Source organism: Gambusia affinis, linkage group LG04 (assembly GCF_019740435.1).
Source record: "Gambusia affinis linkage group LG04, SWU_Gaff_1.0, whole genome shotgun sequence".
Lineage (NCBI taxonomy): Eukaryota > Metazoa > Chordata > Actinopteri > Cyprinodontiformes > Poeciliidae > Gambusia > Gambusia affinis.
This window is the reverse complement of record NC_057871.1, coordinates 970,253-1,114,431: the sequence shown is the minus strand read 5'-3', so window position 1 is coordinate 1,114,431 and position 144,179 is coordinate 970,253. Positions and strand designations below refer to the sequence as shown.

The 144,179-nt window shown below is 42.6% G+C and overlaps 2 protein-coding genes and 6 long non-coding RNA genes across 18 annotated transcripts in view; 4 read left to right on the top strand and 4 right to left on the bottom strand.

The window, feature by feature from the left end:
* The window catches only part of LOC122829502 (VPS10 domain-containing receptor SorCS1), a 140,389-nt gene extending 110,140 nt beyond the window's left edge, over positions 1 to 30,249 (bottom strand). For 3 of the 6 annotated variants that reach the window (XR_006370378.1, XR_006370379.1, XM_044114097.1), the window contains exon 1: positions 29,361 to 30,245. Coding sequence is in view for 3 of the 6 variants with exons in the window: in XM_044114097.1 (XP_043970032.1) it covers positions 29,361 to 30,149 (789 nt within the window). In the remaining 3 variants the exon portion in view is untranslated. Of the gene's footprint in view, positions 1 to 29,360 lie in introns of all 6 variants that reach the window. The other 3 variants (XR_006370380.1, XM_044114096.1, XM_044114095.1) reach the window with 3 other exon arrangements.
* Positions 30,250 to 31,351: 1,102 nt separating this feature from the next.
* LOC122829503 lies at positions 31,352 to 47,917 on the bottom strand. The gene is made up of 4 exons (XR_006370381.1): positions 47,688 to 47,917; positions 47,498 to 47,607; positions 31,981 to 32,140; positions 31,352 to 31,871 (listed from the first exon to the last, which is right to left on the bottom strand). It is a non-coding gene; the product is annotated as an uncharacterized LOC122829503 (long non-coding RNA).
* Positions 47,918 to 72,730: 24,813 nt separating this feature from the next.
* On the top strand, positions 72,731 to 75,534 carry LOC122829468. The gene is made up of 3 exons (XR_006370367.1): positions 72,731 to 72,819; positions 75,115 to 75,175; positions 75,278 to 75,534. It is a non-coding gene; the product is annotated as an uncharacterized LOC122829468 (long non-coding RNA).
* Positions 75,535 to 82,076: 6,542 nt separating this feature from the next.
* LOC122829467 lies at positions 82,077 to 90,735 on the bottom strand. The gene has a single exon (XM_044114039.1). It carries the CDS (start codon positions 89,417 to 89,419, stop codon positions 83,399 to 83,401), a length of 6,021 nt encoding a protein of 2,006 aa, XP_043969974.1. The 5' UTR covers positions 89,420 to 90,735; the 3' UTR covers positions 82,077 to 83,398.
* A 5,241-nt stretch (positions 90,736 to 95,976) lies between these two features.
* On the top strand, positions 95,977 to 99,296 carry LOC122829466. Of its 2 annotated transcripts, none has more exons than XR_006370365.1 (3): positions 95,977 to 96,059; positions 98,200 to 98,333; positions 98,406 to 99,258. It is a non-coding gene; the product is annotated as an uncharacterized LOC122829466 (long non-coding RNA). The 2 variants fall into 2 exon arrangements; XR_006370366.1 differs by lacking the exon at positions 95,977 to 96,059 and adding an exon at positions 97,503 to 97,650 and having other exon boundaries at positions 98,406 to 99,296.
* A 15,551-nt stretch (positions 99,297 to 114,847) lies between these two features.
* On the top strand, positions 114,848 to 115,699 carry LOC122829465. Of its 2 annotated transcripts, none has more exons than XR_006370364.1 (4): positions 114,848 to 115,045; positions 115,172 to 115,258; positions 115,349 to 115,425; positions 115,525 to 115,699. It is a non-coding gene; the product is annotated as an uncharacterized LOC122829465 (long non-coding RNA). The 2 variants fall into 2 exon arrangements; XR_006370363.1 differs by having other exon boundaries at positions 114,848 to 115,103.
* A 13,639-nt stretch (positions 115,700 to 129,338) lies between these two features.
* Positions 129,339 to 135,496, bottom strand: LOC122829463. Of its 3 annotated transcripts, none has more exons than XR_006370357.1 (5): positions 135,398 to 135,496; positions 132,734 to 132,840; positions 131,664 to 131,939; positions 131,479 to 131,584; positions 129,339 to 131,343 (listed from the first exon to the last, which is right to left on the bottom strand). It is a non-coding gene; the product is annotated as an uncharacterized LOC122829463 (long non-coding RNA). The 3 variants fall into 3 exon arrangements; XR_006370359.1 differs by having other exon boundaries at positions 132,734 to 133,522; positions 135,398 to 135,457; XR_006370358.1 differs by lacking the exon at positions 135,398 to 135,496 and adding an exon at positions 133,369 to 133,445.
* Positions 133,604 to 137,826, top strand: LOC122829464. 2 transcript variants are annotated; one of them, XR_006370361.1, is made up of 5 exons: positions 133,604 to 133,715; positions 133,825 to 134,839; positions 135,489 to 135,564; positions 135,638 to 135,725; positions 137,249 to 137,826. It is a non-coding gene; the product is annotated as an uncharacterized LOC122829464 (long non-coding RNA). The 2 variants fall into 2 exon arrangements; XR_006370360.1 differs by lacking the exons at positions 133,604 to 133,715; positions 133,825 to 134,839 and having other exon boundaries at positions 135,476 to 135,564.
* Positions 137,827 to 144,179: the final 6,353 nt, after the last annotated feature.

Sequence of the window (144,179 nt, the reverse complement as noted above, 5' to 3'; positions counted from 1 at the left end):
AAAACAACAAACAATCTGAAAACTTTACTTTGCAGGGGAAACATAAGGAAAAATGATGACAGGTTGGAAACCGACACACTTATGATGTTCCAGTTAATAATGGAGAGCAGCTCTAAATCGGGTTTTCAGCTTTCATTTAAACAAAGTCAGTGTTTGACATTTAACATTTAATGAAAGAAACACTTTCATTTAAATAAATGTTTTCTGGACGTTTTCCAGTAGAGCATAAAAACTGAATGAGACTTTGAAGGAGCGCTCCAGTTTCCACGGTTCACCGTAGAGACGATGCTGTTCTCAACTTCCTGTCCCCATCCTCTCCTCTGCAGAGAAAAAACGGGCACTGTCCCTTTAAGACAGCATTTTAAAGATATCCACAAAAATCCTTTTTTGTTTCTTCAAAATAATTTCATCCAACCTAGAATTTGGACATTAGAGATTTCTGGCGACCATTTGTATTAACCTTTCTCATAGACGTGTTACAAAATACTTTGACATTTGTGGCCATGGCAACAGGAACTGTAATAAAGTCGAGGGCAAATGAAACAGTTGTAAGGCGCTCTGTATAATTTGCTTGACTTTAAAGATGAGGAGTATTTTTCTGTACTTAGCAAAAGCCTCTGGTGTGTGTGTGTGTGTGTGTGTGTGTGTGTTTTTAGTCATGACTGTCAGCTGATGAGCTTCTGCATATTAAAAAATCATTTGTACTCAGTTATTACTTCTCTGCAGTAGGAGGAGAAAAGGAAACAGCTGCATGTTGGGAGTTTAAAATAAAATGGAAAAATTAGTTTCGCTTTTAATCAAACTAAACTTTCTGAGACGGACGTCATTTAAAAAATGTTCTTTTGCATCTGAACAGAAATAACTTGTGAACAGTTTTAATTTATTAATTAACCTTCTGATAAGTGTTTGATGTTTTTCTGCAGTTTTAAAGTTATCTTTGGTGAAGAGCTCCAAGTCTCTGAGTTTGGAAGCCGTCATCACCACTTTGAGAGATTATTACTGCCAACGGTCAGATGCAAAGTGCAGCAGAAGAGGAGATGAGATCTAGAAGATCTGCAAGATCAGATCATTCAGAACAGAAAGACCTGCAGCCAGAATTTCCTCTGAAAGGTTTAGAATCCGTTCAGCGCACCAGATCGGTCTGACAGAAGGTTTCTGAACTTTTCATTCAGATTCAAAAACATTTGACTTTAATATTTGTTGCTACTGGTTTTGCAGAATTTAAGAAAAGTCAAGCATTTCAGCCTGGAGGAGGAGCTTTAAACGCAACATCAGGAAGACAAACGTAGTTAAAAAGGAGCAACTTGCTGCAGGAGGATCTGCTGATTTCTTGGGTTCTTGGAAGGAGGATTTACAAACTGCTGTGCTGCTGATGTGCTCCAGGCGTTTGGTGCTTCCAGGGCAGGAGCCTGGTGGGACCAGTAAGACTCCTACTGGGACCAGCAAGACTCCCACTGGGACCAGCAGAACTCCCACTGGGACCAGCAAGACTCCCACTGGGACCAGCAAGACTCCTACTGGGACCAGCAAGACTCCCACTGGGACCAGCAGAACTCCCACTGGGACCAGCAAGACTCCTACTGGGACCAGCAAGACTCCCACTGGGACCAGCAGGACTCCCACTGGGACCAGCAAGACTCCTACTGGGACCAGCAGGACTCCCACTGGGACCAGCAGAACTCCCACTGGGACCAGCAGAACTCCCACTGGGACCAGCAGGACTCCTACTGGGACCAGCAGGACTCCCACTGGGACCAGCAGAACTCCCACTGGGACCAGCAAGACTCCCACTGGGACCAGCAGAACTCCCACTGGGACCAGCAGGACTCCTACTGGGACCAGCAGGACTCCTACTGGGACCAGCAAGACTCCTACTGGGACCAGATTAAGTGGCAAACCAGGTGGAGTTATCACAGAAACGTGCATACGGCTGATAAAGAACTCATTATTATTTTGATTAGATTTTTTTATTTGTTACATCTATCAAGAGGATTGGTTCTGAAATAAAAACACTGGACCTCTGAGCAGCACCACCCGGTCAGAACCAGTACAGTTACTGTTCAGTTAGCAGACTGAGTTGATCTTAATGGATGAATATTTCTGTCCTGTGGTTCTGCTGTGAATCATATCAACCAAAAGCGTTCTCCGACCGTATGAAAAAAGTCTAGAAATGTATGAAATTTAGTTTAATCCTTTTAAGATCTGATAGGTAAGAGAAAATAAAAGTAAAAGTTGAGAAAAATTATTTAAATGTACTTTTTATACTTCTTTCTGCAAGGAGTATGAAGGTTCTCCAGCTTCCTCCACAGTTTACAGGCTGACTGTCTCTAAATTGACTAAGTGTGTGTGTGTGCGTGTGTGTGTGTGGGTGTGTGTGTGTGTGTGCGTTGTTTGTCCTGTGATGGACTGCCGTCTCTCCTGGATGGATGCATTACATCCTATAATTTCCATTTAGCGTGACATTAATTTGCTTAGCCTCATATTTTTTGAAAACTTACAATTTTAAAATCAGCTGAATTTTGAGCCAGACTAAAGTTAATCAGACCTTCTTTTTCATCTTTACATCCAAAATAAACACTAAATAAATCATGCATTTTGCTTGAAAACAGTTTTTTCCCATTAAGGGAGGCAGAAGCCACAAACTGATGTAAACTCTATAAGTGCAGAAACCAGAAAAGCAGTGAAACAGCCCTTTACCTCTGCTGCAGCAGCAGAAACAGATTTCATGTCTGGAGTATTTATTCTGGAGTGGATTTGAGAGAGGATCCCGTCTCCCATGGATTTTCTGAACAGCTCTAAGTTGAGATCGGAGCTCTTGGTGAAACTCGTTTCTTCCTGTCGGATCGCAGCACCAATGCAGAAAAGTCCAACAGAGATTTTAAAGCAGAATCTGCTGCCTTCGTTTCTGCAGCACATCTTTTCCAGGAAACTGAAATGAATTCTCTGCTCCCTCCATTCCTCCCGGTCCCCTCCATGATTTATCTCACATCTACAAACGAAGCTTGAACTCTGAAAACCAAACTTTGGACACTCTGACTTTGACAAAAGTAAGCAAGATGAATACAGGATGATTCTGATGAGTCATTATAATCTTAAAAAACTTTAAAATCTTTGTTTATCAATTCAGAACACTGAAGCAAAAGATAATCATCCAGGGCAGAAGCCCTGTGACACGGTCCTTTAACCAGAAATGAGTCAGTCTCGTTTCTCAGAGTCAATCCAATTTTGCGGCAGAGAAGTGGTGATTAATCGCCCACCGCATTAATTAACTCACAGAGAGAGCACCGGAGAGGACCCCAAGAAAACACCATCTGCATAATATTGTTTCGGTTCAGACACACCTAGACCTCTCCATTCACCAGAGTCATCCCAACCTACACGTCTGGATTGTTGATTTTTGACACGAGCAACAAAGTTGGTCTGGTGAATTATTCAGAGCTGGAATGGGAGCCCGGCTCCCTCAAGCAGATGGCTTCTTTTTCTGTAATCAGAGAGCTAAACATTGGCGAACGCAAACTTTAATGAGTTCAATGCAAACTTCATCTCTCTCTCTCTCACAGCTGCTGCGCCTCAGAGTCACAGATCAATCTATTATTACAGGTAAAACAACAGGCGAGCGAGAAGGAGGGAACTGTGGTCGTTAGTGGTGACAAATGAAAGGCCTGGGGATGAAGGGGTTATCCATCTGGAGCGGAGTATCCTGCATCCGCAGCCGGGAAGGATGAGGCTTCAGCCAGGAGTAAATAGAACACACTCTACAGAGAGTTCGTCTGCACTTTTAATATCATCGATCAAAGAAATATGAATATAAAACCATTTCAAAGAGAGCTCAGTTGATCTCAGGTTTGTGGTTGTAGGCACCGCTAAGTAAGAAGAGAGGAAACAGAAACTTGGAATCTGCATTTCACTCGGCAGTAGTTTGACTTCCCTCATCTCTTCCTCGAAGTATTTACCAGTTTAAGTATTTACCAGTTTAAGTATTTACCAGTTTAAGTATTTACCAGTTTAAGTATTTACCAGTTTAAGTATTTACAGTGCTGTGATAAAGTGAAGCTTTCCACACTTTGTCACATTAAAAACACAATCATCCATATTTTCCTGGCAGTATTTGTATCAACACAGAAAACCTGCAGAAACTGTTTTCCTAAAACCAGACTGTGATCTGGATCACCTGGATAAAATCCATTTAGTCACTTTAGTCCAGCATTTTTTGGAAAATTTCCACTTTTAATGAATAAATCCTTTGATAGCCGAAATCAAAGCAGCCCAGATGAAGATGAAGCTTCCAGCTTCCTCTCTTCACCTGGAAGAATCTCATCCTCTGGTCTGTGAATTATTGAATATTTCTATAAATACAGAAGCAACGTGGAAACATTAAGATGACAGATTTAACTGCTGGTGGAGTTTTTCCATCTACTACATCCAGGACTGAACTGGAGCTGCTGGAAAAACATCCCTAATAATCCAACATGTGATGAGACTTTTCTGGATGACAAATGATTTTGCATCATTTGTTGTAATTTTGCAGACTAATGTGATTCTTAGTGGTGTTCTATTCTTCTGCAGCCTTTTGAAAACAAACCGGATCAGAACCGAGTTTGTTGGGCGTAGAGCTGAGAGTCTGGGCCAGCAGTTAAACCGGGTTGACAAGCAGCCACTCAGCAGACCAGCCTGTCAAACTCTGCAGCCATTTTCATTTCATGCTGTAAGTTTGATGTCACCTGCTCAAGTTTCAGAAAAAAATATTCAGAAATATATAAAACTCTTACATCTAGTAGTTGGTAAGATGGCAACCTGTTCATCAACTGTTGCAGAAGAGTGCATGCAGTGTCAACTGGACGAGGCAACCAGCAACCGACCCACATAGAGAGGGATTTCAGAGCAACTGATTGCCCAGGATTAAAAATGGCGTCACTGTTCCTGAGGGACATGAGGGACACACTGCCATCAGTCACACCCATGGCTGAAAAATGCATCAGGATATATTCATTTATATGAGTTGATATTGATGATTATTGATTCATTTTTGGCTTCAAATATCCAAAATACTGCCCAGCTGGTGACGAGACGTTTCCTCCTGAGTTCTTCTCGTTTTCTCTGTTTCCAAGCAGCCTGGAGGTGAAACATGAACCTGTTCCACATCCTCAGGACTCTGTGGATCTCACCGTGTCTGTAGGTGGTTGAGATTTCAGTCAAGCGTATTTATTATCTACATATTCTGACAAATTTCTTCATTTCCCCCAATCAGGATGGATAGTCGGAGGTTTGATGAGCTGGTTGGGCGTCGGCCTCGTTTCACCTGTCAGCACACAGACCGGCTGATCCGACTGCGTCTGTGCGAGTCAGAGCCGTAAACGTTTAGCTTGGTGCGGTTCTGGACCAGAGTTCAGTAGAACTGTTAAAATGTTATTGGACATTGATCAGGTGTTTTTAGGGACAGATATCGTCGTTGTTTCAGTGGCCAGATCAGTAGAACCGGAGCAGAAATGGATGGATGGACTGAGACCAGACGGTGAAAAACTTTAGAGGATCTGAATCCCATCGTGGATAAAAGGTTCTGCTCTCTTCATGTTCATCAACCTGGACATAAAGTTTTATTAGAATGAACAGAAATCATTGATGCCTTTGATGTTTCCTCAAAACTTTCTTGTACATTTTCACCATGTCAGGCAGCAGCTGGTGTTCAAACTGAACGACTCGCCTCCCCCAGGTAAAAAGACGCAGATTTTCTCAGAGCTCACATTATGAACATCTCCAAGTTTTTATGTGTTTTATGTAAGCAATAACTCTGTTAGCATGTTCCAATCAGGCCTCCCCTTGGTTCCTCTAACAAAGATGTCCATCACTCTGCAGCAATAAAAAAAGTCTCTGAAGCTGTGGTCCAACATTCATCTTCCCTGAAGCAGCGAGGACGACTAAAAAGAATCACAAATTGACCACATGGATCAGATCAGAGTGATGAAGGCCCTACCTGTTTGATGTAACGACTCCACACAATGACTGATGGAGATCTGCAGCCTGTCTTCTCTTCTCAGGCTGACGGGTCCAAACCAGGATTAAAAACGCCGCTGACATTAGACAGAAAGAGTTATGTTCTGCAGGCGGGGGGGAGATCAGAGGGAAGGATCACACAGTTTCACACTGCAAGGATCACTTGAAGTGTGTGATTCAAATGAAAGCTAAGAGCCGGATTATCAGGCCCACACAGAGTAAAGGCAGCAGAAACAGACATCTGTCCAATTTAGAGTTAAACAGATCCGACTTCTTAGGACTTCATCCAGATTCCTGATGCGGAGACGGCGTTCCCGCCAGCCGCAGCGTTCCATCTAATCGGAGCAGAATTTATCAGCGCATGAGGAGACGGAGAGGGAATAAGGCTGTAATTACAGAAACAATGGGAGCTTGAAATGCAGGGTTCAGGTGGAGTGCACAGATTCATAATTCACAGAAACATTGTTCAACTTGAGATGCAGCGATATTTAAGCACCATGAGATGTTGGCGCTTAAATATTCAATAAAGTCAACAACATGATCGTCGCTGATGCATTTCTGGAGCTTCACAGGGGAAAAGAAAGAGACGAGAGCTTCTCTACACCTTCTACATCATCTCATTATTTATTTCATCCTTCCATCCTTCCCTCTGTGGCGTTAGCTGGTTGTTGCTAAGTTGAGGAAGTCCTTACGGTTCAACCAAGCCATGAAGCAGACATGAGGAAGAAGATGCTCTGGTCAAATGAGACCAAAAGTAAATGTTAAATGTGGTGGAAGGACGGAGGATCGCCAGATGTTTGGACTTTTCCCTCAGCTTTTGGCTCCATCACTCATCAGCTGCTTGGAGAAACGTGAAGAGTGAAGAAAGTCTTCCTGAGCTGAAGTTAAAACCTGAATCAGTTCTGAGGAACGGCTCATGATCTCTGGTTGGAGGATTAAATATCAGGACTGAGACATTTCAAAAAGCCTGATCATAAAAAAACATGAAATGTAACAGCGGGCGGCAACAGGTTACTGTAAAAAATATTTAGTTTCACCATCTTGACTCAGTTTGAGTTCAAATTTCTCATTAAAAGATTTCAACCCTGTTAGACTGAAGTTTTAACCAGAATTATTAAACATGCTAATAACAGGCTTGTGTTAGCTGTTCACACTGAAGATGAAAAGGGAAAAAGTCTTTAATGATGCATCTGAATATGATGGCTGAGGATTCAGACCACAGCAGAAACCTGCAGAGTCTTTGGAGTTCAGTTTTTGAGCCACTTATGCAGAATCAGCAAATGAATGTTTTTGTTCACTACAGTCTAAAAATAGATGCATGATGGCATCTCATCTCCTAACATGCAGTACAGCTGCATTTAGCTGCAGCCGTCCGACTCGTAAATAATTCCAAAGACAGCCGCAAACATCTTGAATCACAAATTAGGAGTTTAAGTTTGCATTCATGATTTATTCATATGAAGAAAAAAAAACCATTTCATTTCCACTCATCATTAAGCGTTAAATTACTGTCTCTTAATTAAAGCTTCTAATTATTCATTCATACTTGTTTTTGCAACATTAATTTGACGTTGCATTGGGAAGAAGCTTCCCCATGAGCCGCTTTGTGCATGAAAAGAGACGGAAAACAAAATGCAGACTGGAGTCAGCATTAATCAATGAAATGAAGAATTTGAAGATTGATTCTGATGAGAAAATTTCCCCCAACTCTCCTCCCTGGTGGAGTTTCTCATCCTGAGACCATGGAGACGTCTTCCTGATCCGGAGCTTCATTCCCAAATCCCAGTTTCCAAATTGTGTTATTTAAATATCATCAACACAGCAAGGAGCCGCCATCTGTCATTAAAACACGTTCTAATTAAAGCTTTCCTAATTATTCTTCCATATGGATTTGGCTAACAACGTTAAAACTTCCTGGTCCTGTCTAACGGTACAATGTGTGTCATTCTGACCCGATCCTCCTTTCTGCTGCAATTAAAAGCTGCGAACGCTGCGAGACACAGCGGGCCTCCATCTCCCATCATCTGAGAGCTTCTTCGCCTCAGATCAGCTCATCAGAGCAGTGCTGACGGATCAAATAGGCTTGAATTTGCTTGAGGTGTGAATCAGGAAAAAAAGCCCTTCGACTGAGGAATACGGTAATAAGACCTCCACTTGAACTAAGCAAGGCTCCCGAAGCCCCCAGGCAAAGGAGAAATCTCATTAGGCACAAATCTTCTCTACGCGGCTGCCCCGTCTCAAAGTCGAGGTAAAGGAATCCCAGCAGCGACTTTAAGGGCAGCACAGCAGAGGGGGCGAATGTTGCAACCTGAAGAAACAAAGACCTCCCACCCACCTCGTCGCCGCGCTGCCACTGAAACAGGCAGCCTGAAAAATGCTGCTGTGCTGCAAATTTTTCCTCCGTTAGATGAAGCAAAGTGCTCGAACCAGCAACATTTAAGCTTCCCCCGGTGGAGGAACGGCAGCTCCTACAAACGAAGCGCATATAAACAGAAGAGCCTCTCAGTTGAGATAACAGGACAAAAGTCTTGCAGATAAAAATAGGAAGGTTCACACGAGTGTAGATGCTGTTCAGCTGCTTGTTCCCAGAGAAAGTCAGCGTCTTCTCCAAACGAGATGCTGGTGCAGCGATCTTCAAGGCCGTGTCATCTGGAAATAAAGTTCTTTAACTTTAACTCTCAGACATTCAGCAGCAACTTTTTTTGGTCTTCAGTTTTATGATTTTGGGTGAAGGACTACAGATTCAAAATTTGCACTTTTACTGTAACACCAGTTCCTGAATTTAGGAGGAAACTTGTTTATGCCTCCATCGTCCATCCAGTCGTCCATCATGCAGGATGGAATAAAAAATCTCACTGCAGTTCAACAGAAACTGAAGCAAGCCGCCAGTTTGAGTCTGGAAATGAGGTGTTGGATGTCCTGCCTGTTCCTGGAGAATGTTCCTGATGCACTGAACTGTGCATGTGGAGGTCATGTGACAGTGTGGTGTCGCCAAGGCCTCACATGCTGTTTGTTCACCTCTGAACGTTTGTAACGTGATGCAACCTTTCAGTGAAACTGGCCGATTTGGAAGGTGCTGCTTCAGAGCAGGTTGGCCTGCAGTGGCGTGTCAGCGAACCCTCAGCCAGGCCTCGTTACGCCGCATTAAGGTTCATGTCAACATAAAAGCCACACCGCTGTCTCGCTAAAGTCCCACTGTGACTCAGCCTTCACGAAGTTCGTCTGTGTCACATTAATGTCTTAAAATGGCATCATGAACGTGACGACAGTCCGTCTTCTCTGTTGGTCCCTCTGTCCCTGTCCTCTGCTGTGACACTTTGGATTCCTGTTGGCTACCGTTCCCTTGAGATGCTTTTTTTTTTTTTTTTTTTTTTTGCAGGAGCTGATTCAGTACGGCCTGATTTCATGTCAGGTGAAAGTGTAAAATGCTGCCTACCTTTGATTCTCGTCTTGTGCATCAGACTAAAATCGAGAGAAGAATCTGTGGGTCTGATCTACTCTGTGCTCTGTTCCTGTCCTGCAGTCATGTTTTACAGAACGACGTTGACGTGGTGAAGTCAATGTTAGACAAAAGGCAACACTGAAGCAAACTGACTACATGTGGTTGTCAGCTGTAGAGCAGGGAGTTCATGTCGTCTCCTGGTTGTGAAGTCTGAGCGTACAGATCATGTTGGTTTGTCTGCTTTCGTCTGGCAGGGTAACTTCAGGACAGACTGAAGTCTGGTGACACCCCACCCAGCTTTTCAGAGACCAGTGAACAAAGTTTTATCTGATGTGAAGGAGGGAGGCTCACCTGGACAGTTCAAACTGAAAGCTGTGTGAAGAAAAACGTGGTTGTTGAAACTCACTGGAAAGTGAGTTTGGTTCTGGCAGAGTTACAGCCGGATGGTTCTGAGGTCACTTCCTCTGCAGGAAGCTGCAGCGTTTCTAAGGTTACTGCAGTAACTGGTACCGTCTTCCTGCAGATGGTTCTGATGGAGCGGAGCATCCAGAGCGCTGCTTCTCAGTCTGTCGGGTTTTAAAGCTTTTATACTTGTAGCATCAACCAGCCAATGAGCTGCTGATTAACAGAAAGTCAACACAACAGGAGGAAGGACTCCTCTTGTAACTTCAAAATAAAAGCTTCAAACATAATCTCAGGATTTTAAACTACTCTTACTGAATTCCATCCTTTTCCTTTCACTTCCCAACTATTCTCTACTTTGTGTTGGTCCATCGCAGAAAATCCCAAAAACATTAAAAGAAAATCACAAACTGAGAAAAATGGGAACAAGGTCAAGGGTCAAGAACAAAACTAGATTTTTTCCTGTGTTGATTTTGTGATTTGACTCACAGCTTTGAGTCTGATCTGAGTGATTCTGACAAACCTGAGGCTGAGTTTGGTGTTGATATTCCAGTCTGACTATATTTACATGAATCACAGCAGATTGGACAGAAACTGGGACTTTAGATGGAGGTGACCACACCGTGGAGCTTCCCAGCTCCTCCCAGGTGAAGGACAGACTCCGTCAGAGCGAGAGAGTCTCCTTTAATGTCAGGACGATCCGTGCTCATTGTGTCACGCTTTATTTGAATAACAAATCAGTAAATGTCACAGTCTCATCAAATAGACGCTGCAGAGCGTGTCGCTGCTGCACCGCTACCTGCAGCATGCCTTATTACTTCTGCTCCGACTCGTCCTGCACTGGAAAAACATTGGATTTCTAATATCCATGGATTGTTTCACAAGAGTTAGTGATTTTTCATTTTCCTGGTGTGCATAAATATTTTAAAAGCCACTGCTTGTAAGTTTTAATCCATCTTTAAATTTCTTTCTGTTTCCAATTAGCCTGGTGCACCTGCAGCACGCGTCTGCTGGTCTGCAGCCATTAAAATACAGAATTCTTGAGAAAAACTGAAGCGTATCCGGATGCATTCAGCTGCATCTTCGGTCCTGAAGGTTGTTTTACCTGCTTTGTTTCATGAAGCATCTGAGGCGCTGTCGCTGCTCTGAGTATCCGTCTGCATCAGCATCCTGGATGCTGAGGGACAAACAGAAACGCAGAGAGGAGATCTGCAGCTGCAGCTAACCTCGACCTTGTGTGGGTCTGTAGGGGAGGAGAGCATCGCCTGGTGGGACCTCTGAGTCTGGACCTGCTGCACTGCAGCTTGTCATCTAACCATTGATCGAGCCTTTCCTGATTTACAACAACCCAGCTCTGAGAGGGGTTTGGAAATGGAGCTATGTGGCATCACTTTGGCGGAGTGCATTGATGAACTTTGAAATTAAATCTGTCAGGACTGGCTGCAGAGTGTGAGGCCTAAACGTTTCCACACCGGCGGTATGAGGGAACCGTGAGGATGATCTAGATAGAATATGTGTCTGTGTAAATCAGAGCTGGTCATAAGAACTGTCCCGTCATGACCAGCGGTGTCCAGCAGGGCGGAGCTATCGGGCCATCTGGCCTGAAGAGCGGTACCTGACTCCGGCCTCCCCTCTGGGCGCCTGGCAGGGCGGCCAGGACAAACGCTGGCAGCTTGCCACTCGTGGAGAGATCCAGCTCTGACTTGGACGGACCCGGTCGGCGCCGGCTGGACGCTGACCAGGCAGAGCAAAGGAAGTTCAGACAAGAGCTCTGCATGAGACTCATGTTCATCTCTTGGTTGTAAAAAATGTGGCCAAGATGTTTTCCATAAAATACAGAACAATAACTACCGAGCTGAGACCAGAACCACCTGATTTCTTGACTCAAGCCTTTTTCTGCCTAATATTCTAGTTCTGATTGCCGTTTTTTATATTTTTGGACTGACTGTAAGCAGTCCTCTGGACCGGCCAGAGTTCTTTCCTCTGACTCAGTAGATTCGTTCTTTATAAGTTTCTGCTCTACTCAACAGCTGAACTTATGTCTTTTATTGTTGAGCAGCTCTGACAGGTTCTTTAGGACCTGAACTCCCTGAAGGTCCTTGTCTGCCTGCTGACATCACACCCTCTGCACCAATCGCTGCTCACAGCATGACGATGTGAGCGTCTGTTCTCAGCTCAACCTGGGTGACAACAATGGAAATAATAACCAGTCCTGGAATCCGCTCCGTTATATATAATAACTACCGTTGTCTTTCTCTATCTAATGAGTTTTTCACGTCGTTGAGATGATTTGTGTTTACCTGAGAGGACCGTTCGTCCCTCCTGGATTCAGATAATTAAGCCTTTAAACATAATTAAAACCGAACAATTAAAAAGCTGTTCCATATGTACACAGTGTGTTTAAAAACTGACTGTATGGCAGATAAACTGATATATAATAAAATCTTTAGTCATTTCATAGAGTGTAATTTTATCTGTAATGAAGAGGAGATGAATGAGAATTGAATCTTAATCAGAAATAAAGCTTCCAGTTCTCAGATGTTCAAACTCTTGTTGGTTTTGGTGTCTCTGATTCGATACATGAAGGAGAAAACTGGAAAGATCCGTTGAGTCTGAGAACACAGAACCGTCGGCCAGATTAATGATCAACATATTTTATTATGACTATCACTGGGAGCCCATTTAATCAGAGATTCAGGCAGGAACTGCAGCCTTACTGTCGCCCTGCCAAGGTTTCTGCTTTTCTGAATAATCCATCAACGTTTCTTTGATATTAAGATTATTTACAACGATTTTTCCCCCGAAACAGAACCCTGCAGAAATGTTTACATTTCTTGCATTTCATACAATTTTGCACATTAAAGCTTATGCATTATTACACAAATCAAGTTTCTCCTCCTGTAAGCCAAATAAAACGAAACCCTTAAAGTTTATGAATCTACCAATAAAACAGTCAGAGTGTTGATGATGTCTGGACTGACAATAAACTACAAACTGTTAATAATAGAGCAAAGATAAGAAGAAGATTTTGTTTTGGGAACTGAACTAAACATAATCGATGAAGTACTGAGACCAACCAACTGATTATCGCTGTATGATCATGATTTCCTTTGTGCGTTGATACGCTGCAGCCTGGCGACAGGAACTCAGGTATTTTGTTTCTGAGCTGTTTAAAGCAGGTGGACATTTTTCCAAACACCTTGTGCTAACGCTCCTGTGGGTCCGGCGCCGACAGCCCAGCTCTGCTGTCGTCTAATGGGCTCTGATAGCCGGGTCTAGCTTGAAAAGCTGGGACAGGAGGAAGCCGGGCCGATCAAAGCAGCATCCTAGTTATACATGGTAATTCAGCGGCTAATGACAGCGCTGAGGTAAATGTGTTGAGACATCAGCAGATGTGGCAGAAACTGCACCTCCAGATGTCTTCATCTGTCCCTGGTGTGACTTCTCAAGGATGACAACACACACAGATGGGCCTGCCAAAAAGACGGAGGGAGTTTATTTTTCTAAGGTAAGACTTCCTGCGTCATGCAGCTCATGGAGGCGCCTGGTGCTCTGCCCACATCGCAGAACAGATCCGAGTGCTACGCAAAGGCTAACCAGAATGTACGACACTACAGTTTTACTTTAATCCTGCGTAACAAATATTTTTGTATCTGTATCAGCAGCATGGAAGAACACGGGCAGGAATGAACCGAGTCCGGTAACCCAGGAACCAGAGACCCACCCGGACGGCTGGAGCACCCCCCACTCCAAACCAGGGGTACAGGCAGCCGCCCCCAGACCTGAACCCGCCCAGGGACGCAGCCCGAAGCCGCCCACACCAACCCGGAGTAGCAGTAGGTCTGGATGATACGGTTGAGAAACATATCACGCTGAAAGCATTTCATATCAGCCGATATGGATAATTATTGATTAACTTTGTTTTAAATATCTGACATACTGTCAAGCTGGTGGTGAAACATTTCCTGATTTATCCAGTTTTCCCTCCTCACTGTTGTTTTTCATTTTTAAGCAGTTTTAAGGCATGATGGTAAAACCTTAAACTGATGCTGCGCATGTTAACAGGCTGTTGCTAGGTAACCAGAGAGTGAGTGAGTGAGTTGATGCCACCAACCTGCTTAACAACCTCTCATTAAGCAACCTGCTTAACTGGCCATGAGAGGTTGAGCACATAAAGACTTTTTCTCTGCCTACATTTCCCAGGATGCTGTGCGGTTCTGGATCAGTATATTGAATATTCTGTCAAATGTATTACAAAAGAATTTCATTTTTATTTATCAAGTTTCTGTAGAGATTTCTTCTAGTGGAACTGGTTCAAGTTTGGCAAAAATCAACCGTCATGTTGTCCTGAAACGTTTTGATGTGTCCCTGGTCCGACACGCCTGGAGAGAACCAGCTGCCTGCTGCATGCTTCCTCATCAGTCCAGGACTGAAAGGTAACAAACACCTGTTCACTGGAGGTGAACTAGCAAAATGAGAAACGACGCCTAGTGGCCACTGGCGAGATTACAGGTGAAACAAAACTTTCTTTATAAAGCTGCTGAATGAAATTAAACAGGTAACTTAAACAATTCAGTTTCATCGGCTTTTATGTAGATTACTTATGTTATTCATGTTTTACCAAGTTTCATATTATTTCTCCCATCCATTCCTGTGTAATAAAAACTCCATACAATCACTTTTCTGTTCAGTCCAAATTGTATCAGTGTGTTATTTCTGCTGTTGTAAAATAAAATGCACCAAATTGAGTTTCTTCACTCAGACCAGCTAACTGGAACCAGAGAGAATCTTTGTCAATAATCCCGGTTCTCTTCCCAGTCAGACAGCGTTAGCTCGTGGTTCCCTGCAGCAGGTTGGTGAAGCAGGTTGAACACAAGCTGTCAGCTGATGCAGAACTAAACGCTCTGCAGCCTGCAGGCCGGATCTGTTGCAGCCTCATGTCTTTGTTTCACCTTCCTATCAACAAAGATCATCTTTAAGGGATGAAGGCTTTATTATGGCAACGCAGCGTCGCCGGACTCTCCAATTAAAATTCATTGTGTTAATTTGCGGCACTAATGTGGCATTATTCACTTCCACCATGCCGCCGTGCTCACTCAACTATTAGTCACACATTGAAATGGGAATTTTGAATGCTGTATGTTGGATTAATTAACATCTGTGTTTTAATGGATTTAATTCTAAGTAGCTAGAAAGACTTTATTGCAGACAATTAAAGTGGCTCTATTAGTCTCATCTTAGGCTTTGTTGTTATTCTCCAAATCAATTAGATATACATGAATCAGAAGTAGAAGAAACCATACAGCTAATGCTTTTGTTCCAGTATCTCTCTTAAGAGATAAACTGACACTATTTAAATGATTTTGTCAACAAATGTTGCACCTAACTGCAATGCTGGTAAATTGGATTTTGGCGTCCATTAAATCTCTAATTCCACTCAAATATCACAAGAAATGTTTCTTTCAGAGGCTGCAGAAGTTGTGGGAAAAGGTTACATGTTATCAATCATTCTTTATTGCCGTTAACTAATTAGTCTTGTCTCATTAGTGTGATTTACTTTGTTTTTGCAGAACCAGATGTCAAGCAGATGAAAATATTCCTCTGAATTAGTGGGAGAATAAAAGAGGAAAAGCAAAAATGGCTGCTCTGTGGTTAGCAGTAATACTGAAGCTCTGATGGTGGAAACATGAACAGTTTCTACTGAAGTGACCAAAATGTGCAAACAAAATATCCTACATACTCCAACGATGCCACCCTCAGCTTGAATTGTTAAAACAAGGCAGGACTGGTTCTTGTTTTCATGTTTTTAATGCCAAAAGCTGACATTGACCCTGATGGGACCTTTTTGCTATGAAGCCTCTAAAAAGTTCTGGTTCCATCAGTTACTGGTTTAGTGGGATGCGTCTAACCAGGTGCAATCTCAGGGTCACATGATCTGCTAGTGTAGATGCAGCTTTGTTAAAAGGCCCCAGAAGTGACAACAACACCTCAACCAAGCAAACCATGAAGACCACAGAGGCCTGTGAACAAGTCCATTAAAAAAATATCATTCCTGTGGCGCCATAATCACCAAACACAACGAACCCGACCAGAACCCGCCTGCCAACAGGGGGCACCAACGTTCTCAGAGCGAACAAGGAGGGCGTTAATGAGAGGCAGCACAGAGACGGAGGGTAACCCTGGAGGAGCTGCAGAGTTTCTGTCTGTCCAGACATCCACCTGTTTTTTTTTTGTCCAGCTCTGTCCCAGGATGACCTTTGACCCAGAGCAGGCATTGAGAGAAAGAAGGACTTCTGATGGACAATGTCTTTGTCTCCCTGCAGGAAGCTGCCTCAGCGACGGACTGCAGCATCCTGGCTGCATCAAGTAGCAGCATCACAGATCCTCCCAGCAGCATCAATCTGATTAATCTGCTGATGCTCACAGATTATTTAATTAATCTGGTATTTTTATGCACACATGTTATACTGCATACTTGAATTTCCTCGCTGTGGACAATAAAGGACTTTGTCTATTTTATTCTACTCTTACCAGATGGTTTATTCTATATTCATTCAGGTCTTTTGACATAAGATAAATCTGCTGTTTGCACCCTACCAAAATCTATATTTGGTCCAAAATGTAAGAATATTTGTTGGATTATTGGCAATAAATCTTCAAACACTGGAAAAGTTTATTTGCCTTTAAATGAAGCCATATTTCTAATAAAAATGTACTTTAGGGTTTAACAGCAGCTAATTCAACATGTATTCCCTAAAATGATAACAGCTGTCAACACCTTCCAGTCTCTCTAGCTTTCAACTGGCATGTTTCACCTTCCATACACTGAATTGATAGGGATAACACCATAATGAAAACATCATGACCTGTGGAAAAAACTTTCTAAATTGAGGCTTTTCAGAGAAGACGTCGTCTGGAGCTGTAAGTCTTCTGAGGGCTGCAGCCATTAACAACAACACACACTTTGCATCCAGCATGATGATGATCCCTGGCAGACAAGAGGAACAGAAACACTTTGTAAGCCTGAAACCTGAGCGAGACACAAAGTCATCAAAAGCAAGGCATGAGTTACGCTTTTTCTAACGTGGCAGCATTTGTACAAGAAGCAGAAAGTTATTGATCATAATGAATCCCAGCGAGAATCTGACTCGTTAAAACATTTATTGTAATGTTGGGTCATTTTTGCATGCAGCGCAGGAAGTGTGTGGGTTTTTCTGAAAGGCTGAGGAAAGGAGAAAAAAGCCCTCTGTAGGTTTTGCTTTTGAACACAAAGCGTTTTGGTCTGCATCATGTCGGAGTGTGAGTGGGCAACACAAAGTCAGGGGAGAGAAACGCTGCTTGTCGAGCAAGATCCTGCATTTGTCAAAAAGTTTCCTTGATTTTTTTTTTCACTTGCTCATTTAGTCAAGTTCTCTCTGAGCCATTTCCACCACTCCATGTCTCCGTGTTTGATCAGACTTGGTCAATTAACTTGACCGGCCGTCTCGTGTGGCTCTCTCAGTCAGAGTGCTGGAGGCTCTTGAAAAGACCTTTTTCATCTTCACTTTCAGACACGTTCCACTGGTTTACAGATTGTCCAGGATCCAATTTGTGCCTCCGAAATGTCCCGGACAATTCTGCAGCAGATCAACGTGTGAGATGGGGAGAAGAACCTGTGGCGTCCTTGAAACAGCTGCAGGAATCACTCTTGTCAATCTGAATTGCTACATTGGGGGAACGGCTTTCACAGAAGGCAGATAACATAAACACCATGGCCAGTAATTGAATCCTCATCCCTCAAACTGAAACTCTGCAGCCAGAGAGCATCAGCTAAACTCTGTCCTACAAATCAAAGCCTTTCTGTGTCATTCTTAACTGCTTACTTAATATCCTCCATGTGGTGTTAAAATGATGTTTTTCAGATATCTGCTCTGTGGATTTGCTTCACCTTCCAGCTCAGCCTCTAAGCCTTGCATCAATGCCTTCCTAATAGTGCAGAGAGCTTCTCTAACCACATTACTTCCTTTACCATCATTCACATCAAAGTGTCAATCACAGCTGAGGGCAATGAGGTAGTAATACCACAGCAGAAAATCAGAGTGTGGATGTTTGTGGGAGATATTAGAGCATCACATGGACACACACCAAGCCGTCTGCAACAGCACAAGGCTAAAGTTCGTCCTTACAGGCTGTATTACAAGCTTTCATGAAAAATCCAAATGGCTGCATTATAAGTGCTGAGCCACAAAGAAGAAACATCTTTTCCAAATGTTTTTAAGAAGCTCAAACATATTCTGGCAGTAAATACCTTCACCAACTACACATATAGTCCACAGGTTGAATTTCACATTTCAGAATAAATCACATGAAATATAGTTGTAACTACTAATCTGCCGGTGGAAAATAATCTGGGTCATTTTTTATGTAGAAAAGCCAATAATGTGATGGAATCAAAAAGTGACTGATCCTTCAGACGGTGCGTTGGGAACAGAGAGGCACGAATGAGGAAAATTTACTGTGGTTCTGTCTAAAATTGGCTCCATTTACATGATAATCACTGGAAGTCGTTTAAAAGGCAAAACAACGTTTTAATCTGACAAAACTCAGTTGAATCTATTTTAACAGCCCTTCAACATATTATGAGAGTAGAAACGATCAGGGTTAAAGGTGAGCACACCTTCTGATAGGATAATGTGTAAATAAAGTCTCTTTATGTTGTTCTTAGTTTTTCCATCCTTTATCTCTGCAGCCTGCATCTCTGTAGCTCCTCCAGGCTAACCGTCCCATAAGACCATAAAACCAACTGGCTCCTCTCGATGTGGTGGAGCAGCAGCTCTGATGCAAAATGTTCAGAATCTCACTGCTACAAGCTAACAGTCTTGGGACAAAACCTAATTTTGTTGCTATAGTTTGTTTATTGAAACTATTAAAACCTTAGGGTTTTCTTTTCATCCATGTCAGATTCATTTTCTAAAACCACCACAGTGATTTCTTGGTTTCTGTTCTGGTATATTTGAGAAACATTTTGCCCATACTTGCCAGAATTTGATAAATTTAAAAAGTAAAAAGACCAAAAGCAGAAAGAAACAGATTTATTCTTGTTTGTGCATCACCTTTATGTAACTGTATCTGCTGCAGAGCTTTTATCACCTGTCTGCCTCCACCTGACTGCCGGCCAAATGCCATGTTATAATTTTCCTGAAAGTAAGTCCTATTGCTTTAAGCTGGAGTCACATGGGTTTTTTCTGCCTCTCTGGGCTTTTTGGTAACTGTCGTGTGATCAGACATGAACTGAAAGGTTATCAGCAAACTGTCAGCATGCAGGAGGAAGTAACTGAACTCAAAGAGCAGCAATGTGGTGGAAAACCTAAACGGTTCCAATCCGTTTGTGTTTGGTTGACTTGGAAAAGGTCAGCCGCGTCCGTCAGGGAGTCCTATAGGGGTCCTTCAGTAGTATGGGTACCAGGCCCCTTGGTGTGGGCTGTTAGGTCCTGGTATAACCAGGGCCAGACCTTTGTCTGCATCGCCGGCAGTAAGTCAGGCTCCATTCTAGGGAGAGCTGGACTCTGCCAAAGTTGTTCTTTGGCCCAGATTCTGTTCATAACCTTGAAGGACATGATTTCTCAGCACAGCCAAAGTTTCTGGAATCTGTTTTGAAGCAGATGAATGAAAATCGACACCTTCAAATCTGAGCCCACACTCTCCAAACTGAAAAGGATCGAGTGGCTTCTCTGGGCCGAGGTCCTGCCCAAAGTGGAGGAGTTTAAATGGGGACTGGAAGGTTGACGGGCGGATTGGTGCTGCGTCTGCAGTGATATGGGCCACGAGCCGCTCAATCCGATTTACGTTCCTTCATCTAAGTAGCCTGAGATTCCAGCGGCTGAGGTGGCCTCCCCCCACAGGGTGTCTGGGTAAAGGCTCGGCCATCTGGGAGGGATTCAGAGTAGAGTCACTGCTTCTCCACATCGAGAGGAACCTTGACCAGATGCTCAAGGTGAGGCGGCTTGAGCATCTGGTCAGGATCCAGAGAGAAGTCTGGACCTCTGCACTATGATGGATGGATGGATGGATGGATGGATGGGTTAAAATGGATGGATGGATGGATGGATGGATGGATGGATGGATGGATGGATGGATGGATGGATGGATGGATGGATGGATGGGTTAAAATGGATGGATGGATGGATGGATGGATGGATGGATGGATGGATGGATGGATGGATGGATGGATGGATGGAAGGATGGGTTAAAATGGATGGATGGATGGATGGATGGATGGATGGATGGATGGATGCATGGATGGATGGATGAACAGATGGATGGATGGATGGATGGATGGATGGATGGATGGATGGATGGATGGATGGCAAACATCTATTTCCTACATGAAACGGCTGTAACAAGTCCAGATGTAACTAGAGGTGAAGCTGCAGATCGGTGTCCGTTGATAAATCTAATCGTAATATTCATGTGAAATTCGTTTAGAGAAATTTGTCCAACAGATTCAGTAAAACAGCTTCACCCTCTGGCTCCTGTTGTACTACAAAACTACTAAAACTGTCGTTTAGCCTAAATAGATTCCAGATTCCACAGTTATTAACATTCAGAAGCAGGAAATAATCCTTGAAGCACTGTGCTGCCTGAACAAACCGGTGAGGCTGATTTCTCTCCTCCTGCCTACCGGCTGCAAGTTGACGAGGTCGTAAATTGAGACGACTGCAAAGGAAAGAACACAAAAAGGAAACGGTGCCTGTTGGATTATTGAAAACCAAAGAATGGCAGGAGCAATCAGAGCGGATCTGCTGGCAGGACGTTTGGGTCTGCTGCTGTGTGTTTAAATGAACCCTGCAAACGTGAAGCCTCCACAGGAGCGTCTGATAACAGAACCTTTAAAAATGTTTAGTTTCAGCCAAGAGACGACAGCAGAGAGTTTAACAGCATGCAAGTACACACCGAGGGAAATAAGGAGTTATTTGTGTGGGAGTCACTGGGGATGTTTGCTGCTATAAAGACAGAGGGACCCGGAGCCTCTCCGCAGCCTGACGGCGAGTAAGCGCTGCTCATCGGAGCGTGACAGCATCCTCCTTCCCGATCACTCCCAGCCACGCACCCGAAGGATCGCTTAACCCACACTGCACCGCCGCTTCAACGAGTCTTTTCTGCTCGTTTGCTTAAATCTCTGCTCTCAGCAGGATGTGCTAACTAACAGGTCTGAAAGCACACAGATTAGACTCGGCTCACATTAAAATTGGATGTTCACAACCTGATTTGGAAGCCCGCATTGTAATTGCAGCACGACACGAGAGGAGCGTGACCAACACACAAGGTGCATGTTAGTGAGCTGAAAGAGATTTAAGACAGGAGGCAATGAGAGAAAATCCTCATGAAATACAAACCGGATCCGCTTCAACTGGTGACATTTAAACATTTTAAATGTGTAGAATAATGCAGACGCCACCATGTGAGGCTTGAATTCATTTAAAATAGAGAACGTCGACAATTAAACCATTTTATTAGAGTTGATGCATCTTATCAGAGGGTCTACTCAAAGTACAGAAACAGGCTTTGACTGGAATCTTTAAGTTATTCAGGTTATAATTCAAAGACAGGAGATGATTCAGTAATGTTTCATAAACACAGAGTTCCTTAAGGCTCATAATTAGGATAATATCATTTTTTATTATTTAGTGTTTTTTTCTTCACATTTATAAAACTCTCTACTCCACATCTTATATGTATTATTCTAATTAACTTGGGTTAGTAATATTTATTTTATGTTTTTGCCTTGGTTTCCATTTTCATAATGTCTGATTAACATTTTTTGTATTTTGCATAACAAACACTCTTGAAATCAAATCTGGGCTCATTGTTCAGAATTACTTTTTTCTATGAAAGAATAATGTTTCCAGTAGAAATTTGTAAAATGGCAACAAAACAATTAAATATATTTTACACAGCAGGATAAGTATTAAAATACTTTATGAAACAGGGTATAAAGTGTTTTCTAAAATTCTCTTGAAGTCGGTTGAAGCCGGTGATTGATTTGCTCTGTTTTCATTTGCTCGGTGGCAGGTTATTTTCAGTCTCTCATTACCTTTGCTGATAGTTTTTGAGAGAAAATTGATCATCACTGGATCTCATCATGATAATAATCAGGTCACAACTGCAGCCTTCAATTTAGTAGATGGATTTTTGCTGAATTTAACTCCCCAGCATCATATTACATTAAAAAATATATACGCTTAGCAGAAAGTAAAGTCTTGGTGAAGTTATTTTACAAGGTGAATTTCATCTCATCAGTTTTCCGTCTCCTCTGCGTTCTACGCTGCTTGACTTACTCGTCTGTTCTGAACCTGCCCTCTTCTGCGTCATATTTAATACTTCTTCCTATTCTTGTGTTAATGTGTAACATTAAAGCAGCTGAAACTGCTGCCGCTTTCCTCAGCTGTAATCATCTCTGTTATCTAAGAACTGATTGTTCTGGGTTCTCTGCAGTCTTTTTGTCTGGGCTCATGTTTCTGGATTTCCTGCTGGGAAACACTTCCTGCTCTGCATTTCAAATGATCTCAGGTACCTGCTGGTTTCTACCAGCGTGGCTCCTGAGTGACTCTGCATTTGGGTCTTTTCCATTTCATAAATGGTGACAAAAAGGCTTAAAGTTACACAATGAGCACATTTCACTTCACCTGCACACAGGAAACAGTTTCTATCCAGATGAACTCATCAACACAGAGATCTGGCTGACGGGTCCAGGAAGAAAACCCAAACATTTGTGTCCTCTCTTCTGGACCTTTCTAAGTCCAGATGGAGACGGTTTTCTCCGCTCAGCTCCTGGTTTGCCTCTCATCTCTCCTGTAGGAACCAGGATGGACCCACTTTTCCTCAAACCTCCTCATTGGACTCATTTTGTGTCCAGAAACTCAACAAACGGGTCCAGAAACAAAGTGATGCCATGACAGAAACAATGGATGATAAAAACATCCCTACAAACAAACACTGAATAACTTTGTGCAAATGCAATCAGTTCTTTCTGCTGCTGTCGTGTTTCCACCTCCTGGTTTGGGTCTAAACGATCATTCAGGGTTCTGTTTACTGCAGCCAGCTGGGTCGGTTCAAAAGAATCCATTAACTGAGACTTGTTTCCCAATTTCCCATCAAACTGACATATTGATTTGTTCTGATTCATTTAACATGGCTAGAAAAGGTCACATAAAGTTCAGACAAAGACGTTATTGATTTCCATAAACAGACAAATTTACAATGACTGAACTTAATTTGCTGGTTTTAAAACCTGATTATATGTTAGGTGTGATATTGGAAATTGGATATTTGATGTTGGACGTGGAGAAGCTGAGCTTCTAAATGCTGCGGCAGTAACAGACGATGACGCTCTGACAAAATGACAAACAATCTGTAATAAATGTGTGAAAACAAAAGGAAATGGATGTTTAGGAGGCTCTGCTGTTTAATGGTGCAGCTGAGTAAAGATCAGACTGAGCTGATGTCATTACTTATTCAAGCTAAAACAGAAACAGTTCAGCGCTCTACTAAACAGCAAAACTCGATTCTGACATCAACTAGAGTTTGACTTTAACACCAAATAAATCCTGAATTTAGCCATGATGTCAAACCAGATAAACTCGTCATCTGCAGTAGAAAACGTCAAAATCAGATCAACTTGATGCTGATGAAGTTTCTGCAGCAGCTCAGGAGGCCGGGCTTTGAACCGGCAGCCTGCAGGTTACCGGACCAGATGGGATGGTAGCTTCAGCCTGTCAGGCTGCCCCGGGCAGCTGTGGCTACAATGTAGCTCACTGCCGTCAGTGTGTGAATGTGTGTGTGACTGATTGGAGTGTGAGGCGCTTCAGAGTCCTCAGATGAACAAATATCATTAAAACATATTGAGCTTCATCAAAACGTGTCAGATTTAAATCAAACCCAGTAAAACAACACAGTCGGATCCAGAACTCAGCTGGTGGAACGTTTCCTGTCAGAGCAGCTCATTTGCACCAATCCCTGATCCTCAGCAAGCACATGGCGACAGTGGACAGAATCCATCAGGCTGAAACAAGCAGACTGCAAACAGAGCCGTTTGTAAAACGCAGCACAATAATGATTCAAACTTCTCGTTCAAACATTTTACGTTTGAGCAGCCAGACTTTCCTGCAGCTGTTAGGGAAAACAGCTGCATGCAAAACTGCACATTTTATTACTTCAGACACCAAATAAACATTAATAATACAGATTCACCAGGAACAAAATGAGGCCATTCATATCTGTTTTTAAAAACTCTCTTATGGCTGATAACCATTATTATATATACTATATATATTTTTTTAAAATGACACACCTCTGACTAAACCTTCTCTGCTTCAGTTAGATTCCCCACAATCCTTTGCTGCATCGCTGTCACATGACTCGGCTTTCTGAACCTACCGAGGAATAAATCACCTGCTAGAAATAAATCAACTAGAAAAATGTGATAAATGTGCACAGCTTACTAAAATGACATATGAAGATTATTTTTCTCAGGAATATGATCTTTTTATAGCACACAGCGGCTCCTCAGCGAAACCTTCCTGTTAGTACTTGGACTCGTTGTAATGTAATGTTTTATCTCCGTTCTCACAAACTGCCGGTGACTTGCTGAACTCAGCCTCTACAGTCAGATAAAGAACGGATTGTGATCACTTTTCCCGGAGCGGTGAAAAAACTGAACACACGTGAATTTGGGGTTTGGAGGAAGCGGGGTGTTGCCATGGTTGTGGGGAGGCAAATTTAGCAGGGGGACGTGTGAGACTGTGACTGAGGCAGCATATGTGAGTGAGTTCCTCGCACCCCTTCGGAGGCCGTCATGTGACCGACACCTCATTAATCTGTCACAAGCTCTTCAGATATTTTGCGTCTGTTTGTGCATTAGAAATCCAGACGCCACGCTGCTGCCACTTTCTGATATCTCTGCTTCTTATTGCTTCTATTGGACTCCTTCCAGTGCAGGTTGCAGCAAGTCTGCAGGAGCCGAAACGTCTCCTGACAGACAATACGTCACTCCCAATCCTTCTGAGTGACAGGCTGAAGTACTTAATGCCTGACATTTCATAATGTAAATAATGCGGTCCCCTGCATGTCTTACATCCATCTGAACAATATGCCACAGCTCCCTGGAAGAGAGTGCTCTTTACCTGTAACCTTTTTTTCCACGACGCTCCTGCAGGAACATGAAGGCAGCAGATATTTGTTCCATTAGTTTTGTTTCTCTGTCTGTTTCATCAGCAGGAAAAAGAAAAAAAAAATATTTTTTTGGTTACCATTTCCAGCTTTTAAGCTGCTTATTTTAAAATGTGAGGAGTAAAAGCTGCTGGGCTCCACAGGCCGCGAACATCACCGCGCTCACTGAGGAGGTCGTCTGGTTGCTCTATTCTGCTTTTCTGCCACATTTAATGCAGTAGAGATCCAAGAGTTGTTTTTGATGGAAATCTGTGTTATTGTTTTTCTGATTAATTAATTTTGGTTGCCTTCGCCTGATTTTTGTCTGATTTAGGAACAACACAGATCTAGAACTAGTTTTAAAGTAGAATCTGCTGCAGCCATGCCTGATGAAGTCAGATTTAGCCACCAATATCAACACCCTGAAGCTGAAACTGGAGGCGATCATGTTCCCAGTCCAACCAGTTGACAGTGGATGCTGGGCGGTGGGATTAATGCGATGTGACGTGATGAACATCAGGAGGATTCTTTGGAAACTTTGAGCTGTTTTCTCACTAATCTTGTGTGCAGAGTGCCAACATTCAGCTGGTCTTTAAAAAGTTTCTAATTCTGTGTTTGACATCATTAAAAAGTTTAGAATCCAATCTTTCCTAATCCGTAAATATCTGAAAACAGACCAGGACTTGGTTTTGTCATGGCCAGTCACAAATGGCTGAAGAGACAAAAACTGCGTTATTTGGCAACTTGGAGCAGATTTATGTTTGGATGAATTAGTTGCCACTGAAGAACAAGAAACCAGCTTCATGTTGTGATGCAGCAGGACAATGTTCCTAAACTGGTTTTCAAATGGATCCAGAGAGTCAACACTGACCTTCTGAAACATTGCCGACATCAAACCTATTAACAATGTATGTCTGATACAGGAAAACAAGTGAACCTCTTCGATCCTGAAGGATTTTTGGAGAGCAGTCAAACAATCAGGCAGATCGACGCCAGAAGTCTGTTTAGATCTCAGAAACAGACGCCACTGATGAGTGTATGTAAACTTCTGACCACCACTGTATAAACAAATACAGAAATTTTATGAGTTCTCATTGCAGAACTGTATGAATCTGTGAGCTGACAACACATCTGCAGTAAATCACAGTATTCTCCATCTCCATCAGCTGCAGTCTCACAGTGAGATCTGAGAATTAGCGAGTCGTCTTGATTCTAGAAACACATTCTGCAGCACAAGGTCGTAATCTCTGGATGTTTCCTCTCCATGCAGCGACGCTGCGCCGTCCACCTACACAACAACACACAACAGGTTCCTGACAGATCCTGGATTGTTCCTCTGCACCGTCTCACACTTTACCAGCATCACAGAGAAGAACACAAGCACCATTAAACAAAAGAAATAAAATTATTAATATGCTCCTTAAATACAGCATCAGTGATTTAGAGCATAAAACTCAGGTTGTAAACACATAACATACCTTAAATAAGCTGTGGAGAGCGAGAAGCAGCAGCATTTTAAAACAGCACTCCTAGCCAAACATAAATGAAGATAAAAAAGGCAGAGCAGGGCTGACAGGCCAAATCCTATTAAATTGTCATATTGCTGTGATTTACTGAAAGCAGAATTCTCCATTCAGTGGCTCTGGTGCGTATTTCTGCTCACAATGCTTCTGTTTCTGTCTGTTCACGGTACGCAGCTGATTTCACTCCTGTGGCCAATTCTTCATGAGTCATAATTACATGCGACCAAACAGGCTGGCGGTGACGTGGGTCGGCTCAGAGACGAGAGCTTTGTAAACGCTTGGGAGGTTAAATATTACGAGCATGGCGGCCCTTATCTGCATCGCTCTCACTTCAGCGCCGCGCCACCTTGTTTATACCAACACGGCTGTTTACCCATTACAGCTACGGCGCTGCATACTTCATGTCGGGTCTTTCCTGTTACTTCATCCGTCCAAGTCGAGGAACAGCAGCTAATTATTGTTTTACCAGACAGATCTAACTGTACGGCTGCTTTCAGATTTGTGCACAAGAAAAAATACTGATGGAACTGAAAAGAGAAAAATGTGATTTTGACTGTTTGTTTAATCAGTTTCATTGTGAAGCTGCAGCTTCAGTTTGTTTTTTAGTTCACAATAAAACCGAAGCAACAAGACGGGTGGATTTCTCCCATTTCACTGCCTCCAAATTCAAAACAATTTCACTAATTAGTTTTTCTACTTCAGCTGCTGAATGTCCTTCAGTAGGTTCTGAGTTATTCCACGCTCCACAAAGTCCAACTGTTAGCTAACAAAACAAACTGTTGCATAATTTCCTGATAAAAACATACCTGGAGTGTAACTCATTTAATAATGTTTGACAAATCCTTGAACTTCCTGTTTCAGTCATTCAGAGGCGCCTTCACGCCTCCCCATACGATGCTTTACCTATTCCTGCCAGGCTCCGCCCCCGCAGCGCTCCATCAGACTAGCGGCAGCAACAATGAGCCAACACCTGATGGAGTTGAGTCTGCTGAACGCCTAAGAAGGCTGTAGATCACGTCATAGAAAAGCATTGTTGTGATGAAGTCCTGAAGGGGGCGTGGCAGAAAGAGTAGGAGGTTCTTAAAGAGACAGCGGCCAATTTTAAGGCACCAGATGCCATCATGCAATGTCAAATTTCTCTGGAGATTTATTTGATATGTAAGCAGTTTCATAACAACTGAAGGTAATGTTGTTACTTGATTGTGCTACAAAATGGCATTATGGGAAATACATAATACCCACATGTTGAGATGATCAGATTTGTTTCTCTGGGGTTTTATGGATTATAAAAGGTGTTCCACCAGGTGGAGAATTTGGCCCAGTCCCTTTTTTAATCAATGACAATGTTGGAAAATGTTACAGTAACTTACTAATCAAAGACTATTTTAACCTTGGCATCAAAGTTGATATAAAAATTCAACACAGAGAATCATAACTCATCCCTAAATTGGGATCGATTTATAAAAATCAAAGATTCTTAATCTGCAGGTCAGAATGAATCCAAAGTAGATTTTTTATTCTGGCTGTAATAATGCAGTTACATTATTTATAAGTATATAAGTAAATAAATTTAATACTCTGGAATTTTTGTATAATTGAGATTTTTTGTCTGCATATTAGTGGTATACTTTCCTCAACAGTTATTCTGTCCAGTCAAATAATGGGATGACGTTTATTTAAACCATGGACATAAACTCGTCTCACAGTTGGTTTCTTTTCCCCACATTGTTTTTATTCCAGTTCCTCTCATTAACTTGATGCCTCTGGAAGAGAAGGTCATCCTGAAAAGGTTTTAGAGCAGGCAAAACTTTGTCCCTCCTCTCACTTCATTTCTCATCTCTGAAGAGGGAACAAAAATAAAGCACAGAGGCCAGTTTGTACGTCTGACCTGCTTTAAACAAATCCAGCAGCGGAGCAGAGAAAAGGCAGAAGCTGTGAGGGAAACAGAACCAGAACCTAACAAGACCTGGTACCTTCATTCAACTGCATATATTTAAAAATATTAACACGTGTGTGTGTGTGTGTGTGTGTGTGTGTGTGTGTGTGTGTGTGTGTGTGTGTGTGTGTGTGTGTGTGTGTGTGTGCTTTTTAACTAAAATGGCTGCTGAAGAAAACATAATTTTTATTTTTTTAAATTGCTTTCCTGCTTTACAGACTGTTCAAAAATATATTTTAAATTTCTAATTAAATTTTTTTTTCATCCTTAAATTTCAGAAAAAAGTCTGATAATTTTTTTAACTGTGAATATTTCTAAATAAAAAATGACAAGGCGAGTAAAAATTTGGATCAATAATTCAAAAATGTTCATCAACTAGAGCTTTTGGTGGGAATCTCTTTCATCTTTCAGTTGGATTCATGCTGTCACAACAGTCCTAAAGGTAGAATTTGACCTCTGACCTAACTTCGGCAGAGCTGCTGCTCCTCCTCCCCTGAAGCCCAGACGTGACGTCCAGCTGCTGTCAGAAACTTCTGGCTCTGGAGAGGAGAAGCTGCTGCGGCTGAGAAAGCCTCACCTCTCCCACAAGCTGCACAGTGACCTGAAAATCCCGCCTGCGGCTCCAGCCTCAGTTTTATCCTCACATCAGCCTCAGCTCAGCATGCAGGAGATCAGCTGCTCTCCTCTCTCTCCTTCAAGGAGCACAAGCGTCCAGATTCTACCTGGCTAATGATCTGTCAGGCAGCCGATGTCCTCACTAAGACGTGACATTTTAATTCAAGAGTTGAGTTTCTCCGCCTGACTCGCTCTTACTCACGCGCTCTCACGCACGCTGTCACGCACGCACACGCATGTCAACCAGCGCAGGTGTGTGACTTACGCTGCTGTTCTGGCCGGACCAGTGCACCATGGCCTGGTTGTGGGATGAGTCCCCGGTCAGGGCGAACGTGGAGCTGTTGAGCTTCAACTCCTCCTGCCGCGCGCCGGCCGCTCTGCGCTCCTCTCCGCTCCAGCGCGCCGCTCTGCGCCCCGCCGCCGCCGCCGCTCCCTCTGCCGGGGCTGAGCTGACTGCATCCCCGCCACTGTCCCTCCTGAAGCGCCGTGGAGTCGAACCAACACCGTCCCTGTGTTGGGAAACTTTCCCGCTGTCTGTAATCCGGTCCCGCCTCAGCTGCGCGTGCTGGCCCCGGTCTGGAGCGCATCCAGCGGGGCCCGGCTCGCAGGGGACCCTCCCGGTCCGGTCTCCGCTCCCCAAAACTTCCCCCATTACCCCGGCAGCGGGACCACTTGTTTCGACCCTCAGCAGTAATTCCTGCGCTCCGGACCACAAATTCCCATCCCGGCATGACCTGCAGGTTATCTCAGCCTCGGCGACGCCAAGCAAGCCGGACAGGAGCAGGAAGAGCCCGAACCGGAGCGCACCGTGCCACTTTGGGCAGAACCTGACCTCCGTCTCCATCGCTGGGGGAAGAACAGGATGCAGCGGATGCTGGGAGTCTTCGCTGCCTCTCCGGGACGAGGTTCTGAGCTCGATGTGGAAGAGAAACTGCTGCAAGTTGCGGCGTTGGAGCCAAATGCGGTGGAGTCCAAAGTGCGACTGAGCCCAAGTGGTCCAAGTTGAAGGATTTGATGAAATGAAGCCCCGCGCGCGCAGAGGGAGGAGCTGCATCCACTCTGAGATGGAGAACAATGTTGCCTCTGTCTGCCTCAGATCTGTTATTCCCCCACATCATCTGGATATGGAGCTTCGAGCTTCATTAAAACTCTCATATTTTCTCTGCCTCACTTTTTTTCCTTCACATTTTAGGAGAGCTATTTTTGGTAATTGATCTATTTATTTATTTGTCTCCCCTGTTGCAGCTTTTTACCCTTCCTCCTGAGGAAGTAGATCTCCTGAGTTTTGCAAATGAAATAATAGGACCGTATAAAAACATGTGAAGACTTGGTTATTTATTTCAATATATATTAAAAGATAAAATTATACATAGCAATATATTTCTAGTTTTTATTTGTTTTGATCTTTTTTGTTTACAGTGAATGAAATTTTTAAATTCACTTAATCAGAACATTTTTATTTCACATTAAACTTAATATTTCTAATCAGGAATGTTTCTCATATCTGCTCTACCTACAGCACAACATTAAGGTTTCAGTTCATACTGACATCCTCTGACCAGTCAGGAAGTGTCAAAAAGACAACAAGCTGAGTGTCCACAGAGTTCTGCATTCTAGCATTACGATGAGAAGTTAAGTGGAAGGAAAAACTCAGGTAAAAACTCAGTTTTACATTATTTCAATAACCAGAAGGCAGAGGAAAGGCCAGAAGTTAGACCTGGGAAGATAGCAGGTAAACCGGGGAAGTAATGGAAGGATGCAGCAGGGAGTGACTGAGAAAGAGGTGCTAATGTACTGGGAGGGTCAGGGTTGAATGCTGAAACAAAGGAAGTGGGCTGATTGGCTAACTGGGTGCAGGTTGTATTTTAATATAATGGTAAAGTGTCAACTTTTAACCCTCCCCACGTCTAAGCATCTCAGTAAAATCCCTGTTGATACTCTTATTTTGAAATGCAACAGGAAGTTCTCTGCTAAGAGTAATGGATACGCCCCCAGCTTTGGTGCTTAACAAGTCTGATATCCCAGGTTAGAAGCAAGCTGGTGAAATGAAATAAATAAAGAGAGTTGATGCCAGAGATGCAGACATATTAAAAAAATAAAGGAAGTTAATTGACAAACGTTCATTTCGTCCAACACGAGTGTCCAATCATGTTGGAGTTGATTTGGTTCATCCAGTCAGGTGAGGCTGATCTCTGTGCTGCGCTGCAGTAATTCAAGCTAAAGGAGCCCAGACCAAACCACACAGACCACAAACACTGAGCAGTTTGATATATTGTCAGTGGGACCAGATTTATGAATCAAATCTATTGGTGTGATGTCATATTTTATTTTATGTGATAGTATCTGTAAGCCAAAACCATTAAATGTAGAAATAACATGAATAAATTCACCTCATTAAGTTGCTTTTGACGTTATTTATATATAGAAACATGCACTCATGTATTCTGAGCCTAATGATGAAACTTATCTCTTCATTTTTATGGAAAATGCTACATATTTCTATTACATGCAAAGTAATATTTCATTTCTTTTGCTTGTTTGTAATATTATGCATTTTAAATCCGCAGGCTGGCTTTGATCATTTTATGCCCACTTGATCACGACCTCCAGCAGCCAAGGGCCTCTGATCATTCCCACAAATTAATATGTTTCCAATTAAGGGCAACATATCATGCAGTTATTAAAGAGTAATTAGGTGTTTAAGGAGCTTTTCTCTGCCTCGCCTGCAGGATGATTGGCTTGATGCAGCTGAAGGGCAGCCGGCTGCCAATGCTTCCTGAATTGGGCCAGAAAATGGACATCATGTATTTATCCGGCACAAAAAGGCAGCTGAGACAATAAAAGTTCATCTCTTAGAGACCCTGCAGCTCTGCGTGTCTAATCACCGGAGGTTAACAGCGAATGTTGATGAGCGTCTGTCGCCAAACGTGACGTTCAAATGGCCACAGAGCTGCAGCAGCTGCCTGCTTCCCACCCTCAGCCTCAGAGTGAGCCGTCAGGGAGGGAAACGTGATTACCTTCACCGGAGGGAAGTCTGCACAGAAACTGCAACACATTTAAAAACGGTATTTTGCTTTGCTGCATACAAATACCTGTCATAACTCTCAGATTAGGTTTAGTGGCTAGAAGCTCTTCAGCCTGGTCAGCTGAATGGTTCATTCCTCCAAGAGTCTGTAGTTCTCAGAACAGGTTTCTCCAACATGTAGCACTTTCATTGTTTTCACAATAAAATACATATCTGATGATGTGCATTAATAAAATGCACAGATTGTGTCGACACCTGTAAATAAATCCAGCTGCCTTCAGAAATCACCTAATAAAGGAAGATGATTAATGCCCACCCATTTTTGATTCTTATTTTTATAACCGTTTTTCCAAAAGGTGTTATCTTCCAGTAACTTCCCAAAATGCATTGCTCTGTGTTGACATAACATAAACAACATTTACTACATTGTAGTTTGTGGTATTCATGTTAATAAGGAACATGAGTACTGTAGTTATGACTTTCTTTTTTTTTTGGAGACTTTGTGGTCATTTTCTTTTGGCTAATGTAGGAATTATTGATCGATTATTCCTTATAGATTTGGATGTTGTGCATCTCAGACTCCCAACATCTCTCTACTCGGCTTGTAATCAAACAGCCAGGCAGAAATATAGCAGGGGAGGAGAAGAAGGGCAGCACAAGCAAAGGAGGTGGATTAGCAGAGCTAACTGATGGTGTCATCCAGGACGTCACTGTGAAATATCACCTGGATGTTGAGCTGTTAGCCAACAGAAACATAAAGATAAACAGTCTTATAACAAACTCCAGTATTTATCACTTCACTGAACAGAATCAGAACTGGATCAGATCTGGGTCATGTTGACATCTGAGTCCTGAGGTCCAGATTCCCATCCTGATGTCAGGTTCAACATCTTAACTGTACGATACAAATGTACCGACTACTAAAACATCAGCTGATGTAAATATATATCAATATAAAGGGCATGCTGCATCTCATCTCATCTTGATTCTGCTTCTCATGCATATTAAGTATGAAACAACCTTTCAATTCCTGTTTTCTTTCAGCTCTGATCACTTGAAGCCGTCGAACCAAAGATGTTAGAGATCAGAAGAGCTTCCTCTCCACACGAAGCCTCACAATAAGCAGAAACATTTCACTGATTTATGTTGCTGCGATGGTCAGAGCTCACATTACCCTCACAGGCTGATTAACCAGGTCTGGTGCTTACCTCGGTGTGTGTGTGTGTGTGTGTGTGTGTGTGTGTGTGCGTGCGTGTGTGTGTGTGTGTGTGTGTGTGTGTGTGTGTGTGTGTGTGTGTGTGTGTGTGTGTGTGTGTGTGCGTTAACCATTTCACACAGAGTCAACTCATGTCCCTGTCTGGACTCGCCATCCATTCACAGGGAATCGATGTTCTGCCGATTGCAAAAATGGATTTCTGAGGATGTTGAAGAAGGCGATATGCAGAAGTGAGAGGAATGATTTGTGTGAATACACACCAGGAAGCCAAGACGCTGCTGTGTGTCAGAAATAAGGCCAGGGAAGCTGCCTTTGCCTTCAAACGCTAAGATAAGCTGCACTGAGAGCCTTTTAGCTTCCTGAAGTCATGATTGGTCTTTATTACACATAGATGCACAGTAAACATTTGAGTGTTTGGAGTTTTATGCTTTTATGTTTGTTTGTTTTCTCCTCAGGCTCTTTGTCTCAGCAAACCACAGAAAACTTTACACTGTCAAAAACCAAGAAGAAAACCTCTGTTTGGATATCATTAGGTTCACATCCAGATCAGCTCAAATCAATTCACTTCAGTTTATTGATGTAGCAATAAACTGAACTCTTGGTAAAATGTTGAGGCATTTTACCAAGAACTGAGGCCAACAGTGTGATTCTGTTCTGCTCCGGCTGCTTGGTTCCATCCAGTTTCTGCTTCATCTCACTGACTCTGCAGCATCCATGTGTCCATCCTTTTCATCTCATAATGTAATCATTGCAATATGGTTACATGACCTTTCACCATGTGTAGTTTCATTTAATTTTCTCCTCCATCTGGGAAATTTTACGCACGATTTGCATAAACGCCATGAAATACTGTTTTTGTATTATTGACTTTCTGAACCCTGAAATATTTTGACATCCTTATTTGTGAGTCCTTTTGGATAAAAGAATCTGTCAAATGCAGAAACATAAACATATTTTTCCTCTCCATTTTCCAGGTTTCCACACCCAGTCCTTGTTTTTTCTTGGTGTTTTCTTTACTGCCAGCCTGAATTTGAGCCAGATGGTTTATTTAGCCAGCCTGTGTTGTTTCAACCTGAACATTTCAGCTCCTTCAGTTTGTTTCTGGTCATATTTGTTGTGCTGAGCCTGTAGCCAGCAGGCTTAAACGCCTCTGTTAGGCTGTGAGCTCCAGAGTAGCTTTGTATTCATCCTGTTGCTTTGGTCAGCAGCAAAATCATCAATTAGTGCCAGTTTCACCTGCAGCTGCAGACTCATGCACCTCAGCACAGGCCGCCTTGACGGATGTTTCCTTCTTCATCTTTACACTTTCTGTCATCTTGATGGAAGGTTCTTGCTTTGGACGGCGCTCATCTATGTTGGGCAAACGTTTATTAGGTATCTGTTTTTTTACAGTGATGGGGTCCATTTACTAATAACAATAAAAGCATCCAGTTTTAATAAAAGCCAGATTGATTTGGAAAGCTTTTCCTGAAGTAAACAAAGTCGAAATCTGTTTTTTTGATTGCGTGCTATCAGATGTTTTAGATCCTCAACTAATTTGATGATGTAAACTTTCAAGTGAGACAAAAAAGTAAAACCAAAATTAATCTGTAAGGAATCATGACGTTTTTATCATCCTTGCAAAATATTCCAGATGCCAGTGTTTTCAATTATTCCTCCTAGATCAGTGAGAATCGACTAAATAGTATGCTAGCATTCACATGCTAAATCAAAGCATTTTTAAAGGAAACATACATACAGAATCCATTAAATATATTCTGTATTTGCCATCTGCTGTTACTGACTGGAGATTTGATACAACAGAGTGTAAAAAAACAGAAGCACTGATCCAGGGATACTTTACATGTTTAATGAAACGTAAAGCGTTAAAGTCAACAGGAGCCTCTTTGTCTCCATCCAGACAGAAACAGCTAAACAAGTTCTAGCTACTGATCTGATGATAGACTGGCATTAGCTTTGGAGAAGCTACTGACTAGCATGCCTATGCTGGTCACTCATTGGACTATCATCGTCCTCTGCTGGCTGTTAGCATGGATAGCTAAGCATTAGCATAGGCTAACCTGGTGTTAGCCTTGGATAGGCTAGCAACTTGTCACCAGAGACTTGTAATTTCTCTTTTACGAAGAAAATTGGTTGGGATACAATATCTGTTGGCATAAGATGTATTGACTAGTCCTTCAGTCAGAGTTCACTGTAATCCAACCACAACACAGCAGACTGAGGAGAAATGACACTCAGGGGGACTGCAGTCATTAATGATGGGACTTTTGAAGGAAATTAGTTTCATTTAGGGGCATCAAGGGCGTCTGAATACAATAAGAAGAAATGCTTGCTAATGATTAGAAGCTTTTGAAAATTTAAATTTGTGTGGATCTATCACATGAAATCCCCAGAATTTCATTTGGTCAAAATGTGTAAAAATTTGTGAGTGATTTTAACAGGACTGCATGATGACATCTGGACAGTCATGGAGGAATAAAAACACTGATGTCAAACAGGGATATGGTGGGAATAACTCATTTTGATATTTTCTGCTTTAAGCTTAAGAGAAAAGTTCCCCCAGACAGAAGAAAGCTCAGCAGTGACATCCACCTTATTTGTATTCATAAACATCAGAGAGCAGCGATGGGGTCAGGAGCAATCAGTTCGCCATGGGCTCATGGAGAGTGGTGCACCGTCTCAGTTAACCATCTCCCCATTTATAACACTGTTTGACATGTTTGTGGCTCTGCCTTTAATAGTTACTAATTCGTTCGGGAAGAAAATATAGAAATCTATATTTAAAAATGTAATTTATGTGACAGGCTGCACACAAAATCAAAGCCAGAAAAAGGCGGGTGGTTAGTCAGGATTCTATTTCCAGTTTCTGAGTTACATCTCAAGCCGTGTCCTAAATTGGCTGAACCAGTGTGTCGCTCTGCTCCATACTGTCATGCAGCCTGAAATACATTAATTGGATAATCCATTTTAAGTTGGAGAAGAAGCCCTAAAGTTATGGCAGCTGGGCATCTTTGCTCTGAACGTGGCTGCTGCTCGGTAATTCTGGAAGTAAAGCCACATGAAATTAATGTTCATCAATCAGTCTCATATCTTCTCAAATTAATATGAACATTTCTCCTTTTCATTAACTGATCTCATCTCACATTAAATAAAAAGAATATTTCCACTGGTGGTCGACTCCATTCAAATATTTAATCAAGTAAATTGCAGGCTGTCAGTAATTAATCCCAATTAATCACAGTCCAATGGAAAAATAAGCAACATTTTCAATTTAAAAACAACTTTGCTGTTAAATGATTGAATAAGTAGATGTATGAGCTCAATAAGGATGTTTAATTGTTACTGGGGTTTTCCAACACTAACGGCTCTTTGTTTCTCTGCCACCAGTTGTAGTTTTATCTGAAAGTCTGAAATCACACTGAGAATAAAGTGCAAAACCCAAAAGTAAGTCAAGGAGAAAAGAGCAGATTCGGCACATCTGACTGGTCTTTGTTCAGCTGAATGAAATTACAATATTTAGCATTATTGTTTTATGAATGCAGGAAGAGTTTGATACATTAGAATAAGGGAGTTTAGGAAACATGTTGGAAATGTTTCTGACTGAAAGGAACTTTTTACCTTTTGTGTTTCACTTGTGGCAGAAATGGGAGTTTTTCCTCAAGCCTTACATTTTGAGTTTGATTGTTTTCTGGTTTGACCAGCCTGGTAAAAACTGTCCCTGGTTTTACACTTTGCTTGCTGAAGGAGTGAAGTCTGGAATTTGATCCATGTTTGGCCGTGACATACGTAACACGCCAGTTGGATGAAGCCTACCAGGAATAGCGCGTGCTGTCAACAACCTGAGGGGAGTAACGCCACAGCATCTATGCCAGCAGTAAAATATCTTAAATATTCCTCTTGCTCCGACTTTAATCGCTCAGCATTTGAAGGTCTGGCCGACACCGACTGGCTTCCTTCACCGCCACTCCTGAACTTCACTCAGGAGCTCCTGAACTTCACTCAGGAGCTCCTGCTCACTGATTGGCCTGCTTGAAATTCAACCTGAGATCTAAAGTTCAATGGGAGAAATCCCAGACGGAGAGCTGCAGGGAGATGAGAATCGCGTGGGAAGGTAACAGCCTGGCTCACTATGATTGATTTGAAACGGTTTTTACATCAATACTCTAAAGGTTCTGGAAGATATCTGTCAGGCTAAATCAAATTTTCTTGAACACCTGAAACTAAAGACAACTTCTCAAATGTTTCAGATTTTTTCTGATTCTAGGCCACTGTTCTCATGAAATAGCATTTGCTTTGACTAGACCACTGGTTCTGAGGACATCTGGCGTGACCTCGAGATCAATAGTTTAAGCAGATTAAAGTTAGCATGACGTCGGCTTCGTGACGTCATGTAAGTGAAGCTGGACCTGGACTTTACATTCTCCTCTCTCCTGCTTACAAACTGCTTTTTACTCATTTCCCTCTCATTAGACATTCTTCCTGCCCCGCTGCCCAGTTTCCAGAGGCTCATTATGGTCCCAATGAAATCCCAATGCCCTCAGAAATCAGCTTTTATTCCCTTGGAGTTAACATAAAAACTCTAAATTGGTGTTTTCTAATCTACCTAAGAGGCCAACGAAGCGACGGCTGTGGCTCGTTGAAGGTCTAATTGTTAGAGCACAACAGAGGAATAAGGAAGGATTTCTGTGTCTACCAAAGGAGGCATTTCACCACACAGTGACTTCATTCATACTGTTTGGGAAAAGTGCATATTTCACACACAAAGGCAGCTCTCACTAACTTGCATTCAGATTCTTCTGCTTCCCTGAAATCCCCTCCATTTCAACATCCTGGTGGCTGGAATGACTCTTCCATAAAATGCTCTAGATTGAACACATAATCAGCTGTGAAACCGAATCCACCTGCTGTGTATTCACCTTTTCTTTCTTTCTGCCACAGATAAGCCATTAGTTTCTATTCATCAGGCAGGAGAATAGAGGCGGACCGGAGCGCAGCTTTCATCAGAGCTTCTCACTAACATCTGGAGTTCTCAAATCAGGCAAAAAAGAAAATCGGGAAAAATAAGTTTAAAAAAGATAAAGAGGAAGATGAGCAGGGCAAACTCAGTGACTTCTTTAAAAGCTTTTCTACGAAGGCTGCAATATTAATATTTGCTGCACAGGAACATCACCGGTTTCCCCAGAGCGAAGCACCGATAATTATTAATGAATCTCATTTTCCGTCCAGTGTGCTGGATGTTCAGAGCGCCGGTGACCTTCAGAGGCAGCGCGGCGTCGCCGCCTGCCCGGAGTCGGTCGACGAGAAACGAACAATCTGCTGGAACTCTCCGGCTGCAGTTGGAGCTCATCGGGCTGATTTGTTTACCTCAGTGGGAACACGCATGACTAATTCATGAACATGTGGAAAACCGTGTCGCTCTGGAAGACGCAGCACATTTCCACGTTTGATCAGCCTCTTTTTATGAATTAGTGCTGCTTCAGGCAAGGCCATTGTTTCAAACATCCACGGCCGCGAGTCAAAGGAGATCTGTGTTGGAGAAAACACGAGGGCCTTGAAGATAAAAACATCCAAATTCCACCTTCCACATTTATTGGCTCCACTGGTAGCGATGTGTAAAACAGTCTTAAAATAAAGACTGCTGAAAAACATTTCAACCTTTAATTTATTCACTTCATGAAAATATCTCAGTTCCCAGAGGAATAAACATGACAGGAAGCCCAACCTGCTGCTCCGTCCTTCAAAATGGGAAAAACAAGAAACCATGGCTGGAAAATATAGGAAAGTTACTGACCTAAAACTAACAGAGTATTATTAAAAATGTTTTAAAATAATCTTCCTGTCATCTCTTTTCACTAACCTCCACAAAATATGTCCACATGGTTTAAAACAACTATCAGAGCTTGGAAATAAATTCACAAGCAGAAAACTTTACCGTTGTAACAAGATTTTAAAAAAGCGAAGAGATTTGAGCCCCAATGAAGCCAAAATATTCAAGATGTAACAGTAAAACAACAGCAGCTCTTCAAATGTCATCCAGAGGAGCGTCGTGAAACCCTCTGTGACTTTTAATCTGTCACAGGAACTTATTTCTACATCTTATTAAAATGACACTTTCTTGTTATGAGAAAAAAAAACGTATCTTGTTATAACAAGGTTTTTTATTTTAACAAGATGCTTTCGTGTTGTGACGAGTTAGAGCTCTTCAAATTATTTCCAAGCTTAATTCAACATAAAGGTGCTAAATCTATCGGAAATATGCAAAAATAAATATAATAAAATTCACATTAAAAGGAACAAGAAAACTTTCTTGGAACTGAAACGACTCCAAGCGCCACATGCAGATACAACAGCAATAACACAGAAAGCATAAAATACTGCTTACACATCTTTACAGTAACATCAATAATTAAAACTACAGAAAGAAATATCACTAAATCTTTAAACTTTTAAAATTTGTTAGAAAAAAGGATCAGAGTAGAAAACGGTCAGACATTAAACTTTGTGCTGTTCTGCAACTAAAACCCAGATAAAATACGACTGAATTTATGTCAACATTCTTCAGCGCGACTTTCTAATTCTTCAGTGAAACCTAAATTTATTTAAGCCGTCTCCAGTATGTGTGGAGCGGTGGACGTGTAGCTTTGGAAAACATGTTTGTCAGCTGAGCCCGGCGGTGAACACCTGCTAAAAATAAATGACTCCTGCTTACCTGCTTTACAACCGACTTCTTTAAGGGTTGTGGTGTTAATAAAAACCACCAGAAAACACTAATTAAACTGTAAATGTTCAGTTTAGTCTTAACGTTTCACAGCATGGGTCACAAAGCAGTGTTTATATTTACTGTAGCACCAAAAAGTTTTAAATAACCACAGAATGAATATTTAATGGGAAAAACATTTCATATTCATTTAGATTTAATTTTCCTCTGTTGGGTTATTAAGTTCTGATTTCCACATTTTGCTTTTTATAGTTTGGCCTCAAAACTTTATATTTTTCCTCCTGAGCTGTGAAGTTTGAAATGATTTACTGCTAATGATTTGGGAATTTGTTCTTACAGCAACACTGTAGAGCAGATACTGCCCCCTAGTGGTGAAAGTGGAGGCAGCAGCCTGTAGAGGTGAAGAGGAACCGACACAAGAAACGACGTTTGGGTTTCAGTGTAGAGGAAACAGGTCAGCAGAACCTCTTTGGTTTTTCTCTATTTTTAATCTTTATGAATAGTTTAATGTTTCCTGCTACAGTGTATAGTCTTTCATTTCGCTGAGTCTTCCTGCTCTCATCCATTTGTTCCTCCTGATGGCCGAGCCGCCCACCTGCTGACGCGCCTCCATGCAAATCGCTAGATTTGTAACTGACCTCACATCTGAACGGAGCCACCGGCCTAAGAGGATAATGATGAGACGAGGCGCGCTAATGATGTCTTTAGGTTTCACCACCCCTCGCCACTCTGTCAACTTTGACCCCAGGAAGAGTTTGCTATTGTACGGTTTTGAAAAGTTCAATTAAGCTGTAATTTGAGACAGAGCCTGCAGAATAATTTCAAGGTGGTTTGTGGTCTTACGGTTCAGCCTGAGCATGCCTAATGGCAGCCTGACTCACTTCCCAGCAGATATTAGCGTCTGTTCCCTGATGCGAGACGTCGCTGAATAATGACAGCAAGAAGCAACTGAATCTCACCGTGTTTATGATTTATGTATGTTGAGCTCAGAAGAAAATACTGGTGAACAGTTATCAGTTATTTACCTGCTTTGATTTAAAGTAAACGTCTGTTTGAATACTCTAAACGGTTCCTGGAAGCTCCAGCAGCTTCCTGCCTGATGGCTCAGCCTCCATCTGATGATCTAGCAGCCATGTTAATGGAAGTCCTGCATATTTAGACACATCTGTTCTCTCACGGGGCAGAGGCTGCTGGGGATTTTTATTCCAGACGTTTTCTTCAAATTAACTCCAGAAATGGGGAGGATTTACATAAACTGCTCAGAAAGTTCTTACCCTCTGAACTTTTCAACACTTGGTACGTCACAGCGGATCCTCGGTGGGTTTCACTGGGATTTCATGAGACAGATGAACACAAAACAGAACTTCGACATGAAAACAGAAGAACTGTGTGTAGAACCAGCTGCACGTCTTCAGGCTTTTAGGAAGGAAGCTAAATGTCGTCATACATGCTATCATCCAAATATCTTCAGTCATTGTGGACGGTAATGAGCTCCAGTAGCAGTCAGTGTGGCAACGTCTCTGAGGAGCCCTCTGACTGAAGACTGTTGCTGTATGTAATGCTAACAGCTTCTGATCTGGACAGCAGAGATGATATTCCACAGCAACACGTTCTGGATGACATCATCAGTTGTTAGCCAGCTCTGCTAATCCGCCTCCTTTGCTTTTGCTGCTCCTCTTTAAATCTCTATCTGGCTGTTTGGTTGGAAAGACGTTGAGGATATGATGTCTGTTCATTATGATCGATGGAAAAGATGTTTTGAACTTTTTGGTTCTGTTGTGTGGTTTTGGATTTGAGGTCAAAGTTCAGGAATAATTTGAGCTTTGGGGTGTCAGAGTAAAATGGGTTGAATACAAACACAGAACACAGATGTGTGCAGGTTTGTGTTGCTCATGTTAAAACAAGTTGTTTGTACCGTAAAAAAGAGGAAAAAGTTGAACCTGACATGAAAGCCTCTGCAGGTTCATCTGTTGCTTTATGTTTATGCAGAACATGGATTGGACTGAAATAAACTGTTTCCTGTCTGTAAACACCAGGAGGTGGAGCTCACCTGAAAGCAAGCTGCTGAGAAACGAGCTGACACATCGGATTTTTCTACTGGAGTCAAATAAATATGATTCGTGTTTCTCGGGGAGACACACAGTAAACTATATCTGGAGCAGCTGTGCGAATAACGCGCTGAGTAATTGAGTCCACTGTGCATATTTATGACTAAATAGACGCCCTGTCTGCCGCTGGATTTATTAGTGAGGGCTGCGGTTCTGGCAGAGGCCTTGCTTTGCAATCTATGGGTTTATAAAAGGGCTTTAGCAAACAAAACAGTCAATCTGTCACTCCAATCAGAATCAGATCCCAGCAGAGCAGCCCGTGGTCAACAGATCATGTTTTTGTAGGCAGGGACTCTAAAAAGCCTTTTGCAAGGAAGTAGAAGCCAATAGGCGGCCAGTGAAGAGCGTCAGTGAAGAACGGCATCACAACAGAAACATTCATTTTCATACGTTTTAAAGGAGCATGGCTCTGGCTGGATGTCTGGGTTTCAGCTGTCCATTCCTGGGAGCCTCATGTTGAACCACAACACCATTAGGCATCATCACATGAGGGGTCAAAGGTGAGAGCCATGAAAATGCTGCATGTTGACTCTATGGTGTTAAAAGTTTTATTTACTTCAAGCTTATGGCTACATTTAAATAATATATAGATATAACAAGGTCATAGTAAGGTCACGGTCTGACAGTTCAATTTATTTTGACTGAAAAATACAGAAGATATTTTTTTACTTAAGGATAAATGTCAGACATTAAAATGATAATTGTGGGTTTCTCATGTTCTTCCCAGCATGTCAACCTTTATTCTGGAGTCGTCACAGAGAAGCTGCTCAACTCCAGAGCTCCAACATGTTCAACTCTTTACATCAGTGGATTCTTTATTCTGGGATGATGTAGCTACTGGGGGAGTTTTATGGTGTTTGTAAAGTTACACAGTAAAAATTAACAGAAATAATTTGGGTTTTTTAGCCTGGAGCCAATGGAGATTCATTTTCCAAATCATATTTTCCCATGTAATTAATTCATTTATAAATGTCACTGTGTCTAATGAATATCCAAGTGGCAAAATATTGCTACTTGGATATTTAGTTAAACATTTGCTCCATAGATATTTAGTGAGCATGCTAACTATTTAGCTCCAAATTAAATATTTAGCTCTGAACTAGCTAAATATTCAGCTAGCTTAAATATTTTGCTAGCTCAGAGTTAAATATTTAGCAAATGTGCAAATTCAGTTGCTGATGAGCAGAACTGGACTTTCAAAATAAAAGCTGGGTCTTCAGAACTTCAAAGTAACCCAAATTATTATTAATTCCTGACTGTGTAACTTACCTTCTTATTTTAAGCTCTTCTTTCTAAGATCCCTCCTTTGCAGCAGGTTTCCACAGTGGTGGCTGTAAAATTCTCTGAGCTCTTTACAGCAAAGTAATTAAAACGGTTGTGGGGCTGTGACACAGTTAAGCAGCGTGGAAATGACACTGGGACAGCTGGGAGGACGCGGCCACCCAGTGTTTAACAAACATGCTGCACTGAGATGCAGGGGACCAAAACCCTGGAGGCATCATTAATGCGATGGCATTTACAGCTCCTGGCTCAACGACTGGATCAGAGCGGGAAGGGCAGAGTCTGCAGGGGCTCGTTTCTGTCAGGACTCAAACACAAACAGGCCCCGACGGCACAAAATATACATGTTGATTGGCCAAAGCATTTCTGCTCAGGTGTGAAAGACAAAAGCCGGTGAGATGGACGACTCCACCCAGGTGAATCCAAATCCATAACTCAAACGTAGCCATGGATCATATCTTCCTATTCGATGTTTATTTGCGTGGAGAAAACAAATTACAGATTACAGTTTGCTGATGGATATTCAGTTTTTACTTCTGTCTTCCTCTGAAGGGCACCATAATAAATTAAAATCAAATAATAAATAAACTACTTTATATCTTTAAACTAAACGTTGCTGCACAGATTCTGCTCTGCACTTCTGTTACCTTCAACCAATGACCTTTGACCTCTGAAACCACTATTTCCTTAACTTGTCTTTTATTTCCTTTCCTCTGAAACTTGATGCTCAGTTTGAACTTCAGGAAGCAGCAACCTGAAGGTGAAACAGAACCCGACTGATCCGTTTCATTTTAACAGATGAGCCCAATAAAGTGAAATGAAACTAGAACCAACTCCAGGATGTACATGGAAATAACACATCATCAGGCTGCAGGGTTGTTTGTGGAGTTCCACAGGGTTCAGTGCTTGGACCAATTCTCTTTGCTGTATCCTGTTTGTGTTTCCTCTTGGACTACTGAGATGATATGCAGCTGTGTTTATCCATAAATCCTGTAGATTACAGGCACATATTTAAGATATAAAAACCTGGAGGATGTTTATGATGACCAGAAGTTGTCTGGAATGCGTTTGGCTAATACAGCAAGCGACCAGGATCTCATTTAAATCCCATAATTAACACGTTTCTAGGTCTTCCTTCTTTCACCTCCACAATATCGACTAAATATGAAACATCCTGTCTGGGGAAAGCAGAAAGTCTCGGCCATCCAGGCTGGTCTAAATAAATCTTTACATTCAGAAATTTAAAGAAAAAGCATAAAAAATCCTTCAGTTGATCCAAAATACTGCAGCAAAAGTTCTGATGAACACTGAAAACCAGATTTCTCCACATTCCTTAAATTAATCTTCCCTTCATTCCAGACGTTCCCAACAGAAAACTTCAGTGTTGCTCTGCTGTTGATGGCAGCATCATGTCAGCTGATCCCTCCTCCAGGAAGTATCACAGCCAATCAGAACGCCAGGCCAGGCGTTGCTTCTCCTCTCCACTGTCGCCACATGCATGCACAGCACAAGAAGACTGCTGGAACGTTGACAACCTGATGCAATCAACTGTCCACCTCAACTCTGAAATCAACTGATAGAAAACCTGAACTAAACACGACTCGTTTGCTTTCTGACTGGACGTTTCTGACTGGATGTTTCTGACTGGACGTTTCTGACTGGACGTTTCTGACTGGACGTTTCTGACTGGACGTTTCTGACTGGACGTTTCTGACTGGACGTTTCTGACTGGACGTTTCTGACTGGATGTTTCTGACTGGACGACATCAGGCTGTGATTTGAACTCATATTTACGGGTTGAAGTCGGGATGGCAGACAACTGGTTCTCTTGCGATCCATTCTGCTAAAGGTCAATATAACGGCACGCTCCTGCTACAGAGCTTTTATTTTGGCAAGCTTCACTGGTTTTCATGTGTTCTCACACACAATGTGCTCGTTACATAATCTTCTATAAAACCATTCATTACTCGCTCTGTTAACATGCAACACAACAGCAGACAGCCTGGCAGCACAAACAGCAGTGTTTGCCCGACAGAGCAGGGTTTATTTATTACATGGTGTTTTTATGAAGGGCCTGACTGGAGCAGACCTCAGTGAGTTGGGATTTCATGATTGCACTTAATCAAATAAAATCAGTGCAGGTCTCCTGGGTGGCTGAGCAGCTTAGTGCAACGTTCTGTCCTTCACTGCTTTCTGCTGCTCACAAGGGCAAACAGTCAAAGTTAAACCGCAGAATGTCAACATTTTACATTTAATTTGTGGTGAGCAGCATGAACTCCTGTACAAGGTGATTCATATAAATTAGGCTCTAGGTGGAGTACAGTCTGCCACCAACCTGCAGCCAATCAGCCGCTCCTCATCGCAGTGAAAGCTCCCTCTGGAGCGACCGCAAACAAACACAGGAAGTAAAGTAAAGAAGTGTGTGACAAAGAAATGATTTTTTTCCTCTCCACTGTCTGATTCCCTGGGCTGGACCTCCATCGTCATGACACCATACAAGACATAATTTTTAACGCAGCCACTTTAAATTATTCACCACTGCTGCAATTTTCATGAGTTTGGTGATTACATAGTGAAATGGTGCTGCGGGCCAAACAGGAGAGTGTTTCTCCTCAGCATTAGCAGCAGCGGAGCAAAAGCAGAGGAGAACTTCCCACCGCAGACAGAAAGAGATTCTAGTTCTGCTGAAGGCGACTGGAAAAGTCTTCTTCTGCATCTTCTAACGGGGTGCTGACCCCCGGCTGGGCGGTGGAGGAGAAAAAGGTTTTTGTGTACGGGGGAGTGTGGGAGAGATGCATGAATAATGGAGATTTGCAGTTGAAGCCATTTCAAACAAGTCCACAAAGGCTGTTCAGTCTGAAGGCTTTGGAAAGGACTTCCACTGAGCCTCTGCAGCTTTTTGATAACCCAGTGAAGAGCAACAATCAGATTCTACAGGATCAGGAGCTGAAAACACCAAACTCCAGGAAAAATTTACAGTTTTAATTACAGTTGAGATCTGATGTGGAGGGAAACTGAAGACCTGCTATAATCTAGGATTTTGGTATAATTGTGTAGATTAGTTCATGTAATCCAGGTTTATGTCAACAGAAACAGTCAGCAATGCATGAATACTGGGAGTTATGAAGACTTTGATACTTTTGTCTGTTTCAAAATGAGAAACACTGAAGCTGCACTGAAAGCTCTCTCAGTGTTTTGGAGTCAGTATCTTACCAGCTTTATAGAGAAATATTTTTACTTCAGTCACGTTAGCTAAGCATGCTCACTGGACCTCAGAACTGAATTATATACAACTGATCACAACATGCTGATTAAAAAACAAACCAGTAAAAATGCTGGTTTAACCCTCCTGTCCTTAACTGGGTTCAGGTTAGATGTTTGTTTCCATATTAATTAATTACACAGATTGTAACAAGGTTCAAATTTTAACACAATTATTCACCTAATTTATTGCACAACGTTTCTGTTGGAACCTTTGTATTTTGTTTCTGGTACGGCCGTAAATCTGACGCACAAACAGCAGCCATGTTGTTCTCAGAAAACCGAATGTGAACATTAATCTGAACAAAAGATTAAAAACAAAATATCTCTGTTGTTGAACTGATATTAAGGTATTCATGCAGCAGTTTTGCAGCTCAAGGGTTTTTGATTTGAAGATTGCTCATTTTATTGATGTAAAGTTTTCAATTCAAATGCAATTTATTACAATTAATTAATTACACACCCTGTAATTAACTGGATTAAAATTGTTAATCGAATCCCACGTCTAGTTTATATTTTACTTGGCAGACTTGTACTATATTTTTTACATTTTACATCAGAGAAAAAAACCTCTTGTGGTTTTCTTTACTGTTACTGTTTACTGACTAGATCTGGTCTCAGAATCATTCCTGTTTCCTAAAAATAAATTCATCAAAATGCAAGGCTGAATTTAGATTTCTTTTATGAGAACTTAGATCACTACATGTCAAAATGACCATAAATATGACAGCGTAAAAAGCATCTTGAAGGAAAGAAGTAAAACCCAGATTGGATGTTAAAATAAATACCTTACCTGATGAAGCCAGGCTCTGCGTTACACACCGAACCACCAATAAAACTCTGCGTTGTGAATTGAAGATTCCTCAGGACTTCCAGCTCAGTCAAACTGTTGGCGTATTTATTCTACAAAACAGAATTGAACATTTCAGCAGCACAGAAAACATCCATCAGATCACCTGAACATGACAAAGAAAAGAACAAACCTTAAAAAACATTAAAACGTGGAACAGCAGGCGGCTGGTTCACACATGTGCTGCAACTCTCAGGTCTAAAACAGCCAAATTATTCCACAGTCTGCGAAATTATATATAAAACCTGAAACGAGCATCTGACGAACACACCAGCTAAAGGAGAGCAAAACGTTTTCTCATCTTTTAAATAATAGATCAGCAGAAACTCCGTGAGAAACTCTCCTTTCTCCGTAACGTCCAGGAACGGGCTGGTGAAAGAGGAAGTGACGTCACGGATCACGACCCCAAAAATAAAAATACACTTTCCCAAAATTATTACAGAAATTTTGTTTAAATAAAAACTTCAAAATAAAGACAACAAAATTACGAAAATAAACATACATTAATAAGATTAACGGAGGGTTTTTGCTGGAGTGAATTAAGGGTTTTTTTTTCTTTCATGCTACACTGACAATAGAAATATGTTGATTAATTATGAATTATCTGCTTCATCCAGAATTAAAAACTTGTTTTATGTTTTTAGCACACAACAAGAAGGACTTTCTAAAATAAATATATGAAAACTTCATGTTTGGTGTGGAAGAAAGAGACTTTATCAAGTTTAAGAATCGGGGAATCATTCTGTACGATTCCTGTCAGGTTCTGATAAGATGAGCTGTAAGTTCCAGGAACACACACTAACTGGGATGTTCAGTTCTGCTACTGACTATTTTGGACCAAAAAATGACCAAGAAAGGTTCAGATAATCTCTCCTTAGCCTCCATGGGGAAGCTGCAGAATTTGTAATTTGCTCATGTTGGTCCTCAGACTAGAAAAACATGTTTGAGACAAAGCAGCAGGTAGAATTTAAATGAGTCAAAGACTGTCAGTTGTGCTCTGTTTGGCCTGGAAAGTCCTTAAAACCTCCTGGCTGGAGCCATCCATCTCTGTCTTCAGCCTCAACAGGGGAAAGATAGATGCATTCAATAAATGTGTTCTTGAGGAATGTGCAGGAAATGATTAAGAGTGATAAATGGGGATGCAGGAATGTGACAGGACAGTGTTTCATGTGGCATCCATTGTATCATCATCTGAAGAAAAAACTAAACAAACAGCGCCTTATGCCACCAGCCGCAGAAAAATCTGCCTGCCACCGCCGTGTTTGAAGCTGGAAAAGAAGTCCTTTTGATGCTGCTTCCTTTGAAAAACAACTGACTATAATAGAAGCTTTATGATTAATGTTTCATCAAATGGAAAACAAGATCTCTTAGCTAATTAGGCAACAAATTGTCACATTCTTAAAAGTCTGAAAGCTCTTTGTGCAAATGTTTTTACCTCGACCTCAACAATTACTGAGTGAACTACTTATCAGAGAGATTGGATGTAAAATGCAGGCGGCGGCTCCCAGCACCAGGACCTGCTATACGTCGTCTGCAGCTCAGTTTGCTTCTCTCTGCACATAATCAGGTGCTGTGGGGCCAGATCCAAACCCAGGAAACAAACGGACCTTGTTCCCCCTCTGTTGTTCAAATGGAGCCTTTGTTGTGCAGCATAGATGCCTGGCGGGGCCCCGTTTGTCACACAGTTACTGTGTTCTGCAGATTGACTCTAAAGAGACCAAATGGAGCCGTGGTACCGTCAGAGGAATCACAGCACCTGTAGCACAGAGACACCTTCAAAGAGAGGATTGTTCTTAGAAACACAAGCCGACTTTCATTGTTCCTTCCTGTTGTCTGATGTGGTTGTTGTGGTTTTTAGGTTTATCAGATGCTGTTTTAGATGCTTTGATTTTTCTGGTGAGCTACATATAAATAATCAGCTCCAGCCTGATCTTTCTGGGTGGGTGTCAGGCGTTCAGAAAACATATTCCCTGCTTCAGTCGTTAGGAAAAGGCAATGCTTCCTGGGGGACATATTAATTCTCCAGCCACATAGCTGGGCCTGATTGATTTAAAGTCTATTCTTAGTTGGCATTTGGCTTAGTGCTAAATGATTTTCAGCTCAAACTGTCTCTCTGCTCTTGCCAGTTTTCCTCTCCTCTGTTTCTCTCTCTCTCTTTCTCTTTTTCTCATTGGCTTTTTCCCTCCATCTTTACATCCTCCTGCTCCTCATCCTCTCTGTCCTGCTCCCTAATTAAGTCTCTTTGCCTCTTCCCTGCTCTCCTCCCTCCATCACTCCTAATTCCTGGGTGGAAAAAGCCTGGGCTCGCACTCTGCCTGGCTGAGAACAGCTGCCTCTCCAACTGCTCAAGCATGGACGGAGCTTGTTACAGAGAAAGACAAACTACTTCTTAAGCAGGATGTCACGAGCGCACAACTCTTTCTCAGTCTCTCTTTAGAAGTTCAGAGCAGAAGCAGCTCTGCCACAGAGCTGCACTTGACTGCCCGAGTTAAGGAGACAAGCAAAGGCCGCTGTTTGACTTTCTGTGCATCAGGCTGGTTGGTGCATTTGGGAAAGCTTTGCCTCATACAGCATCACAGGATTTGGGGACTTCCATGACTTGAACAGATAATCTATATGAACCTCCAGGAGCTGGAGGAGGTTTCCTCTGGCAGGAAGAGCTGCTGCTGACAGAACGACCCAAACTGAAATGTGTAAAGAACATTTCAGCCACAAGGCAGGTCAAAGTGATTTATGATAAAACTATAACCAATAAACATACAAACAAAATCATCAAGTATAATTATCAGGCAAATATATTGATCAATATTCCAGATATTATTAATCAGAAGGACTCTGGGTTTAGTCTTCATTAAAAGGAATCTGTGTCTCTGCAGTTCTGCAGATTTCTGGATGAGTCATATTTTCATATTTAGCTTCTGTTGTTTTATTTTAGCTCAGAAAAATAAAATCAGTAGAAAATAATTCTGGCCAATCCTTCACCTGTATGTGTGGAGTCTTATGAATAAAACATGTTACATATCAGCTTTTAACTGCAATGTAACAAAAACAGATTTATAAAGCATCTTTAAAAAGTGATTGTTATTGATTTGACTGATTTGTCCAGAGTTACTCTCATCATGTTGGTTGGACTGAATTAGACTGTTGTGGTATTTTAAGGAGATTAGACATAATTTTAGCTATATTTCAATAAATGATTAAATTTTTTGTAAAAGTTCAGAATGAATTTCATCTGCATTCTTCAGCTGAAATGCAAAATGCAAAAAATGAGCATAAACATTAGAAATAAAAGTAAAACCGTCAACTGATGAACTCTAATGGACAGAATCTACATTTTAAAAGCTCATCATGCTGAAGAGCAAAAACATGGATGAAATTCTGGAAAAGCAAGACGCAGCAACATCTGATGTATAAATTATTGATGACCTATCAATGCTTTAGGGGTAAAGTAATTTGTTTGCAAACTTTTTAGATTTACATAAACAGAATCGCTGTCAGAGTGTGATCGGTTTAAAAAGCTTTTCGGAGCTGAAAACGAAAAAAGCTCATCAGCATCTACAATCTGAAAGGTGTTTGGCTGCAAGGATGTGGAAGGATTCATGGCTCCACCATCACCAGGTTGTGGAAGCATTTGAAGATTTTCCTCGTTCTTTTCAAAAGGATTTTAAAGGATAAAATTTAGAAATATGAAAAGACACGTCCTGGGGTATCACACAGCTGCAAAGGGGAAGAGCTGAAATTTCACAGAACTTGCATGAGGAGTGGAGGACCAAAGGAAAACAGAGAGGATCTGAAGGTCGAACATCTAAAGTCCGAGGTGCGTTTAAATGCACCATGAGGTCATGGCTGTGTGAACAGAACTGAGCTGTCTGCACGCTGCAGCACGTCAAACCTCTGGTTTCTGGATTATTATTAACACAAAATGTTTTAGAGCTGGAGAGACCAGAAAGACCTGAGCTGATGGAGCAGAACCGCCTCAGCTGGGTCACCTGGTCCACTGCTGAGGAGGATCTTTTAGTCACTGATGGCTGCGTTGTTTTCCAGCAGACGGTCATGGATGAAGTGAAAATCAGACCAGGAGGTCAGGAGAGGTCAGGATAAAACCACCGAGGAGCCAGTCAGTCACATCCAGAACCCAGAATCCCTCATCAGAGGCAACGCACCAACCTGGAGCCCCGAACCAGCAGCAGGCCTCAAACGTCACATTTCTGACTCCACAAATATTTAACTGTGTGCTGGAGAGTCAGCTGTCCAATTTCATAGTTTTATCACTTTTTATCCTGATTTTAATAGGAACGTTAAACATAATGATGCAACTCAGGACAGAGTTATTATAACCGCTGGTCATCATATTTTAATAGGAGCTCATGGAAACTAAACATTAGTGTGTGTGTGTGTGTGTGTGTGTGTGTGTGTGTGTGTGGGCGTGTGTGTGTGTGTGTGCGTGTGATGTTCTGTGACGACTTTGTTTTCTATGTATGACTGACCTGAAATGACTTTTAAAAATGAGTTTGTAAAGAGCCTTTAGATGAACTGGAGCTTTATAAAATGAATTGAATGCAGCTTGAATCACATAATTCAAAAATGTGTTTTATGATTTTTTTCCTATGAGAACATGTTTTTCTAAAATCACATCTAGGTAAACAAGATGTGATTTTAGTCATAAAGACATTTTTTAAACAGAATTTCATGTCATCAAACTGCTGTAACTCCGTCTTCCTGATCAGATGGTTATTAATCAGCAGATTTCACTAAATAATTAAGACTTCTGAAAATAATGATGAGATTCCAATAACTTCATCTGTTGATTTTTCACATCATATTCAGGATCATACACATAAACTCTTCCTTTCATAAAAGTCCTTTTTGTTCCTGTCCCTGGTCCAGTTGTTCCTGGAGGCGACGTGTGTGTGGACACACTCTCATGCCATCCATCCTTCATGTGGAGTCTGTGTGTTAAATGGCAGCAGGTTACAAAACAAAATGGACTCTGATGATATTCAGCTCTGACTCAGAGTTATGACCAGGTCAAAGGTCAAGGTCACAGAGATCCTCGTGTCGCGTCGACTCAGGCAGATGAAACTCCAGAATGTGGTTTGGTGTCAGGGAGGAATCGCGCCGACGGCGGCGGAGGCAGCTGCCACCGAACCAGAGGCGCCGCAATCAAGCGTGTGCTGTAAAATATTTTAGCATGATTCTTAATACACAGGCTGTCAGGTGTTCCAGACTCCATGATGATCACAATAACAGTAACACTTCTCACTGCATCCATTAGTAATTTATGCGGCTGTCAGTTCTGTCCGGTCCAATGTGGGTCACGTTGAGGCGCTGATTTATGGAAGCTTCCAGCAAAACGTCTTATCTGCCCAGTTTTATTCGTCCATTAGACGCTCTTTGGCGTTTATTGATGGCTCTGCTGAGATGCATCATTTATGCCACTGCGTCTGACACGAGTATTCTGGATCAGAATCAGTGCAGCGTTCACCATCAACAGCCTGTTCTGTTCCTGCCATCCTCTGCATGCAGGGGCTCAGCTTCAGGTTGACGGTTTTGGTTTCAGGATGCATTCAGCTGATGTGGCTCACCAACCTGCAAACAGCTGGTGGACAAACATTAATGAGTCTGCAGCATTTGGTGCATGGTGTCCGAAGTATCAAAGGCCTCCATGATGGACAATGAGAACTGTTTTAATGACAGCCAGTCATGAAGTGTTGATTGTCGTCTCATAGATGCTGCAGCTGGAGGGATCTGGGTCTGATCCTGACTTCATCCACAGAGATGAAGCTTTCTGCATGGAAACTGGCCCAACATCACGGCTCTGTTCCTGTTCGGGTTTGTTCGTCTGTCCTCTGTGTTTCCACTAAGAACCGCCGTCCTGTGAACAGCGTCTGCGCAGATTGTGACCTTTGACCTGCCGTGATGATAACCATCTCTTAGGAAGGAAGAGGATTGAGAGAATTGATCTTTGAAAAGAAAATGTTTAAACAGACACACACCTTTAAACACTTCAGTGTTGTTATTGTGCTAAAGAGACAATATTCTTACAGAAGTTACCTAAAATGATTATTTAGAGTTGGTGTGTAATATATTACAGCATTAGTTCCCAACATGCTTATTAATGTATTTAAATTTGAAGTTAGACACCAATGGCTGTATTTAATCATTTTTCTGTGTCCCATGTGGTTCCACTAAATAATAATATTTATCCTGCTTGTTGTTATAAAACTGGTAACATGGATGGACGATCAGTTTTCTAAATGTGACACATTTCAGATTTAAAATGAGTGAAAATAATGTAATAAAAGTTTTCCTGTGAAGATTACGTCTCTGTTCCTGGAAAGTCACGCCTCTGCAAAACCTTCAGGCCGTGACTGCAGACACAATATACTGAAACCTCTGACCAGGCAGAAAGCTTGCCCACACTGCAAAGTGAGCAATGTATACAGTATACAAGAGTTTAGAGGCAGTCAGCTGGTGCATGCAGCTAATTCACTGGAGAAGCAAGCTGCTGAAGCAAACCACCAGGGCCGTTTGATAATTGTGCGTGTGCCATCTCTCTGCAGCTCTCTGCGGAGCCGCTTCCAGGTCTCCACCCTCTCACTCAGCTGGTCAAGGAACTATTAAGCCTCCTGTACTGCAGCATAGTTCCCCCGACAGAAACAGCTAATTGTAACGTTTATTTACATCAGCGGATTGGGTTCATGAAGGGAGGAGTGTTCTGTGTCCGCTCACATTCAGTCAGAAAGAAGAGAGGATGCTGGTTTTTTTCTTTGTTCTTGTCTCATGGGGATCAAGACCTTGAAGCGTTGAACGGCACAAACCCTCCTTAAGCAAGCAGGTTTACTGAAGCAGAGGAGGCTGCCGAGGCGAGCCGGGAATCTATCAACCTCGTCTTTGTCTCCAGTATCACAAAACAGCAGAATTAAGAGCTCTCAAGGCTGAGCAGGAATGAAAAGGAGTTTTATGAAAAGCAGAGGTTAGAGCAGATTTATCCAAGAGCTCTGAACCTTTCATAGAACAAAACAACCAACCATTTTCTTCTCATCGGAAACCAACAGAAGGAATTGATGATGCTTTACAGCTATGCTGCAAAACTTCACTTATTGCAGCAGTTAATTGCTCTAACTCACAGCTGGAGAACAAAGACTGTGTGATGAGTGTCACCATCATGTCTCTTTGTGATTCTGTTTACACAACCATTCTAATAAAGGCTGAAATCTGGCTTCAGGGATCCATCCCACTGCCTTCCCCTGTAATAAGACCAGAAGGATGCCAATTAAGGACCCTTTGCTGCAGCCTCAACTCCCAGGCCTCCCCATTAAATTGGACGCCTGAGTTGTCGATGTGGACTGCATGTCTGCCCGGTGCGGGACTCGTCTTCGTCTTCGGCGAGTCGGGGAGCGGCGAGCGGCTTGGAAGGTTAAAGTGAAATGTGTCGTTGATTCATCATCCGCCGTCAGAGTCCGGGGCCTTGAGAGGAATGTGGGATGCAGAGAGAGAAGGTAATGGATCCTTATAAACAGGATTAGGAGGACACAGACAAAGTGGAAGAGGAAGAGAGGAGGCGGGGGTCATCATCTATCACAGTGGAGATGATTTACGGATGATCTGCGCTTGAATGTCTGAATCTATTAGACTGGCTGTGGCGCTGACTTCACATCCAGATGCACTTTATAAAATAAGAACATCGTTCGTCTTTCAGGTTTTTTGTGCTGCTGTGAAGGCAGAAGGAATCCAGCTCGTTAGAGGCTCTGCAGCATAATTCCTCTTTCCACTTAGAGTTACAGAAACATGACGGCAACGAAGAAACAGAAAACCACAGCGGAGAAGAGCAGTGGCTGGGAAACAGAAGGATCTGATGAGGAATCAAAGAAACTGACTGACTTCTAACTGCTGGGGAGGAGATGAGTGACACGGGAGTTTAATCAGGTTTTGATCTTTGACTGATTGATTACAAGGTTTATAATAAATTAATCACAATTTAGTGCATTTTAACTGACAAATATATAAGCAAATGTGACTAAATAAGTAACGTTTAATTCTATTCTAACCTTCAATGTTGAATAATCAGACATAAGAGCTCAGAAACAAACATATTTATAGTTTTCAATCTGTTACTTCAACCATCATTTGGGTTCAAGGTTCAACAGAAATGTGGACGGAGGCGCTGATATTAACACAAAGTTTCTTTTTACCTCTGGTTCCTCAGTTCCTGCTGCAGCTGCACCAGCAGGTCGGTCCTCTTTCACAACATGAACTGGTTACGTCACATCACTACAGTCCAGAAACAACTTCATCTTTTATTTCTATCTGGGTCTGCAGTTCAGTCAAACACAGACCTAAAATTAACTTTGTATTTTTGATTTGTTTTCAATGAATAAGATTCAAAGTGCAAAAAATGAAATATTTGATTGTTGTTGCAATTAAATCATACATGAGCTCATTAAGAGTGAAAAGCAGCTGAAACGTGAAAGAAGACACTGATGTTTATCTGTATTTGTCTTATAATGGTGAATAATTCACAGTGAGTGTCACAGTTCACCCTGGATGCTCCTGCTTTGTTTTATAGCCAAACGCAGAACGTTTTCTGTCCTTTAATGGCACAAGGATCTTTGATTCAGGTCACAGCAACGTGTGAAGCTGTAAGGCTCCTGCAGCTGAGTGGCGGCCCCGGCCCCGGCCCCGGCCCCGGCCCCGGCGCAGCGCGGTGAAGGTGACGCTGCCTCGGCGCTGTCCTGAGGCAGCCATGTGCACAACTCGTTTTAATTAGTTTTAACGAGATTTTATCCTGGTCCTGGTTCATGACTCATGCACCGGCCGTCTCATTCTCAAGGACTTACCAATTTTCTTAACAGGATGACCTCAACCCAGGAAACACTTCAGATTCAATAATCTGTTTTTAAAACTGCTTTGGTTCTTTTATCTGTCCGTTAACAGGATCGCTGTGAAAAAGATGAACAGGCTTCAATAGAGAGCCGGGACTTCACTTACAGGTGATTACAGTCTGAGGAGGAGGCGTCACCTTGAACAAAGCATGGATCTTTAAAGGCAAGAGAAGAGAGTGATTCAGCCAGTTCACAGCAGATCTCACCTCAAGGCTCTTTACTGATCAGAAAATAAACCAAAGCTCCATCTATACAATGATAATAAAGACGTTCAGTTCAAAGGTGCTGCTCAATATTTAAACAACATAAAAATGTAAGAAAAGAAAATCAAACATGTTAAAAATAATCGGCCTCTAAATATGTGCCAATATTTTCACTCTTTATATTCTTAAACTGAAAAGGAGAAACAGAGCATGATCTGCTCTGTTTGACATGAGCAGATCATGAAACACGATCTGCTCAGCTTCATGTCCAGGAGCTGCTGGTCAGCGGCGCTGAGGGAGCGGCTGGCCGGAGCGGCTGCAGCGGCGGCCCGGGGAGAGGCGGGCCGAGAGGCGGCTGGCCGAGAGGCGGCTGGCCGAGAGGCGGCTGGCCGAGAGGCGGCTGGCCGAGCGGCTGCAGCGGCGGCCCAGAGAGGCGGACAGAGACAAAACCAATAAAGAAACTCTAAACAGCATCATGAAACAAACAGGTAGTCTGTGGAGTAAAAAATGGGATTAATGTCCTCAGATAAAATAAAAAACACTGCAGAGTTTTGCAAAACAATTAGCAGAACCCTGACAGACCCCAAATAAAACATCACATAAATCTAGATTAGATGGTCTGTTTCAGCAAACTGCCTGAAATGAAGAGCAAACACATTTAAAGAGGAGCAGCAAAAGCAAATGAGCTGGATTAGCAGAGCTTGTTACTGCCAGATGATGTCATGTGTGAGTGTGACATCATCTCTGCTGCCTGGATAGCAGCGTTAGCATGAGGCCGTCACATAGCAACAGGCAGATTCCCTCAGTGAATCTGAATGAAACTGTAGAACTTTTATTCACACAAGGTCGCTCCGATGTGGGCGGCTCAGAAAGCCTCAGAGGTTAGAGTTCAACGCACCAAACCAAGGACCTTGTAGGCATTAATGTGACACGCATGAGAGGAGAAATATGTATATCTGTAATATAATATGTAAACTTTCAACCCAAAACGAAGCTAAAATGTGTCCATAACCATCATCATGTTAATTACCATGGATAGTAGATAAAGACGGGTGAGGGCTCACACTGACTCAGATCTTCATCATTCCCTCTGTGCCTCCTGCTCCTCCTCGCTGCTTCCTGTTTGTGTTTGGGCTGTAATCCAGGCGTGGCCGGCCCGTCATCGATTCTCCACTCCTCTGCCTCGGCTGCGTTCAGCAGCAAATCTACACTGATCTACTCTCCAGGCACTTCCAGTTCATCAGTCACCAGGTGTTGCTCTGCTGATTGTTGAAATAACTGTTCTGGACTCTGATCGGGTTCTCTGTTCTGCTCCACAGCTCCCACATCGCTGCACCCTTTCCCAGAGAAACTCCAGCTCAGCTCACAGGGATTCAGTCTGTCCTGGAGGTCATCAGCCTGCTGAGCTGCTGCCTCCACGTTTCTACAGTCACTTTAAGCATTTTTGTTTAATCTGCGTTTTTAGAATATAAATATAGATGCTGCTCTAAATAAAACAGAAGTGAGACTGAAAGGTTGTAAAAATTCCCCATTAATTAAAAACACACAGCAAATTTACAATTATGTAACCAAATTTATGGTTGGAATGTCATATTGGGTATGAATACTTATGTAAGTCGACCTTTGATTTGTTTCAGATTGTAAATGTTTCCAGGACTTAACTAGAAAACAGAACATGCTGAGTGTTTCTGACCGTTCTGAGGACGCCGTGTCCAAACCTTACCTGGTGTTCTTCCCCTCCGGCGTTGGACAAAGTGTCGCTGAAAGTCTCAAAGCAGCAGCTGTCATTTCTTCCCAGCAGGAAGCAGAACCTCGGCTTGCCAGCGCAGAGAAGCGGGGCCGTAATTCTGCTGTAAAATTAAACTGCTGTTTGCTTCTACAGCTGCCCAGCCCTGCACGCCTCCCCTCTGAGCTCCTAAACTCAATTTCACAAAAGTATGAGCTATTGATTCCATACTGACACGGCGATGTCTGAGCTGCTACATTAGGACTTGGTTAATCTGGATTCTGGAGAGGGAAAAGTGAATATGGCAGGCATAAACCATAAATCTCCTCCTCCTACTGCAGCTCTGCTGATGCATTAGAGGCATCCAGGTGCAAACATCTCCTCCACTGTGGGTAAAAACTGGTGACGCCTGATGAACACAAATAGGTAAATATCATGTGGAGGAGTCTTTATGACCCTTACAGACACAGACTGTTTGACCTTAGATAAAAGTCTTTTATATTTGCTGATTCTCTCAGTTTTAGTCTCACTGAAGTAGAAACACAGAGGTTCATTTTCCCCTCTTGACTCAGAACAAACAGATTCAGAAAAACATCATGTTTTCAGAAGCAAACTTAGCAAATAAATATCTTTTCAGAACAGTCACAGTTTGGGTTTTATAATGAAACAAATAAAACTTTAGGTTTAAAGCTTTCATTGTAAACATTCTGGGTGCAAAGTGTGAACTTTAACTACACAGAAGTTTATATAATTCTCTAGGAAATATCCAGAACTGAACCGAGCTGACAGCGAGCGAGCTCAACGTAAATCTGAACAGAAACGCTCCACAGGTTTACAGGCGGCGTGAACAAGTGTCTAATAAAACGAAACCTAAAAAAATAATTAAGAGTCTAACAACAAGGCAGCTTAGTGGGAGACATGCAGCTCTGCTGGCAAGGTGAGAAGTTAAACTGACAAAGGAGGATGGAGAGAGAAAACCAGATATTCACACCCAGGGGCAGATGAGAACGAAGTGGCGACAATTAATGCAGAACAGAAAAACGCAATCAGTGGAGAAGCAGACACTAACCACAAAGGAAACCATCTTTTCATAGGAAGAAACGTAAAAGAGCAGCAAACGAGTGGAGCAGCAGCCTGAAGAGGTTTGTACGGTGGCCCTGAGGTCCAAACCACTTCAACATAAAGGAAGCACAACATAAAGGAAGCACTTACTACAACATTAACCAAACAGAAAGGGTTTGTCCCAGTAGGAGACCTGAGAGATCACTGATTGGACGACGGTGCTTTGAACCGGAAGTTATCGCTTGAGCGGATCGGTCCGTTGTTGCAACACGTCATAGCGTCCGCCATATTGAAAGTGGCTTATCAGCAAGTAAATGGACCGAACTTCGTAAAGTGCCGTTCTGCAAAGTGTTTCAAGTTAATAAATGTCACTGACACAAACTCTCACAGATTATTATATATAGTTATGAAAAAACCCAAAGGACAACATTTCAAACCTGTTGATGTGATTATTTAATTGTTTTGGGGCACAATAATTACATTTGATACGATTCTGATAAATCGTTTTTATTGATGAACACACACACACACACACACCTTTACAGTGATGTATTCATGGACATATTAACACAATTCCATAATTCAAGGTGCATTTGCTATTTCAAGATATGAATAAAAAAACTTAACTTCATTTAAATTTGTAGCCATTTTATTGTAAAGACAAACTTTGATGATAGTTGTCAAACTTTAGCTACATATTTTTACTTTAAAAAAATATTTATTACAGTGTAATATGTCAACTGTGCTATAGACAGCAGTGTGAATGAAACAGACTAAATTATTTTTAATTTCTTTACATAAACCGTCATAATACCCTAATACTTCAAATTGAGATATTCCACTTAAAATACACAAAAAGTGAAAAAAAAGTGTGCTGTACATTACAAATGTATTTCTATTATACTGGCAACACAGAGAACAGGCAGGTTTTTTCAGGGGTTCAGTTTAAGATGGCGGTAAGTAGGACCCAGGGTATACGTATTCATGCCTGTTGTCCAATCAGCAGTTTCTCATATCTCCAACTGGACTTATTCTGGTTTGTTAATGTTGGGTTCGCTTTTCATTGGCTGATGCCCATTCTACGTGGTCACGTGATTGGCCGTCTCACAAACAGCTTCCTGTTAGCTAAGTACAGCATAATAGCACTGATACAACTTCTACACCTTGTAGCCTGTCTGCTACAGTCTTACGTTAGCTAAACAGATCAATATGCAACGTGTATCTGACTCACACTGAAGATTTGATTTTAGCAGAAAAGGTTTTGGACTAAACTGTTCCTCCTGTTAGCCTCTCTAGCACCAAGTACAGCTGGTCAACCAACCATCGCTGTGTTCAGGGAACCAACGATTAATAATCCACAAATAAACTTGATTATATCGTAACGGACTGAATGTTTTGTTTTTAACGTAATCTTTGCTCGTCTTGCGGCAGGCGGTTGTCACGGTAACAGGTGTGCTTAAACTACAAAGAGAGAGAGAGTAAAAAGGTAGGAGTGGTTTTGAGTTGATCACCTGTTCGGGTTATTTTACCTTTGCTGTGGTTCATTACAGCCGCTGTAGTTTCTAAACGTTGGACTAATTACCTCGTTCCTTTGTGAGTTTACGTCATTCACAACAAACATCAAGTATAACAAATAGATTTCATAACATTTTAACAAACAAATGGCTTCTTTACCTTTCCAGAGCTCTTTGGTTCCTCCTATCAGTCTGTAGCTTCTCATATTGAGGTCAAAGTTCAGATCTACCATAACTGACTGACACCTGCTGGCCTCAGGTTTGCAACCAGCTTGTGACTGAGAAACCAGTAACCTCCTCCCAGATGATGACATGAACTTGTTAGTTCCTCTGTATCAGTAGCTGATATGTTGTGAAACTCCGGTAGAAATGAAGCACTAATGGAGTCATGTTTCCATAGAAACAACACCCAGGCTTTGTTTGTGTCTTGCGGTCACGTGGGTCGGTTGTGGGCGGAGCTTGTAAGGTCCATGTTGTGTTTTTGATTTTGTTGATGTGGTTTGCATCTCAGGGCCACCGTAGGTTTGAGCTTCAAGGAAAAACTCTCTAGACGTTTCCAGTGGGAGGAGAGCCTGGACGGATAGACGGATGGACGAATTCAGTAAAACATTTATATTTCTTCACTGATCTCACGCACATCATCTCCCTCAGGAAGGAGACGGGTTCTGGTCCAAAATGTACAGATGGACCCAGAATAAAACCAAAGACCTGCTGAAGCACCAAACTGCACATCGAACAGGACAAACCGATCAGACCTGAACTGCCTGCAGGCAGCTTATAAAATGTTCTCCTGCTGAACCTCTTCTGGGTTCATATCAGAAAAATGGCTGAGAGCAGCTTTGTTGGGAGTTTGGTGGAATGAAAGGAGGAAAGAGGCAAACCGTTAAACTAAGCTGGCAGCGAACAGACTGAGAATAAAACACAGCACTGCAATTAATATGCTAATTAAACAAGACATTTACTGTCACTGTTTATGATGGGAAACATTTGGATTTTAATATTTTTGCCAAAGTTGTGAAAAACCTTTACATGAAAATATTTCTGTTGTGTGTAACAAGAATCAGAAACTGATCATAAATGAGTTTCCTGTTTAGCAGGAAGGCGGTCTCCGTTTGTCACCGCAGAACCGCCCGCCGTCTGGCTGAGCTCGTTCTGCACGCTTCCTGGCACAACTTACTGGAAAACCTCAAGGAAACGAGCTTTTGATCAAAATTTGTCACACCTGTGATTGTTCTGGCTGTGACACTTTGAAATGTTTGACAAGAAAAAGATCTGTTAGCCAGCCAGCAGTGAAGAGCAGCGATCCTGACAGCTTTACAGGCTTCCAGATGCAAATGAAGCCAGACGTTGGTTGTGTGCAGGATCTCATGTGAAGTGCTCAGCGACTGCAGGAAGAGAAGGTCAGAGGGAGGCAGCCATGTTGGAAACAGACTCCATACTGAAGGTCGAAGGGGGGTCAATTCTAGACTTTTCCAAGAGTGGGGGGGTCCAGATCCCCCAATCCCCCCCCGGGGTTTATGCCTATGGATATAGGTGACCATAGAGTCCAGATGCTGCAGTGTGTTTTTGTGATTGTTGCAGCCTAAATAAAACTGTGGTCAGAGTTGTGATTTTTTTTTAAACATTTCATATTTTATATAGAAGATTAAATGCACACAACCTTCTAAAAAAAACTCTTAATTATAATATAGTTAATATTTAAAGTGCAAAAACATTTCAAGTATCTTTTTGAAATATAACCTTCAAATAATATCCTGATGAATTGTCAAAGTGCAAAAGAATATATTGATGATGTAAGTTAGCATGAACTGTTTACAGCAGGAACAGATCCTGCAGAACCAACAAACCAAAAGGCTGCATGACGTCACCGAAGGGCCGAGAGGATTGGGTCATATTTACTCATGTCGATCAGAAACAGTTGATCAGAAAACAGAAGATACAGGAAACATTAAGCTCAGATTTGTGGAAAAGTTGCGATGACTGGAGAAAGTTTGAGTAAAATCTGTGAATGCTGAGTGAGTTTGTGTTAATAGTTGCGATCTCAACATCGCGGCTTCCTGGACAGACAGACTTTCAGCAAACTAACGAGACGCTCGAACAGAAGAGACATGCATGGCTGCATGCAATGGTTCCAGAATAAACTAACACTAAACCCTAAATACCATTTCATATTACTGTTTGTCATGTCATGCAACCGTTTATTGGGATGGAAATATCACTGGAAGTTTATAATTTACAGCTAATAGAACAACATCCATGCTCTGCTGATCCTGATGCATAATAACAGGCCTGCATGCTCCGTATTCAGTGAGCAGCAGTAACTGCATTACCAATCTGCTCATTAGCCGCCTCACAGGCTTCCCTCACACTCTCTCACTTTTTAAGTGTAAAATCATATTGAGACAGGAGTTAGCAGTCCAGACAGAGAGAGCCGTCTATCTATCACTGTAGCTGCAGATAACAGAGTCTGTAATCTATCACAGCGAATACTAACCACTCTGCCCCATCGGAGCCCAGGAGGTGAACTATTTCCCCCCAAAGGGAGCTTTTCCAAAGACTTTAATATGGATGAAAACATACATCTTTTTCCTCCAGCATGAGGTTATGAAGAGTATTGATTCAGTGAAAGTGAGCGGTCAAACTGAGGGGTCCTCTGTGGGTTCGGGTTGTTTGGTCAGATGGGGAAGAAATACTTAGAAACCATGTTTTTTACACACAGCAGAGCTAAATACAGAGCTGAATTAATAGTTAATTTTCACAGGAAAAAAAACTCTTTTCATCTTTTGCAGCCGTCTGGACCAGACTAGACGCAGTAGAACAAAATCAAAAAGTGGGATTAGTTCTTCTGCCTTTAATGACCGGGCTTTCTCTGAAGTAGAGCAGGCAGCTAAATGGCTTTAAGTTCTGGCAGCTTTACACTGAGAAGCAGAAAACCTGAGAAGCGTGAGAGCGAGCTAAGCCCTGATCCAAGACGAGGAGTCAGATGAAATTCATGGAGCTCATTAGAAGCCGTTCTTCGTCTCCCACAAAAGCAGAGGACGAAAAAATATAGTAATTGATTTCTACGCTGGCTCACTCAGCCTCTTTTAACGAATAATTACTTCCAGTGAGCGCTCACTGAAGAGGTGGCTTAGAAAATAAGCACCACAGCTTTTTTTCATACAAATGGCACTCTATTAATTATTGAATTTTTGGGTTGATTTTTGTTGCAGCTGCGCTGATAATTCATCTGAACACATAAACCTCCAACACTTTAGCTGATAAACAAGGCAGAGAGAGCAAGCTGCAGTAAATGTCAGAGGAGGACATCCAGAATTACAAGCTCATTAGAGCGTCTGCATTGATCATCCTCCGCCAGAGAAACGCTCAAACAAGACTTCAATGCTTTTGTTTTGCTGAATGAAGTTAGCAGAAACATTTCTCTGTTCTGAAACGGATCTGCAGATCAACGACAGGAAGCATCTGAACGTACAAAAAGAGACGAAGTTCAACACGCATCATGGTGTCTGGTTGAGCAATTTAAATTTCTGGATTTACTATGGAGTTCATTTTAAATAATGGTCCATTAACAAAGATAACGGACTGACGTCCCGGTTACCTTACGGTGGAAACCTTGGACAGTTTGCCTGCTGATCTCTGACCATCAGATTAGCAACAAATAGCAACACGAGCTAACAGTTTATTTCTGATTCTTCAACACTCACACAGTAAAACATATTCACAGATCAATGCTATAAAAAGTATCAACCAATCAGTATATTAAGCTTCTGTAATGATTTTAGTTCCTTCTGGATCCAAAATGGAAACCAGAAAAATTGAAGACAGAATTTATCAGTGATAAGAATGAGAATTTACAAAGGACAAAGGAACAGAGCAACCAGGAAGTCTCATTTAAACAGGAAGTGAAGGTTTACCTGGTGGAAGTGGTTTCACAGACTTTACTCTGACCTTGTTTGACTGGAAAACTTGACATCTTGACAGAGAAAAGAGGAAACTGGGTTTACTGGGGATTGTTTCACCCACAGGACAGAGACAAGGCGAGGCAAAACCTCAGAGAGCAGGAACTCCTGTCGCTAGGTTAGCTTGTTCACAGTTACAGTGGTTTGGTTTCACCACGGGAAAGGGAACGATCGGGACAGTGAAGAAGAACAGATTCAATATCCATGAGGCATTGATCAAAATTCAGAAATGTAAAGAAGGGGTCAAAGGTGAAGACAGAGAAATCACAGCGGAGGTGGAGGTGATGGTCAGGAGACAGGAAACATGTCAGGAAATCAGATTAAAAAAACACTCAAAGACAACATGAAGCGTAGTTAATAACCTGCTCTGAAAATAAAATCTTTTTATTTGTTCTTTCCTGAATAAAGCCTTGTTTTATGTCAAGGCCTTTATCACACTCATCTGTGATCAACAAATAGGTTCCATCTTTGTTACGATTGTAGCAACTTATGAGTCATCTAGTCTAATTTTTTGAGTTTTTAGAAGTTGTCTTCCCTTTTTCCTTAGTTTTGATCTGAAATAAACGGTTGCTAAGCAGCCGCTCAGAGAAGTTCCCTGTCCTGCGTTGGTTTATCTTACTGATGTTGTGTTTTCCATGTAAACATGTTGTTTTCCCAAAAATAAGCTCTTGTTGAACTCTTGACATTATGAGATTTCTTGAGAGCTCAGTCCCCAGAGAGATTAAAACCCTGAGACGGTCCCTGACTGGCACTCAGACTAACCCTACAAGACTTTTCTTAAATTCAATCAGAAGACACTGAATGATTCATGATCTGCTGACATGATTGATAAAGTGACAGATATTCATGTAGGTCTCTGCGGGGAGTCAGGCGGCGGCTTGAAAAGGTTATTTACAGCCGATGGGGAACTTTGCAGCTCCCAAACCTTTGCCCCAAAAATCCTAAGAAATTAAAATAAACTGTCTTTAAATAAACCCTGAAGGTCCCACAGTTTCAGTTATTGAGGATATTTAAGGCATTCAGTTCTGTTTGTTTCATTTAACACAAAATCAATGATGTAGCTTCTGGAGCAAACACTTTTACACACAACCGTAAATATCTGTCACCATGTCCGCTAACTAAAAATGAAACATTATTTCTGCAAAGCTTTTTCATTTATTAAGAATTCAAAAGATCCTCAATAGTTACATGAGTTGGTTTTCTCTGGTTTAACTCCTGCTTGCACTGAGCCAAGTTCTGGTTCTGGTTCTGATGGAGGGGAGTTTTCCTCTCCACTGTCGCCACATACATGTTCGTAGGAGGGATTGCTGTAAAGTCAATGATTTGCTGCAGCCTGCTGTGGTTTTTAAACCCATTTAAATGATAAAGAGAACTTGATTCCTGTTTTGATCACTTGAATTTTTTAGTAAATTTGATTGTACTGACTGGAAATCTCCTAATGCTTTATAAATAAACTCTCTCTCTCTACGAACTGAATCTCTAGTTTTAGGCCATTCAGTCTTTAAAATTTTTTTAATTTTTGAGCTGCAGTAAAGCAAAAGTGGGCGTGGCCTAACTTGACGGAGGGATTTATTCGTTTACGTTTATTTTCCCTGATTGGATGTTCACTTTACACCCAACAGTTTGAAAGCTGAGGTCTTCTCTTGGGTGACCTTTGAACCAGGATGTGTCTGAATCATTAATCTCCTGGTTTAGATGTTTGGATCTATTTATGGATGAAATTATCAACTCAGTGAATTTAATGCAAACAAACTCATTATAGATTTTATGTAAGGTTCTGTATATAATAATAATAATAATAATAATAATAATAATAATAATAATAATAATAATAATAATAATAATAATAATAATAATAATAATAATAATAATAATAATAATAATAATAATAATAACTGCCCATAATTACTATGGCAACAAGACTTTAAATCCAAGGTAAAATCAAAAGGCCTGAAAAGGAAAAAACCAAATTATTCTACAAGGACTAATTGAACTTTTTCCCAGCTCAATGCCGTGGATAAAATTGCATCTTTTATTTTCAAAGCTGTTCAGTATGAGTGGAAAATAAGCTGTTTGAAACAGGAGATTACATTGAGCCTTTTAATAATTAATAATCAGCAAAAGTAGATATTTTAATGGAAAACCTTCAATAAACAGGATGAGGTCAGAGTTCGTCCCGTTTTCAGTGGGTTGCCGGTTCGAAGCCCTGCTCTGTTTGTCTCAGTGACTTTGCTGCTGAATGATCGTAGCTGTGGAGCCCTCTGACTTGACGCAGTGCTCCAGGACATTCAGTCCGTTCTTGTTTGACCTCTGACCCCTGTCACAGCGGGGAGCGGCTAACCGTATTGTGTGAATCTGCATCCAGAGGAATGCGGCTGCTTGTGGAGTCGGAGCTGCACTGCATGGAGAGAAATCAGGAGTCCTGTGTGATCAGGCTGCTCCGCTGACAGCGGGCCAGTGGCAATCACACGAAATGGAAGGAGCCTGGCGGATCGATACGAGTCACTGATCGCAGACACACAAAGGTTGTTTAGTAACACAAAGCACTAATTGAAATCAATGGCTAATCTGATGACAGTTCTTAACCTTTCCACCCACGAAGATTCATAAAGGAGAGAGAACGGCGGCGGGCGGCGCGGCGGGCGGAACGCTGCCCGTAACTTCACCCTGTTCCACAAAACCTTCAGCTTTTTCTGCTGATCCTCACTTTTCAAGATGCACAGCTAAGATGTTCAATGAGGTTACGTTGCCTGGGATCAATACAGAAGAAGTACTAACGCTTTGGTTTAATGGCTGTTTCTGCGCTGCATCGATAAAGCCTTACAGGTAAATAAAATATGCATGCTGAGGAGGAAGTTCAAACTAGACGTGGAAGATCGTTAAGCTGTTAATTGACTCAAACAGGGAGAAAATAGGAATGACAAGTAAGGCCATAAAATCTACACCTTATTTATACAGAAACACATGGGTTGATGGGGTCTCCATCAAGCAGCATTGAACCCAATCTACATGCAATTACATGTAATGCCCTTAAAATCTGTGGTTAATTGACGGAGAAGCCGTGTTCCACTCTGTGTGGCGGGAAGACACCGACGGCTGTGACAGGAAGGAAGATTGGACCAAAGGCGGACATTTTAATCAGCAGACGTCAATAAGCTATCAGGTAGCAGGTCACTGCAGTAAATGGCGAGTTGTCAGGAAGAATCATAAGGAAACAGATGAAGCTGGTTGGTCGTAGAGCGCGCCGTCGCGTTCAATAGGCAGAACTTTTCTGGACCGTCTCGCATCTCAAGGCTGCTTACATTTGTCTCAAAGTTTTGCTCCAAACTGAATTTCTTTTCTTTTCTTTCACAGAGCAGGAAGGCCTAATATGAGCTCAGCTTCATGAGCTTTAATCATATTCCTGTTCATTGTGACTCTGGTTCCTACATGGAGTCTCTTCTGCCTCTCACAAGTTAAAATATGTTTTTGCACAAGTGAAATAATACCAAAAACTTTGAGATTTTTAGAACAAAACAATATTTTCCACCTTAAAATAGAAGGAAATATATAAGTGAGATTGGTGCTGCTCTGTTAGAAAATCTGTATTTCATCAAACTAAAGTCCAACTCGGAGTGTTTTAAAAGGAGCATGGTTTCCACCATAATTGCGGCTTTTTTTCTGACAGCAGAAACAGTGAAATATGGAAATGAGTTCAGTTTTAGTGGGAATTCAGCTGGAGGTATTAGATATGTGAGCTCAGAATAGCTGAGAAACGGAGCAGAATGAAAATAGCTACAATATGAAACGTATGATAATGGAAGTACTAATAACACATGGCGTCAATGACCAACTTTACTTTTTCAAACTCTTCAGAAAACTTTTTCTCATCAAAAATGAATACATTAACAGGAACATATATTTTTGGAACATGAATTAATTCAGTTTTGGCCTGTTTTACATGTGAAGACAGTCAGACATGTTTATCATGTGTGTGTGTTTCAGGCGTGTTCCTGCTGAACATACATGTCGTGTTTTTCTGAATAAAAATGATTTTTCATTAAGACAAAGCAGAATCCTTCATTTCTTTTGTTGACTTGCCTCGTGCCGCTGTTGCTTGGTGACGACCAGTTTTCCACAAAGTCACTGGGAAGCTACAGCAGGGAGATGATGCATTATACTAGCAAAGTATCTGGTGGCTCCTTGGTCTCATTTGAAGTCAAAGCAGAGTGTGTGTATCTGAACAAGGCTTTGATTCATGCGTAGACACACTCTCTGATCCCGCTGCCTAATCCCTCCTTTGGCTGGGACAAGGACACGTTGACAGTTTAAGACCTCTTCTCTCAAACTCTCTTAAACAGTCCTGTTGACCGATCACAGCGCAGCCTCTGGGCCGCAGAAACATGCCTCTAATTAATCAGCTTTTAATGGGGGCCCAGCTGAATTCCTTAACATTGTGGCGTCACGTCAGCAGGTGATATTCAGGAAAGTTTGGTTATTTATGCTTCAGAAAGCGTCTGTGTCATGTTCTGTGTTTTTCTGTGTGTTTATTTTGACTTTTCTGTCTTTCTAAGTCTCGGTGTTGTCCTGTCTTTGATTAGTTCCCAGCTGTGTCTCGTCCCCTGATTACCTCCTGTGTCTTTAGTGTTTCTGTGTCTCTAGTGTCTCTGTGTATTTAGTGTCTCTGTGTCTTTAATGTCTCTGTGTCTCTGTGTCTGTCGGGTCCTACGTCTCTTTTCAGCGTCAGTTCTGCCATATGTTAGTTTGTCCATTCGAGTTTCCTGTGCTACCTGTTATGAGCATTAGCCTCTGCTCAGCAGTGCTGCCAGGTTTCTGGACTTTGTCTGGATTATTGTCACGATTAAAACTCCTCATCTACACTTCATCTGGGTCCGCTGCGTTTTCCTCACCGCTTCAACCATCACACCTTATGACAGTCTGGCTCTGGTTCCAACACATCCTGGAAAGTTTTGTTTCCAGGATAACTGAATGTCGCCTCTAATTTTGACTCTTTCCTCCAAAAACATCATCTGGCTCCATTCTGATCTTTTGCATTGGGGGTGTGAAAACTTTCTACTGCTTTCTATTTTTAATCTTGTGAAGATAACATCAAGTATGATATTTAGATATGGTAAAGATAAAGCCATTGCTGTTGCCTTGTCGTCGTCTCCATGACGATTCTCGGGGACAGTGAAGGGTCTCGTCTGTTGAAGAGCGAAGCTGCAGCCATCTTTGATCGCAGACCTGACCGTCTGCTCCTTCTGGCTCCACAATGAGGCTCATTGGGCGCCGTAATGCCGGCCTGACACTGATAGCAGCTCTCTGCAGCGATGAGCGATTGAAAGGACCAGCGTGAGAGTCTGTTAAATAACAGCTCACGAACAGGAAAGTGGGCTCTGAAAGCCTAAATCTCAGCACCTGTCGAAGTAATCGTTGAGGCAGAGGTATTGATCAGACGGCGCTATCAGCCTCCCACAGATGTAACACGGTCATTTCTGTTGTGAGGCGCTTAAAAAAATCTTACTTGTTCCCATGTAACCTTTCGTGAATGAGGCAGAGCTCGGCGCTGTTATCGAGATGCTCAGCTTCACATTCACACACTCCCATGTAATTACGCCTGCATGCTGGCTGGGCTGTGCAGCTTTGAAGCACCGATGCAAAAATCGATCAGCTTTCCTTTCGCTGAGTCCTGCCTGGGTTTTAGTTTACCTTTATAATTACCAATAAAACGCAACAACAATACTCCTGACCTAAACTGGCTGACGGAGCTGAGGTATCTGCCCATAAAGCTTTATTCTCTGCAAGCATTTTCATAAAGAGTACCTGTAGGCAGAATGCTACCTCTGGTATGAGAAGCAAAGGCCACGGTGAGAATAAAAAACACAGCTTATAAGAAACATTGCACACCTACATGGAGTCTTTATTTAAGCTGGAAAAATTTGCTTTGAGCAAAGTTGATTCTGTGAAAACACAAACAGACGAGGAAATATGTCTTTGTGCTTATAAGAAAGTCTGCAGGGACTGTTTTCAGCTTTATCTTTGTTCTGGTTTAAAGCTTCAGTTTTCCAGGAGTTGTGAAGATTAGAAAAATCTACATATAAATAAAAGGAGAAGAAGAAAGCCACCAGCATCAGAAAGTTTTCTGATCTATTTCAACTTTTCCTTGTTTTGTCCTGTTAAAACAACAAACCTCACAGTATTTCATTCATGTGATAAAATGACAGAAAGCAGCACAAACCTGCAAGATGGAAGAAAAATTATACCTGGTTGTCAAACTGTTCTCCAGGTAGAAATCTGAGCGGTGCAGCTTGCATTCAGCCAGAAATGCTCTGAAGGTTTCAGAGGTTTGAACCTCATGAAGACCAAGAAACCAGCAGCAGCTCTGAATAAACTGAGGTTATCAACCGAGACATCTGCAATAAAAGTCTCAGCAGCGTTATCATGTTTCCAGAAGCTGCTGTAAAGTTTCCTCTCCTGATGAAATCCTCCGATAATCATCAGTTACAGTTTGTTTGGAACAAAGGGCGTTACGGCGCAGACCGCCTCACGTCCGCCTGCTTTACTTCACTGTTTGTGTTCGATCACTCCCACATCCTTCTGAGCTCCACAGACACAAATTAGGCCAGTTCAGACCTCGGCCTTCATCCAGACGCAATAAAAGGCCAGCTCACACATTTGATGTTTTTGTGAAGTTAATGACTGCGGCTGATCTGAGTTCACAGCTGAAAACCACATTTCTCTGAGTGCCTGAGTGACGTCATGCTGTTTAAGGCCCACATCTCTTCACAGGTTGTTCGCTCAACAGAAATAGGAACACAATTACTTATTGAAGTGAAGCAGAGTCTGTCCACACGCTGCACATGTTCCTCTCCTCCTGGTGATTAAGAAATCCTGTAATGTAGCTCCTGATTCAAAGCTGACATCAGGAGTTGGTTAAAAATGAATAAGTCAGCTCCCTGCTGAAGTGCTGCTGCAGGTGCTGGCAGCTCTGAGTGGATTTTCAGGATTTCCATATCTCCACCGCCTGCGGCTCGGAGCTGCATTTCATGTCACAGTGCCTCAACATTCCCGACGGTAGAATCGTTGACGTCTGTCACGCCTGAGCAGCGCTGTCCTCCATGCTGATTGTTGGTTCTGATCAAACTGCTGCACCTTTTTGTGCATTTTGAGGCTGCAGACATTCAGAGATGCAGCACAAGTTGACGCTGTCTGCTACGCAGGCTTCTGCTGTCATCCTGTTTTGAAAATCAAATACTTTGTTAAGTTTCCTTCTGTTTTGTTGTCTGCAGCAGGAGAGGTGTTCAGTTTTCCATCTGTGGAATCTGATGCTGCAGAAAACAGAGTCATTCTGCCCATAAGCAGGGAAACAAAAAGCAGTCAGTGAGACCTGGAACATTTTCATCCAGAAGTTAAATTCCTGGTTATGTTTAGATTGTGAACATTTCCAAACGGAGTTTGTTTGTGTAGATTTCAGCTGCTGATGCTGAGAGTTTCTGATCTGTGAACATAGATCTACACCGTCTGCAGCAGCAGAGTCCAGTCAGATCGAAACCGACTCTCGTTATTCTACAGGAATAGCGCCCCTGCTGGTGGCAGCATGTCGCAGCAGCTTCGTTACTGTTGCGCTGATTTGGGTTTTTTCTTTTAGTCTATTGTTCATAGTATTTTTTAAATTATTTTATTTTATTAGGGGATTTTATTTCATTTATTCCTTCTGGGTTGGATGCCCTGCAGTTCAAAAGTTTTCTGTTCTGACATTTTTACTTTTGGACAGCTGTTTTTATATGTTACCGTGGTAACAGTTTGTTGTTTTTGCTGACTAGCATTTCAAAAGCTCTAAGGAAGAAAGAGGAAGTTCCACCATTTCTTCTGTCCATCATATCAGGCAACAATCAAACTCCAGCTTCTTTCTGCCTGATTTCTAACCACAGCCAGAGGTTTGGGCCTAGTCCATACACAGCCGGATATCTGGGGAAACTGATACATGTTTGCACTTTATTCTTTCATCCATTCAAAAACTCAAGCCAACTACTTTTAGCACAACTTCTTTTCCATCAGATAGTTTTAGGAAGCAGAAATTAACCCACGTTTGGCCGAGGGAAGCAGCTTTGTCGTCCATCGCTGTTGTTTGCTGATGTTGCTTGTGCACCAGATTTAAATTAGCTGACCCAGAGATGTTAAAGTTGGAAATCAATGCTTTCTTATGAAAGGTGGTTAGATATAATGTTAAATTTCAATGTAAAGTACTAATTACTCTTGTTGTAAAATCTGGAGTTAACAGAAAAATGAACAGTAGTGGAGTTTGAACTGGGAGCGTCCTGAGAAAACTCAGTCAGAAATGCTAACCAAGCTGCACCGTTGGTTCCTGGTTCCTACCTGCTAACCTGATCCTGCAGAGCCAGAAGACTGCAGCTGGACTTTTAGGTCATCATTGAGATGAGACAGGAAACAACTCGCAGTCTTTAAGGTCATGCTCTGATCTCTGCGGCTCTCCGGTGTGGGAACTTCATGCAGGTGAAGATTTGATTCTGGGCACAAAACAAAAGCCGAGCTGAAATTGGGTGGCTCTGTCTTCGCCCTCAAGGTATAAATCTACTGCAAATTGTCTTGTCTGCCACATTTCATTACTGGTGAGAGACTGCAGGATGCTGCACACGACGACGACAGAAATAGGTCACGGTAACAAGTTCATGATCACTCCAGATGCACTCAACGCAGTTACTCCAGGGCTGGATATGATTGGTCCTGCCAGACAATTAGAGAACAATAATGAGAGAAGCAACTTGAAAAGACCATTTCCCTCACAGAGTCTCATAAAAAGTGTAATCAGTCGCCTTTCTGCAGCTGTTTCTGGTGAATTTAGCGGTGCACGTGTGTAGGGTGCGTGCAGAAAGAGCGCTCGTCGGTTCATGTGGGCGGCTTTTGTTCCGATCCTTTGAGTGAATGTTTCTGCCGCTGTGCCGCCAACAGACGTCTAGTTTACTGACAAATTAAGGGCACAGAAGTCTTTCTCTCTCAGTGTTCACATTCGTCAGTAAAAGGTGAAGATTCTCCCGGAGCTGTGAAGCAAAACGGGGAAGACAAACACCTTGCAAGTCTGAAAAATAAATGGGAGCGGAGTTCAGATTCAACAAAACAAATATAAAAACGCCAAAATGACGAAGCTAAAGTACAGAATAATTAGACAAAGACATCAATCAGACAGAAGCTCAGGGTCAAATAATAACCAGCTGCTTTTAACTGAATCAATGGAGTCTTATCAGTACAGTTTACAGTGAAAAGTCAAAGGAAACCGTTAACAGTTCAGCGCACTGATTAGCTGGACAAACAGTTCAGTCACCAGTTTACCTGAACCAAAATCTGACCAGCAAGAAAAATCAACACAACTTCAAATTAAATCATATGATGCCATTTTCCCACCTAATAATAGAAACATTTGTTCCATTCTCATCTGTTCCCCTCCACGCCTGTGGGGGCGCTGCACCAAAAACCACTAAACAACACAGGACACTTCCTTCTTCAGGACCTGTAAACAATGGAGTGGCATTTTAGGGGCTGTAGGATTTCTCTTTTGCCTTTGTCAAGACATTTCCCCCGATAGCGCTAGGCTAGCATGTTAGCCTAGCATGTTAGCCTTGGTTGTTTTTACCAAGAATGCCTTGCGCTGCGGTCTGTTTCCTGCTTTTAGAGCGGTTTACAGTCTGCTTGATGTTCACATTCAAACAGTTCACCTGTTTGGTCTGTACCAGAGTTACACATTCAGCTACACTTTACTTATAACAAGACATTTTTATTATGCTATAAGTGTAAAACCTGCCAGGGGAATTAGCTTTTAGTCCATTTTAAGGATTTTTGTGACTTAAGAAAAGCTTCTGTGTCTTGCTGAAAAGTGACTTCTAAGTTAGTTTTGTCCTATTTCAAGTTAAACCAAATACTTGGTAAGACTTTGTGTTTCTGCAGTGAGCCAGACAGGAAATATCCTTCCACTGCTGAACAAGAATTTATTATATTATTATGAGTTTAAAAACATGAGATCCCCTCATAAATGGGAACCTGGTCGTCATTCATTGTCAGTAAACATCCCATCATGCTTTACATGATGTAGCTTTTGAAACTCTGTCATCAGTATTGACGTGCTGTTCGTGTGGCCGTGTCGGGTTCTGGGTTTTCTTTGTCCGCTGCGTGTCAGCGCACTGCGGTGGAATCTGACACTGAGTGCTTTTGTCTTGTAGCAGCAGTTCTGAGGGAAACGGAGGCAGCGACCCGCCCTGGGGGCACGGATACACTCATGGCGTAAGCAATCTGTCGACTCCCCCGCTCTAAAAATAAACACAGCAGAAAAGGGGCAATATCTTATTTATCTCTCTATGATGGACTCTAATCTCTTTGTTTCAGCTTGTTGTCTTCAGAAGTGGTGAGAGCATCAAAACCTGAGCAAAATGTAATCGATTCTGTGAAATAATGTGGAACTCACTCCGAGTGCACTCAGGCTGTGAGGAGCCGGGGCAGCAGATGAACATCACTGGGTGTCATCACATGCAAACTACAGGCCCCGAATTATGGGAGCTGTGATTGTTATGCTCTGGATGATCACCGATCTTCAGGGTTGTTTTCACACCAGTAAAGTCCTTTGGTTCGGACTGTTTTACTCATTTTGTGTCGTTTTCTTTCACATGGTGCTTCTTTCTAAAACTATAAAACCATGCAGAGGACAGCCTTTACTCCATTGGACAGAAAAGGCAGGAGGCGGGACAGAGCACAGAACAAACTAAACATGGGAAACCGACGCACTGCTTTTCTGTTAAAAAGCTGCAGTACCGTTTAGAATCTCGTCATGCAGGTTTTGCTTTGGGACCATCATCACTCTGGAGCGCCGTTGATAAACGCTGCTGAACGAGATGAAACTCTCTGCTGGTTCTGACCCACATCATCAGGTGCAACTTCAGCAGCGGTAGCAACACTGAAGGGCTCGTTTTTCCATCGGTAGATCACGTCGGTTTCAGTATCAACCGAATGCCGTCGGAGTAACCAGAGAACATGGACAGGATGTGAACCCAGAACCGTCTCACAGCACAGCAACAGCGCTGTCAACTGGTTAACCTTGAAACCTGTAGTTGTTTCACAGTGTGTGTGTGTGTGTGGGTGTGTGTGTGTGTGTGTGTGGGTGTGTGTGTGTGTGTGTGTGTGTGTGAACTCTGGATTTTAAACTCTGGCATTCAAACAGCTTCAAGGTCATTGTCTCTGAGCAGCCATGATGTTCTGGACGGGCCACAGTAAGAGCCAACATGTCAGCCTGATTTGTTTTCTCTGACACGATGAAAGAAAAAAAAAAAAAACATCTGTGAGCCAAAAAACAGAAGCAGAAACTAATTAAACTCTGAAATGTAATTAATTTGCCCACTATCTGCTGCCAGGCTGCGGTTTAACACTGGGTGGGCTTCCGGCGCCGCAGCCCATTTTGACTGGCGCTGAGCCAGAGTGGGACGCTCAGGTTCTCCTGATGAGATCATCCCCAAAAGATTGATTAAATGAACAAACTCACATCTGTCTTGGGACTGAGAAGCTACAGCAGGTCATTTGGAGAGTGAAGTGAATTTTGTGGGTAATATTGGTGTGAAAATGTTTCCATTCTGAAATAATTTATCCTAACTTGGGTTTTGGTGCAGGCTGTGACGGCTCAGAGCAAGTTTCTCGCACATTCGGCTTAAATATTGAAATATTAAATGATCCCACGAGGAGCAACGTGATTATTTTCATCTTAATAATAGAGATGAACCAGAGCAAGCAGCTAATCCATGCATGAAGCGCTGCGATAAAAAGCACCGTTGTGAAGCCTGCTTCATGTATCTGTAATGAGAATTAGCTTGTTCTGTCCTTCCCTGTGGGACTCGGAGCAGGAAGAGAGTCTTCCTTTGCTCCACTTCTTCTCCAGCGAGTGGCGAACGTCGACATGATAAATGTGATCTTTTCATGTTACTCCGGTTAATTAAAAGGCTGACACACCTGACCGGTGATGGACGAGGTCTGGGAAACTGATCCAGTTATGAAAATGATCGGATCTCATGAGAGATCTTTACGTTCTTCCACTTTACAGATCGACTGTTTATGATTTAAATTGTACCGATAGTAAAAACTACTTACTGACACCATAAAGCAACGCGGTTGGATTCATATGACACCAATGCGACTGTCTGCTAAGGCAAACAGCCAATCAGGAGCAGCATTCAGTTTCCTTGATGCTGATTGGTGGATTTTAGCTGCTTAATCCCACTGATTGCTTTCTGATATTGTGAGTTATTGATAACCTGGTTCAATGATTAAAGAAAAGGGAAAACATGCAGGTATTATTTCCAACAGATGTTTAGAACCAACTGGAGCCATGATGAAGTTCAACAGTTAAACTTATTTTGGTGATAATTAAAGGAATGTGATTAATGCAGCTGTGCTGTTATGTGTGTTTTGGATCATATGCTGCATAAAATATTACACACAATGTCAATATCAGGCATCTGTCATGCTGCAGCCTCAACATGCAGTAACATGTGAATAGAGTAAACCTGACACTTGTGTTTAAACTCTTTTAATTCTAAATCAGTTTTGAATCAAGTCGTCTATGTAGAGAATGAAATCTACAGATTATTAACGGTAAAACATCCAGTTTTCTGATGCTCCTTTCTGATCCCAGGTGTCTTCATGCTGTTAGCATGAGTAGCATCTGTTGCACAGAGCGACCTCACAGTTCGCTTTTTGTTCTGAGGACAAAACAATCAGACTGGCAGACAGCAGCAACTGTGGGGTATTTCAGATGACCGTAATATTCCTGATTTATTTCAAATGTATGTTTGTCACATTAGCTTTTAAATGAATTTGAAATAAGTTGTAATCTTGCTTTTTTACTTCTTGTTCTATTTCGATCCTGTTTTAATTAGATTTCTTTCTGCTGCTCCAACTGTCCACATTCTGTCTTTCTATCATTATTTGTTTCCTGGAAGGCCGTCTCTCTACCTCCACATCAAGCCTCGGGCTCTTTTGTGTAAATCTTATGTTAATAAACATGGAGGTTTGGTCCAGCTGTGTCCTCCATTTGGGTTCTCAGTCCTGTCAGTTTGTCACTGTTCAGTTCAGGCGCCGCGGACCCAGCAGGTCCTTCCTTTAATGAGAACAGTGTAGAAAGTCATACTTTCTAATTTGCATCCATGGTGAGAGGAAAAGTCACCTGGTGAATAATTTCAGGGACGTTGGTTTGCCTAAAGCTCATAAGACGACTTTCAGTAAAACCGAGTTGTTGGACGTTTTCCAGAGAGGATTAGAGGTTTCCTGGACACGTCTAGGTCATGAAACCTCCATGTAGCAACACAGGTCATTATGTTGTGTCTGTCACTTTGATTTATTATTTATTACGATTATTTAATATCGTTCATGTTTTAGGAAACAGAAAAGCAGAACTGACCTGGTTTACCTTTCTTGGAGTCTTTGGCCCGTTAGCGTGAGATGCTAACAACAATATCCACCATTTGCTTTGGCTCACCTGAACATTTTTATTGTGTACTGGGAGAAAAGCCAAGATGTCTCCGGCATTCAGTGTCTTTGTTTAGCGTAGCAGAGCTCTCCAGACCATCAGGACTCAATATTATCCTTTATCACCAAACTACAACCCAAATCAATTCAATTCAGTCGTGGGTTTAAGGATTAATCACCGGATGGCATCAAAGAATGATTAATGATCGTTTGTTACCGACTCAGCTGCTGCTTTCATTGAAAATCTAAAAATCTACTCAGCAGGAGTCTGTGGACTGTTGGGAAGATTAATTGTCTGTAAATCCAGTATTAGTGGTTGGATTCATGTTGTGCCCTTTGGCAAGGCACGTCAACCCCACGTTACCTACCGATCTGTGCATCATAATGAGTGACTGGACGGCTGGTTAAAGCGCTCTGAGCGCTCGGTTCATTTTTGTTATTGAAAAACTCAGATTTCAAAGCTAAATCAGTAGAATGTTAAAAATTCAGGACTGAGTTCAATGGTGGTGCAACACTGGAGCAGCGTTACGGCTACTCCTAATTTATATACTGAAGTATGGTTCCAATACAATAAGTAAGAATTATTTCCATGGTTCAGAATTATAATCTTTACTTTAAATGTCCTGAATTTCCTGGTTTCCTCTGTGATTGTGATGCTCTTTCCCAAGAGAATAACTGATTCTGTGTTTTGCTCCATCTCTTTTAGCTAATGCTAAAGGAAGTGACCTATAGGGAACGCAGCTCAGTTAGAGGCTAACAAAGGGAATTACAAACTGCTGCTTGACGCCATTTTGCTCTGTTAGCCCATGAAGATAGCATGAACAAAAGGACCAGCTGTATTTTAGTTCATGAATTCAACTCACTGACTCTTCTTCAACCTCATACATCAGGAACCCAGTGGAGAAAGGATCATTCCCCACAACAGATAATACAGAGCAGATCACAGGACGGATCCAGCAGAGCTCTGATCTTCATGAGTCAAACAAATCTCCTGCCTGGGTCTCTGCCATCAACCCTGGGAACTCAGTCGCTGTTTTCAGCCAAAGTTTCACACAGATTCACAATCTCTTCCTTTGCTACCAAACTGAGACTGAAAACAGGCAGAAGGGGAGACAGAGGAAGTTTAAGTCATCCTGTTCTTTTCAAAGAGTCATATCTCTAATATCTCGAAGGTGCATCAATGTGAAGGTCAGGTTTGTTGTATTGACACAATGATGCTGCATGTTGAGGAAAAACTTTCCTTTTGCAAACTGATGGTTTGTTGTGGCTGATAAAATTCCCACTGAAGACCAACAGAAGGTTTCTGGAGTCGTAGTGAAATTCCTGATCATCTCTAAAAAGTCTTGATGGGAGCGCTGGGATCAGAATGGGAAAATGAAAATCCATCTGGTCGGTGTGTCTCTGTAGTAAAACATCATTCAGTCTCCAGCCAATGAGAAACAGCTTCTGTCAGAAATCTCATATTGTTATGAGAAGCTGAGGTTTGTGTCGGTGTGAAATGGCCGTTCTCACACACATGAGTGACGGCTTATTTAGATGCAGAGCAGCAGCGACCAGACCTCCTTTCATATTAATGACCTGCAGCTCTGCAGCCTGAAGTAATAAAAGGTTTTACTCCTCGTTCTTTGACTTACTGACAACAGTTGGAGCCTTTTCACCGACAGTGAAATGAGGGGCGTTCTGCTGGTTAACGTTGGTGTGAAACCTGGACGTTGCCCTGGGTGTAGAGTGAAACCTCACTCAGTCCTCCCCGGAGAGGAGAAATGAAGGATTTCTGCTTGGAACCGACGCTCCGTCTGGCTCTCGCTGCATTCTGGGGGAACGTTATTAATCAGACCTGTGGATGCTGCTGACATTCAGTTTTCCACAACAGATCTCTTTGGGGTGACACAGTAATCATAAATATCCTCGTCTCCCTGAGTTTTATCTCATACATTTTGACTGTCTGCTGCGGCAGTCAGACGCTCCGCGGTGTTAGTTTGGCCCAGAAATCCCCTGCCTCCATCAGACAGTCTCCACCCTATTTTTCCAGAGTGTGAGGTAATTACCTCCCCATGAATTCACTGATGACTAGATCTGCAGCAGATATGATAAAAATAGCTGACAGGGAATTTGACATAATAGCCACATTGTCTCATGGAGAAAGGAGCTCCTAATGAATTCAGATGAGGCTCACCTCCATAATTATCTCCGTGTCATTCGGATGAGGCGTTTTGTTTGGAAAGGCTGCCGCTGTTTGCTGAGCAAAAGTGACTCTCTGGCGACTTTTGGACAACCTTGGTGTGAAGTTTGTGATGACTTTGTCAGGACTGAAAACGCTGCTCTGCAAGATATCTCTGGAAGATAATCGAATGGAGTCTGGTGATCGCTCTGTGGCGGCGTCTTTATTTGCAGCATAAAAGCAGCTGTTAGTTCAATCCAATTCCCAGCTGTGGGCCCGTTTATGAGCCCAAAGAAAAGTTCAAGACTGGTGAACAAAACGAATCCTTAATCCTCAGAAGCTGCTTGAGGTGGGCAGAGATGGGAATACTTCTGCAAAGGAAAGTCTGCAGCCTTTTAACAAGCTTTTAATTTATTTTTTTAGCCCAAAAATGCTTTTCAGCCAACACATTAACAGCCCCCCTGAGTGTATTAAGTGGAGAGCTATGCTGAATGTGATCAAGGTTAAGGACTTTCATGTTGGTGCTTTATGGGTCAGTTTTTCCAGCCAAGGTCAGGCTGGATCTGAATTACTCCCACAGGTATGTTTGGCTACATTAATTGCATTATAATTCTTATCAGAGCTGACCTGTAAAAGCCAAAGCCTCACTTAGAAAATGAGCGTCCTGGGCTTTGTGTTGTCCTGTAAAAACAGGCGGAGAACGGGCTGCTGGCTGTCAGGAGGATGCAGGGTTCGTCCTCCACACGCTGCAGGGGGAATCTTATCAGAGGCTGCAGGGATCTGCTGCCTCAGCCGTTTCTGGAGCCGCGGTGAGCCGCTCCATAATGCACCGTCCTCTGAGGATTTCATTCAGAGAACAAACCTGTAATTATCTCCTCGTGTTGTAACGACAAAGAGAAAAATGCTTTGGTGGCTCACTCCACAGAGCAATAATTGGAGCAGAGGAAGAACATGTTGCGCTGTGTCATAAGCATAAATCTGAGTTCTACATAGAAAAGAGATGAGAGGCATATTTTACATGAACTTCATATTTTATATGAACTTCATATTTTACATGAACTTCATATTTTACATGAACTTCATATTTTACATGAACTTCATATTTTATTTGCAACTTCCTGTTTTTAGAAACTCTTCTGAGATTAACTGCACAGTAGAAACGTGTCCATACTTAAATAGGTCCATGTTTTACTCGTGTTCATTTGGCTCCTGGTCAGTTTTCAGACGGATCCTTCAGATAAACTCCAGGTCATTTCATCACTGCTTCCTGAGGAGAGTCGTTCTGTCTGAGCTCACATCAACGCAGCAGGAGAATCCCACCAACTTCTGATCTTTTCGCTCAAATGCAACCTGTACCCAACTTTTAAAACATCAGCCTGAACCTCCAAAAAGATCTGATTTGTGTCAGTAAATCAGATGTGCATCAGATTGTTCTTAAAGCTTCTCCATTCAGGTTGAATTTAGTCTGACTTTCACATCATCGATGTGCCACAAGCATCATTGTAGCGCTTTCTGTCATCTATGCTAGATTTAACGCTTCGGGTTCGTAAAGCTAACTGTAACACCCCATGGTCCTGCCAGTGAAACTGAGTATGTCTGACCCAGAAATAAGGACACTTTATAAGAATAAAGAATTTATTTACTAACTCAAGAAATAGAAATGAAACTGTACCACAGTCATCACTGTGGGAACCGTATTTAGACCCAAATGTCTTTTTGTTACCTTTACAAATATTAACACAAATAACAAATAAAAGTACACACGACTTTATCACCCTACAGGTTGATAAATAGGGACTCTCCCTCTGTAGTAAACACCTCAATAGTTTGAAAGTAACTTATTTATAACTTTCCGGAACACATAACAGTTCTTACTTATAATATAAAGTCCATACCATAACTGGCACTGTTTAATTGGTGGGCCCACCAAACAAAAGAAAACAAATAAATGCCGGCAAAATAGTCATTAAAACCCCCGTTGCAGGCCTGTTATTGACTCCACTCACCCCGGGTTCTCAACCCAAATGATGAAGGTAAGTTCCCGACAACTCCTGTCTCCTGACAGCAGTCGAACCCCGCACTACTTTATCCACGAAGGTGAAGAAAATCCAAACCTCGACCCAACGCAGGTGCAGCAGATCTCTCCGGGTCCACCGTCTCCTTGGCAACCCTCCGATTCAGCTCACCGAACGCGTCGCTCTCGGTCCTTCAGCGGTCCTCAGTCGGTTCTCAGTCGGTTCTCCAACCACTCTGTTGTTGCACAGGTGAGCAAGCTATATTGGCCCAACTGCTCACCCAAAGTCCCAGCGGCACTCCGCCAAGTCAACCCGCCAACGTCCTCACCGCGCGCTCTCTCCTATCCTTCTTCTTCTCTTCCTTTTTTCGCTCTCCTGTTGTCCCGCCCCCCGGCCAATCAGATTTCAGGAGAATAGCAATTACCCAATAGCAATTGTCCACACAGCATCCTTGTCTGTCACACCTCGTGTTGAGGTGTGCTTTCCATATAAACTATACCATAATAGTTCTTCTCTTAAAGAAACAGAACACCACATATTAACCAGTCTTTTACTTTGACTTTTTAAGTTATTTTTTCTCCCACCATAAGTCTAGGAAATTATTATATCTTACTTTAAGATATTAATTTACATGCATTAAATATGTTAACCTTGTCATTTTTTTAAAACAACAATAACACATTTCTGGGAACCCAGAGGGTTACACCCTCCCCTGGCTAAATGTCTGGATGTCCCCATCAGACAACTCTCTAAGTGTTAAAAGAGTTGAGAAACTCTCCTAGCTGGGAACCCAACAGGTTACATCCTCCCCGGGTTAAATGTCTAGATGTCCCCATCAGACTGTTCTGTATGCAACAAACTCTCAAAACTGCAGCTTGCTACTCTATGAACCGGGACATTGCAGGGCGGATGACAGACAATAGTGGGATCTTCCTCAGGATCTGTGGTTATGTATATCCTCACCCCTCTGTGCACAATGACCAATGGCTTGTCTGTGGGCTTTCCAGGCTCGTCGTAGCTCAGACGGATGACAGGCTTAACCAGTCGTTTAGTAGCAGGAACACTGGTAGAGTTAACTTCATCATCAGACATACTAGATGTTGGGACGTCTCCCACCTCCAGCCCTGTGTCCGCCACAGGGTCTTCTGACGAAAGTATATCACCTGTGTCCTCTTCTACAACTGCGTCGTGGTCAAGCCCTCCCTCCTCATTGCATGACAGAGTTGGTCCGCCAAGATCTCTTTCAGAGATGACATCAGATCTGTCATTAGCAAGGGACAATAACTGGACAGTTGGAGGGCGTGTTAACCAGGCATCCTGGACAACTCCTCTGCAGAACTGCCGAGGGACATCTTCATCATCTTCAGAATCCTCATCCCTCGCTTCCTCTGCTGAATGCTGCACCTCATACTGGGCTTTAGCTACATCAGTGGACCTGGTGGAAGGTCTCTGAGGCAGACAGCTTCTTTCAGTGAGGTCTGGAATTCTCACCAGAATCCCTATTGGTAGCAGATGATCTCTGTGCAGAGTCTTTACTACCCCTTGTCCACTTTCAGGTTTTACCCGATACACAGGTAAGTTAGGGAGCTTTCCAACAACCACATAAGGTTGCGGATTCCACTTCCCCTTTAACTTGTGTTTTCCAGGGATTCCCAAGGCTCGAATAAGAACCCGATCTCCGTCCTCCAGGTTCTGAGCTCGAACCCTGCCATCATAGCTTCTCTTGTTTTTCTGATGATTCTTGTTGGAAGCCTCTGTCGCAAGATGGCAAGCATGACGGAGCTCTTTTCTCAGTTTGTCCACATATTGATGATGTTTAATGTCTTCTTCTCCAGCTTGAGACAACCCAAAACACACATCCACAGGCAGACGAGCCTCCCGCCCAAACATCAGGAAGTATGGTGAATATCCTGTGGCCTCATTACGAGTACAGTTATAAGCATGAACCATAGAGGCCACATGCTGACTCCATTTTTGTTTGTCCTGTGGCTCGAGAGTGCCCAACATAGACAAGAGAGTGCGATTAAAGCGCTCTGGCTGGGGATCCCCTTGGGGATGATAGGGTGTAGTTCTTGATTTCTTTATCCCCAGCATATTAAGGAGCTCTTTTATCAGAGAACTCTCAAAATCACGCCCTTGGTCAGAGTGGATTCGGCGTGGTAAGCCATAGTGCACAAAGAACTTTTCTAGCAGAACTTTAGCAACTGTAGTAGCTCTTTGGTTGCTAGTGGGTATGGCCTGAGCATACCGAGTAAAATGATCGGTAATAACGAGTACATTGGCCACCCCACGAGAATCTGGCTCGATAGACAAGAAGTCTATACAGACCAAGTCTAATGGGCCTCGACTTGTGATCTGGTGTAGGGGACTCGTTTTGCGAGGCAAGGTCTTGTGAGCCACACAAACCCCACAAGTCTTGACATAATGCTCAATGTCATGTGCCATTTTCGGCCAATAGAACCGATCCCGCACCAACTCGGTTGTTTTTTCAATACCGAGGTGCCCAAAATCATCATGCAACTGCTTTAATACTTGCAGCCGATGTTTTGGAGGAAGCACCAACTGGAACACTTCCTTTCCGGTAGGCCTTATAAGCCTCCTGTACATCAGTCCATTCTTTATCTGCAACTTCTCTTTCTCTCGCTGTAGCAGAATGGCCTCCTGATGCTCAGTCTGGAAGCTACAGGGCCAATGTCCAGCTTTTATCTCATTTTTAATCTTTCCAATAGCTTCGTCTGAGTCTTGTTCATTTTGTAGGTCTGTCAGGCTGAACTGTTGTACTGGGTTCTCACCAAGAGAGATGGGGTACACATACAGATCAGGAATGGCAGATGGGGAAACACCCAGTTGATCCACACACCGTGTGTTTCCAGAGAACCCAGCCACACTTACAGTTTTGCACAGAGCTTTCACTCCAGAGGGAGGTATCCACCCCTCCTCTTCAGAGTTTGCATTTCTGGAAAGCAGGTCGGCATCAATATTCTCCCGACCTGGTCGATACTGTATGCCAAAATCATAGGTGGACAGGGCAGCCAACCATCTATGACCTGCAGCACTTAGTTTGGCCGTAGTAAGGACATAGGTCAGTGGGTTGTTGTCGGTTCTCACAGTGAACTTGGCTCCGTACAAGTAGTCGTGCAACTTATCAACCACAGCCCACTTGAGTGCAAGGAACTCGAGTTGATGGACCGGATAATTTCTCTCAGAGTTTCTCAGCTTTCGACTGGCAAAGGCTACAGGACGCAAGCCTTCTGGATGTTCCTGGTTGAGCACAGCACCTAGCCCATCAAAGCTGGCATCTACATGCAATATGTAGGGCTTAGTTGGATCTGCAAATGCCAGGACTGGTGCAGTTGTAAGGCACTGTATTATTTTCTTAAAAGCAGTAGTACAGGCCAAAGTCCACCTGTCCCCAAAGGGTTCAGATTTTTTAAGGTAGACCGAATTGGAGTTAACTGCTTTCTGTCCTTTTTTAACAGGAGGGTAGCCTTTGGTTAAGTCTGTCAGGGGCCTCACAATGGACGAGTAGTTGGCAATGAATCGTCTGTAGTAGCCACAGAAACCCAAAAACGACTGAAGGCTCTTAAGATCAGTAGGCTGCTCCCAGTTAAGGACTGCTTTGATTTTTTCTGGATCAGTAGAAATTCCTGAAGCAGACACAATGTGGCCGACATATTTGACCTGAGGTTGACAGAACTGACACTTATTAATAGACACCTTCAGACCATATTCTTGTAGTCGATCCAATACTTTGAGGAGACGTTCCTCATGTTCCTCTAGTGTCCGGCCGAACACTATTAGGTCATCCAGGTATACTAAACATTGCAGGAGGTTCATGTCTCCGACAGCCTTTTCCATTAACCTTTGAAAGGTAGCCGGGGCTCCTGTTATGCCTTGGGGCATACGCTCAAACTGGAAGAACCCTAGGGGGCAGATAAAGGCTGTTTTCTCCTTGTCTTGCTCAGCCATGCCAATCTGGTAATAGCCATTTCGAAGATCCAATACAGAAAACCAGCGGCTTCCTGTCATACAATCCAAAGCTTCATCAATCCTAGGAACTGTGTATTGATCAGGGATTGTTCGCGCATTCAGGGTGCGGTAATCAATACACATCCTGATGGAGCCATTCTTTTTTCTTGCCACCACGATGGGCGAAGCATAAGGACTACGTGACTCCTTTATTATTCCTGCTGCCAGCAGTTTCTGCAGATGACTTCGCACGTCATCAATATCGGCAGGGGCAAGACGTCTGGATCTCTCTCGAAAAGGTCGTGAGTCACTGAGGCGGATGGTATGCTCGACTCCTCTGGCCAGTCCAACATCCCATTCCTCAAGGGAGAACACTCCTGCTTTCTCTGATAGCTTATGAGCCAGCCTCTCCTTCCAGGCACTTGGGATTGGAGAGTCGCCAAAATCAAACAATCCAGGATCTATTGTTTGACCTGACTCTTTGCTTTTGGGCAACTCAGTCACAACGTTGGCTTTATGAATACATGCCACAATGGTGCCTTTAGGGATGGCTTTGGTTTTTATGGATTCGTTTTTTAGCACCAGTGAGAAGTTGTTTAGATTCATATCAGATGGTAAGAGGACACACGGTGGCACCATTATTCCATCTGGGAGAGAGGGCTGCTCAGGAGGCTCAACCACCAACATATCCTGCTCCCAGGACTCTTTTGCAATGACTTTACAGGCTGCCAGGGCTGAGCCACCAGGGGGAACCTTAAGAGGTCCAGGACCCATCCATTTTATGTGTCCAACACTATCATCCAGCTGGACTGAGGGGCGTTCCTGTTTAAATGTTTTTGGTGTGCTGACAGAAACACGCCAAGCTCGAGCATGTCCAGGGCCTTCAGCTTCATCTGAACTCTTGGGCTGGTGATGAAAACGACAGGCATTGGTTCCCATGATTACTGGGGCCTGATCTGGACCCTTAGGGTCGGGGCAGACTAAGGCTAACACTGTCGTTGGCTCTGAGTGAAAACCATCAGCCAAGAACTCAACATTCATAGCTATATAGCCCTTGTATGGATAGCAGGATTCACTGAGCCCCCAGAGGGCCAAGCTAGAAATAGGATGAAGAGGTAAGTGGGACAAATGGTCTGTGTACCAGCTTTCAAATATTATGGTAACACTAGAACCACTGTCCATCAGGGCGTTGGTTGGTTGACCTTCAATGATTACTTTACTGAGGGAGGCCTCCCCTACTAGTCCCTTAGGGATGCCTGTAGCATGTTGGGCATCAACTGCATTCCTTTTGACAGAGCAGTTGGTATTTGAGGTCTCTTTTGCTTGTTTGTTTGTCTCATTTCTTTTTTGTCTTTTTAGAGAACGGATCAGTTTCTGAATGACTTTGCCTTGGTCTTCGGGGGCTGTACAATGAGTAGACACATGTCCTCCTTCCCCACACCTGTAACAGAAGAAATCCTCTTCATCATGGTTGGTGTGAGTTGTTCTTTGGCTACTAAGGTGAGGGGGAGCTTTATTCACTTTATTTGCTTTGTTTTCTGGTCTCCATCTTGCACCTTTAGTCTGAGGAGGATTTGTGTGTGTCACAGTCATCATGTTGAGATGATGTTGCACATCCTCAACTTGTTTTCTTAAAGCCTGAACTTCATAATTTTTTCTGGGTTTCAGGTCATCTGTGTGGAATGCATTTTGAGCATTCGAGGTGGCTTTTAACTGACCAGTTGTGAGTTCAGACACTTGGGACTGCAGCATTTTGACTTGAGCCTGCAGCTCCTGAACTTCAGATTCTGAATTATTTTCATCTTCCACCCTCACTTGCCTGACAAATGGTCTAGCAGAAGGAGCAACATTTTTCTTCCTTACTGCTTGTTGAAACTCTTCTTCTCTGATTTCATTCAACAGTGTCAGGAAGGGAGGAGGATTACGCTTTCTTTCTCTTAGGCGTAACTGTAGTAACATTATTTCGGACTCTGTGGTTCCACGAAGGAGCTGGTCCACACGTGCACTGTCTCTCATATTGGGAGTTATCCCTCCTCGCTGAACCACTTTTGTTAGCTTTCGCTCTACTCTCCGTAAGAAATCAGAAAGTCTTTCACCTGAGCTTTGGCGCAAGGCTCTGAAGGAGAAGTAGAGATCTTCAGGACTCTCTGGTGATCCAAATGCTTTTTCTAGAGCTTCAATATATTCCTCTGGGGATGCATCTGGATCATTAGCTCTTACAGCTTGAGCAATCTCCAGAGCGGGTCCTTTCAGGCTTTCTACGATCCTTTTCCTTTTCTCTCGAAAGGAACAGTCACTCTCATCCACCATTAGCTGTGCTTGCTCCATCCATGTCTCCAAACTCTCCTCTCCTGGAGGTGTGGGACTTATGCCAGAATATGTTCGGAGACGCCTGAAGACATTACTTTCTTGGGCAGGCTTCATTGTCTTTGCTAGCAGATCACCAACAGCTCTGATGATCGACTCTGCCGAGTTTCCTGGCATAGCTTCTGATGATAGCATTTCTGGTGCAGCTGCTTCTTCAGTAGATGTAGAACTATTTTGTGAGAGAGGATCCATTTGTCTCTTTTCAGGGTTGATGTTTTCTTCATCTGCAGGCCCATGCAATGTCCACAGTTCACCTCCTTCAATAGGTGGCACATCCAGAGGTATAGTTTTTGTGTTTACTCTTTCACTACACTCGCATAAAACCATCAAGGACTGTGATTGAGGGTTAAACATACGCCCTCTCACCCTAACTCGTCCTAGAACTTTGATAGTCATCAAAGTTTCTTCAATGTGCTTAACTGTGGTCTCTACGGGGACCTGTTTTACTACAAGTGCATGGGATGCATCTAAGCCCTCCCCTGTACACCAATTTTCCAACAAAGACATTTTGTAGTTAATGTTTTACTAACTTATTTCTGTTTTGGAAAGTCTTAAGTAGTTTTTACTTTTCCCTTGTTAAACTACAGGTTCAATTTAACCAAGTTAGTAATCTGGGTCAGAAAAAAAAACAGCTTAACTAAAGAAACCTTGGGGACTAGCTTTCACATGCAAGTTTATTTTATTGTTTACTTATTTATTTTTATTGTTTTTCGAATTTTAATCCCAGCGGTGCCTCCATTTATGTAGCGCTTTCTGTCATCTATGCTAGATTTAACGCTTCGGGTTCGTAAAGCTAACTGTAACACCCCATGGTCCTGCCAGTGAAACTGAGTATGTCTGACCCAGAAATAAGGACACTTTATAAGAATAAAGAATTTATTTACTAACTCAAGAAATAGAAATGAAACTGTACCACAGTCATCACTGTGGGAACCGTATTTAGACCCAAATGTCTTTTTGTTACCTTTACAAATATTAACACAAATAACAAATAAAAGTACACACGACTTTATCACCCTACAGGTTGATAAATAGGGACTCTCCCTCTGTATTAAACACCTCAATAGTTTGAAAGTAACTTATTTATAACTTTCCGGAACACATAACAGTTCTTACTTATAATATAAAGTCCATACCATAACTGGCACTGTTTAATTGGTGGGCCCACCAAACAAAAGAAAACAAATAAATGCCGGCAAAATAGTCATTAAAACCCCCGTTGCAGGCCTGTTATTGACTCCACTCACCCCGGGTTCTCAACCCAAATGATGAAGGTAAGTTCCCGACAACTCCTGTCTCCTGACAGCAGTCGAACCCCGCACTACTTTATCCACGAAGGTGAAGAAAATCCAAACCTCGACCCAACGCAGGTGCAGCAGATCTCTCCGGGTCCACCGTCTCCTTGGCAACCCTCCGATTCAGCTCACCGAACGCGTCGCTCTCGGTCCTTCAGCGGTCCTCAGTCGGTCCTCAGTCGGTTCTCAGTCGGTTCTCAGTCGGCTCTCCAACCACTCTGTTGTTGCACAGGTGAGCAAGCTATATTGGCCCAACTGCTCACCCAAAGTCCCAGCGGCACTCCGCCAAGTCAACCCGCCGACGTCCTCACCGCGCGCTCTCTCCAATCCTTCTTCTTCTCTCTCTTTTTTCGCTCTCCTGTTGTCCCGCCCCCCGGCCAATCAGATTTCAGGAGAATAGCAATTACCCAATAGCAATTGTCCACACAGCATCCTTGTCTGTCACACCTCGTGTTGAGGTGTGCTTTCCATATAAACTATACCATAATAGTTCTTCTCTTAAAGAAACAGAACACCACATATTAACCAGTCTTTTACTTTGACTTTTAAAGTTATTTTTTCTCCCACCATAAGTCTAGGAAATTATTATATCTTACTTTAAGATATTAATTTACATGCATTACATATGTTAACCTTGTCATTTTTTTAAAACAACAATCACATTTCTGGGAACCCAGAGGGTTACATCATTATTCTGCACCTGAAGAAACCAGAGACACTAAATCTGGATGTAAACAGTGACTGAAATCAGAATTATGAATAATTATGAATCATTATCACCTCACAGTCCCACCACTCTTGGTTCTGACGCCACATCCAAACTAAACAAGTCAAAATACCAGTCCTGCTTTTGAGATGTTCTGATGTTGTAACGATTCTGTTGGTTATTGTTGCTTGAAAATTTGTAATTGATTGATAGATCAATTTGTTCTTCCATCAACGTGCTGCTGCTGCTGCGTGACGTCTGTCCTCTAAACATTCACACTGGAGTCTGATTGCAGTGGCGCCATTCAGTAGTGAACCACTGCAAACAGATGAAGTGAATTCTGGATCTGTACTTTTGCAAAACAAAACATGTAATTGATTAATCTTGTTAAATTCCTGGTCCTAAAATAAAACTCTTACTGTCTTTGGTTCTGTTTCTGTCAGGAAACTATCTGTCTCTGAACAGTCAGACTGGACTGACCATAAAGGAAAAAATACAGATCCTAAGCAGGAGCCTTGAGGAACTCCACAGTTTAGAAAGGAAAACCTGGACAGAACAACTTCTGCTTTACAGAAATGATCATCATGGTTCACCAGGATAATTATGCTCTAATGACAGCAAGATTAAAAGAGCAGAATCATCAGAGTTAAAAGCAGATCATTAAAACTTTCTGTTCTGTTTTTAAAACCAAACTGAAATCCCTCCAGCCTGAGTTTTCTCCTCAGGCTGGAGGGTTTCACCTGCTGTCATTTCTCAGAGTTAAAGGCCTCCAGGAGTTTGTCTTCCTCAGATAAATGGCAGAAGTTGAAGGTTTTCAGAAGTCAAACTTTACCTGACTCCATAAATGCCACATTAGAGATACAACCACTGCTTTCTATAAAACACCCATCAGTTACACGACTTCCCACACTTTTAAGAGTACCATTTTCTGTAAAGTGGAGAGATCAAGCACAGGCAGCCTGAGGGCGGTAATTCAGTTATGTCTCTCTCAGGTGGAGAGGAGAGCTGGATCTTAAAACCTCTGGATACAACTAAAGTTAGGAAATGACACTTGCAGCCCTGAGGGTCATTAATTATTAGAGCATAATTAATCTAACATGTCACGTCCGGCTTGTTAGCGCCGGCGCTCAAAGTAAAACAAACGACCATCAAAATGCACCGTCCAGCCCGCATTGTCAACAAGGATTCCTTAGAGGTTGAAATGGATAAAAAGGGGCTGGAATAATGAATAATTTATCATAGCAAATTAATTTCATGCTCCGCCAGCGTCCTGGACAACAGCACAGTGTGTGACATCCTGAAACGATTATGCAATTCTCCCGGCTGGACCGAGACTTTACGCTCCTGCTGGAGCCTGAAAAGGACTTTGTGTTCAGTTGTGTGGTTCAGTCTCCTGCTATTAACAGACCAGCATTAATGCTCATGTTTATTTAATGGTTTATTAATAAGAACCCTGTGGTTGGTCTTTCTAATCAAATCTTGATTACATGAGTCTAATCAGCACACATGTCTCATTAGTCAGCCAGTAGCATAAACGCTCAGCTCCACGCAGAAACCAATGAGCTGCTCTGCAGATCGTTTTGGAGAAAACATTCCACCAGTTTACAGTCAGAATGACGACCGCTGTTTGGTTTTAAAATAAAGAAACTTTATTCTCCTCAGCTGCTGTTCAGGGAGAATATGAACTCATGTGACAGTTTGCTCAGCTTGGCTGCAAACGTGAGTTAAATTATGCAAATTCATCCCAACATAAATAGTTTCCAGTGGTTTAAAATGCAAATAATCTGTAATTGTGACATTGAGCAACATTGTTTTTGACAGTAATGGCTGATCTTTATGTTTAGCTGCTTCATGCAGATGTGAGTTGAAACAGGAACTGTCGTTTCAGACATGGATCACATGGGGAACTTCATCCGTTACTGTCCTACAGAAAGTTCTCCTGGCTCACAGCTGTCGGGTTTTTAACAGGCCGTTCTTCCTGTTGAACGGGAGTCATTTGTTTCCACTGTCTCCACATGCTTGCTCACTATGAAGAACGTCTGGGAAGTCATTATGTTTGTACGGTTAGCCAGGCTGATGCTAAATCACTAAAGCACTAATTTGAATTCAAGTTATTTCAACACTGAGCACCAATTTAAACTGGACATTATAATTTACATCTTCTATTTTTACTCATGTTTATATCTCCTCCTCTGTCTGGTTTTATTTAGTTCTTGTTTCTTGTTTGAAATAAAAAACAACAGAGAATACAAGGAGAGGAAATGGAACAGTTTCCCTCCATTTCAGAATAAGAGCATGGATATAATCATTTCAATAAATCAAAAATTCTTATCAGTTGATAATTAAACTCAGATGTCAAACTTTATTCAACTGAGAGTTTAAAAATAGGGAAGTAAATTAAAAGTTTTATAGTTTATATGGAAAAATGAAGTTAAGGGAATCCAAGTCTGCTAAATGTTTTTAAAGTTAGTAAAATGAGAGATGAAACTAATAGTTGCTCTTTCCTGTTGGCCGCTGGATGTTGGTCTGAAGATGATTTCCACACATTTATGTATATTTGGTGTTAGAATAATTAAAATAATGTTACAATAAAGACAAACTCTGTGGAAACTTTTTGAAAGTTTTACTGGTTTTTCAGTTCTGGTTGAGGCTCGACATTTTTCCAGTGTCACCAGTGAGTCAAACTTGGTCACAGCTGTTAAATGAAGGAGGAATCAGTTCCTCACCAAAGTACATATGAAGTCCCACAATTTTATTTTTGAATAAGTGACAACTGAGAGAAGCGACCCAGAAGTGTCAGAGCGGCTGCCGTTACAAGACACAGATGGAGTCTTACAGCTCAGGCAGGAAAGTAAAAACTATTTTCTAAGTTTTTACAGCCGGCATGGAGACGGATCTTCTCTTCCTGCTCGTATCACCAGATCACTTCTCAATTTAGCATCTGTCATTAGGACTGAGGACTGTTTCACTGCAAAACAGAGAAAAACTGATAAAATCATGTTGTTTGTTTCTCCAGGAAAGAACCGAGGACAGATAAGTGGTTACAGAGAAAAGACACTTTGATTCTTTTGTTTGTAAAGTATCCAATCAGATCTTTCCTCTAAAAAAAACATTTCATTTAGCACATCAGTAAAATGAGAATGGAAACAAAAGTATTCATCATCCTGGAGCATTTCCATCATTTGTTCACCTGTAACCACGACAACCAGACCTACATACAACCAGAGCCAGAATAACAACATTCATCTGGTAGAACGGCCTAGTCAAAGCCCAGACGGATTGAGGTTTCACTGAACAGAACGGGGGAAAGGTTTTATGAAAACCTAAACATCAGGACTCACTGCAGCTCTCAGATTCAGACCTGTAAAGATTTTTGAATCATTTTTCCTCCAAACAGTTTTGTGTTGATGAAATTGTTCTGCTGCAGAAGTTCTCCTCCGTGCTCCGGCTGCCGCTCTGTGATGGACGAGGCGGCGCTCTGACTCCAACATAACCTTTCAGGAATTAGATGATGTGGTGAGTTAACATGCTGCCGTTCCCTCCGGTCAGGTTTGATCCACAGTCTGCGTCTCCGCCGGCCTTTTAGCTTCCAGAAGGTTCTGCTGAGAACCGTCCGGACCCGGAGCAGGCTGGACACGGACAGATACGCACATGAATATAATCCAATCCCAGGCAGGAAGTCTCTGAGCTGGGAGTCAGATGCAAATCTTTTTATGTTTCCTGTTTCTGTACAGGTCTAATGTTTATCTCAGATGAAGAATGACCAGAGAGGAAGACTCACAGCAGCAACCCACACAGAACCACAGGTTCTGATTCCCAGTGGAACCTTTCAGTCCTGATCCTTCAGGAGTATTCATGGTGTTTTAACTTTTCCCAGTGTAATATATCAGGATCTTAACTGAAAGACAAACAGGTGAAAGTTTGTCAAAGTGATATTTGTTCTCAAAAAGTAAAATCTGTAACTGTGGAAACAAGTTACAGATTTCTGAAGGAGTTGGACAAAAATCTTCATGGATGAGAAGGAGAAATTTAAACCATCGGTCACAACCGGGTCAAAGTCCAGACAGAAACACATTTAAAGGGCCGGTGTTCTCACATACAGCCATTTTATAGCACCACCAAGAAATTATGTCACCTTCATTTATAAAAATTATTATTTATATCAAACAGGCCTTTGCAGTATGACACTTTAAAATTGGACTCTGTCTCTTTAAGAAGCTCCTACTCTGCCTTCAGATCGTCATCACAGCAACACTTTTCCCTGATGCCGTTTACAACCGTTCTTAGACGCGTTGGATTAAAAAGTAGTTTGTATTATTTTCTCAGCAGATGTGCAGTTCCACCAGCTGTTTGCTAATGGCTGCTGGCTAGTCTAGAGGAGCAGGGTGGCGTCTCACCTGGAGACTCAGCAGAGGGTAAATCAGTGACAACAAGTGCTTAGGTACAGCTGTATGGTTACCATGGTGATTCACATAAAATCCCCAAACATTTAACTGAGGTTCTTTAGTAACGTGAAGCTGGATGGACGCCTTAGTGAGGTGCAGCCTGTGTGATTACAGCTGGAGGAGAAGGAAATGCTACAATTAGAGAAGGAAACAGTAACTCTCACTTATTAAAACTCATTTTTTAATGTTTTGCACAGTTGCCTTGACCCTTTTTGAAAGGGTCACTGGAATAAACCATGATGAATTTCTCCCAGTCCTTAAGAAACGACCTCCTGCTTTATGGAAATGCATTTAATTACAATAAAACTATGCATATATAAATGAGAATTCTTAACTGCCTTCAGCTAACTTGTTCCGAATACCTATAACCTAATAAAACCTGCTTGCTCATATTAAATTCATGCCATTTAGAGTTCATTATGGTAATCTATAAGTAAGAAGAAGACTGTTTTGTTTCCACAGCAACCGTTTTATAATAAACCGGCAGAAAGGAACATCAGAGCCAAAATCGACGGAGGTGACATTATTGTGTATTCATGAAGAGATGCTTCCTGCCGGCAGCAGGGACACGGAGGGGCGGTGCGTGTTTTATATGAGGAATCGACGTTTTGGGAGTTCGTGACCTTTCTGCTGATCCGCCCATCGCTGTGAATGACAAGAGCATTGATTCCTGTAGGGAGAGCTTTGTTGCCACATTACAGGTGAGCGCGGTGCGGCGCGGCGCTGGAGGAGGAAACGACTGCAGACACAAACCGCCACAGATTCACCATCTGTTTAAAAATCCTTCCACTGCACAAACATCCAGCTGCTGATGCTGCGCCTCTCAGATCAGCTGCTTAACTGGAAACGTGTTTTTTTATTCTGTCTTAAACTCCATTGAACAGCATTAAAACAGAGAATTAATCATGTTTATCACAGAAAGCATATTTCTGTCGTGTTGCGCCGTCTGCACTCCAACCACGCTGCAGGCCTTCACTGATGAGAGCTTCTTACTGGCCCACTGTGGATAAAAGCAGGCGGAACGGAGGACATCGCTCTCAATGACGGCTTTGTACTCAGTCCTCATTAGCAAGGAGGGCCAATAAATTATGGCTGGGCACTGATTTGCTCAGAATCTGAACCATGGAGGGTCAGCAGAGCTGAGAATGTGAAAGTTGAGAGATAATCTGAAGACGTTTTCCTCTTTACATTCATGTCCAACTTGTTGCAGCGGGTAGTGAATGCACCGTGCGCCGCCCCTTCTCTCTCACCACCAAATCATTTAATGAACCTCGAAAATGGTTTTCATGCAATCTCTGACCTTTCCAAATGCTTCCTACCTCTGCCCGGCTCCCCGGGGAACCTTGTCAGCTCTGCAGCCCCAGGCGTCATCAAAGCCCTTGTGCAGAATATCTGACATGGAAGCACCTTCTGCCACGCTCTGCAGGCTGTGCACCCGCCAATGATCGCTGGAAAATGTTCTGCCAGTTTAGCTCTGCAGGTAGTAATGAGAGCCCCGTTTCTCTTCCCCACAGACTTGGCTCTCCTCAGAGGCTTTCTTCTTCTGTGTCATTCTCTTGGCTGCTGTCAGAGGTAAGCTGACGGTAACGCAGCTAACTAACAGGACCCCATGAGGATCACAGAACTGGAATTACAGCTTGTTCTGGACAGGAAATCAGGCAACAAGCTTCGTTCTACTTGATTTTGCTGAGAAGAGCAAGAAAACAGTCATAATCATTTGTTGAGGGTTTATTTGTGCTGCTGCTTTGATCTTGCAGTTTCTCTAATTTTCAATTCTGTGTTTTTTTTTATTATCTGAAGAAAAACTGAATCTGAGTCGTTTGGATTATAAACTAAAAGTCAGAGCATCAGAGTTTCACAGAACGACTCCAGTTCAGATTTTCTCTTCTATTCCTGCTGCTGGGAATCCATCCTGAGAGACGGCACAGAGCTCTGCAGAGTTCATTATTAATTATTTCAATTAATTTATTGTTTAGTTATACTTATTTTATTTTATTTTTTTTTTTTTATAAAACTTATTTCAAAAACATCCATGTAAATGACAAAAGCCCAAAACCAGTTTCAGATTTAAATGTACCTTCTTTGAACTGAACTGCTCTCCCACTTCGGACAGCAAAGTTAAAGAAGAAAAACACAATGAATCCTGGGATACGGTGGCCGTGAAGGACACACCAGACATCAGCCTTCAGTTTTCTCACAACCAAAGTTCATGTCAGCAACAACCTTTCTGTAACGGAAATAATGCAGAAATTGTGATTTGTAAGAAAAAAGCAAAGTCAGGAAACGTGATCAGTAAGTTTTGCTCAGAGTAACTTCAGCTGCTCCAAGTTTTACTAAAAGGAAAAGATTTAATCTGAGTCCTGACCTGCTGCCTGCTGCACTGGGAGTTGGTCCCAGTAAGAATGAGCTCCAGTTCAAATATTAATGAGCCGCTGTTACATTCATATTTCATGCTTGTAATTGTTAGTGAAAACAGCATCTGGGTTTTCTATTCAGCTTGCTTCGTTTATTTTGTGTTTTCTGGCATCTAAACTGATAAATAACTTTCCAAGATCTAATTAAATAATTATTTGCATCATTGCAGCAGAAAATCTAAACATTTTTGTGAATATTTCCCTCTGCCAGCAGGTGTGCACCGGTAAAACATTCCCCAGGAACTCGTGTTCATGTTATTAGTTCTGGGTCTGAAAGGGTGAAAATCATCTTATGGTGTTTGAGTTTTATTGGGATTTAATGAAAATATGTTTTTATCTCTGTCAGCTCTTTGTTTTAATGTAAATATTCTGATGGTTTCTTCCTTCCTGTCTCTCTTTCATCATTCATGCTGGTCTGACATTAAAGAAGCTTGAACTGATGTCAACCTGAACTTGTTCTTACAACCGTTTGGGTCGCGCCTCCACGACCAGTCGGTCACCATGACAACCGTGTGACACCAGAAAGTTCTGCCACCAGTAAACCACTGCTGGAACCATCAGGTAAGCAGCATAAAATGGAGCTTCTTATTCAAATCTTTAATGTAATAATTTATCCTCATGTTTCATATTCAGCTGCAATCAGATGAAATCCCAGCGAGTATCTGCCGCGTGCAGCTGTCTGCTCCTCACACAGTGAGCCGGAGGTCCTTGGACTTTCACTAGAGAAGCACCAAACAAAAAAGACGAGCCAAAGAAGCGACACTCCAGCCTCGATTTTTCTCTTATTCATTAGGCTGAGCTCACTCTGTGCCGGTGATCCGCAGGTCTGCCTCCCATATGCTCCCACTAATGAGGTCAGGCTGAGCCGGAGAGGTCCAGCTGCCTTATAATCAGCCTCCATGTTTGTGTATGCTAATGATCTAGCGGCTAATAATCTCATTTAGAAACCTGTCAACACTTCAACTACTCCTACTGATTATGCTGCAGAACATCCTGTTTTAAATACGGGATAGGTGCAGTTCAACACTTCAGGGAGCCGTTTGTTTGGAGGAATCGGCAGCAGCAGGTCAAGCTGGCTGTGTTTACATCCACAGTAACGTCCTGATATTAACCCCTTCCAGACGTCGCTTTGAAAAAGAGCCAGGAAGTCAGAAGAAGTTTCATCACTTGATCTGGACCCTGATTACTGCTTCACAGATTCTGGATCTGTTCTGCCTTCCTGCTGATCTGGATCGATTCCCTCAGCATCGATTATTGGGTCGTGAACACGGTAACCTCTGACTCCTCCATGATTTGCCCTCAGAATCGGATCACTGAGTTCTTTGACTTAGTTTTCTCAGAACATGTCAAACAGACGTGGTATATCAGGCAGCTGTCTGGAGCCAACAAACCCAAAGTCCGTCCATCCATTTCCTTTCCTGTCCAGTGGGGTGAGGAGGTTCTGGTGCCTCTCCAGTGAACGTTTCAGGTGAGAGGCGGTGTCACCCTGGACGACAATTATTTTAATAAATCAATCAATAACCATAACCAGCCCACCACTGTGTCCATGTCTTCAGTGTTTGAGTTTGATTTATTTCTAGTGGTGATGAGTTCATATTTTCTAGCTTCCTAAAATCTTTGGATTCGATGGAAAAGTGAACGGACCAGTTAACTATGAACTGATGGAGTTTATGGTTCTTAACGAACTCAGTGAACTCAGATGGGCTCTGCTGAGAGCAACATATGATCAATATCACATATTTTAATTTGAACTATTCTGAACAAACTCAGCCGTAAACCAGAAATGATGAGAGAAAAGTAAGTACACCCCAGCAGTCTCCATCCTTGCTGCAGTTCATATCTGTAGAACTCCGTAAAGGTCCCACCACAGCTCTTAAGTCACGTTGAGGTCTGGACTTTGACTGGGCCGCTACAAAACCGTTATTATTTTCTTTTTCAGCCATTTTGTGCTCCTGGTGCCGGTCCAGACCCGGTGATGACCCGGTGATGACCCGGTGATGACCCGGTCCAGACCCGGTGATGACCCGGTGATGACCCGGTCCAGACCCAGTGATGACCCGGTCCAGACCCGGTCCAGACCAGGTGACGACCCGGTGATGACCCGGTCCAGACCCGGTGATGACCCGGTCCAGACCCGGTGATGACCCGGTCCAGACCCGGTCCAGACCAGGTGACGACCCGGTGATGACCCGGTCCAGACCCGGTGATGACCCGGTGATGACCCGGTCCAGACCCAGTCCAGACCCGGTGATGACCCGGTCCAGACCCGGTGATGACCCGGTGATGACCCGGTGATGACCCGGTCCAGACCCGGTGATGACCCGGCCCAGACCCGGTGATGACCCGGTGATGACCCGGTCCAGACCCGGCCCAGACCCGGTGATGACCCGGTGATGACCCGGTGATGACCCGGTCCAGACCCGGTGATGACCCGGTGATGACCCGGCCCAGACCCGGTGATGACCCGGTCCAGACCCGGTCCAGACCCGGTGATGACCTGGTGATGACCTGGTGATGACCCGGTCCAGATCCGGTCCAGACCGAGCCTCAGCTGCTGGACGGACTTCCTCACATTTGGTACAGAGTAGTTCCTGGACCTCAGTGACCACAGCGGTTCTCCATGAGGTCACAAACAGAACCCCAGACACTGTGCTGCGTTCAGGTTCCTCCATAAATATTAGACAAACTTCTGGACTTTGGCCCCATCTGTGCAAATCGCTGCTGTCATTTGTTCTTAGCATTATGACGACCTCACTGCTGCACAGCAGCAAAATGGAGAAAGTCCTGCAGCCCACACTGATGATGATCAGTTAATCAATGCATCTGATTACAGCTTCGTCTGAAAGTTCATTCCTCTGGTAGCAGTAAGAATGGATTTTAGTTTTTTACAGACAGCTGCTGGTTTTTGCGCTACCATAAAATGAGAAGTGTTTACTTAAAGCTACCAGTGGCCTTCATGTTTTAATGAAGATCGAAACAATTCTTCCACATTTCCTAAAGCTTCATAGAAGTCTATTGAATTTTATTTAGGTTTTGTGAATAAAGATGAATTCACACCAGTCCTGTTCAGTCTGATTTAATCCAACTCTAATTCATTTGCCTAGAAAGTCTGGTTCACTTTGGGACGTGTGAACGCACAAAGGACCAAAAACACAAACTCTGGAATAACTGCACACATATTAGAGATAATTTAGTTTGTTATTTAGTTTTTCCTCTTTGGTTTCCTACAACAAATGGATGTTGGTGTTGGACTCATTGTGAAGGAGGAGCTACATGGCTAACCGCCTGGCTGATCCAAAAAAAGTAGTTAATTTAATTGGTAAAAAAACAGCAAATGAAACTATATTTCCACTTCGTATCCCTGAGACGCGGATCTTCAGTGACATTAATCCAAACGGTTCTGTGTGAATCTGAAACACCGATGCAGCTCAGCATGTCTGAGTTAAAACCAAAACACAGCAGCAGGTTTACCAGGAAGAGGTTAAGAGGTTAAACTAACGACTCTGACCCGGCCCAGGGTGTGTGGACACCAGAACCCAGAAGATACAACTTTATTTACACGCTTCAGATAATAGAAACACAATTATGTTTCACTGACTACAGAATGAATGAAGATCATTTTCACACTATAGCAGCAAAAATACTGAAAAGAAAAGCAGCAGAAAATCCCAACGAACCGTTTCATCATAAATATCAGAGCAATTGTTCAGAATTATGTCCGGTTCTGGATATGAGTCTGTCTGAGCTCCAGCACAGGGAAGATCCTGACCGTTTGGACAAACAGCCTCACAGATTCACATCTGCACATTTCAATACAAATCTATAAGCTGATACTAAAACTCTCAGCTGTCGGTGTTAAACCGCTCAACAACTCAGGCTTTCTGTCGACTCTTTTCTCAATGTAAACAACTTCAGCTGCTTAGCAACAATCAATGAAACGTAGAAAAAACGCCCAAACGGGAAATAATACAAAACTTCCCCAAAATCAAATCACATTCAGGATGATTTATTTAACCAATCAGTTGAATGTGTCTGTGGTTTATCAGGGCTGCTTGTCATTCCCAAAACATAACAGCTAACGGCTGCACCAACGAGGACAGTTTATTATTCAGAATTAGATTCATTCACTCTAATAATTCATCAAATATCTATTTTACCTCCACACAATTTATGGGAGAGATTAACTGCAGCTGCCTGCCATTTCTGCACTCCAGGTTTCCAAACACTTCATAAGATGGATGGATGAATGGATGGATGGATGGATGGATGGATGAACGGATGGATGGATGGATGGATGGATGGATGGATGGATGGATGGATGGATGGATGGATGGATGGATGAACAGATGGATGGATGGATGGATGGATGGATGGATGGATGGATGGATGGATGGCTGGATGGATGGATGGATGAACAGATGGATGGATGGATGGATGGATGGATGGATGGATGGATGGATGAACAGATGAACAGATGGATGGATGGATGGATGGATGGATGGATGGCTGGATGGATGGATGGATGAACAGATGGATGGATGGATGGATGGATGGATGGATGGATGGATGGATGGATGGATGGATGGATGGATGGATGGATGGATGGATGATGGATGGATGGATGGATGGATGGATGGATGGATGGATGATGGATGGATGGATGGATGGATGAACAGATGGATGGATGACTGTTGACAGGTTGACCTTTCATCAGCCTTTAGCCCCGCCCACCTCCCGTCTTTACTGACCTCCTAGCTTTGAGAATCTCATCAACTGGTTCAACTTTGACCTTCAGCTCTGTGTCCAAACCTCTCATGTCAGATTCAACTGGTAAATTATGAAATGTTGAATCTGACAGTTTTAGTTAAATATTGATCCACTCAGTCCTGTTATTTTTATGCAGATGATATGAAGTTTTCCAAAACTCAGTCTAAATGACTTTGGTTCTTAAAAACGACAAACTGGTTCAAACATAACTTTCTCTCAGATGACTGGGAGATCGTTGCCCGGATCAACCTGTTGCCATGGTTCCCTAGGCAACAGGTTTTCAGATAGACCAGTCACTTATTTATTACTGGCTCACCGTTAATTACCAGGAGCTTGTTCGTTAGTTACCTGGTTGTTGCAGGTTACCTGATTAGTTGCTTGTTCATTTGTGGTTACTTGTTTGTTTATTAGAATTTATTTTAAAACCGTGATTTTAACGTTCAGCGTCCTGCAAGATGTAACTGTTTGTTTCTTGTTAGTTTCTTTGGATTATTTCATAAACACTTACTAACCTGTGGTTTACGGTAAAGTGACGTCTGAGACCTTTCTGGACTGGAACCCAGTGGACGTCCTCCTACATTGTGACCGGTTCCCCACAAACCCCGGAGCTCCTGTTTCATCACCTGAGCAGCAGAAACCATCAAAGATCCAAACGTCACATTTCAGCTCCCAGTTTGTCCCCAGGCCAGAGAAGCATGTAACTAAATTACTTTGACAACAGCAGTATTGACATTTCTCAAAGCAGTGCACAATAAAGTGATTTAAAAGCGGTCCTGTAAGCATGTTTCCCTCCAACATCTGATTGGTGGAAAAAGGCAAATACAGCAGGTCATTGAGCTGTTGAAACCAAAGCGCTGATTCAGTAAAAAGAAAACCAAGTTAAAGAGAGAAAAAATAGTTTTAAGCTTGAAAAATGAGGCAGTATCTGAAATATGTTTTCTGTTTTGTGCGGTCTTCAGTGACAGCGGCGTGTTTGACTGATCTCCGTCAGGGTGAAGCTGCTCCGCTCCCCGCACTCTCCTGTCCTGCTCCGGCTCTAAATCATCGCCTAAATTGCCTACTTTCCCCAAAATGGAGACAAAACAGCCTTTCTGCAGAGCTATTATGATGCCAGTGATTAGTTATTTTCCATTTGGTGTGCTCTGACCCATTGCACATATTCAGCTCCTCATTGCACCACTTCATTTTCCCGTCCCTCCTCTGATCGCCTAATGTGTCACTGCCCTCATGTTTGCCTCTCCAGCCATTAATCACCACATTTTTCTGTCCTGCTGCAGAACAGAAGCTGGTTTCTTTCCCTGCTGGTGTTTTTGTGTGTTTAGTTAAATCTCTGCCTCTGAATGGACAGATCAGATCTTCACTCATTCTGCAAACATCTCAAACCTCATTAGTAACGACAAGCCGCTCTCTGCTTGGTGGGCATTTACACCGGAGCCAGCGCGTGCGGCTGTGAGGTCCTGAATTATACATGATTTAATTAAACCCATTCACCGGTTGATTCGGAGAGCACAAAGGAAATTAGATTCATAACAGGAGATGTCCTGCCACGCCTTTTCACTGTAAGATTAGCATTGTGCTGCTGCTTTGTGCTTCCTACAATAACAATTAAAGCTCAGTGGTTGTTAGATAATGAGGAAAAAGTGCTGAATTTAAACTTGCAGTAGCGCCAGTGAAAGGATTCGGCTCCATCACGGCATTTAGGATGAACAAAACAATTGTACATCGGCCCTAAAATGAGAATTGATACTCTCTCCTCCGTCCCCCAGCTGTTCCCACCTGCTACTGACATCCCCTCCCTGCTGATGGGCTGTGAGCGCCGGCGATGAGCCGATGTGACCTTTGCCTCGGCTGAGTAGATGAAGGTGGGTGGGATGGGGGTCTGCTGACCCTCATCTCCCTGCGCCAGCTCTCTGAGATGGGACAGCTGATGCTCAGGTGTCTGCGCGGTAATGCGACGGCGGTTGCCATGACGTCGCTGCCAGCAGACAATAGTGAAAGAAAATAAGGCCGCTTTCTAAATTGCTCTGCCGGCTGCTGAGCGTCCTCCTTCAGTCAGCAACATTCGTCAAATTCAGATTGAATCAGCGGCGTTTTGCTCACACAGCCGATTAGGGAAATAAGCTCCTCAGCTTCCTCTGAGCAGAAACTGCACCAACGTTTCACTTCTGACCCTGCAGGTTATGCGACTCCTAAAGTTTATGTCTCAGCGCTGCTCCTCCCACCAGAGGGAAACTCCTTCACTTTGGATGTTCTGGATGTTTGCAGCCACTTCCTGTGTTGGAAAACAAGCAGAGCAGGAAGCAAACCTCTGCAAGAACTTAATCCCTGGAACTGAGACTGCTGCAGCCATTGTTCCAGCTGCCGCCGCTGCTTTGCTTTATGCCTCCAAAATAATGAGAAGCGGCTGCATAATGTACGTTTGGAGCTGTTGGGGGCCAAGTCATTTAATATTTCACTCTGTAGGGAAACCAGCCAACAGCAGACTTTCACCCACCAGAGTCTCTGCAGCCTTTACCACTTTAGTTGTGTTGTATGAGTGGAATATTGAAAATCTAAATATTTCCTAGAGGTACTTTTCCTGTCCACTGTGACCCCATGCATTCTCAGAATGAGGGATCAACTGTCCACTGTCGCCACATGCTTGTTAAGGAGAGATTGCTGCAAAGTAAGTCGCTGGATGGAATAGAAAAACAAAGAATGTTGAGAAATAAAAACTGAGGAAACAGCACAAATAAATCCCATTTCTTCTCCCTCACATTCATTCCTCTGGATTCTTGTTCTTCGTTCTTCCAGGCGTTTGGTTTTCTGCGTGTTGGATCAGAGTTCTAGTTAAATCCTCCTGGTTCCTGAGCTCTGCTCTCTGAAAGCCAGCTGGTTGTTTCCTCTGTGTCAGATTTAGCTCAGATTTATGACTAAAACCAAAGTTAATGACTTTCTGTGTACAGTGCTGACCGGTCCGGTCCGGTCCGGTCCGGCTGAAAGCTGATTCAAATGGCTGAGTTACTTTCTAAGCATCTCTTCATCTTCTGCAGATAACGACCCAACATCTGGGTCATGCAGGACATCAGCCCATGTAAAGTAATGGAAAAACTCAACGAGGCTCATTGATGCCCAGCAGCACTGAAATGGTCAGAATGTGAATAAACATAGAAACATGTTGGTGTCTAATGTTGTGAGAATCTTCAGAAGATTATTTTTGTCTAGAGGTGTAGCAGACAGTAACTGGACTCCATTTGTCTGTTAAAATGTCTCCAGTGGTTCTGATGGTGACGGTCGCCTCATTAGTGAGTCGGAACCTGAGCGGGAAAATTGTTATTCTCACATTAACTGTTGGATTCACAGCTGGCTGTGCAGCAGAACTGCACCATAAAACATCTGCAGATGAAACAATGCAGTTATCGGCGCCATCTGGAACAATAACGCCAGAGAACCGATATGATTAACGGCGACACAAACAGATGGGTGCGTGTTGGATCGCTGTTCGACAAGCCGACACCAGGAAGGAACCTGGAGAGCTTTCATCAGTCTGGAGGCGCCGGAGCTGCAGCGCCACACCAGACAGCAACAGGCTGTTTGGATCCGATTGGCCCGGTTAAATGAGTTGTCAGTGTGGAGCGAATGAATGAGCTCAATAATGGAGAGCTGCATGCTGGAGGCCTTACCTTTGTTAATGAGCACACAATCAATTATCAATTAGAAACGTTTTCTCCCTCCGACTTCACTTATTATCCGACATGAAGGAAAACTCCTGCAGCATCGCCGTCTGAAGCAGGACTGCAGAGAGTCTGCAGGTTCTGTTTAGACTCAGACTAATGATCCAGGAGCTGAAGACCGGGAGACGGATGAGCTTCTGAAGCTGCTGACATGTTTATGCATTCAACTTAGTTCAGCCTGTGTTCACTCAGCGGCATGAAACCAGAGGAAGCTTTTCACCGGAGCAGCAGCCGAACCTCCAGCAGCTCCAGGCGGCTGGACTCAAGATAACTGACCACATCTGGATGTTTTCTGACCTTCAGACTGTCAGGCCGGTTCTGTTCAGAAGCTCCTTTATGGAAGCTTAGATATTATTTCTCTGCTACTTTGTGGTTTTGGATGACCTACTTCTGCTACCTGATGTTTCTGTTTGTTGAGTTTACTCTGGTTTTGCTTCATGATCTGCATTTATTTAATGTTTCATATGCTGTTTGGTTTGTTGTTGTTTCTCTCAGGATTCAGTCACATCATCTGAAGTAATAACTTTTACTGTCATTCTTATTTGTTGCCATGTTGAAAGCATCAGAGGGGATGTAGCAGAAATCTCAGCACAAGCATTAAAAATAACTAAATAAATCAACAAAATTGTAAAAAAAAAATAACTGAAAAAATCCAATTTATGTGACTGAAACAAGTACATAACAGTAAATATGCAGGAGTTAGTAAGGCAGGTAAATTTCCTTCATTAGTTCTTTTGCAAAAAAACGACTCAAACTATTAGAGTAGAAAATGGTTCAATATTTTGTCCCTCATTTCAGTGAAACTCATGTAAATTAATCACAAAGAGGGAAAATATTTCAACCATTAGTTTCCAGAAATGTTGTTAGATCTAACATAAAATTTTAATTATTCATGAATTAGAATATTACATGAGCTCATTAAAAAGGATATTTCTGTTTATCTCCATACACCCAAGACTTTTCTGAGGCTCCTTTAGGATAAATGAGAGCATCAATCTGAGAGCTGAACAGTCGGATTATCTCTACATGCCTTAAAGTTTGGTGAAGGTCTGGAAAAGGACGGAGGAATCCTCCAATCACCAAATCTGACGCCTCAGTTTCTGTTTCCAGTTGGTGGAGAAGGAAGTTGCAGCGCCCCCACAGGCGAGGAGGGGAACAGGTTTTAAAGGTTTTGGTTGGTTTGACTCAGAGCAGAAACAGAACCACAGCAGCTGGAAATTAAACAAATGTTGCAGCTTTGCAACATCTGAAGCATGAAACTCAGGAGGAAATACGGAAAGCTAAAACTGAACAAGATTAATTATCGTGTCACTCTGACTGAAGTCTGGCTGCAGGTTAGAAGTTCATGTTCAGACCTTCAGCTCCAGGATTTGAGTCTGGATATGAAAATGCGTCTTTTCTCCAGCAGAGAAACGCTGCAGACAGCAACGCTCTGCTGTCATTTCATTTTCGGGTAATTTAGAAGCGGAGCGGGGTTATGGCTGCTGGTAGGCCTGATATCACTGATGCACACATTCTGTAGATGAGTCTGACATTTAAACCAGACATGCCTTTCACTGACGCCGACAGCTGTGGTAAATAATCAGATTCATTTGTAGGCTGAGGGGGATCTGCCAGCTTTGACGGATTTCTATCTTCAAAAAGTTGCTTCAAATAAAAGTTGGCGCCGGCTCTTAACTTTATTTGATATGAAAAGTGTCGTAAAGCCGTTTTCATTTACCTGCAGATTGATATGTTCAGACAGATGACAATATTTAACATGTTTAATATAATAATCCAGACAAACTTCATTTGTTACATCAGAAACTTTCATTCTTATATTTTATAGTTAAATAAAAACATGAATTCTGATCTTTATTTATTCATAAGAAGAAATAAAAAACAGTAACATACTTTTTGTTGACTTTATTAGATCTGCTAAAAGAAACTGTTTACATGTTTTTGTCAAATAAGAGCTGAAGAATAGATGAGCCCTTTCACACACAAACCCACAGAATGAGAAGAAGGCATAAAACGCTCTGAATGTACATTCACAGCGTCTATTATTAAACCTGAGCAACGCCTGCGTGTCGAACAGGAAGCAACCTGAGCTGCACACATCAGAAATAACCTTATTTCATCTGCTGACATGAAGTGTTGCAGGTTCTGAAAGAGTCAGCCTTTCCAAACATTATTTAAGCTTCACCTGACAAATGCATCCGCTGGTTCTGTGACACTTTGACTAAATAAACCAGAGTTTGTCAGCTTTGGATGAAACTTGTGCGAGTTGCTTTGGAATCTGTCGGATTATTGGTGAAAGCACACAGTGGGAGTTGAGAACATTTCCATCTGTTCAGCCCTAAACAACCCAGTTAGTCTGTGTTGCATGTATCAGGAACACGTGCCGGTTGCATCATGTTGGTCTGCAGAGAGCTCTGAGGGAATATGATTTATTAAATCAGGCGCTGACCGAACCCTCGCCTGCTGTTCGGAGCCCTTCAACTTCACTCAGGGCTGAAACTGCCTTTCCCCAGAAAACGTGTTTTATTATCATATTAACTGTGACTGGAAGGTTTTGTGGTTTTTGTTTCTGTTTCAGGTGATTTTTGATGTGATGAAAAGAATAAAACCATCACATTTCACAGTAAAATGTGCAGCTGGAGCTCAGACAGCAGCTTCTGCTCATCTGTTCTTACATCAGATATTAAATGTTACAACGACTCCAAAGAGTCCAAGTCCAGTTTTAAATCTTTAAGTCGAGTCTTAAGTCTTATTTCTGTTTCTTGTAAAAGTGTGAAATGAGTCAGAGTCTCAATCTGAACTGTCTGGTTACTGTGAAAGAAAAATTGGAAATAAAAATAGATTTTTGGTCAGTTTGTTCCTCTGCAAACACAAAAAGCTAAATATAACACAAAATACAAAAACTGAAAGACATTTTTTAATAAAGTGTCTATGAGGAAAGAGTACAAAGTTGTCCAGACATGTTAGATCTTTAATTTATTAGATTTTCAGATGATCTGACTGTAAATAACCTTTATAGAGTCATTCATTTATATCCAGAATCCAACAATAATTTAACACACAAGCAGCAAAAACCGACTGGATTCATGGTTCAATTCATTCTGATTTAGTGTTTTATTTCACTAATTATTCTATTTGATTTAACACAATACAGAAATGTGGGAAAAAATAAGAAAATTAAGATTTACTGAATTACTGACAAAGCTGTAAGTTTTGTATTTTGCAATCAGTTAAAAGTTTATGAACTTTAAAGTCTGAGCAGAATAAAGGAAATGAAAATGTGCAGGTTTATTTGTCCTGTTTCCATGGGGAGCCTCTGGCTGCTGTGTGGAAACTCTTCAGTGATTCCAGCAGACTTGTTGATTAAGCACTCGTGTCAACACTTTGTTGAATAAATGTTTCTAATTTCTCCTTATCGTTATTGACAAGGCGACGTTCCGCTGAGAGCAGCTTCACCTGCTGAGCCGCAGGTTTGATTTACTTCCTGAAACAGGAGCAACGTTTTGAATCTAATCGCTGCAGTGAGCTGGTTTCAAATCATATTCATGCATAAAGAGCCCAAATGATCGAGAACAATAAACAACACTGTGATTATCTAAAGAGAGTGGCCAGGTTTTTGATGCTGTGATGGACAGTTGGATCATCATTAAACCTGAAGAAAAAGAGAATAAACCTTCAGAGGCTTGAATTTAGTTGAAACCAGAAGTTTACATACACCTTTTCTTCAATGTCTGAAGTAAAATCAGACTAAATGTCTGTTACTGATATTATTGGCTAAATCCCACAATAAACAGTCAGATTTATTTATTAATAATGTCTCCAGAATCAGAAGTTTGCATACAGATTGATTACTGTTTCTTTAACCAGCCCAGATAATTATGTTATAATTATAATAGATGGGAGGAAAAGAGACGAATCATTTCAGTGTCATTTAGAGCAAAATCACATCATCCAACCGCTTCCAGTTGCTTCATCATAAAATCAGTTATGCATTTTATTAATTCCTCAAAGCTCATAAGATTATCTCTCCTTATTCCAGAAGTCTGAGGTTTTCTACTGCAGAAAAACTTCACAGGGAAACTGTTAGTTGGTGTAAAACAAGCCATGTTGTCTCTTTTTAAGGCTCCAGTAGGTTTTATGTTTCTGGATGAATTTCATGAGGAGGAGCAAAAATGACTCATCATAAAAGCAGAACTTTAAGATTCACAGCCTGAAAATAAAAAAAGTAAAGAGACGAATATTAGAGGTTTGTCTCAGAACATTATTAAAGTTTGGATTATTTATCTGACATTAAACCTTTGAAAAAATTAATGGTTTCCCATTTTCCTGCCAACGATATACATCATTTAAAAAACAAGCAGATCTCATTTTAATGTAATTTGACCCTCTGAATGAATCGACCAAACTTTCCTCAGACCTTCATCAGCAGCGACAGCCTGGCACACAGAGCGGTGTGTGTGTGTGTGTGTGTGTGGGTGTGTGCGTGGGTGTGTGTGGGTGTGTGCGTGGGTGTGTGTGTGTGTGCAGAGGGCAGAGTGATTTATTTTCCTCTCAAAGCAGATTAATATGCAGCGTTTCTGAATCAGGACGTTGGAATTGTTGCAGGACGAGGCGGGAATAAAGGGAGGTTACTATGACGATTACAGGGAGGATGGATGTCCAATGATAATATTCTACTTAATCAAAAAGAAGAAGAAGTCCCACGGCATCTGCTGGAAGCAAAGAGGAAGGTTTTACTTCACTTTGCTTCATAAAAGTACTTCTCTGCTCCTCGTTTCTCTTTACAAATGAAGCTAAAAGAGATTCTTCAAAGCAGCATCTTCCAGTCAGACGACATCGTGTAACGAGCCTTCAGTTCCTGAACCTCCTCATAAGGGCCCCGCAGCCGAGGGCCCCGCAGCCGAGGGCCCCGCAGCCGAGGGCCCCGCAGCCGAGGTGATCTGTGGACAAGAGAGCTGAGCAGAAAGTTTGTGAATGTTTGCCAGTGTGTCTGTTGGGTGGATGAACCCGGCAGCTGTGCCGACTTTATGCAGACAGCTTGTTAAGGTTAACATTTGTAGTTTGATGCATGGACGTCTGATAGAGCAGCTCAATGTGAGAGTCAGTGATTTGGGAGAAAAATGATCAGAATGAAAGCAAATCAGTGTAACTGCTGACCTTTATGATTCTGACTAAATTCTCTATTAATATAAATAAATGATACTTTAAATCAAAGATAATAAACTACTACAATGAAACAATACAAAAAGGAGCAATTATATAATTTATCACAGAGAAAATTGGTAGATTTGGGCCTGTAGGAAAATTTTCTGTTTTCCTCCCAGGCTGAGAACTTAGTTCATTAATTCTGATTAATTATCTGTATAAACTTTAATGTCTTATGAAATGTGATGCAATTAATCACTTTTTATTTATTTTTTTTACGTACAAAAGCTCAGAGCGGAACCTTACTCGCGTGTTTCTGGTACGCCCTTAAATTGGACGCACATCCAGTAAATCCGCTTCTCTGGTTAATTTCAGGGGTTAATTTATGATTCTGGAACTGATCTGACTGGACGCTGGAAAAGACTTCTGTTGTGTTCAAGTTGTGCTGAAGCAGTTAGCCTGTCAGTACAGCTAGCCGTTGGTAGCATCTCAATGCTAAACATGCAGCAGCTAATGCTAATATCAGCATCCTGAGTTTCTGAAGGAGCTCAGCATTAAAACAGTCACTAAGTTACTCAGTAAGACTTTAAGCTACACTTTGTAGCTAAAATAAAAAGTCACCTGGATTTAGGTAATTTTTAAAATCAATTATCTTTTCAATAATCAATCATCAGCTCTGGAGCATGTGGTCATGTGGTCGGATTAACTTGGCCTCTTCCAGAGAGATGGGCGTCAGAGGAGCAGATGATCTGATGCACTGTGGGCCTGCGGAGGCAGCATTATGATGTGGGGTTGCTGCAGTCCAGTAGTCCTGTAGTGACAGCAGGACGACGCTTTAATGCACCACCAGCAGGTTTTCCTAAATTATGTTTCCATTGAGCAAATTTATTTTCGTAATTCCAATTGGCGTCATTTTATGGTCAATAGAGATTCATCTATTTCTATTTCTATTTTTATATCACACTTTGGTGATTGATCAGCAAGGCAATTTGTCTTTTTTATTTGAAATCTTGTTTTATTTAAAGACATTTTCCTCATATTCATTCGTCTTTTGAACTTTCCATATCTAGTTTCCATCCATTTTGCCGAACAGTTGGCAGCATCATCATCTCTGTTTACACCTCTGTAATGATTCTGCTTAAAGTCCTGACAGAATCCAGTTTATTTAAATGCAAAAGGAAAGTTATAAATACTCACTTGATTCTCAGCAGCTTCCTGTTGTGAGAATCGGAGAACAACATCAAGTGCTGATTGCCTGACCTCGTTTACGGATGAAAAATGCTGCTATTTGTTGATCATCTTAATAAGGCCCTCTGTTTTGCTGTGGTGAATGTGATCAAGGTGTAATTTCCATTAGGCCGGCTGCCCCCTGTGGCTTGAAAGCTCTTTCTGGTCTGCTTTATTAGCGCCGCAGAGCCGAATGAATCATTAGCCGGACTTGTAGAGTCAGGGTTTCTCTTTGCTGTCTGGGGTTTCAGTGAAGGAGAAGTCAGTGGGAAGGTTGGAGGACAAACTCATTTTCTTCAAAAAAAACCTATTATGATTTTCTTCACCTTGATAAAATAAAACCTCAGCAGTTAAAGGGCCAATTATGATGATTTGTGCCACCTAATATTGTGAAATGATGGTGAAAATCTCCACGGGGGTTTGACAGAATTTTAGATCAATACCAGTGAATTAGGGATAACTTTTCAGAAAGATGACATTTCTGGGTTTTTAAAAGCTTTTATTCTCTGGCTGCTGCTCTGTTTTCAAGCAATAATTTGGATCTTAAGGATCCCCATTTGCTGCACTTTCTTCATTATCTGCAGCTAAAACAAGAGCCGGCGCTCTGGTAGTGGTGCTAATGGGCGTGTTGGCTGCGAGGGCTTCACTGGAAAACCAGACCTGTCCCTCAGTAACAACTTAATGCATTTTCAGGAATTAAGATTTTTACTTGAGGCATCTTTTTTCATCCAATAATGTGACCCTGCAATAAATTTTCTTCCCTCATTTTTAGATTTTTATCTAGATCTTTACAAAAGTGCATTTAGGTTTGCAGCCTATAAACATGCAGCCGGTGCTTTCAGGGAAAGTCCCAGAAAGCATCACGTCATGAGAGCAGCCACTTCGCTTTTAGGAAATAAATTAACTGGGGACTCAAATTCTGATCCCGATGGTGATCAGAAAATCCCAGCAGCCCTGATGGACGAGGAGCAGTTCTCTGGACTCGTCATGGTCGCATCCAACCACATCCAACCGCATCCAACTGCATCCAACCACATCCAACTGCATCCAACCACATCCAACTGCATCCAACCTCATCGATCCACATCCAACTGCATCCATCCACATCCAACCTCATCGATCCACATCCAACTGCATCCAACTGCATCCAACCACATCCAACCGCATCCAACCACATCCATCCACATCCAACTACATCCAACCACATCCAACCTCATCGATCCACATCCAACTGCATCCAACTGCATCCAACCACATCCAACTGCATCCAACCACATCCAACTGCATCCAACTGCATCCAACCTCATCCAACCACATCCAACCACATCCAACTGCATCCAACCTCATCGATCCACATCCAACTGCATCCATCCACATCCAACTGCATCCAACCTCATCCAACCACATCCAACCACATCCAACTGCATCCAACCTCATCGATCCACATCCAACCACATCCAACCACATCCAACTGCATCCAACCACATCCAACTGCATCCATCCACATCCAACTGCATCCAACTGCATCCAACCACATCCAACTGCATCCAACCACATCCAACCACATCCAACTGCATCCAACCTCATCGATCCACATCCAACTGCATCCATCCACATCCATCCGTTCTTCTCTGGATGATGGTTCCCCGTCCTCTGCTGTCCTCCCTGGTTGGTTCTCATGCAGCGGTTCTTTGACTTCAGGTCGGCGCCCATCGTCTCCGTGTCGCTGTTCCAGCAGAAACGTTCCTGCAGAAACGTTCCAGCAGAAACGTTCCAGCAGAAACGTTCCTGCAGAAACGTTCCAGCAGAAACGTTCCTGCAGAAACGTTCCAGCAGAAACGTTCCAGCAGAAACGTTCCTGCCTGCAGGCGTTTTGGAGAAAGGCAGAGCATGTTTCCATACAAAGTTACCTTTTTTGTTCCAACTCAGTCAGACTCCTTTAACTTGGAACAAAAACATATATTTATGTATATTAAAAGTCTATTTAGTATTAAGTTTCCCTTTAATCAATTAGATCTGTCATGTAAAAGTCAGCCGTTAAATCTTCCCTGGGATTCCTGCTAGCCTGTTAGCATGCAGGTGGAGGACCTTCACCCTCATGAGCTGAAGATCCTTTGTTCAGTAAAGGTCATAAATTAATTATTGCTCCTTCAGGGTTTAATAAAACTGACTGGAGACATGTGGGTGTTTAATTTACACAAACTGCTGGAGTTTTGGGGCGAAGCAGCTGACACAGGAGGAAATCTTCCAGAGGCGGTGAACCTGAACGCCTCGCCGCCCCCTGGTGGTTCTCACAAGACGCTTTATTAAATGAACCACTGGCAAAGTGCAGCACTAGTGCCGTGTCAGCGGGGGAATCCTCTTCTCCCCGCTCAATTGAGACTTCAAACCCAGCTGCTCGGCCGCTCTGGATAAGTACAGGTTATGATGCTGCCTACGCACAGCGGGCCGGCCGACAGGAGCCCCCCCTCCAGCTGCTGTAATGACTGCAGTTTCCCTCAAAGCTCTGAGATTGTTTGTGTAAACAGGATAATTTTGTTGTTTCAGGTCGCAGACGGCAGGATGAGGATGATGCAGCACGCGGTGGCGTCTTGCAGCTGGTGGAGGATTGTGTTAACTTCAGTCATCACAGCTGTGAGGAGAATCACTGCAGATCAACTTATTTCAAAGTTAAACTCTGTTAAACCAGCTTGTTCTCACTGAATTTTTAAAACGGTTTTTTAGGACACTGGTCTGGCTGGACATCACTTCCTGTTTATGATTGTTAATGTTTGGACAGATGAATTTCCAGGAACCCAGAGGTGAGCTGGACGTTTGGAGGCATCCTGATGTCTGATTTCTTTGCAGAACTGCATGAACATGGAGCGTTATATTCTTACATCCTCTGAACTTCCCACCAGACGACCTCGGCTCCAGCCTGATTCGGGTCAACCAGGCAACGGCGGCCATCTTTCTGCAGACCCACCCAGTGTGGGGAGACATCCTGAGGTCGGCGCCATGCGAGTCGTGATGGAGGCCTGTGTTCTGACTCCAGGCATGAAAAAACTATTAAATAAAAAATAAACTCCTACAAAAGATTCAACTTTCCCCTTTATTAGAGGAGAAAATGCTGTCTTCACTGTTTCTTCACTCACAAAACTCCAGACACCATGATCATCAGTTTGCTTTGAGGCTGCCAGCTTTTGAACCATATTTTCTGTGTGGTATACAGAAGCAGAGGGTTTATAGATCAGCTCTCCTTCCATCTGTCAGGAAGAAGCAGCTACCCTGAGGCTTAAAGACAGAATCAGAGAGCTGAAGGGAGACGAGTGATCGACGCCTCTCCGGAGACACCGGCTGCTCTGATGTATATTGAGGAGAACAGAAAAAAGGTGACGAACTTATTGGAAATGTGTCGGGGGCCGTTGGATGTTGGGACAGTGAGGCGTCCTGCCAGGAGACGGAGCAGGTCTGGGATCAGCCCAGAGGCCGCCCCCTTCACGACCCCGCTGGAGCGCCGCCCTTCTGGAGCGCCGCGTGCTGCGTCAGCCGGTTACCGTGGAGGACAGGAGGAGAAGTAACAGCCGCCACCTGAACACCTATATGCAGATTTGACATGAAAGAAGTGCCTGCTCTGTTTGAAGCTGGATGACGTGTCTGCATACCGCATGGGGTGGAAATCAGTGTGAGGGGGCAACAGAAGCTGTGGGGCATTTTTAGGCACTTTTACCTTCCTGCTGTACAAACAGATTTATTTCAGCTTCAACAAAAAGATGTAGGAAAATGTGAAACTCTGCCTGATCTCATTTGATCTGGTTGTTCTTATGAGTGAAGCTGCAGCTCTGTGACTCGGAGTTTGATCCAAACCTCGTTTATTTCACTAGTTTCACATGTTTTTATAGGTGAATCTCATGAATTCATTACAGACAGGATTCATTTCCAGTGTTTCCGTCGATCGTCTGTAAACTGTGGAGCTTAACTTGGATATTACAGACGAATAAAAACGGTTTGTAAGACAGAAATGTATTACTAATTATTACTGACACTACTACTAATATTAATAATACCATAAACCATGAACATTCAATGAGCCTTTCTGTACTCAGTTCTGAATGAATTGCTGTCAGCATACAGTATCTTTGTAACACAAACTGTTCTGATCTTTGTAATTAATGTAGCAGAATGAAAGTCTTTGCATCTCAGGTATAGAAACTTGGACAAACCCAGGTTAGCTGACATGTAGCACCTTCAGATATTAGATGTGTGAAAAAGCCAGAATCAGTCAGGATGTGCGATGGATTCGGTTCTATTGGAACCAGAACTCCATCATCTGCTCCACCTCCAGCTGCTGTGGCTCTGAGTCAAACCAACCTGTTCCCCTCCTGGCCTGTGGGGGCGCTGCACCAAGACCCACTGAAGGAAACGACACAAAAACCTCTGAAGAGCAACTTCCTCCTTCACAGAATGTAAACAAAGATGGCGTCTTTGGCTAAAGATCACGAACCATTTCCCCTGCTAACGCTAGGCTAGCACTTTTGTTTTGGTTGTATTTACCCAGAATGCCCTGCGCTGTATCCACTTCCTGCTTTCGGAGCGGTCTCCGGTCCGCTTGGCGTTCACATATGCATTTAAAGTGAAGCAGAGTTTCTTTCAACCGAACCCAGACTGAGGTTTGCAGACGGACTGGAGTTTGATTTTTCGTTCACATTTCCTCAAACGAACCGGATTTTATAGGCAGACGGACTGGAGTTGGATCAAAGTGGACTGAACATGGCTGGTGGGAATGATGCAGCCTTAATGTCATTAATGTTGGTTCTGTTTTAATCGTGGTTGAAGTTGCTCATTGTTTTTCTCAAATTTCTTTGTAAAACTTTTTATAGTCTTATTCTTTGAAGGATGAAAGAAAATCAAGTTAACATTCAGTTAGACGGCCTCAGATTTAAAGCTGCTTTATGAGATTTTTCATCACCGATAGAGGAGAGGTGCAAAGCTGTAAAAAATATATATCTGTTTAGAGGTTCATTTTAGCTAAACACACAAAACTGCAAATGTTATTTCATGAGTCATAAAAAGCCTGAGTGTCTGTAGAGAATAAAAAAAGACTGCGGTGTGTTCATGGAAGAGTGATAAAAAGCTCAAGCGGAGCGCCGCTCCCTTTCTGACCTCTGCTGCTGCGCACCTGGCAGAGCTGTCAGCACAGAGAGAAATCCTGACAGAGGGACCAGGAATGTCGTCCCGTCTGCGGTCGGGGCGCCTCTGTTTGGCTGACCTCTTCCTGCAGCAGCGCTGCAGAATCACTGAGGCGCTCGCTCGCTTCAGGAGAGGCTGCAGAGGAGCTGCTGATGTCACAAACACTCAAAGTACAAACACACCCCAAGATTCAGTGACACACAAACTCTCTTCAGCAAAACGCTTCCAGTTCAACATGATGGTTCTCTGAGAAACTCAAACAGAAAAGAATCCTTGATGAATCACGTTCAGCTCAGAGCTTCGTTCAGTCCAGCTCTGTGGTCACCGATCGTCAAGGACGGACTGCGTGGTTGTGTAACTCTCATGTAACACAGAGACCAAGAGCTACACAATCTAAAGGAAACTTAAGGATAAACCAGATAAAACAGTGAATAGAAAATAGTCTCTCTGCTGAAGAAATGCATTGATATTAATATATTAATATTTTTTCTGCTTCTCTAAAAGTGGAAGCTTTTTGAATCAGCAGCAAAAATTAAAGCTTATTCCATACAGACCTAGATTTATTACATATTAACATTTTAATCTGTTGATAACAAAGTGCTCTCACCGGCCTCTTTATTAGGTACACCTGGTCACCCCAAGGTTCAATCCTGGGTCTCTTATTCAATATCTACATGCTGCCACTGGCTCAGGTCATAACAGGAAATAGGATTAGCTACCACGACTGTGCAGATGATGCATTATGATGTCAGCAGGTTAGTGTTAGTTTGTTAATGAATAACAGAAGAGAGTTCTGCTTCATGTGATCAACCCAACGGACGGACGGACAGATCGGGTGAGGAGCTTAGAAACGGCTGATTTACTGAGATTTTCACTCAAAACCGTCTGTCAGGTTTCCAGAGGAAGATGTCCGGTGGGCAGCAGTAACACCTGCTGGTTGCTGCAGGCCAGGTGAGCAGGAACGGTTTGATCCCAGAAAACACGACGGCAGCAGCAGGTCAGAACCTCGTTGCAGCCAGGCGATCAGGTTAGATACTTCCAATACCGATATCTGATTGGTACCGTATCAGCTGTACCAACCAGAACTGACTTAAAACTTTTCTTTTTTAAAACACAGACATAAATGTTACAAATTAAAAATGTATTTGAGAACACTGAAACACACCAACAAGCTTCATCAAACACGTAACAACAAATTTCATTTAGGATTAGAAGAGCCGAAGTAAAATAAAAACAAACTGATAAAAACAGGTTTTCTAGGTCAAACATGTAAAAATAAAGTGCAACAAACTTTCAAATAGTTCATAAAAAACAATCAGGAATTATTGATAGAATGTAAAGTTAACAATAAAACATAGAATTATAATAAATAGATCTGCTCTCAGGGTTCAGGCATATCTAGAATATTTATCAATATCGGGATCGATACAGATATTGATATCACATCGATGCCTCTCTAATCTTAAGAAGCCTGTTGCTCTTTGACCCCTGATAGTTTGCAGCTGAAATAATTATATAAAAATGAAACTGATGATTCTTTACAGAGTCGCTGTTTAAATATTAATAACATTAAGAAATTAAAAATGTCTTTGACGTTACTGACCTTTCTATAGATCTGTCAATGTCCAGCTTATTCCTCAGTGGCTTCATATTCATTTGCATGTAGAGCCAGTCGCTGCGATCTGATCTCAGGTTGGATTTCCATGTCAGGGGTGAAAGGTCAACCTAAATCCTGGTTCACCTGGATGAACATTAACGGCGGGTCTGAACAGAAACAGCCAAGGACTGGAGAACCACCATAAAAACCATCATGTCTGTCACACAGAGGTCCAGATTTTATTTAGGAGGAGAAACAATGAACCAGGTTCCAGAAGGTTAAACCTGCAGCTCATTTCCAGGGTTAAATCTTTACCAAATGAGCTGAACGCAAATCGACTGAATCATTTAGCGCCTTTCAGTGACCGTATTCCTTAAGAAGCAGGAACTGTGCTGCGTTTTGGATTTAATGACAGCATTTTCACTAGACTGCAAGTCTCAGCAGATTCAGACTCAAAACATTTCAGCACTTACATCAGAGAAAAGGAAAGTGCAAGGCAGAGAGAAATAGAAAAAAGAATGTTTGCTAAAAAAAACTTTAAAAAGTCTCAAAGGAAAATCTGAATCCTCTGATACTTTCTTTGTAAGCAGTTGGGAAAGCTCTTGTGCATTCAGGTCAGCAGGATTCATGATAAATTCATGAATAGAAACCAACGATTAGAGAAAATTGCTTGATGAACTCAAAGCTTCCCTTCACAGTTCTGCTGTGCAGCCGCCATGTATCCTCCTTGTGGTTGAGCTGTAAATGCATACTGATGAGCGAACTACTGCCGTGTCCTACAGCTGCCCTTCGTCTTAATGACCGCCAGCTTGAAATCTCTCAAAACAGAATTTAAATATCCAGCGCCGTTCTGGACAACTCCAGGTACGTTCTGCTGTCGGAGGAGATCGAGCAGAGCTGAAACCATCCTTGGTCTGATTCCCTTTGGCTGCAACTACCCAACAAATTACTGGTGTCTAAAGCATCTCCACATTCAAAAGGTTAAATTGTTACATTGTTTCCAGAAAGGACTAAGTTTATGATTTTAAAACATATGCACCAGTTTATGTTCCTGTTCTGAGGAGTAAGGCCATCTTTGCCATTCTTTAAGTTAAAGAATCCAAGTCATTTTAGCATCACTAGGCAGTGTGGTGCTCTGGAATCACATTTTTAATAACTTTAAACTGAAGAAAACTCATCCTGACATCAGCAGGCTGAACGCTCTCCATCAGGCCGTTAACGAACAAAGAACTGGCCGTCTTTAGGAAGGGAGACGTCCATACTTCAGACACATTTCCTCCAGGAGAGAGGAATGGGTCTGTGTGTGTGTGTGTGTGCGTGTGTGTGTGTGTGTGTGTGTGTGTGTGTGTGTGTGTGTGTGTGTGTGTGTGTGTACGTGTGTGTGCAGGCAGGTGAACTCGGCCCTGAAAGACCTCAGCTGCCCCAGGCAGAACGAGGTAGCGCCCCAGGGCAGCCATCTGCCCCACACAGGGGCACAGGAGCAGCAGCCTGCGGGGCAAAGAGGCACCAGGTGAGATGTGGGGCAACAAGCTCCCTCTGACCCAGTCATCTCCCTCTGTGGAGGGCAAACCTGGGACCCAATCCCCATGGCAACCAAATGCCCCCAACTGACTGCTCAGCATCAAGCAGCAGAGATTCAGGCTGAGCTCAAAGGGACTCAGGGGAGGCAGAGAACCACCTGACCTGTGAGCAACACCTGGGGTAAAGAGAGAGGACCAGGACCTACCAGAGCCCTGAACCCCCCCAGTACCCGGCCGGCCCGACGCACCCCCGGCAGACAGATCACCCAACCGGAGCCCAACCCTCCAGGCAAGACCAGGAAACCCCCAGGGCGTCCAGACACGGCCAGTCCCCAAAGAACCAGCAAACCCAAATCTGAACTTACAGTCCAGATCAGATTTGGTGATACATGTTGCTCTGTTCAAAGTTACATTTTATTCACTTTCAGTCCAACAATATTAACAGAAACATTATAAAAACTAATTAAACAAAATGAACATTTCTCCTGTTTTTCTGCAGAGTTGACCAGTTTATGAATGTGGATTGAAATGCGTCCAGTCAGATCCAATCTGATCACGACCGTAGATTCACCTTCCAACAGCCCATAATACTCACATTAGACATTTACTTCATTTAGTTGTATCAAAGCCATTCAAATGTTGATTATTTAGGGTTTTTTCTCAAACAGAATGAAATGTTTTAGATTTTAGTTTATGGTTCTCTAACCTGAGGCAGGCGAATTTATCTTCACCTCTGCCACCTAGTGGGCTAAACTGGTACTCCTGTCTGAAGAAAGCAGAAATAAAGTTATCTAGCCTAAACATTTCTTTATTTATTTGTGAAAATTATTATGTGATGAAAAATGTGTCATGGAGATAAACCAAAGTTTCTGTTTAGTCAGGTGGACTGCAGAAGTCTGGTGTTCAGATCGTTGCATCCTTTTCTGTGAAACATCAGTGGTGGTATCAGATCCAACTCATTACCGTCCCACTCAGACTCTCCCTCTGCTACTTTGTCTCAGTTTCAAAGTTTTCTTTCTCTGCAGGGAGTTTTATTCTCTCAGTGTCCCAATATTTCCCACAGCAGCCAAAACGTTTGCAGTCCGTAAACCTCAGGAGACTGTAAATCAACTGCTTCCATTACGCATGTAATTTATGCTCTTAAATTAAATAAGCAATCCTAACTCCAATGATGGGATCGTATTCAATTGAATTAGTGGAAGTGTTCAGCCTAAAGTGCAGGATGATTGATGAGGAATATTTTAACGAACATCTAGAAACACAATCCAGATGTTGGTGGAAAATGCAATCAAAACACTTCATCCTGTTCAAGCAGTTGCTGTGGATTTTAGAGTAAAAGCTCGTTTCTACCTGGTGGTTACAGATGTGGAGTTAAAAAGAGACAAGCCTTTCCTGAGCTCAGTCTTCCTGTAGAGGAAGCTCGTTTCACCTGCTTGTATCCAGGATCGCCTTCATTCAAGCCGTTCAATGGGAAGCTCCAATGTTTGGCTCCATCCAATCCGACCATCAACAGAGCAATCGTCCACTTCACAGCTGAGAACCACAACCACAGACTACAAACAATCATCCTGGCTCCTTTACACTGGAATGTAAAACCTTTAAAGATCAGAGAATGGACCAACAACACCAACAGAACCACATCATCCACACAAACAAAGCTGACCTTAAACTTTTCAAAGCAGAGCCTTCTCTGAAAGAAACAAGACGGAAACGTAGTGGACATGCATTCTGCCTGTATCACAAAATGACTGGATAGCACAACAACAGTATCTACAGCTAAAATACACAAAATACACCTGGATCTGGAAATGCAAACTCCCAACAGAGCCACTAAGACATTAAGAGCGCAGCAAAGATCTGAACCCTCGTTCCCTGACCGGAATGAAACCTGATAGTCCAGTAGACCCGGTTGGACTGAGGTCCAAAGCTGCAACATTTGTTCCATCTCCAGCTGCTGTGGTTCTCTTTCTCACTGCACCGAGTCCAACCAACCAAACCCTTTGAAAAACCTGTTCCCCTCCTGGCCTGTGGGGGCGCTGCACCGAGAACCACTGAAGGAAACGACATGAAAACCACTGAAGACACTGAGTTTCCTTTTCCTGCCAGCTGCTCCAGCAGTGTCCAGATCCGTCCAGATCTGGTGCTGGTACTTTCTTCAAGCATAATACCTGCATAGTTTAGGATAAAATTATAATTTATAGCAGTTTCAGAGAAAATGTGGTGGAATATTCAGTCGAGTACATCCTGTCCACAGTAACTGGCTCTGGAACCAAAATCTTTTGGATTTCCTTTCACATGGAGCAGCTCGCCTGGCTCCGTTTGTCTGTTTTTCGTCTCTCTTTTCTCCAAACTCCTGACAGAAAACAACAGTTATTGCTCAAATAGGCTCTAAATTACTGGATCTGACCTGGACCTGTGCTTTGAGATGGCATTTACTGCAAACTGGTGTTGTAAATAAGCTGAACTGAAATAAAAAGAGGAAAAACTCACATTTATTTCATAACTGTAAACTACAGGCAGGTTAACTGTGACCTTCCATGTCAGATTCAAGTGCCAGAATGAGACGCATTACATTCTGGTGAGAAAGCATGAAGATTTGTCTTGTGAAAAAGCCGACGCATCATTACAAACTGAAGACGACAGCAGAAAGTTAACCTGCTGACTTCAGGATCACATCCCAGTTCACTTTGAAAAAACAACCTTTTGTTGTTTGCATCATCTCCTGTGTGTTTGCTGTTCCTTAAAAAACCCTCAATCAATCTTTCTATATCATTTATTTTTAGCAGAAAATATCTTTAAAACTGTGCAGGAGTCACATGAATTGCTTTTGAAGAGTTTCCTCACATGGAAACCGTGCCGAGTCGCTGCAGCTCCCTGACAGTGATGCATCGGTAAAGTTCGTGATAGGTGACCTCCTCAGGTGTGTAAACGCCTCATCCTGCTCTGAAAAAACTCTCCTTATGAGCTCCAAGGTGTGTTTTTCTGCTGCAGACACGTGTGTGTGCAGAAAGAAGAACCTCTTTCAGGACGTGTATTGTGCCGAGACATGGCTGCAAAAAACTGCAGACCTGATTTAAGAGATGCTTCTAGAAACTCAATGTTCTTCTAGGTTAACACACCAGACATAAGTTTTAAGAGTTGTTATTTAGTTTAGGTGTATCAGAGGATGAATGTCAGAAATATTTACACTGTTGGCTAAATATAGCAGTAAAAAGTGAAATCTTTTGACCCTGGCTGTCGGCTCTGACTGTAAATTCAGATTAAAGTTAAATCAGAAAGATGATCCTACATGACTTCAGGTTGGAAAAATGAAAACTAGATGGCTGAAACGTGGGTGCGTGGAGTCAGAGGAAGTGAGCCGATCAGACCTCTAACCCACTGATCATGTCCACCTGCAACCAGCAGCCACACATCACTTCTTGCATAACATGTTGCATAAATCTGCTGCTAACAGCATGAGGTCGAGTGATATCGTGGGAAGTGAAAGAGCCTTGAGAACCAAAATTCATCCAAAACAGGTCCGGTCCAACCTCCGCTGAGGTCAGGTCCATAACATAAGGTTTATTTATATGCTGACGATCCGTCAGGATATTTAAGGCTTATTGGTTATACAACAAAACAAGTTCAACATGTGTTATCTGCTGCAGAGATGAAAACTCTGGTTTCTTTTTATCAACACAGACTTTCCTCATCAGGGTCATTTAATAAAATCCATTTTAATGAGATGAAAACTTCTTCCACACAAACTACAGAAAAATATAAGAGGGGTTTTGAAATTCAAGGTTGTAAAGAGAACATAATAAATAACTTCAAAGCTTCTGCTTTTACAGAACAAATCAATGAATTTTCACAGCCTGAAATAAACAAAAGCAGCAAAAAAATCGCTGCTGCTTGAATCTGAGCTGAGAAACATTTGTAAAAATATCAGTCAGTTTTCTGAGAGTTTGTGAATTTAACATTAAATCAGCAATAAAAAAAGATTTCTCTGGTCTGGTTGAAGGAGCCACTTACAGACCTCAGCATGATTTCACAGGGTCACTTAAATAATTCAATCTATTCAGCTTGTTGTACAAAAATATTTGTTGCAATCAAAATTTTATCCTGCATCGAGTACTTTTAAGTTTGGACGTTCCTGTCCTGCAGGGCCGTTTCCATGACGATATTTGGGGAACAGCATTTTTCCCTGTGAGCCAAACAGTGTTGCAGACTGAGACTTTGAGATGAGTGAAATGCTCGGCTGGTTCAGCGATGGGATGAGTGTGTGCGTGCATGTGTGCGTGGGTGTGTGTGTGTGCGTGTGTGTGTGTGCGTGTGTGCGTGTGTGTGTGTGTGTTTTGGGAACGTGAGCTTTCATTTTCGGATGCGACATTCTCCTTGGCTGCTGCTGTTCCAGACGCAGAAACAAATGTGACGCTTTAATGAAAAGCTTTCTGGGAATGTCATTGGCCTGATGGTTGCAGGAGAATCTGTGACAGCTGGAAAACAGGAGGATTCACTCTGTGGACATCCACTTAGAGAGGAAACAGGGATGGGGGGCTGCTAACAATCCAGGATGTAAAATGCAGTTGGAGGTTCTCTGGACTGTGAACAAATGTGATGCAAGGATGGCAACAGTCAGTACAACATTGCTGCTGGGTTCATTTGGTTCTGCTCTGCAGAGCGTTCCCTCTCTGACCTGCAGAGGACTGAGCTGGCCATGGCTGCAGGCGGGAAGGGAACATGCGCCCCCTAGTGGGCTGCGAGGGATCTGATCATCTCTGGGTGAGATACTTCACTACTTTCCTAATTTAATCCTGACCCGAGGATTTAATCTGCAGCTGATGGAGCTCAGACGGAGCAGAGCAGAGAGTGGATCAGACCAACACCTTCTTACCTCCAGAGTTGCTCATCAAGCAGCTCTCAGCTGCTTAAACAATCTTTTTTATTTGATAATCCCCTCATCATTGGAAGATGTTCAAAATAGATTTTCTCCCAGAGAGCTGACTAATGAATTGATGGTGACCGCTTTCACAGCTCGTAAACGTTTGACGGCACATTTGTCCCAACATGCAGGCTACACCAGACAAAACGCTGGTAATTCAGCTCCTCCTTCAGATTACTATGCTAATGTGATTATTTCTGTCCTCTTGTTCAGCAGTGATTAAGTAACGCACAAAACCGCAGCTGTCATCTCAGCACCGAGCTGATTTGATACGTGAAATACCGCACAAGTGACCGTGGCCGTTTTGCCAGAGGATGGTGATAAACCTTCGCAGGCTTCATGTCCCGGGGGGAGGAGATAAAATATATGCAAGGAAAATTGTTTTGCTACAGGAGAAAAAAAATCCCTGATCATGATGCATGCTCTGTACACAAACACACAGCGAGTATTAATTCAAGGAGAATAAATATGGAAATGAAGCCATAAAACTTAGCAGAGCTGACAATGTTTGAGTCCAATAGGTTGGAGACAAAAAGGCCACATCAGTCAGCAATTCCCCAAATATCCACTCTGAAAGTGAATCCTGGGCTGCATGCATAAACTACTGTTTGTTTTTTTGGCAGCAGAATTGAACTGAAACAAAAGAAAACAGTTTTTCTGTCGGCTGCCTGATTAAAGAAGTAAATATCAGTTCACACCTGCTCTTACAAGTTTCCATCATTATATGGAACGAATGTTTCTGCAGCCAAATTATAACCCAAACATCTCCAAAAACAAACATTCAGTAGATCCTCAGGTCACATAAATCACACGCAATCCACTTTTCACAAAGCCACTACATTTGATGCGCTTGTGGTTTAGTTGTAAAGTCACATTGGTTTAGTTTATTGTTTTTATTTATTCTAGTTTTCATTTTTGTTAAACCCACTTCCTTTCAAATTTTTAAAAATAATTGAGGTTTGATATCAGTTGCTTAGAGATCCAACAAACCACATTTGGATTTAAAAACGACCAAACTGTAAATAAAGTTAAATCAATACATGTGACAAAAACTGTGATTCAGAAATGTTTTTTCAGTGCAGATTTTCACAGCACTCTGTAACGGAGGAGCCGTCATGAGCTGGGAAACCGTCCTCTAGTAAAATCACAAACACGGTCGCTTCCGACAAAACTTTCAGCACAAAGCGCGGCGGTTCTCACGTCCATCCGATTCCCCGGTTTAGATATCCCAACAAAAACTGGTTCCGGATTAAAGCGCGGCGGGAGGTAGTCACGTGACGACGTAACGTCGTCTTCGGGACGTTTTAGTGTTTTCTATTACATTGAATATTCTATTTTTGGTTTCGATTTTTCAGTATTATGATGATTTTGTATAGTTTGATGTGGATTTTCTTGAGTTAGAATGAATTGTCTCAACTTCCTGTGGGCGGAGCCTGGAGTATGACACGTCACACCGAAGGTTCTGCTGGATTGTTCGGCCCGTTAAGGTTTTTTGTCATAACAGAGCCGCTCTACATCCTCCCACATCCATCCAACATGTTTCTGTTTTTTAACTTAGGAGAAAGTTAACTCAGTTATTTTCCTATTTTTATATGAGAAGTACCAAAACTGTTTTTAAAATTATACATGATGTTCAATTTTAATTTACTTTATATAGTCAGTACTTAGAGATTTATGACACAAATACATATATTACATTTCAATGTGTTTTTATACTATGAATTTAACCACAGCTATTAATAAATGTGGTTAAACAGATGAAACATCCTGATTGCAGATGGAGAACTTTATTTTGAAAGGCTCCTCCCAGCTCTCCAGCTTCTGTTAGCCTGAATTCTGGGTCCTTCAGTTTACTGTTGTTACAACCAGTAACACCATCTTTCAAGAATAATTACATAAATGATAACTCATCCTTCCCTCGGATGGTTCAGACTCTGTGCACTTTGTTTTTGTGTTGCTCTTAAAGGTTTTGTACATAAAACAAATCCCTGCAACTAGTTATTCACTTGGCAAAATGTTTAATTATTTTCTTAATTAATTGTCAAGATTTACACAAAATGACTTGTTCTGTTAAAAAAAGCTGTCAAAACAATTCTGTAGCCTATTTCCATTGAAGAAAGTTGCTTTACCTTTTCTGATAGTTTGCAGCTGCTGAGCTGAGAACACGTCAGCCTCTGGGGAAGTTATTCACAGAATCAGGTGTAATTAGGTGAAGACAGTATATTTTGCTTCCAGCGACATTTTCTTCATGTCATTCAGGGAAGCTGCCTGTCAGCACCTGTGACTAAAAGTAACAAGACTCCTACCTGTTCTTCTTTTCTACATTGTTCTTTACCAAATTGGAAAAAGTTGAAATAATTACAGAGTCCATCTGAGTTTAATGAAAGCTGGTTTCCACCAAACTGGACTCAACCTGAACCTTACAGCCCATCACAAAACTCTGTGTGTGTCTTTAGTTTCAGTGATGTTGGAGGAAACAATGCTGTAAAATAATCCACGTCGCCTCTCTACGAATCTGAAACTAGAATACACATCTGATCATCACAACAGCTTCAGATAAAACTGTTTATTAATATTCAAGAATTAAACGTCTTCCTGAAAAGTTACCTTCAGTTTAGTTTTGTGTTACGACAAAAGTAAGAAGATCTCTGCACTGACAGAAAAACGGACAGAAATAAAGTTTTGTGATTTTCCAGTGTTTGGTCCTCGTTATCAAGCACTGCAAAATATTCAAATTAACAAAATAATGGAATCTAAATTCTGTTTTTATTGGACAAAAAAAGTTTCCAGAAAGGAAACTTGGATTTAATGCAGATGTTTTTGTTTGTTCTGCTCATCATAAATGTGAACCGTTGGCCGTGGTCATGGTAACAGTCGAGGTAAATGAATGTGGTTTTGTGTTTTTGTTGTGTGTTATTTTCTCGTTGTCTCTTGTACCTTTTATTTCTGTGGCTCTGTAATATTTCAGGTTCACAGCAGCTTCTCCCATGAAGATGAAGGTGATTTCTCTGTGAAGTTTAGATTGTGTTCTGAAGAGCAGCAGGTCAAACCAGATGTCAGATGCATGTGGGAGTCTGATCCTGGAACCGGCGGGTTCGTCTCCCTGCTGTGGGATTTAAACCAGACCAACCTGCAGACTCACACTCATCACATCTCTTACAGTCGGAGGCTTTTAACAGTTTGTGACGAGACATGAAAACACTTCCAGGAGTAACGGCTCCTGCATGTTCTCTCCCTTCGCTGTCTCTGGTTCTGTGTTTCTGTCAGAGTGAAAGAAAACAAGCAGATATTCTGGTTCCCTCATCATCCGGCCCCGAACACGGATTCTTGGTTCTCGGAGCGAAGCACACGCAAACAAACACTCCTTTGTGCCTCGCCATCAAAGCTGTAATTGACGAGATCAGACACCTATTATCCATTCAAACAGCGACGTAAACAAGCCTCACTGCAGCGCTTGACACGTTTTAGGCTGATGAGAAGATTCTTATTTTGGCTCATGCTGTTGTTTTTACCTCTGACCCTAAAATGAGCAGAAAAGAAAGAAAGGTTTGATTCCATATTTCAAAGTAAAAAACATCCTGGGAATTGATTTTCCAGGTGTGAGCTACTAAGGATGAAACCAGATGAGAAGCGTCTGACGATCCAGAAACGTCACATCTGGTTCCAGGCACAAGTTCTTTCCTTTTTCTTTTCTCAGGTTTTTCTGGCGAGTGTTTTTCAGAAAACTAGAAGCTTCGGGGCCCAAACTTCTTCAAGGCTGGTTGAACTTCAGATTCAAATCAATCAAATGAAAGTCGTGGGAGAGAAAATAGCTGCCATCTAAAATAACACTCCAAAACCGTAGCTGCAGGAGAAAGTCTCGCTGTGGATCCAGCAGAGATCCGTTAAAGCTCAGCAGAATGCGTCCGGCTCTTCATCTACAGTCATAAGTATTCATACCCCTCAAACATCTCCTGTGTCTCACATCATAACCTCCGTGCATTACTGGAAGGAATACGATCTCTGATCTTTCAAAATCTGTAACCTGTGATGTGCATTTATATTCAGCCCCCTTTACGCTGATACTCCTAAATACAATCCAGTGGATGTTTTTCCACCTGATAGTCCGATACTAGAATCCAGAGAATCGAGTGCCAAAACACTGGGAGCGTCTTCAGAACAGAACAACTGTCTCACCTCCGTAGTTTGTTCATTTTATGGCAGCTTTATTCTCATCTGTGTGGATAATTTAAATTTAATCTAACCCTGTGGCTGGCTGGGCACCAAAGGCTGCAGATCATCCGCAGGGATCAAGCTGCATTATTTACTCTTTTCATAACTCGTCTGTTTTGTGGGTGTGTGTGAGCTGCAGGTGGAAACCAGGACCCTGAATGACCGAGTGGGAGGAGGATGGATGGATTCAGACGGAAAGAAAACAGGATCAAAACCAATCCCACATTCTGATCTACTGAAGGTTTGACAACATTAACGTCCAGAAGCCGGAGTAATTCACCGCTGAAGGAAGTTTTTATCATCAAGTCTTATCTCAAAGGGGAAATGTTCTGTTTCCTGCTTCAGAAATCCTTTTATTATTCACTGAATGGTCGTTAAAAACCTCAAAGAACCACCAGATATTCATGAATCATGTTTTCAGGGGTAAAATGCTTTAAGAGCAGCTGGGCTTCCTAATCTCATGTCGACTCGTTTTAGTTTAATTTGACATCAAATAAGAGAAACGTGAGACGGAGACATGATATCTGATATCTGAGCACAAAGAAAACTAAAAATAATTCAGGTTTTTTCATCATCAGGATGATGCTGTGGGCCCAGTTTGTTCTGACTGCAGTTATTTTAACACAAGCTTTAAGTTTTAAAATGGCTGAAACTGCAGGAGACCCAGAAACCTCACACACACACACACGCACACACACACGCACACGCACACGCACACGCACACGCACACGCACACGCACACACACACACACACACACACACACACACACACACACACACGTGTGTTTTTCATGTTATACCGTAAACTATTTCAATCTGAGTTGTTCATGAAAGTTACAGTTTAAATGATCATTTTGAATTTTGGAAAATCATTCTTGAAGTTTTTCACCAACAGAAATGAGAAACGTGATGCAAATATTTATCCAGCTCCATGAGTAGAAACCTCAAAACATCTGGATGTTTCACCATCACCCAAAAAACTTCTTCAGTTCTGGACGGGACGGGTTTGTAGTCCAAACGGGTTTGTAGTCCAAACGGGTTTGTAGTCCAAACGGGTTTGTAGTCCAAACGGGTTTGTAGTCCGAACGGGTTTGTAGTCCGAACGGGTTTGTAGTCCGAACGGGTTTGTAGTCCAAACGGGTTTGTAGTCCAAACATTCAGTAACTGCCTCTAATCGGTTCAGTGTTTGTAAATCTTAGAAAAGCTGCTCTGTTTAGTGCTGATGAAAAACCACAAGACGAGGCTTCACATCTCATCTTTAACATCACTTTGATTGGCAGGTTGGGGTTCAGTGCCCTGCCTGTGGGCACATCAACAGGTGGTGAGAGGAAGCTGGAATTGAACCCGCAACTTTCAGATTGTTTTGCAATCTGATTGGAAAAGTTGGAAATTGATTAGAAATGAGAAAATATGAAAAGGTTGAGAGTTCAAATACCTTTGCAGTGCAGGGCCTCAAACACACAGCTGCTGGTGTGAAACCCGTGGAAGTGTTGCTGTAACGTGGCATCCTGGTGAAACCTGCAGCTTTCTCCTTATTTTAGCTAAACAGAAACAAAACGACTCTGTTCTAATGAAACACGGACTGGAGCTGCAAAGCTACCAAATTAGAAACTCACTCACATCTGAAGCAACATGAAGCGCTCTCATGTGGCTCGGATTTCAAACATGGATGAAAATACCTTCAACAAACTTCCAGAAGATCTTAGAGCGGCTTCAACACCTCCCACTTTTACACCAAATCAAAGTTTCCCACGGAGCCACATCTGCAACTTACTGTGTTTGTTTTGTGCCGAGTGTTTGAGTGAAGTGTGTCGACTGAATGAAGCCGCCTCTCTGTCATGCTGCCCATGCTGAGCGGCTTCAAACAGAAAACAGCTCTGGAGCCAAAAGGAGCAGCTGAGGAAACAAATTTAAATCCTGTTAATCGGATTAAAAAGTCAACTGAACATCCAACAAGACAAACAACACTGAAGGTTTGTTTACCGAGTCGGTTTGAATTGAGATCAGATTTATAGATTGGCTGCTGTGTTTGGATGGAGAGAAAGAATATTCCCAGAAATCAGAGGGACGAGATCTACATGATTCCTCTGGACCACAGCAGCTGATCCTCAACCAGAACCACCGAACAGATCACAGCGTGGCACAAAACGACAAGGAAGAGGTGCTTCTAACAGATATTCAATCTAAAGTTGGACGTTTCCCAGATTGTAAATTATTATCTGGTGATTTAACCGACTAAAACAGAAAACATTGAGCCTGATTTAATGTCTGAGGTTGAAAAAAAAGGTTTTGTTTCAGTAGAACCAGCAGACCGCCGCCCGTCTTCAGGCCTTTCTGTGAAGCAAAGCTCCAAATTATTTATGGAGTTTCCTCCTGTTAGTGGATTTTCCATAGAGCAGGTCTGAAATATTCAGAAACGCTGACAAATGGAGGCAAAATTTTTTTTGACAGACTATTGGCTGCTGTTGGCAAAGCAGCCAATCCTGGAGCACCATTCACTTTCCTTGGTGCTGATTGGCTGAAAACAAAGAGTTTAAGTAAGGAAGACTGTAGATGTTAACTTCTGCAGGAAGAAATGGTTTAATCTGAACATATCAATCCGCTAAACTAAGAAAAGTTTTTTCTTTAAGAGCACAGAAGGTAATGATTTAACTAGACCGCAGCGTATTGATTCAAACTGCCTTACTGACCTGACAGGAAGGAGTCAGACAGGAGAACATCGCAGATATCGTGGACGACTTTAAAGTTTGTGAAGTAATTATCACCTCAGTCCAGCATTAGTAGAAGTTTCACACGTCTGCCCACAAAAACAAGCAGATTAGATCAGAGTAACGATCAGATCCAACACCGCGCTTCTGAATGCGTGTGATGGAAATGATATTTCAATTACACAATAAGCTTATCTTTCCTTTCTTCAACTGCATCTCATAACGGCCTATTATCCACGGCTTTTCATGCTTGATTACTAAATAGGATTTCAAAGCTTTGCAGGAGTTTGCCAGCAGCTTCAAATGAGGCAGAGAATTGAGAATTGATTTGTTATTGAGCAAAGAAACCAGCCCTCCCCAGAACCTCCCCTCCCACGTCTCCCGGATCCGATGGAGCAGCACCGTTCCCTCGGATGTACTTGACAATTTTATCCAAGGCTGTCATATTTCATTGGAGTTGTTTTTCTGCAGGAAACAAAGAAGCGGTGGCCCAGGTTTGCTCTCTGTTGGTTTTGAGATGCAGCAGTGAATTCTCTCTTTGTGAGGGAAGAAGGAAAGCGTAGCGGTGCAGACAGATATTTAAGTCCCTTGGCGCCTTCATAAAACCTCGTACACACCAGCATCTCACAGCCATGCCTGTTCCCACACAAACACTGAGACGGAGCTGCAGTCACTTCCTGCTCAGGCGCCGTGGAGCTGATTGTAGGCAGCCGTCCCAACGCAGAGCGAGCCGGACTCAGAACAATGCAGCGGTTCAGCTCCACTCTGTGGCTAAAACACCACAAGAAAAAGCATCAGATGCTGATTGCCTCAAGCTCCCTTTTATTAGGGAGCCGCGCACCTGCCTCCTCGCTCATCTGCCAACACAGGAGGACAAAACATCAGCTGTGCACAACGGGGAGAAGATTTCTACCAGAGGCCAACGGTTTTCCCTTTCTGTGTAAACAGAGCACAATGCCTCATGGTGATCATAAAAACATGCAATGTTTTCACATCTTCTTTTAAACATCTGAGTGAATAAACCACCAACCAAACAAAGACTAACTCTGTTTGGTTTTGTCCTTGCAAAACAGAGGAGGGAAATTCTCAGATCGATTCTAGTTGGTAGCAGAACGGCAGGAGAGATGAAATCCCCGAGACCTGCTGAAGGCTGGATGACGGCGGACATGCGTCTTCAGTGATGCCAACCGGGAAGGTTGGAGGTGATGACAGGAGGACAGGACAGGACAGGAGCTGAAGGTCACCGAGTTTAAGACCTTCAGTCTCTGTGGGAGGCCTGGTGTGGACGGAAAACTGTCAGATTCATGTGGGTTTTAGTGAGAAATGAGAGTTAATCGTCTTTCCATCGATGAGATGATGCATCAGCACCACATCGTACTTTACATTTATCCAGAACAAATAATTTTATTAACCTGTGACTTAGAGGGATTTTCTTTTTGCAGATTTGCTCAGCTGTGTGAGTTGTTGTCAGTTTTATGAGGCTGAAGTAAAGTATGACAGGAAGACCTGCAGCTAAGTTAGCGGCAGGAATATCCAAATCAAATGAGGGTAGAGATGCTGTCAGGGCCGATGAATTTCTGCTAGAAGATGACTGATGGGAGTTTGAAAGACGAAGTGATGTTGGAGGTAAAGATGATGAAGAAGTTGAGGATTTCCTGCCTCAGAGAGACGAAGCACAAAGAGCAGTTGGCTGTCAGACATCTGGATCTTTAAATGAAGGAGTTTTACTGAAACCTTCCTCACTGAACCAACTGATTCCTTTGTGCCATAAACAATGTGTTGCTTTGGTGCAAAAATCCCGTAAAAGGAGCCGTTAAACGGGGAAACATGCAGAAAGAAGTCATTTTTTAGCTTCTTATAGTTTTTATTCATCATTCACATTAATGTGTCCTGCAGTGGAAATGTGAAACTCTTTGTTGCACATGTTTAAAAAACGATTTCCACCGAGAGTCAGACGTGACTCTGTTGGAGCAGAGTGTGACCCCAAACCAGAACCAGAACCAGAACCAGAACCAGATGAAAAGGACAAGAATCAGAACCAACATCCAGAACTTCATGATGTTCTGCATATTCAGGTATTGATACCAAGTGAGTACAGAGCCAATATCATTAATACGGAAATACTGATAATTTATTTATCATCAGACCTCTGACCAAAATCACATCTGACCATAATGAGCAGAAAAGATAGAAAAACAAAAATACATTTGGGAACAAGAGACTGCAACAAAATACAAAGACAAAATCTCAAGAGAGAATCAGAAACTAAAGATACTAAATTTGGAATCAATATTATCAATATTTTGTAACTTTCCATCCAGCTGTTCTTTATTATCTTCAAACTTTGATGAACTGAAGCAACGTAGGAAAGAAGATTGTTAAAACTAAACTTTAGTGCTGCTAACCTGAAGCTAACCTCAGATGCTAACCTGAAGCTAACCTCAGATGCTAACCTGAAGCTAACCTCAGATGCTAACCTGAAGCTAACCTCAGATGCTAACCTGAAGCTAACCTCAGATGCTAACCTGAAGCTAACCTCAGATGCTAACCTGAAGCTAACCTCAGATGCTAACCTCAGATGTTAACCTGAAGTCCAGCAGTACTTTCTATGCTGATGGTTGTTGAACGGTGGCTTTATCCACTCACCTTAAGACTCAGCCAGAGTCAGATTATTAAGTCCTGGAGGTTTCCACTGAGGGTGCACTTACTTTCTGGAGTGTGCATGTTTAATTGGCAGGACGCCGAATCCCCAGAGGGGTGAAATCAGATTAGTAATGAAATCCTCTGGCAGGAGTCACACATCATCTGTTCAGGTAAATTGCGAAACGATTCCTTTGGCAGCGCTTCGACTTGATATCCTGACTGATTCAATCTTCTTTTTCCCAGCTAACAAAGGCAGGAAAGCCTGGGGAGGGAAAGCTTCTGTAGCATTGTGCAGCGCTGAGTGTGAGGAAGATGGTTAAAGGCGGCGCAGGTAATTGTCTGCAGAATGTGTCGGCCTGTGGCTAAACGGGTCCATCAGGCAGGCGGACGATTGTTGTGCACAACTATTGTTGTCCCGTTTCTCATTCCGCCTTCGACGCCGGAGACTTCCCTCTGCATTTAACCGCAGAAATGGGAAGAGCCAAACTTATCTCCCATTCATCCACGTGACTGTTTATGAATGCAAAAACAAAAACACAGTTTCAGCCTCACTCTGCTTCCCTGATTCAGGAAAATGAATAACTGGGCAGATAAAGAGCAAACTGACTCACCAGAGTCTCCCAGAGTCCTTCGTTCGTGCACATTTAGTAGATCTTTATTTTAAAACTATCACAATAAATTACACATTTCTTTGCCGTTTACTGTAACTTTGCAATAATTTGATTAAATTCAGTTTATTTATATAGCAGCAATTTACAACAAAGATCATCTCAGGAACTGACCCAGCAGTGCTTAATGAAAAATAAAAACTTAACATCAGGGGACGGAAAACGTTTAGTTGATGAATTATTATTAAAATAACAAAACAAAAACATAAAATTAACAGTTTTAGAAATAACAGCAACTCATGCAAATTGGAGAGTAGCAGGAGAAGAAAGTGACTTTAGTCTGTTATTCATATTGATTATCAGTGACGTGCGGTGAGGTTGATAGCTGGCGAGGCACTGACGTCATCAGAATCAGATTTGCAAATAGATGCATAGATTGACAGCAGTTTACAGGTTATGTTTCACTTCTGCATCCTTACACATACAAACTGTAGCTCACAAAACACACATTTCCTTAAAAAACAAAACAAAAAATCACTATCTCTATTATAATCTATCGCTGCACTTGACTTGCTTCCCGAATCGTTTAGCCTAGCTCGCTGTCACTTACTCGGCAGTTGAGGAGTGAACAAGACGAACGTCTGGGATCTTGAGCGCCCCCTGCCATGAGGCAAGAGAACTGCCTGCCTCACCTCGAACCTGTTCTCTGCCGTTTATAATCGCTCATTACACGAAACACGTTACACAAACACAGTTGGTGACAAAAAGCACTGTACATTATATACATAGGCTAAATTATTGGAAATAAGTTCACATATTAAATTTGTTTAAACCATTTTATTGACGCCGTACAGCAACATGCTCTCTCCGCTTAGCAGCCAGCGCAGAGCCAGGGGTTGCGCAATCCAAGGTGAGGCAGAGCTGCTGCCTCACCTCACCGCATCGCTTCCAAGCATTTGAATGGGAAAATAAGAAAATTCAGCGATTTTGAACAAATAAAAATTGAAATTGGTGAAGCTACATGAAAAATAAATATTTTTTAGTACAAACCACCGGATGAATATAACAATTTAAATGACTTTATGATTATATATTTTCTTTCTTTCCATGATGGCTGGTGAGGCACTGCCTCACCTGCCTCCCCTGACCGCACGTCACTGTTGATTATATTTTTATCTATAACTTTATTGTTCCGTGTACAGAAACAATAAAGTTATTTCTGTTCACTTCTGTGCTCCTCCGTCAGGCCCATGGGGTCCGGACCAGAACGGACCGGACCAGGGCTTCGGGTTCTGCTCCTCCGTCAGGCCCCTGGGGTCCGGACCAGACCGGACCAGGGCTTCGGGTTCTGCTCCTCCGTCAGGCCCCTGGGGTCCGGACCAGACCGGACCGGACCGGACCGACCAGGGCTTCGGGTTCAGACAGGAAGTTTGAACCTGAAGTTCTGGTAAACGCTCCATGAGAGGAAATCCCATTTTCACGAGTGACTTCCTGTTCTTCCAAACACGGCGGGCCGGTCGGCTTTCACTTACACTGATATGGAAATAAATCTGGGTCACATCCGGAACATTAAATCGGGCTGAAACTGTAAATGTAAAGTTGTATTTTTTCTGTCTTTAAAAATAGAGGAGCTTCATTTTTCTTGCATTTATTCCAAGATATTGATATTCAGCCAAAACGCAGCGTTGGTCTGAATTTTCAGGGCTTATCATAGACTGAATGCAAATGTCCTTCACGGTTCTTTGTGTGTTCATGGAGCAGTCAGCCATTACAGAACTTCTCCCATTATTTACATAAGTCAAGGGAGGCTGCATGTAAAAAATAAAAAAGTAAAATCTCTGGATTTAAAGTGTGAAGCCGTTTATTCTCTCTGTGGAAATGGTGGACAGACTCTGCTGTTTCTGGAGAAGCTCCACTTCACTTAAACGTTTAGCGAACAGCGCTCTGCAGCGCCGACCTGCTGGTGAAAGTCTGAACAATTTGTGTCCAGCATGTGTGGGGTCTGCAGAGCAGTTGGTGCTCTTCTCCTGATGGTTCTGTTGATAATGCCGTCATTTCAAGCAAAAGGAGCCCCAACCAAAGATTTAGTGAATAGAAATAAACAGAAACATAAAATATCATTTTTATTGATATTTTATTTTAAAATCCTCTAGAAGAATCAGCAAAGTATCGTGCAGTTAAGGCTTAAATATTTCACTCTATTGAACTTCTTCACGATGCTCTAAACTCCTGAGCTGTACTGGTACAGGTCCGGTCAGGTCTGGGGTAAATCAATGCAGCGATAATCAGTATTTATACTGAAAAAATCAGAGTCTGAACAGCAGGTTGATTTATCGCCTGTTGGACTCCAGAGTTTTTGTACGTTGGGTCTCTGACAGCAGATTCGTCCAGAGACCAACCACCTGTGAAGCTCTGCTCTCGCTCTGTGAAGTATCACTCTGGACACTTTAATGGACTTTCTTAGCAGGATTTTGGGTATTAATTTCACAGTTTGTTGCTGCAGGAGGATCTCATTTGTTCAGGACAAACATGGCTGCTGTGACTCTTTGACTCAGAGACGCTACAGAAAGTCCAGTTTGCTGCGGAGCTAATTGTCCCTGAAATGCTGCAGGCTTTCATAGTTTCTTATGCCAAATAATATTTCTCTCCTGTTCAACAGATTATGAGTTCACAGAGGAGCTGTGCCTGATGAGGCGTTAAAAATAAGTGGATTTGGGGTTTTTTAGAGTCTCCTGCCATCTTCCATGATACAGATGGATGAATATAATGCTGTCATATCGGGACAAAAGTTGGACTTCAGGACTCAGTGTTAACTCAGGCTGGTTTTTTAAATATCACTGGATGGAGGGAAGAGAAGGGAGTGCAATCACCTTCCTGATTGGATTAGAAAGTGTCGCCCGGCTGATTGAGGGAAGCGGAAAGCGGGGCAGGACCTGCTGCTTCGGATCACATTAATTCTGCTTTAAGTGTTTCAGCCTGCAGCTTAGCTAACGCGTCTTCCCGGGAACGCCATTAATACGGGATGTCTACTTGTTGCCTGGAACATCCCAGCGTGAAGGCCTGCTGCGGCTCTGTGGCTGATTAGTAGCTGCGTTCGGCGCCTCACAATGAGCTCAAGGCCGCAGCGCCGCTCCTCAGGCGCAGCTTTATTAAAACTCATTAGCAGCAGTTATCTCGTTAGAGTGGCCTGCATGTACACACTGCAGTGAAGTCTGACTGCAGAGTTCAGATCAACAACAAGTCTGTTCTTTAAATAAATATTCAGTTTACAAACTACATTTGGCTAATTAAATATTTAATTAACAAGCTAAATACTTAACTAATTATTCAGCCTTTTAAATAAATATTTAGTTTGCAATCTATACATTTAGCCCCAAATGAAATATGCATCTAGCTTGCTAAAGATTTATCAGGTAAATATTTGGTTTGAAACTGTGACATTTATGAATGAAAGTATGACATGGTGAAAATATAAAAACACGTTTTTTTCTCTTATGAAAGGCTGAATATCCTAAATTAATTAATTTTAATTAATTTAATTTTAATTTTGACTGGGTAACTTCCCAGACGGTATAGTCAAAGCATCGGGCAAAACAGCTGCTGAGCCTAATTTTGGTTCAACTGAATAACAAGAAAAACTCTGTGGGCTGCATGTGTGTGTGTGTGTGTGAGTGTGTGTGTGCGTGTGTGTGTGTGCGTGTGTGCGTGCGTGTGTGTGTGTGTGAGACAGAGAGAGAGAGAGGTGGGGTCCGAGCTCTGAACAGGGATCAGGATCTTCCTGACAGGACTGTCTCTGATGCTGGACAGTAAAGAGTCCAATCGGCTCAAATTGGACCTCAGGGAGTTCTCAGCCAGTTAAGGGTGTGGCCGACCCGTCAGTCAGGAAGCTTCTGGAAACAGAACCAGAACCAGGCCTGGAGGGAGCAGACAGCAGAGGGTCACTCTGACTCACCAGGTTCCTGCAAAGCTACTTTTAGCCCAGTAGAACGGAGAGAAACAAGTTTGTCCTGAACGTAGCACAGAACAGAGCCAGAATCTGCTAAACCCGACTGGACCCAGACCCGACTGGACCCAGACCCAACTGGACCCAGACCCGACTGGACCCAGACCCAACTGGACCCAGAGCCGACTGGACCCAGACCCAACTGGACCCAGACCCGACTGGACCCAGACCCAACTGGACCCAGACCCGACTGGACCCAAACCTAACTGCACCCAACTGGAACCAAACCTGACTGGACCCAGTCGGGTCTGGGTCCAGTCCAACCGACCGACCCGGTTTAGAAACGTTTAAATATCTGCCAAGAGAAGCACATGTCTGTCGGTGAATACAGGGCGGGGAAATAAAACGCTTGCCTTTAAAACCTGAAGTGGGCGGAGCCCCCTTGGGTTGCTAGGTAACAGGGCAGCGTGACCCAATAATGGAGAGGCTTTTGAAACGGCTTGTTTTCCAAACCCGATCTTCTGGTTTTGAGTTATTGGACTAGAATAATAGAGACACAAATGGAAATCTGTCTTTCTGTTTGTTTTTATTAAAAAGTTCATCCTGTCCAATAAATCTGAGCCTTTTGAGAGAACATCCTGAAGAAGTGGACGTGATGCCACAGTTTTCAGAAAGTGCTGCCTGTTTCTGGAGAATCTGTGCATCAGCATAAATTGGATCTTAACCTGGATTAATTCCTCAGGCAGCCGTTCGATAGGCTCAGGGTTCAGTCAGAGGTCATCTATCCTCTTATTTTCTGGACTTTAAAAGAAAAACATCCATCCTTAGGCACTGACTGTTTGCCCTTTCTGCCCTCAGCTTCACCTTTTCTCCCTCCACTCATTAAATCCTTTCCTCTCACATCAGTTTCTCCCCATTAGCTCTCAACTGGCCTCTGGAACTTTCTTAACTCAAAAAGTCAAAAGTTCTGTCGTCTCTCTCCTCCTCTTCTCTTCCTTTCTTCCTCTCTTTCTTTAATCTCCCTCTCCGCCCGTCTGCTGCATCCCGCCGCTCACAGGAGACACTTGCACCAGTTTTAATTCTTCTTGATCTCGCGGCCGACTCCCCCTAATTCTCTAGCAGATTTCTGTGCCTGCAGGACAGATTCTCACAGTCACAACTTGGTTCTGTCACATCTTTTATTATTTACATTTTGGATACACTGAATGTAATATTTGTGATGCAATAGAATTTCTGATTCTTCAAATCGGCCATTGGCGAAAATGATGGGGGTCTGGAGCCAAACGCAACGCAGAGGCACAAAAATCCTGTTGATCTGATTGTCCGTTTGTCCGTCCATCAAGGGTTGGGCTGCAGGAACACCAGTCTAACTGGAGAAGGCCAGTCCTCCCTCTGGCCCGGTACCCCAAACTCCTGAAGAACCACAGGACTCCCCAACGGAAACGGTCAAATACCTGCAACGGTCAAGTCCACAAAACGCAGGTACACTGGTTGGTTGGACCTCCAGGACCTCCAGGACTCCCAAAGATCCCCCAGGACTCTCCAGGACTTTCCAGGACCCCCAGGATCCTGCTGTGGATAGAACAGGTCCAGTGAGTCACAGCCAGAACAAAAACTACACTGGTTCTCCTGAATCCAAGGTCCAACTCTGACCCGACAGTCTGATGAGTTGCTCTCCATCAACTAAAACTTTAGTAGTTTGACTTTTTTAAAAAGGTTTTGTCAGACCCGGGTTTGACAGGAAAGCAGCTTATGAGAAAGTGAAAAGACATGCAGAGATCATCGGGCCAGGACTCAAACCCATGAATATTATGAGTCCACGCAATGAGGACTCAAGCTTCACCCTGCACCACCGGTACCTATTGGTAGCTATCTGTAGCTATCTGTAGCCATCAGTAGCTATCTGTAGCCATCGGTAGCTATCTGTAGCCATCGGTAGCCATCGGTAGCCATCGGTAGCTATCTGTAGCTATCTGTAGCCATCAGTAGCTATCTGTAGTCATCTGTAGCCATCGGTAGCCATCGGTAGCTATCTGTATCAATTGTAACTATCTGTAGCTATCTGTAGCTATCTGTAGCTATCTGTATCTATTGGTAGCCATCGGTAGCCATCGGTAGCTATCGGTAGCTATCAGCTCTTGGTCCTCCAGGCCACAAAGTCCTGACTCCTCCTTCAGGTTGACAGCATCCCTCCTTTCTGTCGCCCAGCAGGTTTGAGTGTTGATCTGATTTCATTCTGATTTTATGAAATGATGTTCCACGTAACCACAGTAGAACGAGTTCAAGCTCAAATCGGGTGATTAAAACATTCATTTCTGCGCAGAATGAATGTTTTAAGGATTTTTCGTGGGTTTCGGCTGATTTAAGTCACATTGTGCAATTAAAATGTTCACTTTATCCAGACTGAGATAAATATTGCATATTGAGCTGATTATGGAACAGCTTCATCAGAGTGTTTTTAATAATCAGAGGCGGTGGATGACTCTGACTCTCTGTGCGCTTGAATCTGCTACACTGGTCACACTGACAAACAGCTTCTGAAAACTCGTCTGAGGTGCAGAAAGCCCATCAGACGGTCTCAAGTGAGACAATTATAAGTTCTATCTGAGAATTTGCCGCCTGTCTGGTGGCGTACCGAGTCAAGCTCCGGGTGGTGTGTGATTGTGCATCACAGCCATAAACACGCCTTGCACTGCTGAATAACTAACCATCTGATGCGAAATGACGTTTTTTTAGATAAGAACAAATAGGGTCCTCTCCCGTCGCCCTGCAACCCGACACACTCAGGTCCTGCCTGGTTAAACTGTCCCAACTTCTGGGAGCTGATTTCCAATTGCTGCTGTGAGCTTCCAGTGGGAGTGTGGAAAGGTTAATGAATTCAGCGGTGTAAGGCCCCGCTCCCCTTCCAGTGGGCAGAGAGGGCCGGGCAGCATGCTGATGAGGGCCAGCTCCACAGGAGGCCGTCGCTGCCCCCTGAAGGTAGAGGCCTGCAGCTGCAGCGCGTCTCCAAGAGGCCAATAAACAGCAGCTTGGCTGCTGACACTCATTTACATTTCTGCTCTTTGGGTGAATAATTACAGATTAGTAAAGAAAGCTGGGTGGCTGATTTGTTTTAAAGCTTAATAAGTGAAACAATTATACCCAGTTTAGATAATTGTGAAAAATATTTACAGTCAGCATTACCGGCACAGCTGGAATAAACAAACAGAAATGTGACATTTACATATTTCATCACAGGGATTGGGCAATTTATTTAATTTATTGGTGTCAAATGCAATTTAACAGAAGATTAAAATTGTAAACACACATTGGGGTTACAGTAGTGAATTTCTAGTAAGAAAATATGAAAAACAAAGTACTTTATATTCAAATTAAATTAGAAAACCTTTTAAATTTTTACTCTGTCAACTCAAGGAGTCAGAAAAAAAATATGCTTTTAATTAAATTCTGACACAAATGTATTTATGTTATAAATATCCTGAACTGTCTTCATATTTTTAAACAGGGTGACGTGTTATGAAATGTATGTGCAGCATTTCTAATCCTCTTGTCCATCAGGCTGCTTTATAACAACAGATAAATAAACTGAAATCTTACAGGGAACTTTCCAGAACCTCTGGACCTTTCGGTTCTGTGCCACCGGGTTGTGAAGATCCTCACAAATATCCAGAAAACCAAACGACGGGTTGCAGGAAGTATTTCAGGTTCTTCTACTGGATCATGTGACGTCTGTAGAAACAGCCAGTAGATTCTGGAAAAGCATCCCGACTTTCACTGAAAACTGAAAACAGTTTTCTGAGAATGTAAATCCTAAATGTCTGGAAGTTTTTCTGTTGGTGAAGGATTTTTATAGAGCAAATCTAAAATACTCAGAATTTCACACATTGGTCCAATCTGAGTTTTTATGAAATGTTTTCTTTGTCATCCATTTTCATTTCGTCTCTCATTCATTTAATCTGTTTTTGAAACCTTCCCTGCTGGTTTTGGGTCGTTACTGAAGTTGTTTGTGTCTCTGATCCAGTTTCAGGTGAAAACGTCTGGAGGTGATTCTGGAGGCTTCGGTCTGTTGACCTGAAACATGAAGGACAGGTCGGCCCTCGGCGCCGGGCGGAGGTGACCCGTCCTCCACCGGCCCTCGGCGCCGGGCGGAGGTGACCCGTCCTCCACCGGCCCTCGGCGCCGGGCGGAGGTGACCCGTCCTCCACCGGCCCTCGGCGCCGGGCGGAGGTGACCC

What these genes read in the sequence shown, in the direction of transcription:
- LOC122829467 (XM_044114039.1), bottom strand. Translation starts at nt 89,419, where the DNA reads ATGTCTTTGTTGGAAAATTGGTGTACAGGGGAGGGCTTAGATGCATCC.